Source organism: Salmo salar, chromosome 25, assembly GCF_965601325.2.
Source record: "Salmo salar chromosome 25, fSalSal1, whole genome shotgun sequence".
Lineage (NCBI taxonomy): Eukaryota > Metazoa > Chordata > Actinopteri > Salmoniformes > Salmonidae > Salmo > Salmo salar.
The window spans coordinates 47,855,862-48,000,040 of NC_138315.1; positions in this window are offsets into that span (position 1 = coordinate 47,855,862).

Sequence of the window (144,179 nt, forward strand, 5' to 3'; positions counted from 1 at the left end):
ATGGTGCCACAGGGTTAAATTCTTGGGCCGACTCTCTTCTCTGTATACATCAATGATGTCGTTCTTGCTGCTGGTGATTCTCTGATCCACCTCTACGCAGACGACACCATTCTGTATACTTTTGGTCCTTCTTTGGACACTGTGTTAACTACCCTCCAGACGAGCTTCAATGCCATACAACTCTCCTTCCGTGGCCTCCAACTGCTCTTAAATGCAAGTAAAACTAAATGCATGCTCTTCAACCGATCGCAGGCTGCACCTGCCCGCCCATCCAACATCACTACTCTGGACGGTTCTGACTTAGAATATGTGGACAACTACAAATACCTAGGTGTCTGGTTAGACTGTAAACTCTCCTTCCAGACTCACATCAAACATCTCCAATCCAAAGTTAAATGTAGAATTGGCTTCCTATTTCGCAACAAAGCATCCTTCACTCATGGTGCCAAACATACCCTCGTAAAACTGACCATCCTACCGATAGTCAACTTCGGCGATGTCATTTACAAAATAGCCTCCAATACCCTACTCAATAAATTGGATGCAGTCTATCACAGTGCCATCCGTTTTGTCACCAAAGCCCCATATACTACCCACCACTGCGACCTGTACGCTCTCGTTGGCTGGCCCTCGCTTCATACTCGTCGCCAATCCCACTGGCTCCAGGTCATCTACAAGACCCTGCTAGGTAAAGTTCCCCCTTATCTCAGCTCGCTGGTCACCATAGCAGCACCCACCTGTAGCACGCGCTCCGGGCAGGTATATCTCTCTGGTCACCCCCAAAGCCAATTCCTCCTTCGGCCGCCTCTCCTTCCAGTTCTCTGCTGCCAATGACTGGAACGAACTACAAAAATCTCTAAAACTGGAAACACTTATCTCCCTCACTAGCTTTAAGCACCAGCTGTCAGAGCAGCTCACAGATTACTGCACCTGTACATAGCCTATCTATAATTTAGCCCAAACAACTACCACTTCCCCTACTGTATTTATTTATTTATTTTGCTCCTTTGCACCCCATTATTTCTATTTCTACTTTGCACTTTCTTCCACTGCAAATCTACCATTCCAGTGTTTTACTTGCTATATTGTATTTACTTTGCCACCATGGCCTTTTTTGCCTTTACCTCCCTTATCTCACCTCATTTGCTCACTTTGTATATAGACTTATTTTTCTACTATATTATTGACTGTATGTTTGTTTTACTCCATGTGTAACTCTGTGTTGTTGTATGTGTCAAACTGCTTGCTTTATCTTGGCCAGGTCGCAATTGTAAATGATAACTTGTTCTCAACTTGCCTACCTGGTTAAATAAAGGTTAAATAAATAAATAAATACAAATTTAGCAGACACTCTTACCCATAGCAACTTGCAGTAGTGAGTGCATACATTTTCATACACTTTCTATACTGGTCCCCCATGACAATCAAACCCACAACCCTGGCATTGCAAGCACCATGCTCTACCAACTGAGCCATACACCGACCTGCAGTGCTTACATCGCATCCAACTCTGTGTCAACAAAGTCACCGCTGCTACCATTGCATATTCATGTCTTGCACATGCCAAATGAGGGAGCTCTCAATTATAACTCAACCCTCTATTTTTCTCTCTTAATGTCCATTTTTCTCTTTCTCTCTCTCTCTCTCCCTCTTTCTCTTTGTCTCTTTCTTTCTCTCTCCCTTTCGTTTTCTCTCTCATCTGGACATTCCCAGCATGCACCTCACCTAGCCCAGTGTAATTTCCATTTGAACATGAAGCAAAAACCTATCTAGCTGCAAGGATCCTCTGAGAAGTGCTTCTCAAGATTGATACCCCAGTGCCCTGCAATCAGTTGCTGGTTGAAGGTATGAAATGAAAAATACCCCATCTCACTCTTTCTTTCGCTCTTTATCCTTCTCTCTCTATATCCATCCCTCTCTCCCTTTCTGTCTCTTTGGTCTCTGAAAGTAGACAGTGATAGAGTGACATTGTCATTCCCAAATAGTCTCTCCTGGCCTTCTTTATTACTCCTTTCTCCATCATTCTAATGAAAATGTCAGAGCGATACCTTGCTCTCCCACCACAAAATTGATATCCAGACCCCAGATATCTTTATCCATTAGCCTTCTTTCCGATGCGCTTGGCCACAGTCTGGTGTGGCTGCAACCTGCTTGCCTGACGACTCACCCTGGATTTAATTCCGCTGGTCTATCGATCGGTACATACATCAGTCTGAGACTGACGTCCTAGAAGTCGTGCATGTGACTTCAAAGTGAGTGGCTCGATTGGATCGTCTCTAAGAAATCTAACCAATCAAGTCATAAATTAAGTCAGTTCTGGCCCAACCCATCTTTTTCTGGGATCAATCAGAACGGTCAATCCCATGTATTTTTTTTTCACCTGTAAAGAAACCTGAGGGCTTTACTTTCAATAAAGATATGTCCTTGTGTAACACCGTGTTTCATAGAGAATTAACACATGATCATTTTGGGTAGTGTAACTTGGTAAAAAAAAGAAAAAAAGAAATACATTTTAACATTCTGTCATGATTAGATGATTTACTCTAATCATAGATGATTTACTCTAATCAAAGGTGAGTTCCTCTAATCTAGTTTATTATCCACATACACAGGGTCGCAGATGGAATCGCAGGGTACGGTGACATTCTTCTGCTCTGAGCTCTGACAGTGGAGGTCAAAAAAAGAGAAGTGAATGAGAAAATAATAATTACAAAAAATATACAATTATATTAGTAATAATAATATTAATAATAATAATATATACACATTTGCAACTGTAGCAATGAGACATGTCCATGGGGGAGCAGCAGGGTAGCAGACTGTGGGGAGAGGTGTAGAATGTCCATAGGGGAGCAGCAGGCTAACAGACTGTGGGGAGAGGTGTAGAATGTCCATGGGGGAGCAGCAGGCTAACAGACTGTGGGGAGAGGTGTAGAATGTCCATGGGGGAGCAGCAGGCTAACAGACTGTGGGGAGAGGTGTAGAATGTCCATAGGGGAGCAGCAGGCTAACAGACTGTGGGGAGAGGTGTAGAATGTCCATAGGGGAGCAGCAGGCTAACAGACTGTGGGGAGAGGTGTAGAATGTCCATGGGGGAGCAGCAGGGTAACAGACTGTGGGGAGAGGTGTAGAATGTCCATGGGGGAGCAGCAGGGTAACAGACTGTGGGGAGAGGTGTAGAATGTCCATAGGGGAGCAGCAGGCTAACAGACTGTGGGGAGAGGTGTAGAATGTCCATAGGGGAGCAGCAGGCTAACAGACTGTGGGGACAGGTGTAGAATGTCCATGGGGGAGCAGCAGGCTAACAGACTGTGGGGAGAGGTGTAGAATGTCCATGGGGGAGCAGCAGGGTAACAGACTGTGGGGAGAGGTGTAGAATGTCCATGGGGGAGCAGCAGGCTAACAGACTGTGGGGAGAAGTCTAGAATGTCCATGGGGGAGCAGCAGGCTAACAGACTGTGGGGAGAGGTGTAGAATGTCCATGGGGGAGCAGCAGGGTAACAGACTGTGGGGAGAGGTGTAGAATGTCCATGGGGGAGCAACAGGGTAACAGACTGTGGGGAGAGGGGTAGAATGTCGATGGGGGAGCAGCAGGCTAACAGAATCTGGGGAGAGGTGTATAATGTCTATATATTTACAGCTGTAACAATGATAAATATCCATTGGGGGGTGGGGGTAGAATGTTCATATGGTCTATATTCAAGTGCACTTCATTTAATATAAGATACATTTACAATAAAATATTGTTGCACAATTTCTACTTACAATATCAAAGGGATTAGAAAAGGGACTAATTTTGTGGAATGACCCAACTGCTCTCCTCTCAGGCAGGCCTCTCTCATGTCAAAGCCCCCCTGCCAAACCTCCTCTTCCTGGGCTTGGGGAGGGTAAGATGCCTCCCTCTCCCACTCTCCTCCTCTCTGCTTCTTTTCCATGTCATCCATGACACTCTAAGATGTTGTAGTCACCACCTCCCCTTTAAGGTCTCTAGTCATGGTTGTAGTCACAACCTCTCCTATAAGGTCACTAGTCATGGTTGTAGTCACCACCTCTCCTTTAAGGTCACTAGTCATGGTTGTAGTCACAACCTCTCCTTTAAGGTCACTAGTCATGGTTGTAGTCACCACCTCTCCTTTAAGGTCACTAGTCATGGTTGTAGTCACAACCTCTCCTTTAAGGTCACTAGTCATGGTTGTAGTCACCACCTCTCCTTTAAGGTCACTAGTCATGGTTGTAGTCACAACCTCTCCTTTAAGGTCACTAGTCATGGTTGTAGTCACCACCTCTCCTTTAAGGTCACTAGTCATGGTTGTAGTCACAACCTCTCCTTTAAGGTCTCTAGTCATGGTTGTAGTCACCACCTCTCCTTTAAGGTCAATAGTCATGGTTGTAGTCACCACCTCTCCTTTAAGGTCACTAGTCATGGTTGTAGTCACAACCTCTCCTTTAAGGTCTCTAGTCATGGTTGTAGTCACCACCTCTCCTTTAAGGTCTCTAGTCATGGTTGTAGTCACAACCTCTCCTTTAAGGTCACTAGTCATGGTTGTAGTCACCACCTCCCCTTTAAGGTCTCTAGTCATGGTTGTAGTCACAACCTCTCCTTTAAGGTCACTAGTCATGGTTGTAGTCACAACCTCTCCTTTAAGGTCACTAGTCATGGTTGTAGTCACCACCTCTCCTTTAAGGTCACTAGTCATGGTTGTAGTCACAACCTCTCCTTTAAGGTCACTAGTCATGGTTGTAGTCACCACCTCTCCTTTAAGGTCAATAGTCATGGTTGTAGTCACCACCTCTCCTTTAAGGTCACTAGTCATGGTTGTAGTCACAACCTCTCCTTTAAGGTCTCTAGTCATGGTTGTAGTCACAACCTCTCCTTTAAGGTCACTAGTCATTGTTGTAGTCACCACCTCCCCTTTAAGGTCTCTAGTCATGGTTGTAGTCACAACCTCTCCTTTAAGGTCACTAGTCATGGTTGTAGTCACAACCTCTCCTTTAAGGTCACTAGTCATGGTTGTAGTCACCACCTCTCCTTTAAGGTCACTAGTCATGGTTGTAGTCACAACCTCTCCTTTAAGGTCACTAGTCATGGTTGTAGTCACCACCTCTCCTTTAAGGTCAATAGTCATGGTTGTAGTCACCATCTCTCCTTTAAGGTCACTAGTCATGGTTGTAGTCACAACCTCTCCTTTAAGGTCACTAGTCATGGTTGTAGTCACCACCTCTCCTTTAAGGTCAATAGTCATGGTGGTAGTCACCACCTCTCCTTTAAGGTCACTAGTCATGGTTGTAGTCACAACCTCTCCTTTAAGGTCACTAGTCATGGTTGTAGTCACCACCTCTCCTTTAAGGTCACTAGTCATGGTTGTAGTCACAACCTCTCCTTTAAGGTCACTAGTCATGGTTGTAGTCACCACCTCTCCTTTAAGGTCAATAGTCATGGTTGTAGTCACAACCTCTCCTTTAAGGTCTCTAGTCATGGTTGTAGTCACAACCTCTCCTTTAAGGTCACTAGTCATGGTTGTAGTCACAACCTCTCCTTTAAGGTCTCTAGTCATGGTTGTAGTCACAACCTCTCCTTTAAGGTCACTAGTCATGGTTGTAGTCACAACCTCTCCTTTAAGGTCACTAGTCATGGTTGTAGTCACCACCTCTCCTTTAAGGTCACTAGTCATGGTTGTAGTCACAACCTCTCCTTTAAGGTCACTAGTCATGGTTGTAGTCACCAACTCTCCTTTAAGGTCACTAGTCATGGTTGTAGTCACAACCTCTCCTTTAAGGTCACTAGTCATGGTTGTAGTCACCAACTCTCCTTTAAGGTCACTAGTCATGGTTGTAGTCACCACCTCTCCTTTAAGGTCTCTAGTCATGGTTGTAGTCACAACCTCTCCTTTAAGGTCAATAGTCATGGTTGTAGTCACCACCTCTCCTTTAAGGCCACTAGTCACGGTCATTAAACCATTCAGTTAACAGGCCCCCAGACTATTACACCATTCAGTTAACAGGCCCCCAGACTATTACACCATTCAGTTAACAGGCCCCCAGACTATTACACCATTCAGTTAACAGGTCACCCAGACTATTACACCATTCAGTTAACAGGCCCCCAGACTATTACACCATTCAGTTAACAGGCCCCCAGACTATTACATCATTCAGTTAACAGGTCCCCAGCCTCTGTCCGGCATGTCTGTGAGGCCTCATTTCAACACTCAAGTTCAAGAGCTAGCACCATCTCTTCTTCTCCTCATCATCGTACTCAAGTCAACATCCTCCCTTTCCCTCTAGTTTTTCTTATTATGTCTCTCTCTCTCATCATCGTTCTCCAGTCAACCTCCCCCCTTTCCCTCTACATGTATCTCTCTCTCATCATTCTCCAGTCACCCTCCTCCCTTTCCCTCTATATCCTCTCATTATGTATCTCTCTCATCATCTCTCTCCAGTCAACCTCCTCCCTTTCCCTCTACTTCCTCTCTTTATGTATCTCTCTCTCATCATCGCACTCCAGTCAACCTCTTCCCTTTCCACTCTTCATGTAGCTCTCTTTTCACTCCTATTGTGATCTCTCTCCATGTCACACTAACAGTCAAAATCCCATACCTTTCTTCAGCTCCATCATTTTCTCTCTCTCACGACCCAGCATAAGACCCAGAGCAGACAGTTAGAATCACAGATGTTTATTGACAAAAACAGGGGGCAGGCAGAGGTCCGTAACCCAGGGCAGAGTCAGAAAGGTACAGAAAGGCAGGCAGGCTCAGGGTCAGAGCAGGCAGAGGTCCGTAACCCAGGGCAGAGTCAGAAAGGTACAGAAAGGCAGGCAGGCTCAGGGTCAGAGCAGGCAGAGGTCCGCAACCCAGGGCAGAGTCAGTAAGGTACAGAAAGGCAGGCAGGCTCAGGGTCAGAGCAGGCAGAGGTCCGTAACCCAGGGCAGAGTCAGAAAGGTACAGAAAGGCAGGCAGGCTCAGGGTCAGAGCAGGCAGAGGTCCGTAACCCAGGGCAGAGTCAGTAAGGTACAGAAAGGCAGGCAGGCTCAGGGTCAGAGCAGGCAGAGGTCCGTAACCCAGGGCAGAGTCAGAAAGGTATAGAAAGGCAGGCAGGCTCAGGGTCAGGGCAGGCAGAATGGTCAAAACCGTAGGAACTAGGCAACAGGGACTAGAGAGACCATGAGTACGGGGAAAAAAACACACTGGTAGGCTTGACGAGACAAGAACTGGCAACAGGCAAACAGATAACACAGGTATAAATGCACATGGGGTAATGGGGAAAATGGGCGACAGCTGTAGGGGGGTGGAGACAAGCACAGGACAGGTGAAACAGATCAGGGTGAGACATCAAAGCAACAGTGGTAGGCCAGTCTCAACCTGACTGAGAAGCCACATGACATGGTAGGAAAGCTAAAATAAAACGGGAAATATTATTGACATTACAATGCCCTTTTCGCTGGCTGTCCCTCAGGTTGTGGCACGACGACACATACTTGGCTGCCAAAGCTTTATAAAAAAAGACCTTTGTGCCAAATTGAATCAAATGCTTTCTTGAAGTCTACAAAACACGAGTAGATTTTGCCTTTGATTTGGTTTACTTGTTTGTCAAACTTTCTCTCTCTCTCTCTCTCTCTCTCTGTGTCTGTGTCTCTCTCTCTCGCTGTGTGTCTCTCGCTGTGTCTCTCTCTCGCTGTATCTGTGTGTCTCTCTGTGGTCTCTCTCGCTGTGTCTCTCTCTCTCTCTGTGTGTCTCTCTCTCTCTCTGTGTGTCTCTCTCTCTCTCTCTGTGTGTCTCTCTCTCCTAACATTACAACATCCGTTCCATTATCAGGCATTGTCATCCACATGGCACTGCAAAGCCTACATTTACTCTACTTGTAATCTGTTTAGTCATCTAAGATATCCATTTAGGAAGCTTTACCACCTCTCCAGAGTGTAGTTCAGCTCCCCTCCACCTCTCCAGAGTGTAGTCCAGCTCCCCCCCTCCAGAGTGTAGTCCAGCTCCCCCTCTCCAGAGTGTAGTCCAGCTCCCCCCCTCCAGAGTGTAGTCCAGCTCCACCCCTCCAGAGTGTAGTCCAGCTCCACCCCTCCAGAGTGTAGTCCAGCTCCACCCCTCCAGAGTGTAGTCCAGCTCCACCTCTCCAGAGTGTAGTTCAGCTACCCCTATACCACCTCTCCAGAGTGTAGTCCAGCTCCCCCTCTCCAGAGTGTAGTTCAGCTCCCCCCTCCACCTCTCCAGAGTGTAGTCCAGCCCCCCCCACCTCTTTTTTCCCATGCTGCTGTTTCAGCCTATCCATATGGCCATTCAAACCTCCATCCCACTTACCCAAATTCAGTTCCTTATCCTATACTCACACATGTGTAGATTTGAATCTGTGTCGCCCAGAACTCAGAAACTGATGCCCGACTTAAATCGGTAAAACTACAGGTCTTTGTCAACATCCTTAATCCCAGAGAGGCTGATCTAAGCAGTGTATTGCTGTGGTGTTTTACTGTGGTAATCCTGTCCTTTCCTGTAGACTGAACAGTAAAGTCCATTACTTGTACAGAACACTGTTGTTACACACGCCTCTTGGAGGAGGGAACGCAACACCCTGCTACACTCAACTCCCCGTGAAGTGAAAGAGGTATGTGACTGCAGGTGCGGGCAAGGATGACAGAGGTAGACTATATTACCGTTAACAGGGAATTTATTTCCTTCACACGATAATTTGGGGAAAAAGGGGATGGACGGAACCAAAGCAAAGAAAGTAAAAGTTAGTGCCCCCTCTCCTACCTTACCTACCCACTACTTACCTATCTTAGCACCACCTGGCACGCTAACCAAAATACAGGGCGTGGTCCGCCCAGGTCTTACCTAGTGTGCATAGACAGATTAAATACTACGGGTTATGTATGCCCGCAGGCCTCTTGCCTAAACACTCCCAAGGTGCGTTCCCCTTCCCCCCTGGGAACAAAAACAGAATAATACAAACATAAAGTGAACAACTTCAATAATCAAAACAGTCCTTTTGACATAAACATACCTCAGCAGAACCGGCTACAAAGTACTTTACAAAAATTCATACAGACATACAACAAAACACAGGACATACCAAGAAGCCCCCCCCCAAGGAACACTGGCTTTTAAAGCTGCAGAAGGAGTCGGTAATTGAAAACAGCTGTTCCCCTGACGAGAGGGCGGGGTCAGAGCTCCAATCATCAATGGGGCCGACCAATCAGCTGCTTAGGGGAATCCAGGAAGCCATTTCCTGAAATACACACATACAAACCCACAACAACACAGAAACTGGGGAACGTAACAACTGCATTATTAAAACACACTAACCTTCCAATTACTTGTTCACTCTTTACTCCTTTCATAGTACACATTATACTGATCATAACATAGAACAAATGATGTTGTCTTAGATTTCTCTTTATGTAGTGTTGTGGTGTCTCTTTTGTCGTGTTGTGTGTTTTGTCCTATATATTTTTTTTAATCCCATCCCCACAGGAGGCCTTTTGCCTTTTGGTAGGCCATCATTGTAAACAAGAATGTGTTCTTAAAGTACTTGCCTAGTTAAATAAAGGTTAAATAAAAAATAAAAAAATAATTATACTGATCATAACACATTATACTGATCATGACATAGAACACATTACAATGGTCATACGAAAAGCAGCCAACAAGTGTTCAGCATATGTGGGAACTCCTTCAAGACTGTTTGAAAATAATTCCAGGTGAAGCTGGTTGAGAGAATGCCAAGAGTGTGCAAAGCTGTCATCAAGGCAAAGAGTGGCAACTTTGAAAAATCTAAAATATATTTTGATTTGTTTAACACTTTTTTTGTTAATACATGATTCCATATGTGTTATTTCACAGTGTTGATGTCTTCACTATTATTCTACAATACAGAAAATAGTAAAAAAATCAAGGAAAACCCTTGAATGAGTAGGTGTATCCAAACTTTTGACTGGTACTGAAATGTATCTTCACCCACAGCCAGGATTCTAGTGTATCACATCAACTACAGCCAGGTTCCTACTGCATCAACACCTACAGCCAAGTTCCTAGTGTATCATCACCTACAGCCAGGTTCCTACTGCATCAACACCTACAGCCAGGTTCCTAGTGTATCATCACCTACAGCCAGGTTCCTAGTGTATCACATCAACTACAGCCAGGTTCCTAGTGTATCAACACCTACAGCCAGGTTCCTAGTGTATCACATCAACTACAGCCAGGTTCCTAGTGTATCAACACCTACAGCCAGGTTCCTAGTGTATCATCACCTACAGCCAGGTTCCTAGTGTATCATCACCTACAGCCAGGTATCTAGTGTATCAACACCTACAGCCAGGTTCCTAGTGTATCATCACCTACAGCCAGGTTCCTAGTGTATCAACACCTACAGCCCGGTTCCTAGTGTATCAACACCTACAGCCAGGTTCCTAGTGTATCATCACCTACAGCCAGGTAGCTAGTGTATCATCACCTACAGCCAGGTAGCTAGTGTATCAACACCTACAGCCAGGTTCCTAGTGTATCAACACCTACAGCCAGGTTCCTAGTGTATCAACACCTACAGCCAGGTTCCTAGTGTATCATCACCTACAGCCAGGTTCCTAGTGTATCAACACCTACAGCCAGGTTCCTAGTGTATCAACACCTACAGCCAGGTTCCTAGTGTATCATCACCTACAGCCAGGTAGCTAGTGTATCAACACCTACAGCCAGGTTCCTAGTGTATCAACACCTACAGCCAGGTTCCTAGTGTATCATCACCTACAGCCAGGTAGTTAGTGTATCAACACCTACAGCCAGGTTCCTAGTGTATCAACACCTACAGCCAGGTTCCAGGTGTATCAACACCCACAGCCAGGTAGCTAGTGTATCATCACCTACAGCCAGGTAGCTAGTGTATATATGGTTGTTTTCCTCACATCACCTACAGTGCAGGAAAAATATACAGGAGCAGAAAGGACCCAAACTCAGTATGACAGTCAAAACAAATGAGGGGAATCAATTGTGCAGCTGTTTTCTATTTGGCTATTCATATAGTGAAAAAAAAGGTTATAATTATGGAACCTCTCGTTTGAGAAACGTACTCTCTGGGCTCCAATTATGAGCACTTTGAATACTGAAAGAAAAGAGAGAAAGATAAACGACAGACAGAACCTGTAAAGGGGGGTCAATTAAAGTCACCTCATCTGCAGAGAGAGTCATGATGGCGGAGGAGGGCGCACAAACACACCAGTGGTACCGACGGACGAGGAGAGAACATAAAGGAGAGGCAATTTCAAAGCCTCTAATCATTCTAACTGTCAAAGGCTAATTTCACAGTAACCCTTCAAACCGTTTTACTCAGAAGGTATTGTGAAACAACCTCCTTTTAATGTGGTTAACAATGCATTAAATTACTTGATTAAGTGTCTGAATTAGACTGGGGAAGCTTTTCCACCATTGTGCCAAACACACTGAGGGGCTGAGGGGTAGGAAACGCACAGCTATACACAGGATAGAACAGCAATGGGACATTGAAGGCTATATGTAAATATCAATTCTGTTGGTCAATATACATTTTGTAGGTCAATATAAATATTGATGATAAATATAAATATTGATGGTAAATTTTAAATATAAACAAAATAGGTTGAGTTATGTACAGAGCTTATAACCTTTTAAAAAATATTTTTATTTACAAATATAGAGTATGTATAATATATAATTCATGGATTATGTTTAAAATGCTGATAAAATGGCAGCAAATGGTTACATTTTCCTGTTAAAAAAATATTCTGTTCAAAACAGTCTGTTCAGTTACTTACTGATCTACCGGTCAGTGACTGACAACAGCAGCAGCTCTGCCTTTCGTGGGAGCATAGGCCGTGCGAACATTGTTTTGTTGTTTTGCCAGCTATTTGATATGAGGGGGGACTGCTCCAATTAAATCACAGTATTGTATAGCATAAATTCTACATTTATAACAGCACGAAGTAAATGGACTGTCCTTGGGCGGTCAAATGTGCCACCATTCAGTCAGATCTTATGTGTCTGGTCTAGTTTCCCTCCCGGTGAGTCTCTCGCGCCAGACGGCTTACTTCCGCACGTAGGTGACAGGGCGACATGTTGTGTGGAATAAAACAGCATAAAATCGGGTGAATCACAAAGCATGATTCAATTAATTAGCCAGCTACAGTCATTTTGAGTTATCTACTTTTAATAAACAGCTAGCTAGCTAGCTATAGCTAGCTGGTAGCTCGCTAGTTAGTTAGCTCCCATGCCAATTTAAAGTCTTTATAAAATGCATAATTCGTGAGAAAAATATGCTTTTTGGTCTTAATATAAGGTTAGGGATAAGGTTAGCAATGTGGTTAGTGTTAGGGATAAGGTTAGCCATGTGGTTAATGTTAGGGATAAGGTTAGCCATGTGGTTAATGTTAGGGATAAGGTTAACCATGTGGTCAATGGTAGAGATAAGGTTAGCCATGTGGTTAGTGTTAGGGATAAGGTTAGCCATGTGGTTAATGTCAGGGATAAGTTTAGACATTTGGTTAATGTTAGGGATAAGGTTAACCATGTGGTTAATATTAGGGATAAGGTTAGCAGTGTGTGTATAATGTTTGGGATAAGGTTAGTCATGTGGTTCGTTTTAAGGATAAGGTTAGCAGTGTGGATAATGTTTGGGATAAGGTTTGCCATGTGGTTAATGTTAGGGATAAGGTTAGCCATGTGGTTAGTGTTAGGGATAAGGTTAGCAGTGTGGTTAATGTTAGGGATAAGGTTAGCAATGTGGTTAATGTTCTTAAGGCTAGGGGCACTATTTTCACTTCCAGATCAAAAGTGTGCCCAAAGTAAACTGCCTGCTACCCAGGCCCAGAAGCTAGGACATGCATATAATTGGTAGATGTCACAATGGGTGGCTTGTGGATTCCGAAGAGTCAGGCGCAGGAGACAGAAAGATTCCTTTAATGAATTTAATAAAAATATCCACACGGAAAATATGCAAGGTATGGAGTGCAAGGTGTGCAAAAGTAACGCACCACCCTTAAAAGAACGTAACCAGGGACGCATCCCAAAAGGAATAGCGTAACTCCAAAATATACAGAACCACATGAAAAACACACCCTGACAAACGAACAATCCCGCACAAACAACAAACCTAACTAACTAGCCTAAATACCCCTCCCCACTAACAACTAACACAAAACAGGTGCGCAACTAACCTAGGCCTAACTAACAGAACGTGAAACATAAATCGATGGCAGCTAGTAGGCCGGCGACGACGACTGCCGAGCGCCGCCCGGGCGAGGAGGGGTGCCACCTTCCGTAGGTGTCGTGACAGTAGATTTGGATAGAAAACACTCAAAAGTCTGTAAAACTGATAAAAGTATGTCTGTGAGTATAACAGAACTTATTTGGCACGCAAAACACCCGAGGACAAACCATCCAGTAAAAAAATATTTTGAGGTCACTGTCTTTTCAATTTGTTTTCTATGAGGAACTAGATTTTTGAGGGACCTGGTTGCAGTTCCTATGGCTTCCACTAGATTTTGCTTGATGTTTTTCCTTTGAGAAATTAAGAAGTAGCCCTTTCTTTTCTGAGTGTAGAACCAAGTGGACTGTTTTGTTTGGGGCGCACGACCTGAAACTCGTTTTAAAATACCTAAAGTTGGATTAGGAAAGTTGTTTGAAATGTTTGGATCAAGTTTACAGGTAATTTATTAGATACTTTGTAGTCATGTTGGGCGAGTTGGAACCGGTGTATTTTCTGAATCAAACGAGCCAAATAAATCGACATTTTGGGGATATAACGACAGAATTTATCGAACAAAAGCACCATTTGTGATGTTTAATGGACATATTGGAGCGCCAACAGAGGAAGATCTTCAAAGGTAAGGCATGAATTATATCGTTATTTCTGAGTTTTGTGTTGCGCCTGGCGGGTTGAAATATGATTGTCATGTGTTGGTATGCTGGGCGCTGTCCTCAGATAATCGCATGGTTTACTTTTCGCTGTAAAACCTTTTTGAAATCTGACACTGCGGCTGGATTAACGAGAAGTTAATCTTTAAACCGATGTATAACACTTGTATGATTTATGAATTATTATTATGATGAGTATTTTTGGTTTTGAATTTGGTGTGCTGCAATTTCACTGGGTGTTGTCAAATTGATCCCGCTAACGGGATTGGTGCGCGAAGGGATCCATAAGACGTTTTAAGGTTAGGGATAAGGTTAGCAGTATGGATAATGTTTGGGACAAGGTTAGCAGTGTGGATAATGTTTGGGACAAGGTTAGCCATGTGGTTAATGTTAGGGACAAGGTTAGCCATGTGGTTAATGTTAGGGATAAGGTTAGTCATGTGGTTAATGTCAGGGATAAGGTTAACCATGTGATTAATGTTAGGGATAAGGTTAGCAATATGGTTAATTTTAAGGTTAATGTTAAGGATACGGTTCGATTTTAAGAAGATAAATTGTAGAAATAGGCCGGCTTAATTTCTTTGTAGCTGTGGTAACTATTGACAACCATTCTCCCTGGTGCGCTCATTAGTTTGGGAACTGGTCCCTCGTTCTAAATCTGTTCAAAACAGTGGTAGCATATGCAGCAGAGGTCATTTGGTTTTTTGACTTGTAAAAGTGAAATAGGTGTATTAATGATGTTGTTCAAATGCACACATCACTTTACAAACTGTATCATCTCAAAGAAACTACCGGGAGTTAAAAAGAATTGTCATCATATTTCTTGCTGCTTCTCGCTGCTTTATTGACAACTCCAACCACCTCGCACCCCTGGGTATTCAGCCAATCAGCGGCTGCCGCTGGAAGAGAAGGGCTTAACTTGATAGAGAGTAAACAGCCTGTGGTCGTTACAGTAAACGATTAAAGTTATATGACGCTAGGACACAGGACTTTGCCAAACCTCTGGAAACCATTTTGACGTGTTCTGTGTCATTACAGACAAGGCAAAGGAGGTGGTTCTGGACCAATCGACTGCCAATGTGGTTAAGGGTTTGGAGAAATTGTATAATTTTAAGACATAAAATGTTCCACTGGAATTTAGCTTCTAAAGCCCTCTAATTCTGATGCCGTCAGTGAAATTGAAGTCTTAAAAAAAAAAAATGAACAATTTAGTGGTGTCATATTTTGGTGTCTTACCAACCCAGGCTTAGCCATCACTGATTAGCTTATAATACTATGTTTGACTGTGGGGTCTGTAGGAACAGGACTGTGGGGTCTGTAGGACCATGACTGTGGGGTCTGTAGGAACAGGACTGTGGGGTCTGTAGGAACAGGACTGTGGGGTCTGTAGGAACAGAACTGTGGGGTCTGTAGGAACAGGACTGTGGGGTCTGTAGGAACAGGACTGTGGGGTCTGTAGGAACAGGACTGTGGGGTCTATAGGAACAGGACTGTGGGGTCTATAGGAACAGGACTGTGGGGTCTGTAGGAACAGGACTGTGGGGTCTGTAGGAACAGGACTGTGGGGTCTATAGGAACAGGACTGTGGGGTCTGTAGGAACAGGACTGTGGGGTCTGTAGGAACAGGACTGTGGGGTCTGTAGGAACAGGACTGTGGGGTCTGTAGGAACAGGACTGTGGGGTCTATAGGAACTGGACTGTGGGGTCTATAGGAACAGGACTGTGGGGTCTGTAGGAACTGGACTGTGGGGTCCCTAGGAACTGGACTGTGGGGTCTGTAGGAACAGGACTGTGGGGTCTGTAGGAACTGGACTGTGGGGTCTATAGGAACAGGACTGTGGGGTCTGTAGGAACAGGACTGTGGGGTCTGTAGGATCAGGACTGTGGGGTCTGTAGGAACTGGACTGTGGGGTCTGTAGGAACAGGACTGTGGGGTCTGTAGGAACAGGACTGTGGGGTCTGTAGGAACAGGACTGTGGGGTCTGTAGGAACAGGACTGTGGGGTCTGTAGGAACTGGACTGTGGGGTCTGTAGGAACAGGACTGTGGGGTCTGTAGGAACAGGACTGTGGGGTCTGTAGGAACTGGACTATGAGGTCTGTAGGAACAGGACTGTGGGGTCTATAGGAACAGGACTGTGGGGTCTATAGGAACAGAACTGTGGGGTGGGCCTAAAGCAGGATTATTGGACTAAGACTTGGGGAGGCCAGGGGGTTAGAGGCTGGCAGGCTCTATTAATGGCTGTTGTAAAACCGACCAGGCCATGTATGACCCTGTGAATCCCTGGAGTACAACATTTTACCTCATCACAGACATCCACCCAGACCCACCCTCCTCAGGAGAAGAAGGGCCACATAGTGTATAATACCCTTCGTGTGGTCCTCCAGGTCTAACCCTCTCATATCATTACACTCCAACAGAGAGAATGGAATTAAAAAGGATAGCTTTGAGGGATTGGAGTGTGTAAGCGTTGGCCAAAAGTCCCTACGATCCTGTGACTTCTGAGGGCCAGAGAGAGCATAGTGGCTACGCTGCCCGGCAGAGACAGACAAAGGTAGCTGTGCGCCCAGCTTTAATAATATGAGGCAGGATGACACATCTTCTATAAACAACAGTAGAGGGGTTGGTGAGGTGGTCAATGCACCACTCCTATGAGGGCTGCCCATGACATGGAGCGCCCCACGCAGACAAAAGGTGGAAGGAGAAGAGGGGCAGGAGAGGACACAGTTGACACCACAGGAGAAGAGGGGCAGGAGAGGACACAGTTGACACCACTTGAAACACTCCTCACTGGATGTGCCAGGCTCTGTCAAAAGAAAAAGGACTCTTGAGTGGTGACGAGCCATGGGAGGCTTCTGCTGTGAGTGTGTGTGTGTGCGTGTTTGTGTGTGAGAGAGATAGGGAGGGAAGGGGAGAAAGGGAGAGGGAGAAAGAGGGGGAGAAGGGGAGAGAGGGAGGGAGAAAGGGAGAGGGGGATAGTGGGAGGGAGAGGGGGAGAGAGGGAGGGAAGGAGAAAGGGAGAGGGAGAAAGGGAGAGAGGGAGAGGGGAGAAAGGGAGAAAAGGGAGAGGGGGAGAAAGGGGGAGAAAGGGAGAGGGGGAGAGAGGGAGAAAGGGAGGAGGGGAGAACGAGAGGGAGGGGGGAGAAAGGGAGAGGGGGAGAAAGGGAGGGAGGGAGAGCCTGTACCTGCATTAGTGTTAGAGTGGCTCTTTGTTACTACAACATTGTGAGCGTTAAAGGGACAGGATTGGCCTTCCTTCGTCACATCGATGATGTCACATACGGTAATCATACAGGTCGTAACAGTAGTCAAGACCACCCACACCAAGCTCTGCACACAAACCAAATTAAAACAGTTCCCAGAGGCCCAACTTCCTCCTATAAAAAACCCAAAACTCTAATTTCCCAATAGTCTAACTTTATTACTCACAGTATGTACAGGAATACCATATTGTATTTCATTGATTTGATATCTCATCTCACCTATCATTGACCCAGGCTAAATCCCCCTCAGCGGCTCTGATGTCAGCAAAAAAATGGAACTACCTCACCTTTGGTAGACAGTGAAATTAATTGGAATCTGTTATATGATACAGGATGAAAATATAATTTGTTGGTTACATCACAGTTAACATTATTATGCAGTAAAACCTATCTCATTTTACCACTTTCATACTAACGACATCAGTCATCCACCAAAGCAAAACACAGTATTTGGCTGTACCTGTCCTTTTTCCTCGGAAGCTAAGATATTTCACCCATAGTTTGTTCAGAATCTAAGTGTGTCAGAATATTGTGGTATTTATAATACAGAGCATGTACGTAATTATCTAAATGATTTTGATCTACATTTTAATTTCACAGTTGGAATCCATATTCAGTTAAAATGTGGGATATTCAAGTTAATGAAATAGTATTCATTTACAACGACTAGTGTTTCATCATAAATCTAGTTTATTAAAAAAGATGAACTGTGTTTTCATTTGGACAAATGTGTCTTCAGCAGCTCTCAACTTCAAAGGAGAAAACTAATTTTCTCTTAAACGCCTGCTTTGGACAGTTTTGTTATACTTCTCAGTGCTGTGATGAAGTTGTTCCATTAGGAATGTTGGCAGGAGAGAAAGTTTACTAATGAAGTCCACAATGTAATGTAACTTATATCAACACTGTTGGGATGGACATTGGTTCAGTCTAGGATGCTAAACAGTAACTTATATCAACACTGTTGGGATGGACATTGATTCAGCATAGAGGACGCAATACACAGTAACCTAATAAGTGGTTGTTTACATATATGTCACTGTCAAAAGCAAATCTGCATTGATCTTCTTGTAAACACTGATGTTGCTTGTTGTTATGTGTCTAATTATTCTAGCAAGGTGTATATGAGCACACTACATTTCCCCAGTCAGTGGACCGGATGTCATTGTCCAGACGCCTGACTCCAGTGACCCTAGACACATGGTTTACCTACTGGCAACTGACACACTTTGACCTTTGACCTGGTGATCCCATTGGACGCTTGGTCAGGTTCTGCTTGGCCAGTAGTAGAATGCAATCTATCCCTCAGCCCCCAACCACAGTCACAGTCAAGGATAGCTCTGTAGCTCTGACCACAGTGTCATGCGTGCCTTGTCCCTTGTCCCACAGCTTGATGTTCTGTGGTTGCAGATGTTTGACATACATATTAATAAAGGGCATGCTGATAATCATTAGTCCAGCTCTGTTTCTTTACACAGACAGCACGTGTGGATCTCTCGTCACACTGGCTCAGAAAACAAACACATAACTGAAGTGTGTACTGTCATGTCTTTGGCATCATTAAAAGTGAAGACTTATTTTATCAAATCAATTCTCTGTAATTATTATTACATGATTAAGCTAATCATGTAAATGTAATTAACTCAGAAAATTTTCAGAATTCAAAGTTATAATTTTCCGAATATAACTCTTCAGATATTTTAATATCTGATTAATTAGTCTTCTAATAATTAATTATTCTTTACCTCACGTCAGTCTCATCTGAACGTCATAAATTGTTGGTTATCTACACGAACCCAGCCTAAACTATGAATCATCCATACACCAATTGGCTAAATCATTTATTTACTAACTATCTAAATAATCACAGAAATACATAAACAATCAGTAGATATTGGTTACTAACAAGGATAGGTAAGATTCCCTAGTGGGCTAAGCCAATATGACGGCTTGGTGGACAAAGGGAAGTGGGTGTGGACTGAGAAAGAAGCAGGAAAGACAACAGGGTTCACTACACACAGTTGATACTATATTAATTGAAATGCTAAACCGTTGCACATGAACGCTCACTCATTTGGGAAAAATTGCAATCAATATATATTTACGCCCGTGTGTCATGATCTTCTCTGTTGGAATCCGGTCCGTCTGCTGGAGAGTTCATCTGAGACTCTCTCTCTCTTCCTGTTTCCCTGAAGATCAAAGTCTTTCGTGGTTAGAATAGACACTTCAGAGTACCATTCATAAATGTTCTCAGAATAGATGTTTCGGCGGTTGTCGGTATTCTCGTCCCAGGTTTACGTAATTTCTAGCTGCAGTCTAGTAATAAGTGTCTAAGATTTGCTCTTATTCTGTAGGGATCGATAGTCTCAGAGTTCAACCGTTTCCAGCCGTGTCGCCAATGCTCCACCTGGTATAGTTTTCTAGTTTTGGTGCTCAAACCTGTACCACCTCAGCTTACACCAAGGTATGCGTAGTCTGAAAAGGATTTCCTCAGGAGGGGGTTTTATTCGTAATAATAGGAACGGGCTGTTCCATGATGCCAGATCATGTCTGTGCTCACGGGGTCGGGCCAATGACTTAGTTAAACTTTAAAGGGAATACAATTCTATCACATTAAAGGTTTAACAGCAAATTACATCATTTCACAAATAGTTTCATCTTTACTCATTCATTTTATACAATAATTAGATGCAAACACCAGAATTTAGAAATATACACATTCAGAGAAAGGGTTATGTGTGTTTCCTGTCCTTCGTGACACCAAATGAAACACACTCAACATAACTGTCCCTTAAGTGTCCACGTACCCTTCCCACATTCTCACAAGTGGACATATAGTTTCATTTTCCCATTTTGGGGATTTAGGAGTTTGGCCACATGAAATCCTTTGTTCACTCTGTGGTCTCTCCGCATGAAAAGGGGAAGAGAGTCTCCGACAGGAATTTACATCCTGGGATAACAGAACCTGGGTGTAGGAGAGAGTGAGAGAGGGGGAAGCCACGATCTACACCCAGAAAAGGCCAAGTCATGACAGAACGCACACAGACACACAGAACACACACACAAACACACACACACACACAAGTTCTGATAGCTGTACTTACCAGATATACTTATCCAGAGCAGCAGGAGGAGTCCAGAGATAATATGCTAGTGTGTATGCTAGTGTGATATGCTAGTTTAATATGCTATTGTAATATGCTAGTGTGATATGCTAGTTTAATATGCTATTGTAATATGCTATTGTAATATGCTAGTGTAATATAGTAGTGTGTATGCTAGTGTAATATGCTAGTACAATCGTTTTGTGTAATATGATAGTGTGTATGCTATTGTAATATGCTAGTGTAATATGCTAGCTTAATATGCTAGTGTAATATTTTAGTAATATACTAGTGTGTATGCTAGTGGAATATGATACTGTGTATGCTAGTGCAATATGCTAGTGTAATATGATAGTGCAATATGCTAGTGAAATATGCTAGCATGTATGCTAGTGTAACAAGATATGTTGTATGCTAGTGTAAAATGCTAGTGTGTATGCCAGTGTAATATGCTACTGTGTATGCTAGTGCAATATGCTAGTGTAATATGCTAGTGTAATATGCTACTGTGTATGCTATTGTAGTATGCTATTGTAGTATGCTACTGTGTATGCTAGTGTAATATGCTAGTGTGTATGCTAGTGCAATATGCTAGTGCAATATGCTATTGCAATATGCTAGTGTAATATGCTAGTGTGTATGCTACTGGGTTTGCCAGTAGGAAAATGGGGAAGTACTCTCTTGTTACCGTCCTGTTACCGTCCTGTTGTTGAAGGGTTCATACATGTTGACAGGTGCCCACTTCTTAGAGCCATAATCCTCTCTGAAAGGATCCAAACCAAGCACACCTCTTCCAGGTCAGAGAGAGATGGGTGCCAGGGACCGGAGAGGGATAACACGGTGAAAGAGACTCTGAAAGAACGATATAGAGAGAAACGTATATGTTGAGAGAGTGCTTAAATGCATTCTGAAAGTGGATAGGGGTTAGTGAACCCCAAGGGTCTTCCACACTAACTGTGCGGATTTAAACAGTAGCCAATGAAAGTGTAAGTAAGGGGTGAATGACGAGTTGGCTGGAGGTCTACTTCCATACTGATTATACATTCCCTCTCTCTTTTCTTCTCCTCCCCTCTCTCCACAGCTCCTCTCCTCTGGTTTCCTGACAGAGCCCTCTCCTGAGCGTTTGAGACTTCTTTAAATCTTTAAATCATGAGGGATTAAACACACCAAGCTTTAGGCTTCCTTCAAATTAAACTGGGGCAGAATCACTCAATAATCCACACACAAAAAAAGCAGAACACTGACTTTGGCGGGTCGCACACGTGATAGGAACAGGATGCAACAGGAGAGAGGGGAAAATAAGTACATGTATAAATATATACATATATAAATGAAGAAAACCACATAGCGTTCCCAGCTTTGCGAAATTACATGATGCAATTCTGATAAACATGCTCTGCAATTTATTGAACGTTTTGGCCAGTTAACTGAAATATGTAATATTGTCATAACTCCTGTGACAGCTTGGCTTCTGGGAAACTTTCATCTCCAAGTTAAATCAAAATGTTTTACAATTACTTGAGTTCTCTGGCCGCATCCACACTAGGGTAGCAAAATTCCCGGGAACTTTCAGTAAATTCCCTGGTTTTTCAGAAGTTCTGGTTGGAGGATTCCAGATTTCCTGCTTATTCCTGTCTGATTCTGGGAATCCTCCAACTGGGATTTCGGGAAAAACAGGGAATTTATTCAACATTCCTGGAATTGTTCAACCTTAATCAGCACAGATGTGGCACGGTGAAAAATAAATGGGGACAATTAGCGCTGTATCCAATTTCACTGATATATTAAAATAGTCAGACAAAAGTATTTGTGTAATTTGTCAGTGTGTGTCTGTGTAGATTTTTCATGCAGAATTCCTGTACGTATTTATGTAAGAGGAGGAACAGTCCATTGCTTCCATACTGTACATTGATATTGACTTGACAGTCAGGCATTTGCCTCCATGAAGTCAGGTGTATATGGAACTCAGGTGTGTGAGAGGTGAGGAGTGCCCTAGGTCCTCCTGGTACAGGGTGAGGGTGGAGATCAGGGATGAGGGTGGAGATAAGGGGTGAGGGTGGAGATGAGGGGTGAGGAGTACCCTCGGTCCTCCTGGTACAGGGTGAGGGTGGAGATGAGGGGTGAGGATGGAGATGAGGGGTGAGGAGTACCATACGTCCTCCTGGTACAGGGTGAGGGTGGAGATGAGGGGTGAGGGTGGAGATGAGGGGTGAGGAGTGCCCTAGGTCCTCCTGGTACAGGGTGAGGGTAGAGATGAGGGGTGAGGAGTGCCATACATCCTCCTGGTACAGGGTGAGGGTGGAGATGAGGGGTGAGGAGTGCCCTAGGTCCTCCTGGTACAGGGTGAGGGTGGAGATGAGGGGTGAGGAGTGCCCTAGGTCCTCCTGGTACAGGGTGAGGGTGGAGATGAGGGGTGAGGAGTGCCATATGTCCTCCTGGTACAGGGTGAGGGTGGAGATGAGGGGTGAGGAGTGCCCTAGGTCCTCCTGGTACAGGGTGAGGGTGGAGATGAGGGGTGAGGAGTGCCCTAGGTCCTCCTGGTACAGGGTGAGGGTGGAGATGAGGGGTGAGGAGAAGTGCACTAGGTCCCCCTGGTACAGGGTGAAGGTGGAGATGAGGGGTGAGGAGTGCCCTAGGTCCTCCTGGTACAGGGTGAGGTTGGAAATGAGGGGTGAGGAGTGCCCTAGGTCCTCCTGGTACAGGGTGAGGGTGGAGATGAGGGGTGAGGAGTGCCCTAGGTCCTCTTGGTACAGGGTGAGGGTGGAGATGAGGGGTGAGGAGAAGTGCACTAGGTCCCCCTGGTCTAGTTCTCCTCCTGACCTTTCCTCCCCTGGGATCTGTTGTAGGCACATGCTGTTTGTTTGAGCCAATGTATAATACTCCCATTCAGTCCAAGGAGCTCCTCAGTTGCACCTTGTGGCTTTCCTTTCCTCTGCCATTAAAGCAGGCAGAGCTGTATAGTAGGCCCTGGCTGGGGCTAGCATACATATTCATCACCTGCTCATGAAAGCACAGTGAAAGTGGACACTAGGGCTGTGGTTACTACTGTGGTTTTCTTTAACTTAGTCTGTATGTCTGAACGTTTGGCTGACTGGCTGTCTGGTGAAGAGTGTATTCTGAACCATGCCTCATTGATGTGAACCATGCCTCATTGAGGTGAACCATGCCTCATTGAGGTGAACCATGCCTCATTGAGGTGAACCATGCCTCATTGATGTGAACCATGCCTCATTGATGTGAACCATGCCTCATTGAGGTGAACCATGCCTCATTGAGGTGAACCATGCTCATTGAAGTGAACCATTCCTCATTGAAGTGAACCATGCCTCATTGAGGTGAACCATGCCTCATTGATGTGAACCATGCCTCATTGATGTGAACCATGCCTCATTGAGGTGAACCATGCCTCATTGATGTGAACCATGCCTCATTGATGTGAACCATGCCTCATTGAGGTGGAGTGAATATTATAGCTGTCTCATTTAATGTGATCTGTTCACAATGCTAACTTAAATATAGCAAAACTTTATTTGAAGGCTTGCTTCTGAATATTGACTAAATGTATACATCATGAAGAACAGCCCTGTTACATTCATTGACAACCTGTTTGGGATAGGGGGCAGTATTTTCACGTCCGGTTGAAAATTATGCCCAAAGTAAACTGCCTGCTACTCAGGCCCAGAAGCTAGGTTATGCATATAATTGTTAACTGTTAAAATTATGTCTGTGAGTATAACATAACTTATTTGGCAGGCGAAACCGAGGGCAAACCATCCAGGATTTGTTTTTTGAGGTGACAGTGTTTTCAATTGTTTTCTATGTGGATCTAGATTTCTAAGACACTTGCTTGCAGTTCCTATCGCTTCCACTGGATGTCAACAGTCTTTAGAAATTGGTTGATGTTTTTCTTTTGAATAATGAAGAATTATGGCTGTTCAGAACGAGGGTCGAGTCTAGTGTATTGTTGTGGTTGGGGCGCACGACCTGAAAGCTCGCTCCACATTGTTTTCTTCCTGTATTGAACACTGTTTATCCCGTCTTAAATTTTATTGATTATTTATGTTAAAAAATACCTAAAGTTGTATTAGGAAAGTTGTTTGAAATGTTTGGATCAAGATTACAGGTAACTTATTAGATATTTTGTAGCCATGTTGCGCGAGTTGGAACCTGTGTTATGAATAAAACGCACCAAATAAATTGACATTTTGGAGATATAACGACAGAATTTATTGAACAAAAGGACCATTTATGATGTTTATGGGACATATTGGAGTGTCAACAGAAGATCTTCAAAGGTAAGGCATGAATTATATCGTTATTTCTGAGTTTTGTGTCGCGCCTGGCAGGTTGAATTGTGATTGTCATGTGTTTGTTTGATGGGGTGCTGTCCTCAGATAATAGCATGGTTTGCTTTCGCAGTAAAGCCTTTTTGAAATCTGACACGGTGGCTAGATTAACAAGAAGTTAAGCTTGAATTTGGTGTATTGCACTTGTGAATGTATGAAAGTTAAATATAAAAAAAAATAAAAAATGAATTTCGCGCTCTGCTATTTCACCGGATGTTGTGGAAACGTTCCGCTAGCGGAACCCCTAGCCGTAAAAGGTTTAATGTAATGGTTTATGTTGAAGTGTATAACCATTTGTAATCAGATCTTTTTATAAAGCGCTACGAACATACTTAAGAAAATACAGAGGAAACATTTCAATCATATTATTGTATAATAAGTGCTATGTAATTGGCAATTGGGTTTCAGAAAAGAGGGTATTTTTGGGGAAAGTGTTTCTTGCGAGTGATTATCTGTAATGAGGGCATGTGTGTGCCTGCCCGATGGTATTTTCATTTGACGGTGGTCGACTCAACATTTCAGAGGTTACGTTTTTATTCTCTCAATGGTACTGGTTCACACTTCTAGGTCATTAGTCCAAGTCGTTGATTTCAATTTTCCAGCTTTAACATCTGTTTTATGTTAAACGTCATACATTTGAAGTGAACACATACCAAGGTCATGACAGACATATGGTGCCATCAGGGGCGGACTTAGTGATTTGGAGGCCCCAAGCAGAGGCCAGTCTGAGAACCAATCTGAACTCTGACAGGGTGGAATAATCCATTATTAACGAGTGGAGCATGGAGGGGCCTCAAGCTGAAAAATTCAAACAAATGATTACAAGTATACTTTTTTTAAAATTATGCCCAGCTCATGATATCCGTTGATGTGAGGCCTGAGGCATTTGCCTCTTCTGCCTAATGGTAACTCCGCCACTGGGTGCCATAATGATTTTCAGCAGCACCAACACAGCTAGCAGTAAAGGAGGTCTATGGTCCTGGTTAAGCTCCTCTCACAGAACTCTATTGTAGCTCTGTAACTCCAGGTGTTTCTTTCAAAACCGTTGCTTGGCATGAGAAGGAAGCCAAAACACCGTAAAATGAGCAAATTGCCCCCTTTTTGGGAGGAAAAGTAAATTGAGCATCAATTGGAGTATATTCCACCAGCATTATTTACATAGCTGTCACTTTATGTTGCTGAGAAGCAGCTCATAATTATTTTTGGATTTCCATTTTGCAGACTGCTCTGATCTCATCCCTGAACCTACATAGTGTTCTGTCCTGCTCCTATGCTCTCTTCTCTTTCTGCTCCTACACCACAGTCTGTTGGTTGGTGGGTGTGGGAGAGCATTGAGGGAGAGACCGGAGTCTGTTGGTTGGTGGGTGTGGGAGAGCATTGAGGGAGAGACCGGAGTCTGTTGGTTGGTGGGTGTGGGAGAGCATTGAGGGAGAGACCGGAGTCTGTTGGTTGGTGGGTGTGGGAGAGCATTGAGGGAGAGACCGGAGATTGTTGGTTGGTGGGTGTGGGAGTGTGTTGGGGGAGAGACCAGAGTCTGTTTGTTGGTGGGTGTGGGAGTAGATACCGGAGTCTCTTTGTTGGTGAGAGTTGGAGGAGAGACCGGAGTCTCTTTGTTGGTGAGAGTGGGAGGAGAGACTGGAGTCTGTTGGTTGGTGGGTGTGGGAGTGTGTTGAGGGAGAGACAAGAATATGTTTGTTGGTGGGTGTGGGATTGCGTTGGGGAGAGACCGGAGTTCGTTGGTTGGTGGGTGTGGGAGTGAAAGTGCATTGGGGGAGAGACCGGAGTCTGTTGGTTGGTGGGTGTGGAAGTGCATTGGGGGAGAGACCGGAGTCTGTTGGTTGGTGGGAGTAGAGACCGGAGTGTCTTTGTTGCTGAGAGTGGGAGTAGAGACTGGAGTCTCTTTGTTGGTGGGTGTGGGAGTGTGTTGAGGGAGAGACAAGAATATGTTAGTTGGTGGTGTGGGAGTGCATTGGGGGAGAGACCTGAGTCTGTTGGTTGGTGGGAGTGCATTGGGGGAGAGACCGGAGTCTGTTGGTTGGTGGGTGTGGGAGTGCATTGGGGTAGAGACCGGAGTCTGTTGGTTGGTGGGTGTGGGAGTGCATTAGGGGAGAGACCGGAGTCTGTTGGTTGGTGGGAGTAGGAGTGCATTGAGAGAGAGACCGGAGTCTATTTGTTGGTGGGAGTGGGAGTGCGTTGAGGGAGAGACCGCAGTCTGTTGGTTGGTGGATGTGGGAGTGCATTGGGGGAGAGACCGGAGTCTTTTGATTGGTGGATGTGGGAGTGTGTTGGGGGTGAGACCGGAGATGAGGCTGCATGTCACAATGTATTTCAAAAGCAGAAAAATCTGACATTTAATTAGACAAGACAGATGCACAAAGACTTAGCAAGCATTAAAGAATCAGCAAGCATTAAAGAATCAGCAAGCATTAAAGACCAATGTTGTGAGAGGCGGCGGGAACATACAGCTACTATAAAATAACTATAAGGCTGTACAGTTCAACCAAATACATATCTGTCGCTACATGTCTCTGTTGAAGCTGTCCTCAGCATGTAACCAGCCAGCGTGGGGCTAGAAGATCATACAATTCCCTAGAAACCCTTTGCCAGGAGGATACAGCAGTCCGGCTAGCAGACACATGTAGGACATGTAGATGTAGTATGCCTTGTTAGAGTTATGTCCATTGATCTAGTTTTCCTCAGAAGGCCATGTGTTCTTTGTCTAAAGACCATTACTGAGTGCTTTGTACGACTGTGTCTGCCTCCCATGATCTACTTGGGCGCTCAGCAGCCCACTCGTTTTCTGCTCCTCTCGCCAGCGCTGTGAAAAGAGAAGAACAAGATCAGAGTGAGGGGGGGGGGGGAGGATTCTGTCAGGTTAGGCAGGGCGACATTCGGCAAAGAGCAGCGAGGACGTACAGCCTGGAGTTGAAGACACAGTCAGAGTGCCTTCCCATGAAGCACCACCGCCCACAAAAATAAAAAAAGAACATTCCCAGATGTTTCCTCAGAAGGTGGGAGGAGTGGGTAAAAAAAAAACAGGGCTGTAGCTGCAGTTTGGCTGTGAATCAGTGAGGATGGTGAAGTCTAGGTGTAGAGGACAGCCTGCATTTTCTCTTTGGTGAGGCACAGGAGTTGACTTGCGGTGATTGACAGCTCCTGGGTTTTTAGTTGTGATGTTTACCCTCTCCCTGGCTCAGCCTGTCTGACTGTGTGGGCTTATCCCCTTGTTTGTACATTATGTTTGAGAGGAAAATGGTTTCCTGCTGAAACACACAGCTACATGTTTGTAGCTGCAGGCATGCCCTGCAAATTACGTACAGTATATGGTTTGCTTGGTTTTTCTACGTCTACCGCATATTTGACATCAATTACAAAACAATGCAGACACTCTCTCACCTTCTCTCTTTCTCTGTCTCTCTCTCTCTCCTGCTCTCTCGCTCTCTCTGTCTCTCTTTCTCTCTCGCTCTCTCTGTCTCTCTTTCGCTCTCTCTCTCGCTCTCTCTCTCTCTCTCTCTCTGTCTCTCTCTCTCACTCGGTCTCTCTCTCCTTCTCTCTTGAACATACACAAGGTAATACAAGTGGAGTGAGGAGAGAGGAGAAGATTCATGCTCTTATTTTCGTTCTGATCTCTCACCCCTCTGGACCACGGCCATTACTACTGACCCTGGGGAGAGTAGAGAGGGGAGTCTGATGCCCCCACCGAGCCCAGCTGAGCACCCAGGCAAAGAAACTAAATTACAGGTCTCTCACGCCAGTGTTTGGGAATGCATTGCAATTTTTCCGAGACCCAATATGAAAGCCATAATCCACAAGGCAGAAGCGAGAAATATGAGTCTGGTATATCGTCTGGGTCTTATATATGAGTCTGTCATTTAACACTCTCTCTGCCTTTTCACGTCCCTTACTATTCACAACCCGGCCCTTAAATTGACTGACCATTTAGGTTTGCGATGACGGCAGTGTCTGGAAGAGAGGGGGCCACTCCAACCTCAAGTTGACTTTTTTTCATTCTTTTTTTTCTCAAAATGGCCACCTAATGATGTGGCTTTCTAATAGGGCTCTCCTGTGAATTACATTGTTCAGTTTTTTTCTCTCAAAATGGCCGCCTAGTTATGTGGCTTTCTAATAGGGCTTCGCTATGAATACCATTGTTCTGTTATTTTTTTCTCAAAATGGCCGCCTAGTTATGTGGCTTTCTAATAGGGCTGTGCTGTGAATGACATTGTTCTGTTGTTTTCTCAAAGGAGTCACACGTGATTAGACAAAGCTGTTTGCTCCTTGGCAGCCTTACGCGTCAACATGAGTTATGACCGGCTTTCTAACAAGCATCAGATTTTACGCTAGGAAAGCAGCACCGGTCCGACAACTGGTGCGAGCACACCTCTCAAACCAATAGGGAAATTAAAAAAGGCATTTCAACTAATCATTTAATCTCATCGGCATTCACCTAGTTTCCTTCCAGTGTTTCTCTTATTGTTCTGATCTCATCCCTTCCAACAATGCTGGAGACATTCTTTAATAATGCCTTGGCATTCTCACATAAATCCACAGCCCAGTTGAAGGATAAAAGTTAATGACCTTAGCATGTCATTTTCAGAGACTTCTGCCTTTGGAGTCTCTCCTTTGAAAGCACCTCAGAGCTCAGTGGCACAGAACAGACGAGAGTGAGCCCCTCTGCCATTGGACGTATAATGACATCTTCTATTATATGCCAGAATGTTCACAGGCCATAAAACCATAACAGAGCTTATTGTGGAGATCCCATGGACAGGAGAAAGAAGAAGAGCACATGTGGTAAATTCTCAATAAATAGTTGTGTTTTTCAGTGCTTAGCCAACATGTATCTAGAGATAACGGTAAAAAAAAGAGAAGATAACTGAGAATACCCTAGAACAGTATTTTATTTGAATATTTATATGTTTCTGCTTGTGAGAATTTGTATTGCTTTTTACTATTGTCACTCATCAGAACTTCTGGGACCTTTAAATTGATCTAGACCCTTTGACACTGCTCATGACTCAACTCACTGCTATTTCCTCTGTACAAAGTGAATCCCAGTACATCTCTCCTCTCACTTCACCAAATCTACCGAGGTCACATGATGCTATCTCCAAGCATCATGGGTAGTAAATCCTCGTCCCAGAGCAGGTTAGTGAGAAGCTCTGTGGAGGCTGAAATTAAATCAATGTTACCTCCCATCACACTGCTGAAATCCAACCCCAGTTAGCTGAGCTCCTAGCCTCCTAGCTCAAATAAGGATCCTAGCTCTGACTAGTCTATTAGAATACAGACTGTCTTTTTTTGTGTAATGGATAAAATTTTCACCTCACCCATTTTCTTTTTAATGTTCCCAGATAGCCTTGGCTGAGCTCCCGAACATAAATGTCGGATTTGTTGTAGGTTAACTGGAGTATGGGGGAGGGGGGGGAGTCATATATTGCATAGCAGGGGTTGCTGAGTGGTACATCAATTTGGGAAATTGAGGGGGAGCCGGAGGTTTGCTGGTTACAGTTCTACACTGCAGATGTTGCACATGGTTCCCAGGCAGGTAGGGGCACATAGCTCATTTGAAGGACCTTTTTAACCAATGGACTACAGATGGAAAGGTAAGTGGTTGTGGTTAGTGCATTTTCAGCAGGAGGAGCAATCAATGCTTTTGTGACTTTCTGATTTCAAAGGGGCAACTTCACTGTGAATCTACATTTTAAATATGCCGTCCTATGAAGTTCCTCTGAAGTTCCTATGAAGTTCATAATGATAAGTTTGGACTTTGATTTCTTGATTCATTCTTGTAGTAATGAGCTCGATGAGAAGCACACTGCCTAGACTTGTCAATGAGACACCTCGAACATTCTATCTGCAATTTGTGTAGAAGCAACTGTCTACAGCCGTTCCACCAATCACGTTCCACCAATCATGTCAGCTCTAATTGAAAAGGTGAAATCTGAAAATCTTTTCTTCTGTTACATAAATCTGGAGCTTGTAAACACAGACCACGTCTATCAGAGCTCGCTCTGCGGCTTGGCATGGTCTTATCTAGAATGTAAATCATTGTGTGTGTGTGTGTGTGTGTGTGGTTGATGAGGAGAAAGACCTGTCAGTCTTGTCTCGTGGCAGGTTATCTGGTCCTTCCTATACAAACCATCAGAGAAGAGTGATTCAGGGTGATGAAGAGCTGTGCTGTAGGATGAAGGACAGGCCGTCTCTTAGTGGGCCTCTCAGCCATTTACTCATTAACCCATACACCATTACAGTAACCCATACACCATTAGAGCAACCCATAATTACAGTAACCCATACACCATTACAGAATACACCATAAAAATAACCCATACACCATTAAAGTAACCTATACACCATTACAGTAACCCATACACCATTACAGAATACATCATTAAAATAACCCATACACCATTAAAGTAACCCATACAACATTAGAGTAACCCATACAACATTAGAGTAACCCATACACCATTAAAGTAACCCATACACCATTAAAGTAACCCATACACCATTACAGTAACCCATACACCATTACACTAACCCATAGACAACTAAAGAAACCCATACACCATTAGAGTAACCCATACATCATTACAGTAACCCATACACCAATGCAGTAACCCATACACGATTACAGTCAACCATAATTACACTAACCCATATACCATTACACTAACCCATACACCATTAGACTAACCCATAGACAACTAAAGAAACCCATACACCATTACAGTAACCCATACACCATTACAGTAACCCATACACCCCTACTGTAACCCATACACCATTACATCTCTGATCCTTCATTAGAGGTAGACTTAAGGGCCAAGGACAGCACATATCACTAAACAGTGACCTCTTCCAGGACAGTCTGACAAATTACAGATGACGGAACAGGACCAACTGAAATGACAGAACAGGACCAACTGAAATGACAGAACAGGACCAATTGAAATGACAGAACAGGACCAACTGAAATGATAGATGACAGAACAGGACCAAATGAAATGACAGGTGACAGAACAGGACCAAATGAAATGACAGGTGACAGAACAGGACCAACTGAAATGACAGGTGACAGAACAGGACCAACTGAAATGACAGATGACAGAACAGGCCCAACTGAAATGACAGAGGGAGCAAAGCCAATGCAGACCATCAGGCACTCCTGCACCTGCAACAAACTGCCATTACAGTAAAACTTGCCACTCTGGAATTGGTTTCACTCAGCCATTTGTAAACCACCCAGCAGTTTACTTGTACTGGACATTGAAGGCTCATTAGCATTGTCTCTCAAACAGGCCAATATATTGATTGCATTAAACAGTTTAAATTTTATTGAAAACAGAAGCCGGTTTTTGGAGGATATATTAGCAAGGTGTTGCCCAAGATGAAATCAAGGGCCGGCATAACATGTCAATATATCCTCCAAACACCTGCTTAGAGGGCATGATCACATTTATACAAAGGGTTACCAACATAATGAAATAGTGATTGACATATTTTCATAAAAAATTGTTTTTATGAATTTTTTCACAATATTTCATCCTTCCACAATATATAGTTCTGACACAAATCTAAGGTGGCTACCCAACCTGGCTGGTCACTCATTCTATCATTTCGGTTGCCAGAGACGCGACCCAGTCGTTCAGTCTTTTTATCATGTACCTATGGACGCGACCCAGTCATTTGTTCTAAATGTTCCATTGCCATACTGGCTGGTAATGTTCTTCCCTTGCTTGCTAGCAAGCCAACTATGGCTAACTTGCAGTCACTTCAAACAGTGCAGCCAGAATAACAGCAAAGTAGTTGCATTTTCATTTGTTTAAACTCGTTTCGTTTTATCGTTTTACCGTTTTCAATTGACATTTCGTTGTATAGATCTATAAAAATGATGCCAGCTGATTCATGAATTCGACTGGCTGAGAAACGCTGCCTGCCTTTCTCTGTCGCCCCGACTCCCAACCCCAACACGTTCATTACTATGGGACAGCTGGAGATCGAATTTCAATATTGAAACAATGTTGCAAATGTCAGAGAGACAGACAGCAAGGTTTATACAAATTTCCGCGGTCTTAAAGAAATGTGAGATAATGTCTAGATATTTTTATAGTGGAGATCAAGTTTATAAATTGCCTGGCTGGGCTGATGAGACAGTGGATTGAGCAGTCAGATGGAACAGAGTAAACAGGCATTTCAACGTCATAGATTTAGCCGGTGGGTAATTTGTGGAATAGACACCGGCTGGAATGTGGTTTAATCAATAAGCATCCGGGATTAGACCCACCCGTTGTCTAAACAATTATTTCATTTATGTCAATCAACTGGTTCCATTATTTTCTGTGAAAAAGGAGCGCCGTAAAAAAAACTGTACCTATTACTGAGCTGAACTCATGATTGTTTTTGTTCAATTCCTGAGATGAACTAAAACCGCTACTGAGATGGTCTCTGTAAATGGTAAAATGTAGGTATATGGCTTTGCTGCTGCCTGTGCGTAGTCTGACAGTACCCCAATAGGCATTCATACTGTAGTCACAGTGCATAACTCAACTGAGATCAGATATGATTAAATGTGATTTGGTTTTTTCAAAGGCATACCGCCATCTGTTTAGTGACTTCTGGTAAAGAAAATGTAATTAGAGTATGACATTAAATAAAGGTGTCGTTCATGGACTTAATATCATACAGATGCTTGCATTCAGAGAAGGGTTGGGTTAAATGCGGAAGACACATTTCAGTTGAATACATTCAGTTGGACAACTGACTAGGTATCCCCCTTTCCCATTTCCCTTTTCATTCACAGTAATTTACTTTTGTTCAGCTCTTTCATGGACTTTTCTGTCTAAAATGATCATTTCCCCAAAACATGCACAGTAGGTGTAATTACAACTCATTATAGAAGTGAATGCCAAATCCAGAATACAACTACTTTCATTGTGTTAATCAATCTGTCATTCAGAGAATACAATAATTTATTTTTGCTACCCCCCCCGAAAAAAACTGCATTCTTTATTATATACAATTATAGAATTATACACCATGAAGCTGCCAGTGGAAGATAAACACATTTTATATAGAGAGTAAGGGGACCACACAGATGCATCCCAGAGCGCCACACACACACACACACACACACACACACACACCACACACACACACACACACACACACACACACACACACACACACACACACACACACACACACACACACACACACACACACACACAGGAGGGTGTGTGTGTATAACAACGTTACATCTCAGGGCACTCTTCAAACTGAGCTCTTTTTCTCTGGAATTTGTTGAACCAAGACTATGTGACAATATGCACGTGAGCAATTACATTCCCAAGTCCAAGTGCCAACTGCTTGCTCTCTGCCTGTGTCTGATGTGTTGGTGAGTGTGTGTGCCACGTACAGCTGGCCACTTATAACTTTGAATGCCACTAACAGTATTTAGTGATAAGGGAGCATAAAAGAGGATCCCTACCTAGCAACTCAGATATAAATATATTTAATTTATCCTCTCATAGCTCTGAGAACACTTTGTGTTTAGGAGCTGATGTGTGTCACCCAGACTGACTGCCTTTTTAAGTTAATGTAGTCACCAAACACTTACACTGAGGGTACAAAAAATTAAGAACACTGATATTGAGTTGCACCCCTCAGAACAGCCTCAATTTGTCGGGGCATGGACGAAAGTGTTCCACAGGGATGCTGGCCCATGTTGACTCCAATGCTTCCCACAGTTGTGTCAAGTTGGTTTGATGTCCTTTGGGTGGTGGACCATTCTTGATACACAAAGGAAACGGTGAAGTTCTTGACACACTCAAACCGGTGCGCTTGGCATCAACTACCATACCCAGTTCAAAGGTACTTAAATATTTTTCCTGCCCATTCACCCTCTGAATGGCACACACACACAATCCATGTCTCAATTGTCACAAGACTTAGAAATCCTTCATTAAAGTCTCCTCCCCTTTAACCTGTTAGGGCTAGGGGGCAGCATTTGCACGTCTGGATAAAAAAAATGTACCCGATTTAATCTGGTTACTAATCCTACCCAGTAACTAGAATATGCATATACTTATTATATATGGATAGAAAACACTCTAAAGTTTCTAAAACTGTTTGAATGGTGTCTGTGAGTATAACAGAACTCATTTGGCAGGCAAAACCCTGAGACATTTTCTGACAGGAAGTGGATACCTGATGTGTTGTATTGACTTTAAACCTATCCCATTGAAAAACACAGGGGCTGAGGAATATTTTGGCACTTCCTATTGCTTCCACTAGATGTCACCAGCCTTTACAAAGTGTTTTGAGTCTTCTGGAGGGAGATCTGACCGAACAAGAGCCATGGAACGATGATGTCCCATTAGACACCTGGCGCGCGAGTTCATGTTGGGTACCCTCGTTCCAATACGTTATAAAAGAGTATGCATTCGTCCACCTTGAATATTATTCATGTTCTGGTTAAAAAAGGCCCTAATGATTTATGCTATACAACGTTTGACATGTTTGAACGAACGTAAATATATTTTTTCCCCTCGTTCATGACGAGAAGTCCGGCTGGCTTAGATCATGTGCTAACAAGACGGAGATTTTTGGACATAAATGATGAGCTTTTTTGAACAAAACTACATTCGTTATGGACCTGTGATACCTGGAAGTGACATCTGATGAAGAGAATCAAAGGTAATGGATTATTTACATAGTATTTTCGATTTTAGATCTCCCCAACATGACGTCTAGTCTGTATCGCAACGCGTATTTTTCTGGGCGCAGTGCTCAGATTATTGCAAAGTGTGATTTCCCAGTAAGGTTATTTTTAAATCTGGCAAGTTGATTGCGTTCAAGAGATGTAAATCTATAATTCTTTAAATGACAATATAATATTTTACCAATGTTTTCTAATTTTAATTATTTAATTTGTGACGCTGACTTGACTGCCGGTTATTGGAGGGAAACGATTTCCTCAACATCAATGCCATAGTAAAACGCTGTTTTTGGATATAAATATGAACTTGATAGAACTAAAAATGCATGCATTGTCTAACATAATGTCCTAGGAGTGTCATCTGATGGAGATTGTAAAAGGTTAGTGCATCATTTTAGCTGGTTTTATGGTTTTGGTGACCCTGTCTTTGACTTGACAAAACATTACACACAACTCTTGTAAATGTACTGTCCTAACATACTCTAAATTTATGCTTTCGCCGTAAAACCTTTTTGAAATCGTAAAACGTGGTTAGATTAACCTGTTGGGTCTAGGGGGCAGCATTTGCACGTCTGGATAAAAAAAATGTACCCGATTTAATCTGGTTACTAATCCTACCCAGTAACTAGAATATGCATATACTTATTATATATGGATAGAAAACACTCTAAAGTTTCCAAAACTGTTTGAATGGTGTCTGTGAGTATAACAGAACTCATTTGGCAGGCAAAACCCTGAGACATTTTCTGACAGGAAGTGGATACCTGATGTGTTGTATTGACTTTAAACCTATCCCATTGAAAAACACAGGGGTTTAGGAATATTTTGGCACTTCCTATTGCTTCCACTAGATGTCACCAGCCTTTACAAAGTGTTTTGAGTCTTCTGGAGGGAGATCTGACCGAACAAGAGCCATGGAACGGTGATGTCCCATTAGACACCTGGCGCGCTAGTTCATGTTGGGTACCCTCGTTCCAATACGTTATAAAAGAGTATGCATTCGTCCACCTTGAATATTATTCATGTTCTGGTTAAAAAAGGCCCTAATGATTTATGCTATACAACGTTTGACATGTTTGAACGAACGGAAATATATTTTTTCCCCTCGTTCATGACGAGAAGTCCGGCTGGCTTACATCATGTGCTAACGCGACGGAGATTTTTGGACATAAATGATGAGCTTTTTTGAACAAAACTACATTCGTTATGGACCTGTGATACCTGGAAGTGACATCTGATGAAGAGAATCAAAGGTAATGGATTATTTACATAGTATTTTCGATTTTAGATCTCCCCAACATGACGTCTAGTCTGTATCGCAACGCGTATATTTCTGGGCGCAGTGCTCAGATTATTGCAAAGTGTGATTTCCCAGTAAGGTTATTTTTAAATCTGGCAAGTTGATTGCGTTCAAGAGATGTAAATCTATAATTCTTTAAATGACAATATAATATTTTACCAATGTTTTCTAATTTTAATTATTTAATTTGTTGTGCTGATTGACTGGCGGTTATTGGAGGGAAACGATTTCCTCAACATCAACGCCATAATACAACGCTGTTTTTGGATATAAATATGAACTTGATAGAACAAAAAATGCATGTATTGTCTAACATAATGTCCTAGGAGTGTCATCTGATGGAGATTGTCAAAGGTTAGTGCATCATTTTAGCTGGTTTTCTGCTTTTGGTGACGCCTGTCTTTGAATTGACAAAACATTACACACAGCTATTGTCAATGTACTCTCCTAACATAATCTAACTTTATGCTTTCGCCGTAAAGCCTTTTTGAAATCGGACAACGTGGTTAGATTAAGGAGATGTTTATCTTTCAAAGGGTGTAAGATAGTTGTATGTTTGAGAAATTTGAATTATGACATTTAATTGTTTTCAAATTTGGCGCTCTTGATATTTCACCTGTTGTTGATAGGGTGTACCAGGGGTGGGACGCTTGCGTCCCACATAGCCCATAGAGGTTAACATTGATGTGTCTGTGAATGTTGTTGTGTCTCTGAATGTTGTTGTGTCTCTGAATGTTGTTGTGCCTCTGAATGTTGTTGTGTCTCTGAATGTTGTTGTGCCTCTGAATGTTGTTGTGTCTCTGAATGTTGTTGTGTCTCTTAACGTTGATGTGTCTGTGAATGTTGTTGTGCCTCTGAATGTTGCTGTGTCTCTGAATGTCCGTGTGCCTCTGAATGTTGTTGTGCCTCTGAATGTTGTTGTGTCTCTGAATGTTGTTGTGTCTCTGAATGTTGTTGTGTCTCTGAATGTTGTTGTGTCTCTTAACGTTGATGTGTCTCTTAACGTTGATGTGTCTCTGAATGTTGTTGTGTCTCTGAATGTTGTTGTGTCTCTGAATGTTGTTGTGTCTCTGAATGTTATTGTGTCTCTTAACCTCTATGGGCTAGGTGGGACGCTAGCGTGCCACCCGTGGTGCACTCCATCAACAGCAGGTGCATTTCAAGAGTGGCAAATTTGAATCCAAATAAATGTCAAAATTCAAATTTTTCAAACATAGAACTATTTTACACCCTTTGAAAGATAAACATCTCCTTAAGAGACACAACAACATTCAGAGGCACAACAACATTCAGAGACACAACAACATTCAGAGACACATCAACGTTCAGAGACACATCAACGTTCAGAGACACAACAACATTCAGAGACACAACAACATTCAGAGACACAACAACATTCAGAGACACAACAACATTCAGAGACACAACAACATTCAGAGACACAACAACATTCAGAGACACAACATCGTTCAGAGACACAACAACATTCAGAGGCACAACAACATTCAGAGGCACAACAACACTCAGAGGCACAACAACACTCAGAGGCACAACAACATTCAGAGACACACGGACATTCAGAGACAAAATTTATTCACGCCTCCACATTTATATATTCTTCATGTCAATAAAATTGCTTTGTAATTTGCACATTGTGTTTTTACATGCAGTATATCTCAAGGCGGGAATGTTTGTCAGCTTTTAACAAGCTATTCGTGTACTCTCCTCCTTTCACTGTAACATGCAGACTGTCAACATCCACGTTTTATTATGCAAATAAACTATTAAACGCTTTGCAACCCAACCCTGATTCTGTCTGGTTGTTACGTCCCTGTCTTGCAGCATGTTTGTCTGTTGTGCTCTGGTTTTTGGGGCATTGGTCTCCTAAGATCAAGCTGTGAAAACGAAGGGATATTTTTATGTGGTGATTACGCTAGCTGGTGTCGTTAAAGAAGACTGTTCTAAGGCTGGTTCTAGGACGGACCTGTACTGGCAGGTTCCTGCTGTAATTAGTATACACACATCTCTCTTCCCACCTCTATCTTCCACACACACACACACACACACACACTTCAGCTGCTGCCTGAACACATCCCTTTCTGCCTGTGGTTTGACCAACTCTCACAGGCCTTAAACTAAAAATACATGATCATTAAAATCCTTGACACAGACAGATACTATCTTTTCCCTTCCTGCTGTGAAGAATGTCACATCGTTTTCCTCAGCACATTATCTTGACCTTGAAAGCTAGGCTTTTTGTTCTGAAATTCCCTCCCTTAACTTCTCTAGGGTAGGGGGCAGTATTTTCATTTTCGGATGAAAAGCGTGCCCAGAGTAAACTGCCTGCTACTCAGACCCAGAAGCTAGGATATGCATATTATTAGTAGATTTGGATAGAAAACACTCAGAAGTTTCTAAAACTGTTTGAATGATGTCTTTGAGTATAACAGAACTCATATGGCAAGCAAAAACCTGAGAAAAATCTAACCAGGAAGTGAGAAATCCGAGGTTTGTAGATTTTCAAGTGATTGCCTATCCAATATACAGTGTACATGGGGTCATATTGCACTTCCTAAGGCTTCCACTAGATGTCAACAGTCTTTAGAACGTTGTTTCAGGCTTCTATTGTAAAAGGGGAGCGAATAAGAGCAATCACAGTAGGTGGCTCAGCAGAAAGCCTTTAGTTATTGATCGCGTGCGGCTGTGAGCGCGAGCTCCATTCCCTTTCATTTCTAAAGACAAAGGAATTGTCCGGTTGGAATATTAACTTCTCTAGGGTAGGGGGCAGTATTTTGATGTCAGGATGAAAGGCGTGCCCAAATTAAACTGCCTGCTACTCAGGCTCAGAAGGTAGGATATGCATATTATTAGTAGATTTGGACAGAAAACACTCTGAAGTTTCTAAAACTGTTTGAATGATGTCTGTGAGTATAACAGAGCTCATAAGGCAGGCAAAACCTGAGAAAAATCCAACCAGGAAGTGTGGAAATCTGAGGTTTGTAGTTTTTCAAGTGATTGCCTATACAGTATACAGTGACTTAGGGTTCACTTTGCACTTCCTAAGGCTTCCACTAGATGTCAACAGTCTTTAGAACGTTGTTCCATGCTTCTACTGTGAATATGGACCGAACAAGAGGGCCTGGAAGTTGATGAGTGAGAAAATGATATGAGCTCAGAGGCGCGCACTCACGTGAGCGTTAGCTGTATTCCTTTTCTTTTCTGAAGACATAGGAATTGTCCGGTTGGAATATTACTGAAGATTTATGTTAAAAACGTCCTAAAGATTGATGCTATTCATCATTTGACATATTTCTACGAACGTAAATATAACTTTTTTAGACTTTTCGTCGTGACATTTTGCATACGCTTCATGCATTTGGAGTAGTGAAATATATGCGCAAACAAAAAGGAGGTATTTGGACATAAAGATGAACTTTATCGAACAAAACAAACATTTATTGTGGAACTGGGATTCCTGGGAGTGCATTCCGATGAAGATCATTAAAGGTAGGTGAATATTTCTAATGCTATTTCTGACTTCTGTTGACTCCACAAGATGGCGGGTATCTGTATGGCTTGTTTTGGTGGCTGAGCGCTCTACTCAGATTATTGCAAGATGTGCTTTTTTGAAATCTGACACAGCGGTTGCATTAAGGAGAAGTTTATCTTTAATTCTATGCATAACACGTGTATATTTCATCAAAGTTTATGATAAGTATTTCTGTAGATTGATGTGGCCTTCTTCAAATTTGCCGGCGTTTTGGAGGCAAAACATTACTGAACATAATGCGCCAATGTCAACTGAGATTTTTGGATATAAATATTAACTTTATCGAACAAAACATACATGTGTTGTGTAACATGAAGTCCTATGAGTGCCATCTGATGAAGATCATCAAAGGTTAGTTAATTTTATCTCTATTTCTGCTTTTTGTGACTCTTCTCTTTGGCTGAAAAATGGCTGTATGTTTTTTTTGTTACTAGGCGCTGACCCAACATAATCAATTGGTGTGCTTTCGCCGTAAAGCCTTTTTGAAATCTGACACGATGGCTAGATTAACAAGAAGTTAAGCTTTAATTTGGTGTATTGCACTTGTGAATGTATGAAAGTTAAATATTTCTAATAATTTTGGGGGGAATTTTGTGCTCTGCCATTTCACCGGATATTGTCGAGGGGTTCCCCTAGCCATAACAGGATATACTAACAGCCATGACAGGTCATCTAGTCCAGATATACTAACAGCCATGACAGGTCATCTAGTCCAGATATACTACAACCACTTTACCATGTTTTTCCGCATTATATGCTGCAAAGTGAAAGAGTCAAAATGTTATGAATTTGAGAGAGAGAGAAAAAAATCAAATGAATGCAGCGCCAACAGAAAGAGTTCACTCCGCCGGAAAATACCAACTCGCATGAGAACTTTTCATTTTTTAATGCATAACGTATTAGCACCAACTTCACATAGAGTATCACACCTGCCTTTCACTCTTCCCTTCTTCTTCTTCTTTTTCATCTTCTTCCTCTTCCTCTCTCTTTCATAGTTCTCTCTCCCCCAAAGATGCCGAACAAGTCTAAAATAGTAAAATAAAGTAATAAGCTGAAAACCAGGAAGAAGATTTAATTACCTGCCGAGGAGCACCACGTTCCACAGAGCAAATCTAATATAAAGGAAATAAATTGACCTTGACACTACTAAGGGTATCATATGCAGCTTCGTAGAGATTGATTTACTGATGCCCCAGAGGGATTTTATCTGAGCTTTTAGCTAGGTAGAACCATACAAGGTAGGCTACAGTACACACCATTGAGTGACCTCAGTGCTAATGACAAGAGGAGAGGAAGTTATCTCGGCGCTAAACGGAACTTCCGTCACAAAAGGAATAGAGCAGTGTAAAGGGAAAGAACTTCAGTGACCAGATGAATAGAGCAGTGTAAAGGGATATAACTTCAGTCACAAGAGGAGTAGAGCAGGATGAACGGAAAGAACTTCAGTCACTAGATGAATAGAGCAGTTTAAAGGGAACTTCAGTCACCAGATGAATAGAGCAGTGTAAAGGGAACAACAGTCACTAGATGCTGGCTGGGTTTTTCTAAATCTGTCTCCTCTAAAGCTCAGGTCTTTATTCCAATTTACAGTACATGTCTAATGAGGCCTTCATACCAGGTCTTCATTCCACTTTAAGGTACATGTCTAATGAGGCCTTCATACCAGGTCTTCATTCCACTTTACAGTACATGTCTAATGAGGCCTTCATACCAGGTCTTCATTCCACTTTACAGTACATGTCTAACGAGTCCTTCATACCAGGTCTTCATTCCACTTTACAGTACATGTCTAATGAGGCCTTCATACCAGTATAATATCCACAACACACTTTTTTTGGTGTGACAATTCAATGTGTACACTATAATATAATGTTCTTGCATTGCTATTCTAAATGCTAATAATAGCTAATATCTCTAACTTTTATTTCACTTGTTTAAAAGTACAGATGCATATTGTTTCCAGTGGTAAAGTTCTTAATGTGTGTTATTTAGACTCGTCTACTGCTTAAATTCTTTTTAATTACAATATGAAACGTTTTTAGCTCACAGCACCTTTCCTGAACTTGTTTCCCTGTGCTTTTCACAGGTTTTAATGCGTTTCACCTCAGAATATATATTTCTGCAAAGACTGCCTTCCTCTTTACACCCATCTAATTTTAAACAGTAAAGCTGAAGGTTGCACAGACAGACAGGCTAAAGTGTTAATGAAATACTTACACATTCATCTTTACTGCTTTATGCTGCACCGTTATTGTTGTCTACTGTCATTCATTTTGGGCTTCGAAGCAATGTGCACTTCTGAAATGAAAAACCCAGCAGCCTTGAGGTTCTTGTCACACTCAAAATGTTGCGCCTTTCACCTACTACCATACCCCATTCAAAGACACTTAAATCTTTTGTGTTGCCGGTTCACATACACATACACATACACACGCACACATACACAATTCATGTCTCAATTGTCCCAAGGCTTAAAAATAATTGTTTAACCTGTCTCTTCACTTTCATCTACACTGATTGAAGTGGATTTAACAGCTTTCACCTACATTCACCTGGTCAGTGTATGTCATTGAAAGAGCAGGTGTTCCTAATGTTTTGTACACTCAATGTACAACCATATTATAAGACCATAAGTCCTCAATATACAACCGTATCCGTACAAGCCCATTAAAGACGTGCTCCAGAACTTTGGCTAATAGTAAGTATTTTTTAAACATTTGGGTTGGATGTGTCAATGTTTAGTTCATACATGCATAATTACTGTCTAACCTCAACTAGCCATGAAATCCCTAGTCTGAAAGTGACTGTTTACTGGAAGTTGAGCGGCACTATATTCCCTACAGGTTGGCCAGCCCCCTAGCAATTAGAGTTTCACACACACACACACACACACAGAGCGAGAGAGCGCGAGAAAGAGAGAATATTGATTTGTTTAACACTTTTGTGGTTAATTCATGATTCCATATGTGTAAATTCATAGTTTTGATGTCTTCACTATTATAGGAAATAGTAAAAAATTAAGAAAAACCCTTGAATGAGTGGGTGTGTCCAAACTTTTGAGGTTCTGTACACATTAACACACAGAAACAACACACCCTCCATATAATTCATATCATAGAGCAAATAGTACTGTAGAGCTCTTGTACACAATCTAGCTGGGTCATCCCGTCCCGCCCCTAGGGGTCCACGGCCCTACAGTGTCCCAACATAACACACCCCACTCAGCTTTAGGATCTTAGTGAAACATTCATTATTGGTTTCACATGTGTTAGGCCAATGCCAGAGTGACGACAGTACAGCAGACCTCCAGGGCCAGGACCGGGCAGCCCAGCAGCTAGGGATTACCTAAATCTCCCCTGACATGGGCATGTTTTCAAAACAGGCTCCTTTTGTCGTACAGTATTCCATATAAGGTATCCAGTACTTATGAAAGTTGCTCAGTGTACCTTTAATGTTAAAACAAATCCAGTGACACTGAACATAACTGTACATTTCTTCCATACATTGTGGGAGGATAACCAACCTTCCAATTAATGGAAATGCATGTATTAGCCACTATAAATGCTAGGTTACACAGTTTCTTCTGATAACAGTCTCCAGTATTAACATTTCCAAGCAAACAAAAACAGGGAAAAGGGAGAATCTGTGGACATGCGGAGATAAAAGAACATACTCTTTGTCAGAAATCAGCCAGCCTTCACAAGACCATAACATATTCAAATATGTCCTCTTTAGTTCTTTACACCTCCCACAGAATAATACAATTTCTGAGTGCATGATATTCAGTTTCACTGGCATATAGTACATTCTATGGATCGTTATAAACTGCAGTAATTTATGCCTGAGATTATATGAAGATGAATGGGCATTCTAACCTATCTGTATCCATTCATCATCATCAATAGCATCTCCCTGGGCTTCCTCGCATTGTCTTGTCTTGTGTCATCGGGAAAAGCATCTATCAAGTCTTGATACAGTTTTGAAATCAACTTTTTAGGTTTGTCAGACTTAAAATAGCATCTGGCTTGTCCAGTGTTTACTGGACAGAGAGAATAAAGTGTTGTATCTGTAAAAATTCACCTCACCTCCGTCACAGACTGGTCTTCCCTGGCTGCCTGACTCTGCTGAGACCCCTGTCACCATATAATCCTCCTAAAATGAGGCATGACAAAGAATTACTCTGTGTACATTTATACATTACAATATCCAAGAATTTAATCAATGGTTCAATAATTGAAATTACCATTATTCCCCAGATCTCAGACTGTAGGTTAAGCTGCTGTCATGTATCTACTGTAGGTCTACCCATCAAATCAAGATGGAATTTTGTATCATTCACTGAATATACTGCAAAATTCACCTGAGCTCTGTAGGCTGGTCTTCCCTGGCTGTTTGACACTGCTGGGACCCCTGTCACCATCTGATCCTGCTAAAACATGATGAGCATAGTGTTGTGTACTTACTGCACCAGAGGGCTGCATTCCCATGGGACCTGTGGGTCCCAACAGAGATCATTGCGGGAACGGGCAGTCGGACAGACGACTTTGAGATGAAAATATATTTTTTGTTGAAACGGTCCTTTTTCTGCTTTGTATGCGTTAGCCTCCCTATTGTATTAAAAACACAGAATTCAGTAGTGTACCTCTAATAGTTGGGCATAAGATTTTAAGTGTGCCTAGTATGTTTGGTCTTATTGAAATAGAGCAGACTGCCTACATGGGCAGAGAACCATGTGGCAGGTAACTTAAATATGAAAACAACTTCAATTTCATTAGACTGTAGTTTAGTAGAGTATCTGTAAATAAATATTGATAATGAAAAGAAGTGGAGGGTGCTCAACAAACGTGAGTCGAAGTGTAATCTAAAAATGTAATCACGATTGAAAAGGAAACAACTTGCACATAGGTTAGGCTACTATGGTGAGCGAGCGTTGCGCCTTTTCATTTTCAATAAGTATGGATTACCCATTTATTTGTCTCTGCTTGCAAATCGTCCTCCTGAAAGGTAGGCTATATGCTATAGGACTATACAAAACGTAGCAAGTGTCGCTGTCATCATTCTTGGAGAAGCACAGGAGTTATCTTTCCAAGGAAATGTACTTCCTAAATAGGTCTATAGCTTACAACACTTTTTATTTTATTTTTTAACCTTTATTTAACTAGGCAAATCAGTTAAGAACAAATTCTTATTTTCAATGACGGCCTAGGAACAGTGGGTTAACTGCCTTGCTCAGGGGCAGAACGACAGATTTTTACCTTGTCAGCTCGGGGATTCAATCTTGCAACCTTTCGGTTACAAGTTCAACACTCTAACCACTAGGCTACCTGCCGCCCCACATTGCCTAGAAACCACTCATATTACTCCATCTGAAAATCTTCCAACTCCTAAAAGGTAGGCTATAAAAATAGCTCAAGTGAAAGTGCAAGCCTAGCCATCTCTGCTCTCTTTAAACTACATCTAGCATATTGTCTGATCTAGCCCAGTAATACAATGTAAGGGCCATGTGAGAATCTCTGGTAATTTAAAATATTTCAAAAGTTATTTATGCGCATTTGATATTGTCCATAAAGTGCAACATTTCTGGGAACATGGCTGGCAAGTGAGCTGGGTCATATACACCTAAAATAACATTGCAGGACTGAGGTTGGGTTTGGGAACAGTTCTTGTGGTAGAGGGTGGGAGTCAGACAGAAAGATAACGGGTACAGACGGGAGAAATCGGTCCCGCGCAGACCTCTACTGTGCACCATGACAGTGAAGCCTGTAAAGTTAGAGCTGTTTATTACTGTGTCAGTGTGAAAAGTAGAGAATTATGTAGGGAAACTGGCAGATCAATAACGTTACATAGACATACTGACTAATACAACTCACATTGCACTGAAAAAAATGTCAGAATACCATTATTTTACTGTTTAGCCGATGGTTTCATCGTTTGATTCAGGTCTAGTTTGAGACAAAAAAGAATTGCTAATATAAGCCAACTTTTGGCCAGAACTCTCTCTAACGGTACATCAACTGGCGAAAGCTTGTCAAGTTAATTTACTTCTGAAACATGACAAGACAAAGGCTGCAAAACATGTCCATACAAACAACTGTTAGATAGTAATAATAGCCACCTCATATCGCTATCTGACAGATAACTGTAGGCTAGAACTGACCTGGCTGTTGTAGCTACTAGCTAGCATAGCTTCTTCATTCACCTCAGTGGAGAGGGGCTGTAAAATTAGCTAACATTACATGTCAGTTACAATACTAGCTCAGAACTGCGAATAAACACTAGTTTAGATGTTTTTCTTCTGTTAACCTCTATGGGCTAGGTGGGACGCTTGCGTCCCACCTACTCAACAGCCAGTGTAATCCCGTGGCGCGTTATTCAAATTCCTCAAAAATGCAAAAACTTCAGTTTTTCAAACATATGACTATTTTACACCATTTTAAAGACAAGACTCTCGTTAATCTAACCACACTGTCCGATTTCAAAAAGGCTTTACAACGAAAGCAAAACATTAGATAATGTCAGCAGAGTACCCAGCCAGAAATAATCAGACACCCATTTTGCAAGCTAGCATATAATGTCACATAAACCCAAACCACAGCTAAATGTAGCACTAACCTTTGATGATCTTCATCAGATGACAACCCTAGGACATTATGTTATACAATACATGCATGTTTTGTTCAATCAAGTTCATATTTATATCAAAAACCAGCTTTTTAAATTAGCATGTGACTAGCATGTGACTAGCAGTCCCACCGAACACTGCCGGTGAATTTACTAAATTACTCACGATAAACGTTCACAAAAAGCATAACAATTATTTTAAGAATTATAGATACAGAACTCCTCTATGCACTCGATATGTCCGATTTTAAAATAGCTTTTCGGTGAAAGCACATTTTGCAATATTCTCAGTAGATAGCCCGGCATCACAGGGCTAGCTATTTAGACACCCAGCAAGTTTAGCACTCACCAAAGTCAGATTTACTATAACTAAAATGTTATTACCTTTGCTGTCTTCGTCAGAATGCACTCCCAGGACTTCTACTTCAATAACAAATGTTGGTTTGGTTCAAAATAATCCATAGTTATATCCAAATAGCGGCGTTTTGTTCGTGCGTTCAAGACACTATCCGAAAGGATAAATAAGGGTGACGAGCATGGCGCAATTCGTGACAAAAAAAATCTAAATATTCCATTACCGTCCTTCGAAGCATGTCAACCGCTGTTTAGGGTAAACAGCAGTTACATTGCCAGCTACATCAGTCAATGAAAGAGTGGCCAGTTTCTTTTCCTTTTACAACTTGGTGAAAGAGCGCAACACTTACACACTGAACTATGCTCAACTCTCCCGTGCTGGTCCAACCAGCCTTCCAGAAGCGTTGCCTGTCAGCCCACTCTGTGGTGTACGCATGGTCCTAAATCCAGTCGGATAAACACTCCAAACAGCATACCCGACCACTTGGAGGCGTCCACATGGTCCTAAAGCACACCGTTGTCTTGTTTTGTATCACATTCCAATGATAAAACTGGGGGGGACAAAAATATAATTTCAGAATGTGGGGGACATGTCCCCCCATCCCCAGTGAAAGTTTTGCCCCTGAGCACAACTGTAGGTGCTCATACACAACAATACATGACTAGACTGTCTACAAGTCAAGCCCTCCTCAAACCTTTCACATTTTTGCTAAACAGCCCATCTCAACGTCCCCTTAGTGACTCTGAGTGGAACAAAACATTTACCAGTCTACTGTACCCTTTTTTGTTTACAGATGAACATGGTTTATTATATGGTTACACATCCTCATGATCAGTCTTCATGTCTTTCCAGGATACTTGTACTACAAACAAATCTTATGCAAGAGTTCGAAGCAGTGGGTGGTGTCCATCTGGCTGTGGAGTACAGAAAGGACCAGACGGTTGTCTACAAGGAGCCAGAGTCACAGCCCCCCAAATCCAACATCCCTGCCAACATCACCACAGCTTGTTAAATCAGCTGCCATTACCCAACACAAGAAGAGGTTCACCAGCTGAAGAACATTCTGGAACCTGCCTGGAACATTCAACTAACACAACATCCATATTCACTTAGACTGATGTTGTTGTATAATATAGAATGCCTAGTACACTCAGCACTGCATTCTGGTATAGACATTGCTAGCTGTTGTACATACAGTGTATAACATTGAGTTTTATATCATATTTCTCACAAGTGTACTGACAAGTGAATCAATTATTACAGCTGCATCAGAAACCAATAGTGTTGACTTCAACTTCATCAATTCATTGTGATATTCATTACATGTATTTAGATAAACTAGCTTCAAGCTTACTGCTAAAACAAATGATGCAAGGAGTTGATGTATCATTTAAACTAATTTGTCGGCAAGTAAACATGTTTTATTAAAACAGATTAGTCTGTCAATATAGCAAATAATTAGACATGGCTTGTATTCAAGACAACGTTTATTTCCTCTGGAGACCGAGGTGAATTTACACAGCAGTTTGCAGGAACAGTTATTGCAGTGTATGACATAGTATTACATTTTTCTTCAACAGTATATACTAACGTCTGTAATAAATACTACAGTTCTACAAAGGGAATACTTGCATATGGTGTGTTTGGGTGATGCAGTGAGATGTTCTGAGTTACTTCGATACAAGGGGAGTTTGTTGTTAAGGGACCTTTCACATCTCTTGAGAGTCATCAACTTCTTTCTATCCAATCATTATTGTCTGTGAGAGAAAGACGGAAAAGCTATTACACATGCATGGGCAGTCATTGTGTACTGTCTGTGTTCCTACCGTAGTAGCATGGTGTAGAATATGATATCTCAGAAACACGTTAGCTAGCTAGCTACAACACAGAAGTATAGGTACTCCAAGACTAATGAGTCATTAAGCCAAAGTCATTCCTTTACTCTTCACCATCATTATCAAAACACTTATACAGTTTTGTGTACAAGCAGGTAGCAGGTAGCCTAGTGGTTAGAGCGTTGAACTTGTAACCGAAAGGTTGCAAAATCGAATCCCCGAGCTGACAAGGTAAAAATCTGTCGTTCTGCCCCTGAACAAGGCAGTTAACCCACTGTTCCTAGGCCGTCATTGAAAATAAGAATTTGATCTTAACTGCCTTGCCTAGTTAATAAAGGTAAAAATAATTTTGAATAATTTGAGGCTAGCTAGCTATAATGTTAGACTGCAGTACAATTTAGGTATAGCAAACAACAAAGCTAGCTAGCTATACTTGGCTGGTAGTGGTTCTAGCAAGCCCCGTTAGGACCAAATTTTTCCGTATTGAATAACACTGCCTCTGTTAAAAGATAGCTTAAACAGTTAAACAAGTTACTCATTTGTCATTTACCTTCCTGAGTCCTGTTCAAGCTGGTCCAGGCAGCCAACGCTGGCACAACATATCTACAATACAACACATTATTACGCCACTACTCTACCACTATATATCTACAATACAACACATTATTATACCACTACTCTACCACTACATATCTACAATACAACACATTATTATACCACTACTCTACCACTATATATCTACAATACAACACATTATTACATCACTACATATCTACAATACAACACATTATTACACCACTACTCTACCACTATATATCTACAATACAACACATTATTACACCACTACTCTACCACTACATATCTACAATACAACACATTATTACACCACTACTCTACCACTATATATCTACAATACAACACATTATTACACCACTACATATCTACAATACAACACATTATTACACCACTACTCTACCACCATATATCTACAATACAACACATTATTACACCACTACTCTACCACTATATATCTACAATACAACACATTATTACACCACTACTCTACCACTATATATCTACAATACAACACATTATTACACCACTACTCTACCACTATATATCTAAAACACAACACATTATTATACCACTACTCTACCACTATATATCTACAATACAACACATTATTACACCACTACTCTACCACTATATATCTACAATACAACACATTATTACACCACTACTCTACCACTATATCTACAATACAACAAATTATTACGCCACTACTCTACCACTATATATCTACAATACAACACATTATTACACCACTACTCTACCACTACATATCTACAATACAACACATTATTACACCACTACTCTACCACTATATATCTACAATACAACACATTACTACACCACTACATATTTACAATACAACACATTATTACACCACTACTCTACCACTATATATATCTACAATACAACACATTATTACGCCACTACTCTACCACTATATATCTACAATACAACAAATTATTACACCACTACTCTACCACTATATATCTACAATACAACACATTATTACACCACTACATATCTACAATACAACACATTATTACACCACTATACATCTACAATACAACCACAACATATATACAATACAACACATTATTACGCCACTACTCTACCACTATATATCTGCAATACAACACATTATTACACCACTACTCTACCACTATATATCTACAATACAACACATTATTACACCGCAACTCTACCACTATATATCTACAATACAACACATTATTACACCACTACTCTACCACTATATATCTACAATACAACACATTATTACACCACTACTCTACCACTATATCTACAATACAACAAATTATTACGCCACTACTCTACCACTATATATCTACAATACAACACATTATTACACCACTACTCTACCACTACATATCTACAATACAACACATTATTACACCACTACTCTACCACTATATATCTACAATACAACACATTACTACACCACTACATATTTACAATACAACACATTATTACACCACTACTCTACCACTATATATATCTACAATACAACACATTATTACGCCACTACTCTACCACTATATATCTACAATACAACAAATTATTACACCACTACTCTACCACTATATATCTAAAACACAACACATTATTATACCACTACTCTACCACTATATATATCTACAATACAACACATTACTACACCACTACATATTTACAATACAACACATTATTACACCACTACTCTACCACTATATATATCTACAATACAACACATTATTACGCCACTACTCTACCACTATATATCTACAATACAACAAATTATTACACCACTACTCTACCACTATATATCTACAATACAACACATTATTACACCACTACATATCTACAATACAACACATTATTACACCACTATACATCTACAATACAACCACAACATATATACAATACAACACATTATTACGCCACTACTCTACCACTATATATCTGCAATACAACACATTATTACACCACTACTCTACCACTATATATCTACAATACAACACATTATTACACCGCAACTCTACCACTATATATCTACAATACAACACATTATTACACCACTACTCTACCACTATATATCTACAATACAACACATTATTACACCACTACTCTACCACTATATCTACAATACAACAAATTATTACGCCACTACTCTACCACTATATATCTACAATACAACACATTATTACACCACTACTCTACCACTACATATCTACAATACAACACATTATTACACCACTACTCTACCACTATATATCTACAATACAACACATTACTACACCACTACATATTTACAATACAACACATTATTACACCACTACTCTACCACTATATATATCTACAATACAACACATTATTACGCCACTACTCTACCACTATATATCTACAATACAACAAATTATTACACCACTACTCTACCACTATATATCTACAATACAACACATTATTACACCACTACATATCTACAATACAACACATTATTACACCACTATACATCTACAATACAACCACAACATATATACAATACAACACATTATTACGCCACTACTCTACCACTATATATCTGCAATACAACACATTATTACACCACTACTCTACCACTATATATCTACAATACAACACATTATTACACCGCAACTCTACCACTATATATCTACAATACAACACATTATTACACCACTACTCTACCACTATATATCTACAATACAACACATTATTACACCACTACTCTACCACTATATCTACAATACAACAAATTATTACGCCACTACTCTACCACTATATATCTACAATACAACACATTATTACACCACTACTCTACCACTACATATCTACAATACAACACATTATTACACCACTACTCTACCACTATATATCTACAATACAACACATTACTACACCACTACATATTTACAATACAACACATTATTACACCACTACTCTACCACTATATATATCTACAATACAACACATTATTACGCCACTACTCTACCACTATATATCTACAATACAACAAATTATTACACCACTACTCTACCACTATATATCTACAATACAACACATTATTACACCACTACATATCTACAATACAACACATTATTACACCACTATACATCTACAATATAACCACAACATATATACAATACAACACATTATTACGCCACTACTCTACCACTATATATCTGCAATACAACACATTATTACACCACTACTCTACCACTATATATCTACAATACAACACATTATTACACCGCAACTCTACCACTATATATCTACAATACAACACATTATTACACCACTACATATCTACAATACAACACATTATTATACCACTATATATCTACAATACAACACATTATTACACCACTACTCTACCACTATATATCTACAATACAACACATTATTACACCACTACTCTACCACTATATATCTACAATACAACAAATTATTACACCACTATACATCTACAATACAACCACAACATATATACAATACAACACATTATTACGCCACTATATATCTACATTACAACACATTATTACACCACTACTCTACCACTATATATCTACATTACAACACATTATTACACCACTACTCTACCACTATATATCTACAATACAACAAATTATTACACCACTATACATCTACAATACAACCACAACATATATACAATACAACACATTATTACGCCACTATATATCTACATTACAACACATTATTACACCACTACTCTACCACTATATATCTACATTACAACACATTATTACACCACTACTCTACCACTATATATCTACAATACAACACATTATTACACCGCAACTCTACCACTATATATCTACAATACAACACATTATTACACCACTACATATCTAGAATACAACACATTATTATACCACTATATATCTACAATACAACACATTATTACACCACTACTCTACCACTACATATCTACAATACAAAATATATAATACCACAATACAGCAGTATGACAATTACAATATGTGTGTGTGTGTAGAGTGTGTGTTTGTGTGTGTGTGGTAATGTGTGTGTGTAACTCTTCAGAGTCTGTGTTTTTCTATAGCTTTTTCTTAAATCATTTAAAAAAAAATCTTAACATTCATTTGACTGACATCCCAAAGGTAATGAGACCAGTAACATGTTCAACTCCAGGTTCCCCTTTCCCCACAGTTGCATGTTTGTTTATTCCTCTGGGATATATTCAGAAGATTTGCTGATATCTTCTACCATGCTTTGTTGAGTCTGTGACTTATTCCTAGAGTGACATCCTTTTAGCTGTGTAGTTGTTTTGAGGTATTCTAGTGTCTAGTGGTCTGTCTGTTGGAATAGCTCACACACAAAAAAAAGATAACTTGTGTTCTCTGAGGTCAAAGCTGTCTACATCTTTTCATCTATGTGCAGTAGTTATGTTTGGGGTTGTTTTGTAAAACATTTTTTTTTTCTTTTATAACTGTAAAGTTGGTGTTCTGGAGTGGATTGTACATACATTTGCAGTGAGTGCTGTACACTAGAAGGACTCAGCTTTTGATGAGAATGTTGTTAACAGGGTGATATGTCAGGGTACATTAAGAGAAGAGAAGTAGCAGCTCTGTCCAGACAGGTTTGTCAAGCTACTCTCTGAAAATTATTTTGCATGATATCGCTACAAACCTTGTTCGTATGGCAAGAATCAGAGCCAATGCTGGTCCGTAAAACAAATACACAGGTACCAGATATAACAAAGTAACCATTTGGAGACTGGCTTGTTTCATTGTCTAGTTTCAGCGGCTTGTTTCACGGTCTAGTTTCAGCGGCTTGTTTCATGGTTAGTTTCAGCGGCTTGTTTCACGGTCTAGTTTCAGCGGCTTGTTTTACGGTCTAGTTTCAGCGGCTTGTTTCACGGTCTAGTTTCAGCGGCTTGTTTTACGGTCTAGTTTCAGCGGCTTGTTTCACGGTCTAGTTTCAGTGGCTTGTTTCACAGTCTAGTTTCAGCGGCTTGTTTCAGTGGCTTGTTTCACGGTCTAGTTTCAGCGGCTTGTTTCACGGTCTAGTTTCAGCGTCTAGTTTCAGCGTCTAGTTTCAGCGTCTTGTTTCAGCGTCTCGTTTCAGCATCTTGTTTCATGGTCTTGTTTCAACGGCTTGTTTCAGCGGCTTGTTTCACGGTCTAGTTTCAGCGTCTAGTTTCAGCGTCTAGTTTCAGCGTCTAGTTTCAGCGTCTTGTTTCAGCGTCTTGTTTCAGCGGCTTGTTTCACGGTCTAGTTTCAGCGGCTTGTTTCATGGTTAGTTTCAGCGGCTTGTTTCACGGTCTAGTTTCAGCGGCTTGTTTCACGGTCTTGTTTCAGCGTCTTGTTTCAGCGTCTTGTTTCAGCGGCTTGTTTCACGGTCTAGTTTCAGCGGCTTGTTTCACGGTCTAGTTTCAGCGGCTTGTTTCACGGTCTAGTTTCAGCGCCTTGTTTCACGGTCTAGTTTCAGTGGCATGTTTCACGGTCTAGTTTCAGCGGCTTGTTTCATGGTTAGTTTCAGCGGCTTGTTTTACGGTCTAGTTTCAGCGGCTTGTTTCACGGTCTAGTTTCAGCGGCTTGTTTCATGGTTAGTTTCAGCGGCTTGTTTCACGGTCTAGTTTCAGCGGCTTGTTTTACGGTCTAGTTTCAGCGGCTTGTTTCATGGTCTAGTTTCAGCGCCTTGTTTCACGGTCTAGTTTCAGCGGCTTGTTTCATGGTCTAGTTTCAGCGGCTTGTTTCATGGTCTAGTTTCAGCGGCTTGTTTCACGGTCTAGTTTCAGCGGCTTGTTTCACGGTCTAGTTTCAGCAGCTTGTTTCACAGTCTTGTTTCAGCGTCTTGTTTCAGCGTCTTGTTTCAGCGGCTTGTTTCACGGTCTAGTTTCAGCGGCTTGTTTCACGGTCTAGTTTCAGCGGCTTGTTTCACGGTCTAGTTTCAGCGCCTTGTTTCACGGTCTAGTTTCAGCGGCATGTTTCACGGTCTAGTTTCAGCGGCTTGTTTCATGGTTAGTTTCAGCGGCTTGTTTCACGGTCTAGTTTCAGCGGCTTGTTTCACTGTCTAGTTTCAGCGGCTTGTTTCACGGTCTAGTTTCAGCGGCTTGTTTCACGGTCTTGTTTCAGCGGCTTGTTTCAGCGGCTTGTTTCACGGTCTATGCAAGGGAGAAGCACTGTTTTTAAATGAGCAGAGGAACATTTGACCCCAAACTTTGATAAAGCTGTACATGCCTTTTTAAGTCATTAAATTATGAACAATGAAACACATAGTTCTGGGTCTAAAAGGAAACAGCATTTCATTAATTAATTACCTGAAGTATAAAGACGTTGTTTGTAATGTTGGTGACTGTCAGATAAGGGGTGGTCTGTGTGTGTGTGTGTGTGTGTGTGTGTGTGTGTGTGTGTGTGTGTGTGTGTGTGTGTGTGTGTGTGTGTGTGTGTGTGTGTGTGTTTTTGTTTTACTTTGGTTTTACTATCCTTGTGGGGACAAGACATTTACAATTAGGGTTAGGAGTTAGAATTAGGATTAGGGTTAGGATTCGGTTTAGGAGTTAGGTTTAGGGTTAGAGATAGGAGTTTGGGGTTAGTGTTAGTTATTGGGGAAAATATAACTTGAATTGAAATCAGTTGTTTTGTCCCCACAATAATTTATTTAAAACTATATATATATTTGACCTTTATTTAACTAGGTAAGTCAGTTAAGAACAAATTCTTATTTACAATGACAGCCTAGGAACAGTGGGTTAGCTGCCTTGTTCAGGGATAGAACAACAGATTTTAACCTTATCAGCTCAGGGATTCGATCTTGCAACCTTTATGGTTACTAGTTCAACGCTCTAACCACTAGGCTACCTGCCACCCCAAGAATAATTAAACAAGTGTGTGTGTGTGTGTGTGTGTGTGTGTGTGTGTGTGTGTGTGTGTGTGTGTGTGTGTGTGTGTGTGTGTGTGTGTGTGTGTGTGTGTGTGTGTGTGTGCGTGTGCGCCAGTGGTTTCACATGAGGGAGGATAATTATATTTTTATGAGAATGGCCTTATTTCTATTACAGTATATAGGATGACTGTTATTCATATTCCATTCACCCAGCTCAATGTAACATTGATAGGTTTAGGCTACTACGTGATAGAGGAATTTTCCCTATACTCATCATGAGGTTGCTACAACCTAGCCTATGAATGAAAGTTTACAACGTAGGTGAACAGGTCAAAATAAAATTTGGAGTAATTAAGGTGACAGACAGTGACACTTTCAGTACAACCTTGCACACTCTGGCATGCATCTGGCTTATCTAGGGTGTAATCATTAGTCTAACAGTTGCAAACGAGAGTTTACGTTGGACAAATTCAAGTATGTTTATCCCCGTTTTGTTGTTTGCTTCCATTCAAGAAAAGTTTTTCAACAGAATCGGCAGAATGAATACTCCTCTGATCACCGCAATTACACAGTTAGTTCACTTTTGTAGCAGCCGTGTACAAACAGCATGATCACTTTGCTCGTTGTATAATTCCTTCTCGTATCTTCGCGTGCTCCTCCTCTCACCTTTTCCCATCGTTTGTGGACTTCAGTGCACAACACATCAGCTGGTTGTGACCAAGCGACAAAACCTTTCCATTCCAAACCTTCATAACATTGCCATTACACACAGCCTATGTCGTTGTCACCATATTAGCTAACCTTATAGTCAACATAGTTACTAGAACTAACACGGTTGTAAACCGATACAATCATTCCGTACTGTGTACCGTCAGAAAGCAGTTTGGCAGTTACACCGCAGGCCCCAGTGGTAATAAATTAATAAAACCAAAAGCTTACTTTGATTTGGAAGAGTTTCAGTGTTTTACAGCCATAGCCAGCTAGGTAACATAGCATCCCTCTCTATTTGAGCCAGGTGTTTGAGTAGGCTAAACTAGCTACTGTTAGCTGCATTCGCTAGCTAAGTAAGTTAAAGTAAAACATATACAACGTCCAAATGCTATCTTTCTCTCTCTCTCTTTCTCTCTCGCTTCTCCTTCATTTTGAAGATTTTTTTTTTTCAAAACTGTTCAACTCATCTTTTTCACCACATTTTATACCGCAGAATATATATTTTTTCGATTTGATACTGTGCTGATAGCTACTGTAGCTGTATCTTATGCTTTCAGTACTAGATTAATAATCTGATCCTTTGATTTGGTGGACAACATGTCAGTTCAAGCTGCAAGACCTCTGATAGGTTGGAGGACGTCCATCTGAAGCTGTCAAAATTACTGTGTAAGTCTATGGAAGGGGGTGAGAACCATGAGCCTCCTAGGTTTTATATAAGTCAATGTAACCAGAGGAGGACAGAAGCTAGCTGTCCTCCAGCTACACCATGGTGCTACTCTACAGAGTGTTGTTTAGGCTACTGCAGAACTTCATGGCAAAAAAGTGTGTTGTAATCAATTATTTGGTGACAATATGTATTTAGTGTAGTTTTTCTTTAAAAATATACATTTTTAAATGTTACATTTCTCTGAAATTCACTGAGGAGGATGTTCCTCCCCTTCCTCCTCTAAGGAGCCTTCACTGGTGTGTGTGTGTGCATGTTCGTGCATGCGTGTGTCAAGGTGACCTGCTGTAGTTACCTACTCTCCGTTTGTTTTTATATGACACTGTTAAAAGAGCACTGGTGCATCACTCTAAGTAACATAATTTAAAAAATTCCCATCAAAATCATTCGGTTTAAACTGGAGATATCAGTTTAAACTAGAGATATCAGTTTAAACTAGAGATATCAGTTTAAACTAGAGATATCAGTTTAAACTAGAGATATCTTTTTTTTCATGGGCTGCATGTCAATCCACTGCATCCACCTATGGCAGCTTTCTGCATATGTGGTGGAAGGTGGCCGAGCTACAGCTGTGTTTGTCAGACCATGAGACATCATGGTCTTCTCACAAAAACGTCTGTAGCGTCCGAACGGTTTTGGTCTACAAACTAATATGGATAGATGAGACTCTCACAAACACAAGTGTGATATCTGTTTTGCTCTATGATCCCCACAAGTGTCCCAGGAAAGAATGGAAGTATTGTTATGTGCCTACCCCAATTTTGTTTTTAATATGTGTTAAAACATATAAGTTATATCTCCTAGATATAGGACAGACACTTATATTTATCTTTGAAATGTATTTTTTAGGCCATGAATGTGTTATTCAATGCGTTTCTATGGGCCATTATAGACGAGACCATAGTTGATTGAAGCTTAGCGTTCAATTCATATCTCCCTACCGTCACCAATCTCTAAAAACAATTGGAAATCAACTTGATTGGAAGTACACAACACACTTGTCATGAGCCGTCCGTCCATTACTGAGAACCCATACAACATTTTTTAACAGTGTTGTTAGCAATTGGAGTTTTAAAAGTATTTTTGGCGCCTACTTCAATCAAAACGAGACTAAGTGAACCTGAATTTAAAATATTCCAGATTGACTATGTTTATAGGTGCAATCGCTTTGTATTGCTCTCATGTGCTTATTTTTGTACACCAACAATGTGCTAACTTTTTGTAGCAGTTTTGCTAATGCAGACATATCTTTTTTGCCAATTCTCAGTTCTAAAACTAGGCCAGCAACAAAACAACACAAGCCAGCCAGGCAGCAGCCAGTCATGATAAGAAGTTTTGAGAACAAACTTAGACTACTATAAATAGCTAGCTATGTGTTGGTACTAAAGCAGAGGTTAATCATTAAATGCATACAGGTAAAATGCCCTACCTGAAAAATGGGTTGGTTGTTGTTAGTAAACTGTATGTGGTTTTGTTTTGATTAGCTAACGTTAGGTAGCTAGATAGCTAGCCAGCAGCTGTAACATTAGCTAACTAGTTTGCTCACATAACATTAAACCACAGCTAGAATACCAGTCAGATGAGAGATAACGTTGTCTTGCTAGCTAACCAAGAAGTGAGGAAAGCTATCTCGCTATATTACATTTTTTTTATGTATAATGCTGAAGTCATATGTGTAAACAAACAAATAAGCTAGTGAATGGCCTTTGCCTTCTATAGCCAGTTAGCTAGCCAACTAGCTAGCCAGTAACAACTCTATGTTGACAATAACTTATATCCCACATTCTTCCACAAAGCATAGGTACTATTGCTAGCTAAGTAAAGTTAATAGTCAACACCAAACCTTAGGAAACTGCCACACTGCTAAATTATAATACATCATGCAATGGGCATTGCTCATATAATGATAGTGTTACGGATACAGGTATCCTGTGTGTATTTCTTTTCTCTCCTTCTCCCCTCACAGGTGACAATTGTCATCCCCCAATCAGTCATCAATCAGTCGCTAATCAGAAGACACCTGCTCCTTTTCCATTACCCTATCACATCTCTTTCCCTTGGTTTAAAACCCCAGTCAGTTGTTTTCTCTGGAACTCATTCTCTCTCAATCTCTCTCTGTAAACTCAATCTCTCTCTGTAAACTCAATCTCTCTCTGTAAACTCAATCTCTCTCTGTAAACTCAATCTCTCTCTGTAAACTCAATCTCTCTGAGCTCAAGCTTTCTCTCAACTCTCTCTCTCTTTGTATGCTCCCTCTCTCTTTTGTTTTGATCCTACATGTCACATTTGTCCGGTTATCCTGTGAGTATTGTTGTGGTGCATGTTTGTTTGATGGTGGGAAAAGGGGGTAACAAGACCAGTCGCCCATGGGCCTACATTACCCGTAGGAAAACAGTGTCTAAATACACTAGTTAGAACTGGGCGGACCACCCACTGTATTTTTGATTAGTTAGCTAACTGTTATTGAAGTAGGCTAGTCTAGTTTAGGGATGTTTTTGGATTATTGTTTCTTTCCTTGGGTCCAGCTCAGCCCCTTTTCTCACACGCCATTACCGTGTGTTTAAGAAATAAACCTTTAGTGTTTGACGGTAAATTTGTTGTCTGTGGTTTTTGTTCTCACTGTTCCTTTCCACTATAATTTGAATGAGTTATGTTACGGGTCTCGTTTCCATCTCCCCCTAGACTGCAGGGCCAAAGGGATTTGTAACATAAGTGGGGGCTCATCCGGGATCTGTCTTTACTGACACCCATGCTGCTCGTGCAACTTATTGTAGTGGTTAGTTCATTGTTGAGCACCATAGCTGATATAGCATTTGTGTTTGCTATTTGTTGGCTCTTGAGTAGTAGTTCAAAATGGCTACTTTTGATTTGAAATCCTTTTTGGATAACCATTCGTGGGAGGTTTTTGACAAGTGTCGTAGAGTAAATTTACTGACCTTGGCTGACCATTATTCTGTATCGATTCCGCAAAGTTTAGTTAAGGCAGAGGTTAAAAAGCTTGTGTTAAATGTTTTGTTGGAAGAACAAGTGCTTGTGTTACCGCTGCCTGAGCCTACTACCCCTGTAGGAGATGTTGCGGCTCCTGTAAGCCCGGCGGTGTCTGAGAATGAGGGCGAGGCTAAAGCTCCAGCCACATTGCCCCGTTTTGATCCACTCTCCACACTGTCAACCGGTGATGCCAGGAGGTATGTCCGTTCAATACTGTTCAAACTGGAGGCAGAAGAGAGCCCAAATTAGGTGAGGAAATCTCCAGTTGGAAATGTGTAAACTTGAGGCAGAAAGAGAAATGTGTAAACTTGAAAAAGAACGAGAACAGCGGCAGTTGGAGTTTAAAATGCGCCAGATGGAACTGGAGGCGGAGACAGCGAGGCTAGCCTTCGTTCCTGCTGTGCCTATTAGTGAGGCATCCTCACCAGCAGTAGCTTCCAACACTTTTGACATTAGTAGGCAGATTGCCTTGGTACCTTTGTTTAGAGAGTCAGAGGTTGACTACTATTTTTGTGTTTCAACGTATAGCCGTAGCATTGAAATGGCCTGAAGAGGTATGGTGCCTATTACTTCAGTGTAAATTAACTGGTAAAGGCCAAGAGGTTTTGTCAGCGCTACCTCTTGAAGACAGTTTGAATTATGAAGTGGTCAAAGCTACTGTTCTTCACGCCTATGAGCTTGTGCCTGAGGCATACCGACAGAGATTTAGGTCTCATAGAAAGTCTTCTAGTAAGACTTATGTGGAATTTGCTAGAGACAAGGGAAATCTTTTTGATAAATGGCATGCTGCTAGTAAGGTAACTGATTTCAACTCTCTCCGGGAGTTAATCTTGTTGGAAGAGTTTAAAAATTGCTTACCCGAATGCAATGTAGTTTACCTAAATGAACAGAATGTATCCTCCTTGTCAGAAGCGTCTGTGTTGGCAGACAAGTTTGTGTTGATGCACAAGAGCGTGTTTTTGGCTCATACTGAGAGTAGAGCCACTGAGTTGCCTACTTTTAGCCCTAGTCGGCCTGCAGTACATCAAGCACGGCAGAAAAATGAGCGTCCCTGTTTCTATTGCCATAAAGTGGGACATATGATTAATGATTGCTTCCTGCTAAAACGCAAACAAGGGATGCCTATTGATGCCAAGCCGCCAACAGGTGTTGCGCTAATTCGTACGGTTGTGAAGTCTGAAACGAAACAAGTGCCTCAGGGTAAATGTAGTTTGAAAGTCTCAGTCCCCGACCGCAGTTATGAACCTTTCATTTTCGAGGGGTTTGTATCCCTAACGAATGACGAAGCGTCGCAGCGTCCGGTTAAAATCCTTAGAGATACTGGTGTGGCGCAGTCGTTTATATTATCTGATGTGTTGCCCTTATCTGAAAATACATACTGTGGTTCCAGTGTGATAGTTCAGGGTATTGAAATGGGTTTTGTCCCAGTGCCATTGCACTTTGTGAATGTACACTGAGTTAATCAGTGGAATATTCAGAGTGGGGGTAGGTCCTATGTTGCCAGTAAAAGGTGTGACCTTTATAAAGGGTAACGATATTGCCGGAGGAAAGGTATACTGTGGTTGGCCGACTAAGTATTGCATAAAAGTGACCACTCTCTCTCCAATGAGCTGGCACAGAGTTATCCACGTGTTCCCCGCTTGTGCTGTCACTCGTGCTCAGGCACGACAAGTGGGTGATGTGATAGATTTGTCGAACACTGTTCTGTTCAAAGAGGTTGATCAAGAGGATGGGTTGTGTGCTACCTCTGAGAAGCTGATCACCTCTGACAAACAAACAAGGGAAGACTCGAGGTATGTTGAACTTATTGCTGATGCAATACAGTTACCAGTCACTCGTGAGCAGCTGATTGCTAACCAAAAGGTTGACAACAAGCTTGCTAAATGTTTTTCTAGTGTTGTCTCATTGGAAGAGGTAAAGAAGAAGAACGTGGCATACTTCATTGATGGTAATCTCCTCATGCGTAAATGGACATCCCATGGATTGGAATGCTGTTTACCAAATAGTGATTCCTATAGCCTTTCGACAAAATATGTTATTCCTTGCTCATGATCACCAGTGGTCTGGTCATTTAGGAATCATCAAGACTTATGATCGGATCCTTCGACATTTCTTTTGGCCAGGTTTAAAACAAGATGTGGCTCAGTTCTGCCCGACATGTCACACATGTCAGATAACAGGAAAACCAAATCAGGTTATTCCTCCTGCTCCTCTTTGTCCTATACCTGTCATAGGTGAACCATTCAAACATGTAGTGGTTGATTGTGTTGGACCGTTACCGAAGACAAAATCGGGTAACCAGTTTCTGTTAACGATAATGTGTATGGCAACAAGATACCCCGAAGCCATTCCTCTGTGAAGGATTACAGCTCCGGTAGTGAGTAAACCCTTAATTAAATTCTTAACGACATTCAGGTTACCTAAGGTGGTACAAACTGATCAAGGTACAAATTTCCTGTCAAAGCTCTTCAAGCAGGTGTGAAAATCCTTGTCAATTAGGCACCGTGTGGCAAGCGCATATCATCCAGAGTCTCAGGGTGCGCTGAGGCTGACGCTATTGTGAGGCTACTACAGTTTTCCATGTCTCTTTAATGACGTTCCTACTCGCACAAACGTGTTGGAACATGACATTAATGTTGGCGATGCTGCCCCTATCAAGCAACACCCATATCGTGTCAATGCTTCTAAGAGGAAGATAATGAGGGATGAAGTGAGATATTTGTTGGAGAATGACCTGGCGACGCCAAGTCCAAGCCCTTGGAGTTCTCCTTGCATTCTGGTTCCTAAACATGATGGTACGTCCAGGTTATGTACGGATTATCGAAAGGTAAATTCTGTCGAAATGCCAGATTCGTTCCCGTTACCCAGACTGGACGACTGTATCGACACTGTTGGTGCTGCTACTTATGTAACAAAGTTGGACCTCTTAAAAGGTTACTGGCAGGTACCGTTAACCTCACATGCTTCTGAGATTTCTGCCTTTATGACCCCAGACAACTTCCTACAATACTCTGTCATGGCTTTTGGGATGCGGAATGCACCAGCCACTTTCCAACAACTGGTTAACGCCGTATTAGCTGGCGTTCCCAATTGTAGTGCATACCTTGATGATCTAGTGATTTATTCGTCTGAGTGATCAGATCATGTTAACTCTTGGGGCTAGGTGGGACGCTAGCGTGCCACCCGTGGTGCACTCCATCAACAGCAGGTGCATTTCAAGAGCGGCAAATTTGAATCCAAATAAATGTCAAAATTCAAATTTTTCAAAAATACAACTATTTTACACCATTTGAAAGATAAACATCTCCTTAATCTAACCACGTTTTACGATTTCAAAAAGGTTTTACGGCGAAAGCATACATTTAGAGTATGTTAGGACAGTACATTTACAAGAGTTGTGTGTAATGTTTTGTCAAGTCAAAGACAGGGTCACCAAAACCATAAAACCAGCTAAAATGATGCACTAACCTTTTACAATCTCCATCAGATGACACTCCTAGGACATTATGTTAGACAATGCATGCATTTTTAGTTCTATCAAGTTCATATTTATATCCAAAAACAGCGTTTTACTATGGCATTGATGTTGAGGAAATCGTTTCCCTCCAATAACCGGCAGTCAAGTCAGCGTCACAAATTAAATAATTAAAATTAGAAAACATTGGTAAAATATTATATTGTCATTTAAAGAATTATAGATTTACATCTCTTGAACTCAATCAACTTGCCAGATTTAAAAATAACCTTACTGGGAAATCACACTTTGCAATAATCTGAGCACTGCGCCCAGAAAAATACGCGTTGCGATACAGACTAGACGTCATGTTGGGGAGATCTAAAATCGAAAATACTATGTAAATAATCCATTACCTTTGATTCTCTTCATCAGATGTCACTTCCAGGTATCACAGGTCCATAACGAATGTAGTTTTGTTCAAAAAAGCTCATCATTTATGTCCAAAAATCTCCGTCTCGTTAGCACATGATGTAAGCCAGCCGGACTTCTCGTCATGAACGAGGGGAAAAAATATATTTCCGTTCGTTCAAACATGTCAAACGTTGTATAGCATAAATCATTAGGGCCTTTTTTAACCAGAACATGAATAATATTCAAGGTGGACGAATGCATACTCTTTTATAACGTATTGGAACGAGGGTACCCAACATGAACACGCGCGCCAGGTGTCTAATGGGACATCATCGTTCCATGGCTCTTGTTCGGTCAGATCTCCCTCCAGAAGACTCAAAACACTTTGTAAAGGCTGGTGACATCTAGTGGAAGCAATAGGAAGTGCCAAAATATTCCTAAGCCCCTGTGTTTTTCAATGGGATAGGTTTAAAGTCAATACAACACATCAGGTATCCACTTCCTGTCAGAAAATGTCTCAGGGTTTTGCCTGCCAAATGAGTTCTGTTATACTCAGACACCATTCAAACAGTTTTAGAAACTTTAGAGTGTTTTCTATCCATATATAATAAGTATATGCATATTCTAGTTACTGGGTAGGATTAGTAACCAGATTAAATCGGGTACATTTTTTTTATCCAGACGTGCAAATGCTGCCCCCTAGACCCAACAGGTTAACTCTCTAAGGGTAGTATGTGAGCATTTGGCAGCTGCTTCTTTAACCCTGAACTTGGCCAAGTGCGAGTTTGGGAAGTTTACTATTACCTATCTCGGCAAAGAGGTCGGCCATGGACAGGTGCACCCTGTTGATGGTAAGGTCTGGGCTATCACTGCATTCCCTGCACCTACCACCAGATGAGAGCTACGCCGCTTTTTAGGGATGGTTGGCTACTACCGTAGTTTCTGTAAACTTCTCTGCGGTAGTTGCTCCATTGACCGATTTGCTCAGTCCGGCTAAATCGTTTGAGTGGTCCCCGGATTGTAAGGTAGCTTTTGAAACTGCTAAAGCACTCTTATGTAATACCCCTGTACTTGCTGCTCTGGATTTTGAACGGCCATTTAAACTTGAGGTAGATGATAGTGCCAGAGGTGCTGGTGCTGTTCTACTGCAGCAGGACAAGAGTGGAGTGGATCATCCTGTGTGTTATTGTTAACGTAAATTTAACAAATGTCAGGCAAACTATGCAACTATCGAGCAAGAAGCTCTAGCTTTATTGTTAGCTCTGCAATACTTTGAAGTGTATATTGGTTCTAGTGCCCTACCAGTGATCGTATATACTGACCATAACCCCTTAGTGTTTCTCCACCATATGTACAACCAGAACCAGCGCCTTATGCGTTGGGCCCTTATTGTACAGAATTATAATTTGGAGATCCATCACAAAAAGGGTTCTGATAATGTATTGGCAGATGCTTTGTCTCGTGTTACAAAAATCTTTTAAATTTTTTTTTTTAAGGTTGACTTTTTTTGTGGAAATTGTGAGTATTCATTGTAAATACTTTGTTCGCATCCCCCCTAGGGTTGCTCTTTTAAGGGAGGGACTGTTACGGATACAGGTATCCTGTGTGTATTTCTTTTCTCTCCTTCTCCCCTCACAGGTGACAATCGTCATTCCCCAATCAGTCGCTAATCAGAAGACACCTGCTCCTTTTCCATTACCCTATCACATCCCTTGCCCTTGGTTTAAAACCCCAGTCAGTTGTTTTCTCTGGAGCTCATTCTCTCTCTGTAAACTCAATCTCTGAGCTCAAGCTTTCTCTCAACTCTCCCTCTCTTTGTATGCTCCCTCTCTCTTTTGTTTTGATCCTACATGTCACATTTGTCTGGTTATCCTGTGAGTATTGTTGTGGTGCATGTTTGTTTGATGGTGGGAAAAGGGGGTAACAAGACCAGTCGCCCATGGGCCTACATTACCCGTAGGAAAACAGTGTCTAAATACACTAGTTAGAACTGGGCGGACCACTAGTCTCGACCAAGATTAGCCATGCCTCTCACCACAAACTGTAGCTAATGAAAAAAAGAAACAGTTAGCTAGCTAGCACACAAGGCAGACATGTTGATTTTTTTCACCATCCAAAGCAAACATTAGCTAACAGTTATAGACCTCACCTTTTACATCAGTACGTTCCCTTCTCGCTCAATGTGACTTCGTTCTTGTCATTATAATCCAGTGTCAAATTACTTTCAGTGTGTTCCTAAAAATCTGAATTTGCCATCAAAATAAGTAGCAGTTTGTGCGAATGCACCCAGTTAAAACAACATCATTGCTTGCTAGCGTAACTGACCAATCAATCAATCAATCAATGAATCAAAAGAAAAGAAAAGCAATGGAATTTGGCTGAGGAAAGAGTGTAACCCCTTTTTTCTCCCCGATTGGTAGTTATGATTATGTCCTCCGAAACATGACCTGCCATGCTGCACTGCTTCTTAACACACTGCTCGCTTAACCCGGAAGCCAGCCTCACCAATGTGTCAGAGGAAACATCATTCAACTGATGACTGAGTCAGCTTGCAGGCGCCCTGCCCACCACAAGGAGTCGCTAGAGCGCTATAAGCCAAGGAAAGCCCCACAGCCAAACCCTCCCCTAACCTGGATGACGCTGGGCCAATTGTGCGCCGCCCTATGGGACTCCCGGGTCACGGCTGGCTGTGACACAGCCTGAGATCAAACCCAAGGCAGTAGTGCCTCAGACTGGGAGGGAGGCCCATGTCTGTGCTTCTAGCTCTCAGGTCAGGTTAGGTGTTAAGCCATGACATCTAGCGGGAGAGAGAATTGGAAATATCACAGTGTGGAATGTTTTGAGGAAAACAATGGAGCCTCATCTAATCCATGTTGAATGTGGTCAGATTAGAACACGGTTGTGTTGTTTATACCAAAACATCCCATGAGTAGATTTTTTTACATGAGCCAGGCCTGACTGGGCAGATTGTCTTTGGGAATTTTGACTGTGCAGTGTGTCTTTTGGAGTCTTGAATGGGCATTGTTGGGCCGTAGTTTCTCCTTGACTTCTTCCATCCGACTGTGACTATATTCAGTGTGTGGCTCCAACATCCAGTAATGCTGCAATAGCTAAGCTCTTTCTCTCACAATCACATCAAATAAAAAAAATAACACCTTAACATAGCATTTTGATTGCTTTTTTTGTTGTTGCATGTGGTGCAGTTCTGGAGATGTATTTAAGTGCTATAGCTACGCTAGTTAGAACCATAAGTGAGGATACTGCACTAGTACACTACTCTGGTGTCCTTGAAGAGAGCACTTAACTGAATAGTGATAGTCAAATATGCAGCAGTACAACTGGATAATACACTGCTCCAAAAAATAAAGGGAACACTTAAACAACACAATGTAACTCCAAGTCAATCACACTTCTGTGAAATCAAACTGTCCACTTAGGAAGCAACACTGATTGACAATAAATGTCACATGCTGTTGTGCAAATGGAATAGACAACAGGTGGAAATTATAGGCAATTAGCAAGACACCCCCAATAAAGGAGTGGTTCTGCAGGTGGTGACCACAGACCACTTCTCAGTTCCTATGCTTCCTGGGTGATGTTTTGGTCACTTTTGAATGCTGGCGGTGCTTTCACTCTAGTGTTAGCATGAGACGGAGTCTACAACCCACACAAGTGGCTCAGGTAGTGCAGCTCATCCAGGATGGCACATCAATGCGAGCTGTGGCAAGAAGGTTTGCTGTGTCTGTCAGCGTAGCGTTCAGAGCATGGAGGCGCTACCAGGAGACAGGTCAGTACATCAGGAGACGTGGAGGAGGCCGTAGGAGGGCAACAACCCAGCAGCAGGACCGCTACCTCCGCCTTTGTGCAAGGAGGAGCAGGAGGAGCACTGCCAGAGCCCTGCAAAATGACTTCCAGCAGGCCACAAATGTGCATGTGTCTGCTCAAACGCTCAGAAACAGACTCCATGAGGGTGGTATGAGGGCCCGACGTCCACAGGTGGGGGTTGTGCTTACAGCCCAACACCGTGCAGGATGTTTGGCATTTGTCAGAGAACACCAAGATTGGCAAATTCACCACTGGTGCCCTGTGCTCTTCACAGATGAAAGCAGGTTCACACTGAGCACGTGACAGATGTGACAGAGTCTGGAGACGCCGTGGAGAACGTTCTGCTGCCTGCAACATCCTCCAGCATGACCGGTTTGGCGGTGGGTCAGTCATGGTGTGGGGTGGCATTTCTTTGGGGGGCCGCACAGCCCTCCATGTGCTCGCCAGAGGTAGCCTGACTGCCATTAGGTACCGAGATGAGATCCTCAGACCCCTTGTGAGACCATATGCTGTTGCGGTTGGCCCTGGGTTCCTCCTAATGCAAGACAATGCTAGACCTCATGTGGCTGGAGTGTGTCAGCAAGAGGAAGGCATTGATGCTATGGACTGGCCCGCCCGTTCCCCAGACCTGAATCCAATTGAGCACATCTGGGACATCATGGCTCGCTCCATCCACCAATGCCACGTTGCACCACAGACTGTCCAGGAGCATGCCCAGGCGTTGTAGGGAGGTCATACAGGCACGTGGAGGCCACACACACTACTGAGCCTCATGTTGACTTGTTTTAAGAACATTACATCAAAGTTGGATCAGCCTGTAGTGTGGTTTTCCACTTTAATTTTGAGTGTGACTCCAAATCCAGACCTCCATGGGTTGATAAATTGGATTTCCATTGATTATTTTTGTGTGATTTTGTTGTCAGCACATTCAACTATGTAAAGAAAAATGTATTTAATAAGATTATTTCATTCATTCAGATCTAGGATGTGTTATTTTAGTGTTCCCTTTATTTTTTGGAGCAGTGTATATAAACAACAAACCCCTTCCCCAAAAATATGATAACATCCTTCACAACGACCTAATAAAAACCTCCCTACGTGGGGAAAGGAGCAATCACAGAGAGATGGAGGGAGGAGGGAGGAGGAGGGATGAAGGAGGGAGGAGAATGGAGGAGGGAGGAAGAGATATATGTTCTGCCATGCGCTGGCTGATTTTCCACAGTGATAGGAAGTATTCTCAGTATGATGAGTGAGGCAGCTGGGAGGCTTTGCTGGTTCAAGGCAAAGTCAACACTGTCCAATCCCTTAAACCCACTCACTATCCACCACACAGCCTCCCTCCAATGTTTGGGGGGGGTGTGCGTGTGTGTGTGTGTGTGTGTGTGTGTGTGTGTTGTGTGTGTGTGTGTGTGTGTGTGTGTGTGTGTGTTTGCGTACATATGTGTGGGTGCACGTGCACATGAGCACATTTGTGTGTTTGCATGTGTGTCTGTTTGTTTGTGTTTGTGTGAAATACAGTAACTGCAAGTTGGCCACATGTGCATGTGTGGTTTTTCAAATGGATTTTCAAATCCATCACCATTCCGCCGGTCTCACTGTTTGGTGGTATAATAATAATAATAACAACATGGATTTATAGATCACGTATCCTGACCTGTGGTCGGGCTGATCCACAGGGTCGATGTGTAGAGCCCTTTAGGTGAGGGCCACGTCAACACACAGGCGTGGTTGGAGTAGGATATGTACAATCAGTCTTGTACTCTCAGATCAGTTCTGTTTCCAAGGCAGCACTGTAGCAATCAGAGCAGAGAGAGACATTCTCAGGTTAGAGTCTCATGGTTCAGACAGACAGACAGACAGACAGACAGACAGACAGACAGGATTGTATAAATATATGACACATTTGCTGTGTAGCATATGCTAATTGTAGTCTTCGTTATATGTGTTTATGTATTACGCACATCCGTTAACATTTCTGTAAATGTGTCATATTTATGATTGGCTTTGTTTATGTGAGCCGTGTTAGTGTGATCTTTGCGTTTTTCCTTTCCAATCCAACAGTAGGTGTTCGTACTCTAAAACGTTGTGCGTTTCAGACAAACAGCAGAGGATGGGTTGTCAGGGACACACGGGAGGTGTGAAGATACTGTATGAAAGTTACACAGACATGAGCTGAAAATGTTTATTGAGAAATGTGTTTAGATATTGACTGGGGGAGTCCGGAACGCACAGATGCAATGTGTTTATTTGTTTGGCGTGAATGTGGTATCGTTATACGGATTCGGAAAAATGTATGGAAAATCAATGGGAAGCACAAACTATATGGGTGTGCGCACAGCCTCAAACATAACTGTGTGTGTAAGTGATTGCACTCATGTCTCTCAACCCTCAATTCTTCATGCTTCGCAGTCAAGTCAGGGCGGTAATTAAGCATTTGAGGCTGATTTTAATTTGCACTTTTAATTTGGAGTGATTGGCACTTGCAGAAGATGTGCTGAAGACTGTTTAACTACGGCGAGAGAGAGAAGGCGAGAGAGAGAGAAGGTGAGAGAGAGAGAGATGGCGAGGGAGAGAGAAGGTGAGAGAGAGAGAGAAGGCGAGGGAGGCAAGAGAGAGAAGGCGAGAGAGTGAGAAAGCGAGAGGGTGAGAGAAAGGGAGAGAGAGGACTAGAAAAGAGAGAGAGGACGAGATAAAGAGAGAGGACGAGATAAAGAGAGAGAGAGAGCAAGAGGGAGGACGAGATAAAGAGAGACAGGAGAAAGGAGTAGAGGAATGCGGAGGAGAGCAGAGGAGAAAGGAGTAGAGGAGAGTAGAGGAGAGAGGAGGAGAGAGGAGGAGAAAGAAGAGGAGAGCGGAGGAGAAAGGAGTAGAGGAGAGAGGAGGAGAGAGGAGGAGAGCGGAGTAGAGGAGAGAGGAGGAGAGAGGAGGAGAGAGGAGGAGAGCGGAGGAAAAAGAGTAGAGGAGAGAGGAGGAGAGCGGAGGAGAAAGGAGTAGAGGAGAGAGGAGGAGAGAGGAGGAGAGCGGAGGAAAAAGAGTAGAGGAAAGAGGAGGAGAGAGGAGGAGAGCGGAGGAGAAAGGAGTAGAGGAAAGAGGAGGAGAGCGGGTCAGAGCAGAATAGCCTGTGTGATATGGAAGTCAAGCATGATAATCATTGTAAATGGATTATTGGAGAGGTGCGCTCATCGTGACCCACCATATTTAATGGGAGCCCAGAGAGACAGAGATAGAACTCCCAGCATTCCAGCTGAGTGAGCCAGGCCTGCCCGTGGGTGCATTCCGATAACTTTGGGAGCTCAATCTCTCTTTCTCTCTCGCACGCACGCACACACTCACATGCACACACACACACACACACCACACACCACACACACACACACAATTCTCTAATACAGTGCTCACAGTAAGCATACATTTCCATAGAATTCCACATTGGCCTTCTCTGCCCTACTGTAACAGTCACACCCTGGCTGAGAGGGGCTGTGACTGAACTCAGTTCAGTACCATGGATCCAACTACACCACCCTAGGTTTACACGAACATCACAGAGAGCTCTGAATAACTCATTACACAGGCCACACAGGTTCTTTGAGAATAAGCTTGAGTGGAAATACTACATGAACGGAAGTCAGAGAGAAGTAACAGTTCAAGTTAATGTATTTTTCGTCCAATTTCAGCTTCTATAAACCAAGTTAGCTTTAGAAACAAAATGGAGGAAGGATATGACACAAAACAATAATAAAAAAAATAATAAAAAATGGTTTCAGTGCAGGTGGAGAGAAAGCATTACAACTAAATATACTGCTCAAAAAAATAAAGGGAACACTTAAACAACACATCCTACATCTGAATGAAAGAAATAATCTTATTAAATACTTTTTTCTTTACATAGTTGAATGTGCTGACAACAAAATCACACAAAAATAATCAATGGAAATCCAATTTATCAACCCATGGAGGTCTGGATTTGGAGTCACACTCAAAATTAAAGTGGAAAACCACACTACAGGCTGATCCAACTTTGATGTAATGTCCTTAAAACAAGTCAAAATGAGGCTCAGTAGTGTATGTGGCTTCCACATGCCTGTATGACCTCCCTACAACGCCTGCGCATGCTCCTGATGAGGTGGCGGATGGTCTCCTGAGGGATCTCCTCCCAGACCTGGACTAAAGCATCCGCCAACTCCTGGACAGTCTGTGGTGCAACGTGGCGTTGGTGGATGGAGCAAGACATGATGTCCCAGATGTGCTCAATTGGATTCAGGTCTGGGGAACGGGCGGGCCAGTCCATAGCATCAATGCCTTCCTCTTGCAGGAACTGCTGACACACTCCAGCCACATGAGGTCTAGCATTGTCTTGCATTAGGAGGAACCCAGGGCCAACCGCACCAGCATATGGTCTCACAAGGGGTCTGAGGATCTCATCTCGGTACCTAATGGCAGTCAGGCTACCTCTGGCGAGCACATGGAGGGCTGTGCAGCCCCCCAAAGAAATGCCACCCCACACCATGACTGATCCACCACCAAACCGGTCATGCTGGAGGATGTTGCAGGCAGCAGAACGTTCTCCACGGCGTCTCCAGACTCTGTCACGTCTGTCACGTGCTCAGTGTGAACCTGCTTTCATCTGTGAAGACCACAGGGCGCCTGTGGCGAATTTGCCAATCTTGGTGTTCTCTGGCAAATGCCAAACGTCCTGCACGGTGTTGGGCTGTAAGCACAACCCCCACCTGTGGACGTTGGGCCCTCATACCACCCTCATGGAGTCTGTTTCTGACCGTTTGAGCAGACACATGCACATTTGTGACCTGCTGGAGGTCATTTTGCAGGGCTCTGGCAATGCTCCTCCTGCTCTTCCTTGCACAAAGGTGGAGGTAGCGGTCCGGCTGCTGGGTTGTTGCCATCCAACGGCCTCCTCCACATCTCCTGATGTACTGGCCTGTCTCCTGGTAGCGCCTCCATGCTCTGGACACTACGGTGACAGACACAGCAAAACTTCTTGACACAGCTCGCATTGATGTGCCATCCTGGATGAGCTGCACTACCTGAGCCACTTGTGTGGGTTGTAGACTCCGTCTCATGCTACCACTAGAGTGAAAGCACCGCCAGCATTCAAAAGTGACCAAAACATCAGCCAGGAAGCATAGGAACTGAGAAGTGGTCTGTGGTCCCCACCTGCAGAACCACTCCTTTATTGGGGGTGTCTTGCTAATTGCCTATAATTTCCACCTGTTGTCTATTCCATTTGCACAACAGCATGTGAAATTTATTGTCAATCAGTGTTGCTTCCTAAGTGGACAGTTTGATTTCACAGAAGTGTGATTGACTTGGAGTTACATTGTGTTGTTTAAGTGTTCCCTTTATTTTTTTGAGCAGTGTACATGTAACTTGGGACATGATTTATCAAAACATACTACTCTTTAAAACCTGGCCACCACTTCATTCAAACATCGCTGCCGCTCAAACAAAAGAAAACAATGGTTACAAAGAGGCAGGAAAAAAACTGAACTAAATCACAGTTCTCAATGAATCAAACAATTAGCAAGCACTAAATTAGGAGCACATGGACTGAAGCATACACAGTAATCAAGGGACATGTCACACCTGCTCCAGTTTGAGAAGCATGTGTGTGACACAGGAAGAGAGGGGTCTTCAGTGTGTAACAGCTGCTGTTTTATCATTATGACTAGCCATAGCACTCAAACGGCTTCTTGGAAAGCAACACTTGCTTTTCCATAATGATACTTTCCCCTGTGGAGGTGGCCAAACTGTGGCCTCTTTCCCTTCTATTGGGGAAACAATTATGAGCAAGAGGGAAAAAAATGCAGTGTGCAGAATCTTCTAGAAGCATTACAACCTTAATAACCCCTGCTGTCTCTGGCGCATGATGTCAACGTTTTATGTATCCCTCTATTACTGCAGTCCTCCTCTCCTTTCATCTCCTCTATCCTGCTATTTCTCTGCTTCTGTCCTCAGAAGACTGAATTTAATTATGTCTTTTGGGATAATTGAGCGATCAGGGATCCATCATTGCTGAGGGGTTGGCGATGAGTCTGTCCCATGCCAATCAGTAAATTCTCTATAATGGACTGTTGAATGGAGGTGAGATGGCTGGAGTAGGGATGGTTGGAGGAAGGATGGTTGGAGGAGGGATGGCTGGAGGAAGGATGGCTGGAGGAAGGATGGCTGGAGGAGGGATGGCTGGAGGAGGGATGGCTGGAGGAGAAATAGTTTTAAAAAACTATATTGAAAAATAATTAAATATACATTTAATTATTAATTATACATTTATCGTGACAGGCTGACTACACCGCTTGCATCGCGTGCGAAAAATAAATTTAGAAATCTATATTATTAAATTATTGCACCCACACTGCTCGTGCGCGCCAACAAGCGTCTGCGTTGCCATGGGCTAAAATAGAAGTCAGTTCTATTTGTGACGCAGATCGCGCTGCAAGTCCTGCCTCTCCCATCTCCTCATTGGTTTATAGAAGCAGGTACCCACGTGCCATCTCCTCATTGGTTATACCCACGTGGGTGACTGAAAGATGAACGAAGTCAGTGGCAGTAATGCACCTAATTTATGAAAGTTGCCTATCGCAATACAAAGTCAAGAGAAGAAAAAGCCCGGAAGGAAGAGAGATGACTAGAAAAGATCCGGTTGAATGTTTTATGTGTGGATTAATTGGCGGAGAAGAGGACCTAGTGCATTTCAGATGAATAACAACTCAATGTTTATTTCCCAGGACAAATTAGCTAGCAACAGTAAGCTAGCTAAATAGGACAAATTAGCTAGCAAGTTCAAGCTAACTAGCTAAATTGCCATAAATGTTTAATGCTTTTCGACCTATCCCCAAATTAATATAATTGGTTCAGAGTTTGTTTTCATATTTTAACCTGCGTGTCGTGATCGCATTTGGTGTGGGGGGACAAAACACATTCATGCACGACGGCGCAAGCGGTTTGGGTTCCGTGTTACTCATTTTGTAATCTTCATGATTTTTCGGCGTGATCATTTTTTTTTTTATCCTGTATTTAACTAGGCAAGTCAGTTAATAACACATTTTTATTTACAATAAAAGCATAGGAATAGTGGGTTAACTGCCTTGTTCAGGGGCAGTACAACACATTTTTACCTTGTCAGCTCAGGGATTTGATCTAGCAACTTTCTGGGTACTAGTCCAACGCTCTAACCACTAGGCTACATGCCACTCGGATTTCTGAACTACTACTTCCCAAATTTGCAGTGACCTGGCGCAAGATGCCAAAGTAGGCCATGGGAAAGGCAGAATCGCCGTGTTCCTTTCTCGTCCCCCAAACTCAATGCAAGTCATTGACAAGATTTATGCATGCGCGTTTCTACATTATACTGCTAGCTAACGGATGCCGAAAGACAGGCAGAGAGCTTCGCTGCTTTTCATGTGTCAAAATGTCCCTTTCATTTCCATTGAACTCAAATAATAATAATGATACGTATTGGTAATTTGGGTAAACAGGACATCACACATCATCTGTCGTGTGTTGCCAGTTATATTTGTTTTACTTTAAGCTACAGTCAACTGATCAGGATGCCTAACATGTTGCATCTGAAACACTTTTCACCGTGGGATTTTCCAGCGAAACAAGAGGTAACACATTTTATTTAACTAGGGCAAGTCAGTTAAGAACAAATTCTAATTTTCAATGACGGCCTAGAAACAGTGGGTTAACTGCCTTGTTCAGGGGCAGCTCAGGGATTCGAACAAGCCCAACACTCTAACCACTGGGCTACCCTGCCACCCCACATGATGGAAGACCAACACCTGAGCTTAGGGACATACAGTACCCGTCAAAAGTTTGGACACTCCTACTCATTCCAAGGTTTTTCTTTATTTTTATTATATTGTAGAAAAATAGTGAACTCATCAAAACTATGAAATAACACATATGGAATTATGTAGTAAACAACAAAAGTGTAGCCACCCTTTGCCTTGATGACAGCTTGGCATTCTCTCAAACAGCTTCATGAGGTAGTGACCTGGACATCATTTCATTTAACAGGTATGCCTTGTGAAATCTTGATTTGTGGAATTTCTTTCCTTCTTTATGCGTTTGAGCCAATCAGTTGTGTTGTGAGAAGGTAGGGGTGGTATACAGAAGATAGCCCTATTTGGTAAAAGACCAAGTCCATATTATGGCCAGCTCAAATAAGCAAAGAGAAATGACAGTCCATCATTACTTTAACGGATGATCTCCACATGTGTAGTTCCCATCGTGAAGCATGGAGGAGGTGGTGTGATGTTGTAGGGGAGCTTTGCTGGTGACACTGTCAGTGATTTATTTAGAATTCAAGGAACACTTAACCAGCATGGCTACAACAGCATTACGCAATGGTATGCCATCCCATCTGGTTTGCGCTTAGTGGGACTATCATTTATTAACAGAACAATGACCAAACACACCTCCAGGCTGTGTAAGGGCTATTTAACCAAGAAAGAGAGTGATGGAGTGCTGCATCAGATGACCTGGCCTCCACAACCCAATGGAAATCGTTTTGGATGTGGGAACTCCTTCAAGACTGTTGGAAAAGCATTCCAGGTGAAACTGGTTAAGAGAATGCCAAGAGTGTGCAAAGCTGTCATCAAGGCAAAGAGTGGCTACTTTGAAGAATCTAAAATCTAAAATATATTTTGATTGTTTAACACTTTTTTGGTTAGTACATGATTCCATATGTGTTATTGTAATAGTTTTGATGTCTTCACTACTCTACAATGTAGAAAATAGTAAAAATAAAGAAAAACCCTTGAATGAGTGTGTCCAAACTTTTGAACGGTACTGTACATCAAAGCAACGGACAGAAAAAAAAAAAAAAAAGAAAAAAAAAATCAATCTGAGTGGTATCAACAGAAAGACTGCCTCCCTTGAGTGGGGGGGCAGAGGAAAGGGGCTGAGAGGACTCTTGGGGAGAGAGGAGTAGTGATGAGGGTAGCAGGGGAGATGGGCTGAGGGGAGTCTTGGGGTGAGAGGAGTAGTGATTAGGGTAGCAGGGGAAATGGGCTGAGGGGAGTCTTGGGGTGAGAGGAGTAGTGATTAGGGTAGCAGGGGAGATGGGCTGAGGGGAGTCTTGGGGTGAGAGAAGTAGTGATTAGGGTAGCAGGGGAGATGGGCTGAGGGGAGTCTTGGGGTGAGAGAAGTAGTGATTAGGGTAGCAGGGGAAAGGGGCTGAGAGGAGTCTTGGGGTGAGAGAAGTAGTGATTAGGGTAGCAGGGGAGATGGGCTGAGGGGAGTCTGGGGTGAGAGGAGTAGTAATTAGGGTAGCAGGGGAGATGGGCTGAGGGGAGGCAGACTGAACCTTGACCTCAGGTAGATGTGGCGCATGCGCACAAGCATAAAACACACACCACACACACACACACACACACACACACACACACACACACACGCACACACACACACACACACAGTCTCATTATGAAACCAAGGCTAATATTATGTATGGGAGGGCTGAAAGCTTCTGTAAAAACCTTCATGTGGGCAGCCCTTTAGAAGGGGTTTTATGTAAGTACCAGAGAGATGAGTGCTCTGTGCCAGGCCATTGAGACACAAGTAGCGGACTGAAGGCCAGTCACTTAAATACAAATATCCTTCTGAGGAGAGAGAATCATTTCTGATTGTATATTTTCTTTGTAGTGTGTGTGTTTAAGTGTGTATGTGTGTATATACATGTGCATATGTGATGCTCATGTTGATGAGTACAGATGTAGGATCTTAATCTGTTCACGCTGTCGCAAGAGAATTTTCCCGCGATGCCGGAAACCTTAAAACGAGTAGTGTATTTGAAGTCTAAAAATGCTTCTGAAGTTTGTAATTTACACTTTAAATTTCAGACTTGATTTTCCCTTCACGAAAAATGTATCAACTCCCACCAACAAATGTCCATTCGTTATAATTCGTATTTCCTGTTTGCTGCAGGATTCCTACAGCAAACAGTCTCAAATTAAGATCCTAAATGTGTATCTGTTATTCCACACATGTTCCTATTGTTCTTCCATCATTTCTCAATAGGGAAAATATTATATCTCTCTGTAGGATGTGATGTGCTCTATATGTGAAAATAAATATCTCACTGTCCTCAAAAAGTCAAATTCCGCTCGCGTTCGCTTTCCTCCCATCCCACTGGGCACAGACGTCTGGTTGTGTTTTCAGCAAAAGTGAATTAAACGTGAAATTAACAACAACAAAAAATTGTGTCTCCAGTGGTGTTACTTCTATACAGCTGAATCTGGTCTCTCCTGTGGTGTTACTTCTATACAGCTGAATCTGGTCTTTCCAGTGGTGTTACTTCTATACAGCTGAATCTGGTCTCTCCAGTGGTGTTACTTCTATACAGCTGAATCTGGGCTCTCCTGTGGTGTTACTTCTATACAGCTGAATCTGGTCTCTCCTGTGGTGTTACTTCTATACAGCTGAATCTGGTCTTTCCAGTGGTGTTACTTCTATACAGCTGAATCTGGTCTCTCCAGTGGTGTTACTTCTATACAGCTGAATCTGGTCTCTCCAGTGGTGTTACTTCTATACAGCTGAATCTGGTCTCTCCTGTGGTGTTACTTCTATACAGCTGAATCTGGTCTCTCCTGTGGTGTTACTTCTATACAGCTGAATCTGGTCTCTCCAGTGGTGTTACTTCTATACAGCTGAATCTGGGCTCTCCTGTGGTGTTACTTCTATACAGCTGAATCTGGGCTCTCCTGTGGTGTTACTTCTATACAGCTGAATCTGGTCTCTCCTGTGGTGTTACTTCTATACAGCTGAATCTGGTCTCTCCAGTGGTGTTACTTCTATACAGCTGAATCTGGTCTCTCCAGTGGTGTTACTTCTATACAGCTGAATCTGGTCTCTCCTGTGGTGTTACTTCTATACAGCTGAATCTGGTCAACACTGTTGAGCTCATCACTTACTCACGTGGCGCGGTGGTCTAAGGCACTGCATCTCAGTGCTGGAGGTGTCACTACAGACCCTGGTTCGATTCCAGGCTGTATCACTACCGGCTGTGATTGGGAGTCCCATAGGGCGGCGTGCAATTACCCCAGCGTTGCCTTGGTTAGGGTTTGGCCAGGGTTAGCCGTCATTGTAAATAAGAATGTGTTATCTGACTTGCCTAGTTAAATAAAGGTTGAACTTGTCACTCTCTCTTTCTCTCTACAACCTCTCCCTCTCTGTTTCTCACAGCGCCTTACCTGCCTCATATACCCACACCAAAGGGAGGCCAGGAAACACTGGAACACGCTGGTAGGACTTGACGGGACAAGATGAACTGGCAACAGACATACAGAAAACGGCGGTTATAAATGCACAGGTGATGTCGGGAAAAATGGGAGACACCTGGAGGGGGGCAGAGACAAGCACAATACAGGTGAAACAGATCAGGGTGTGACACTGCTGCTGAAAAACATGGTGCCAGGTTTCCTCCAGATGTGACGCTTGGCATTCAGGCCAAAGACGTCAATCTGGTTTCACCAGACCAGAGAACGTTGTTTCTCATGAGAGTACTTTATGTGCCTTTTGGCAAACTCCAAGAAGGCTGTCATGTGCCTTTTACTGAGGAGTGGCTTCCGTTTGCACACTCTACCATAAAGGCCTGATTGGTGGAGTGCTGCAGAGATGGTTGTCCTTGTGGAAGTTTCTCCCATATCCACAGAGGAACTCGGATTCTTAGTCACCTCCCTGACCAAGGCCCTTCTCCCCCGATTGCTCAGTTTGGCCGAGAGGCCAGCTCAAGAAAGAGTCTTGGTGGTTCCAAACTTCTTCCATTTAATAATGATGGAGGCCACTGTGTTCTTGGGGACCTTAAATGCTGCATCATTTTTTTGGTACCCTTCCCCAGATCTGTGCCTCAATCCTGTCTCGGAGCTCTACGGACAATTCCTTCAACCACATGGCTTTGTTTTTGCTCTGACATGCATTGTCAACTGTGGGACCTTATGTAGACAGGTGTGTTCTTTTCCAGAATCATGTCCAAACAATTACATTTACCACAGGTAAGTTGTAGAAACATCTCAAGGATGATCAATGGAAACAGGATGTACCGGAGTTAATTTTTGAGTCACATAGCAAAAGGTCTGAATACTTATGTAAAAATTGTTTTAATTGTTAATACATTTGCAAACTTTTTTAAAAAATTACTGTTTTCACTTCGTCATGATGGGGTATTATGTGTAGATGAGGAAGATTGTTGCTGTAACATAACAATATATGGTAAAAGAGAAAGGGTCTGAATACTTTCCAAAGGCACTGTATATAAATAACTCTTATCTCATTTAAATGTTTTATTTTGAATTAAATATAATATCCAATGTTGTTCTTTCTATCACAGTTGTGTATTTGTAAGTTTCATGTGGACCTCAGGAAGAGTAGCTGCTGCATGTGCTGTAGCTAATGGGGAAACGAAAAAAATAAACTAAACACATAGAGAAACACACACACACACACACACACCACACACACTTTAGGACAGCTTCATCACCCCCCAAACTCCTAATGACAGGGTACAGGAGGACACACAGGAGAAAAGCCAAAGAGCCATGTAACAAACACAGTCAAACATCAACACATTCATTCTGCTGCTGCAAAATATATATATATTTTCCTTCCCAATGCTCTTAATTATTTATTTATTTTAGGCTGCATCAGTAAAACTATACTAGCAACAAAAGTCCCACAAATATATTTTTTTCTAATGGTGTAAACTGCCCTTGTCGCTGAGCACTAGATAACAATCCACTGGTGTATTCCTCTGCTCCTAATTCACGCAGCGCAGGCTGATCACAGAGAACGTCTTGTCAGTTCCTCCTCCTTTACTCCACGTGGCATTGATCTAAAGCCCGACGGACAGATCCACATCAGGGGTGATTGAATGAGCGAGCTATTGGCTACAGCTTAGCTGACGCGAGGCTGTGCTATTGCTAACACAGGCAGAGCACGGGAGTCAGGGTGACATTAGCCTGGGTGTGAAGTTGGAAGGGTACAGGGTCGCGAAGGGAGATGGTTGGAGTCAGATTGAGGGAGGAGCAGAGCAGAAGGGTGGAGAGGAAGGTGGAGAGAAGGGAGGAGAGAAGGTTGAGTCAGATTGACGGAGGAGCAGAGCAGAAGGGGGAGAGAAGGGAGGAGTCAGATTGAGGGAAGAGCAGAGCAGAAGGGTGGAGAGAAGGGGGAGAGCAGGGGGGAGTCAGATTGAGGGAGGAGCAGAGCAGAAGGGTGGAAAGGGGGGAGAGAAAGGGGGAGTCAGATTGAGGGAGGAGCAGAGCAGAAGGGGGGAGTGAAAGGTGGAGAGAAGGGAGGAGAGAAGGTTGAGTCAGATTGAGGGAGGAGCAGAGCAGAAGGGGGGAGAGAAGGGAGGAGAGAAGGGGGGAGTGATTGAAGGAGGAGCAGAGCAGAAAGGTGGAGAGAAGGGGGGAGAGAAGGGGGAGTCATTGAAGGAGGAGCAGAGCAGAAGGGGTGAGAGAAGGGGGGAGAGAAGGGGGGAGTCATTGAAGGAGGATGAGGAAGGAAATGGAGATTACAGATAATAGGAACGTATGCAGTAGTACAAAGCAATCTGGACACTGCAGGTAGAAATGTATTACAATTTGAACACAAAACGGAAGGCTTTGCATGATATGTATCAATCCTATGTAATACATCTAGTAAAACAAATCCTAAGACAATCCTACTACGAGGGATAGTTTGAAGATGAGGAGAGGAGGATGAGGAGAGGAAAGAGAAAGGTGAGGAGGGAGAAGGGGGGAATAGGGGATGAGGATATAGGGATAATATGGATGATAGGAGATGGAAGGGGTGGGAGGGAGGGGGTGGACCAAGGGATGGAAGGAATACTGTTTGTCCAACTCCAACCTGCCTGCCTGGAATTTGAAATCCTCTAAATCCATCTGACATATTACTAGACCAGAGAGACAGTGCGAGAGAGAGGGAGAGAGAGGGAGAGAGAGTGCGAGAGGAATAGAGAGAGAGAAAGCGAGAGAGGAATAGAGAGAGAGAGAGCGAGAGAGGAATAGAGAGAGAGAGTGCGAGAGAGGAATAGAGAGAGAGAGTGCGAGAGAGGAATAGAGAGAGAGTGCGATAGAGGAACAGAGAGAGAGTGCAATAGAGGAATAGAGAGAGAGGAATAGAGAGAGAGAGAGGAATAGAGAGAGAGAGAGAGAGAGGAATAGAGAGAGAGAAAGAGAGAGAGAGTGCGAGAGAGGAATAGAGAGAGAGCGAGAGAGGAATAGAGAGAGAGAGAGCAAGAGAGGAATAGAGAGAGAGAGAGCAAGAGAGGAATAGAGAGAGAGAGAGCAAGAGAGGAATAGAGAGAGAGAGCGAGAGCGAGAGCGAGAGAGAAATAGAGAGAGCGAGAGCGAGAGGAAATAAGAAAGCAAATCTTGATAGATGTGGGTAATAAAACTAGTAGATTGAATAAACATGAAAGTATCTGAAAGAGCAGATGTATGGAGCAGACGAAACAAGAAGAAATAGATAAAGAGAGCGAAAGTGGATGAGAAATGCATATGAAGCCATAGAGCGTTGCATTGCGCCAGCAGGGCGAAGTGTGGCTTCTGTCATGGTGTTTTTTTCTCATTATCCAGTCTATCAACTGTGACCCCAACTGACCTGACCCGTAACTCACATCGGCACTGGAGTGGCCCGGACACCTTGTCAGACAAACGCATCACCGTATCACGCACGCATATACGCACGCACACACACACGTACACACACACATGCACACAGCCAAACATGTCACACACCAGAGCTAACCTTAGCTCTCCTGTGACAGATGGCAATCTCACTCCTCGAAGACTCTGTGACTGTGTGTGTGTGTGTGTGCGTGTGTGTGTTTGTGTGTCTGTGCACCCAGTGATTTGTGTCACTTCCAGTTTGTTGTTGTTGTAGTTTTTCCCCCCCTCTACCCACTGCTTTATCGACATATTCATCACTCTCCTTTTATAGCTGCTGTTAAAGGGCCCTCCGATCTCTCTCACTGTCTCCAATTTGTTTCTGCACAGAGAAAAAACACTCACCTGAATTAGTGATGTTCCGGCTGTCAGATTCTATTAATCCTTTTAGATTTCTAGGGGAATGCTAAATTATGCAAACAAGAAGGTAGTAAAAGTTCCATCAGGCTCTGTGCCGCTGTGGGTGGTGATTAGAGAAGTATGGTAAAACTGACGATGCAGTGAGGCATCACTCAGTGTAAATGAAAGTTGATTTACCATTGAAAGATAAAACATTTAAATGCTAATGAGATGTATCACTCAGATAGGTTTGCTTAATTGCAATAATTCATGTAAATGTACTGAATATGGGCCATCAAAATGTAAAAAGTTCATTTAGTGAATGATTAGTTTATATATGAGCCTGTCTTGATTTTGCACTTAAGCAATTAGACAAAGAAAAGACTGAAGTGGGAATATGTGAAAGCTCTTCCCTGAATCAGATTCTCCAGGAGGGGAAGGCAGAAACCAAAAGGTGGAATTTCTTGTCATCAATCTCTAACTAAGCTAAAGCTGGTCCCTCTCTCTCTGTCTCACACACACACATTCTGTCTCTTTGTCTCTTGCAGAGCATGCTAGGAGGTTTTTGGAGTTTGAGTGTTTGGTGTGGAGGGCTCTTTCCTAAATTATTTTCTGGATTCTGTCCTTGGTCTTTTCTTTCAATTTTTATTTTCTATGGTGGAGGGTTAATGCACTATTTGTTTTCGTGGTATCCACAGGTTTTTTTTAAAGTTAGGGTGGAAGAGGACAGAGTTTTAGTTTCCTGGGGTTTGGAAGATGTGGTGTGCGCGATGGCTTCTCAGCCTATCGCGGAGGAGGCGCTGTCGATACGGCATGGATTCAGGTGTGTTCCTGAGAATGGAGTTTAGGTGGATGAGGTTCTGCTCGCGGTCGGTGAACAGGTAGGAGCTGAATATATACATTCCGCTTCCAGAATGAACAAAGCTGTGGTTGTGTTCATGAAAAGAGTACATTTGGTTCGTAGGCTCATTGCTAGGGGAATATATGTAAGGGATGTGTTGGTGCCAATTTTGCCTTTTCTACCCCTTTGACCAAGGTGGTAGTTGCAAATTTGCCTCTGTTTATTACGGATGATCAAATCAGAAAAGGGCTGGTAATTTTGAAAGCGGTTTTTGTGTCAGCAGGTTTACAGGCAGATGCCATTAAGCATGTTTCATTCAGGAGGCAAGTGTTAATGTTTCTGAATAACAATGAGCAACAGCTAAATGTGCATTTTAAAGTGCGGCACGGGCTCTACGCAGGGTTTGCCAGCATAGATAGTCTACAGTGTCTTGAGTGTGGGGATTTGGGGCATAAGAGCTTTGTGTGCCCACATAAAGGCCGTAGACAAGGTGAGGGTACAAGCGCCAGTGGGGGAAATCGAGGTCAATGTGCAGGGGGTAATGAGAGACAGGCAGCAGAGGCTGGGCATAGTCATGCCAGTGATGGTGGTGTAGATGAGGCTGGGTCTAGTCAGGTTATGATTGGTGTTGTAAACTCCCTTTTTCAGGACCCTGTCTTTCAAAGATAATTCGTAAAAATCCAAATAACTTCACAGATCTTCATTGTAAAGGGTTTAAACCCTGTTTCCCATGCTTTTTCAATGACCCTTAAAAATTAATGAGCATGCACCTGTGGAACGGTCGTTAAGAAACTAACAGCTTACAGTTATGAAAACTTGGGACACTAAAGAGGCCTTTCAACTTACTCTGAAAAACAACAAAAGAAAGATGCCCAGGGTCCCAGCTCATCTGCGTGAATGTGCCTTAGGCATGCTGCAAGGAGGCATGAGGACTGCAGATGTGGCCAGGGCAATAAATTGCAATGTCCGTACTGTGAGACGCCTAAGACAGCACTACAGGGAGATAGGATGGACAGCTGATCGTTCTCGCAGTGGCAGACCACATAACACCTGCACAGGATCGGTATATCTGAACTTCACACCTGCGGGACAGGTACAGGATGGCGACATCAACTGCCCCAGTTACACCAGGATTGCACAATCCCTCCATCAGTGCTCAGACTGTCCGCAATAGACAGAGAGGCTGGAATGAGGGCTTGTAGGCCTGTTGTAAAGCAGGTCCTCACCAGACATCACCGGCAACAACGTCGCCTATGGGCACAAACCCACTTTCGCTGGACCAGACAGGACTGGCAAAAAGTGCTCTTCGCTGACGCGTCGTGGTTTTGTCTCACCAGGGGTGATGGTCGGATTCACGTTTTTCGTCGAAGGAATGAGCGTTACACCAAGGCCTGTACTCTGGAGCGGGATCGATTTGGAGGTGGAGGGTCCATCACGGGCTGGGGCGGTGTGTCACAGCATCATCAGACTGAGCTTGTTGTCATTGCAATCCTCTGTTGTCCTATGAACTGGCAGAGGCCGTAACCCAGATGTTGATGGACTCCCAGTGGAGTGTTATAAAACAATCTGTGGAATAATTGGACTGGACTTATTTTGCATTTTGTGTGAATGCGTCGGGATAGGAGAATTGCCGATGAGCTGCCGTTGGGGGGCTCTGACTCTCCTGCCCCAAAAAGGGGGACATCTGGGTTAGGCCTCTGCCAGTTCATGGGACAACAGAGGAATGTCCATTTCATCCCTCTGTGCCAGAGAGAGCATAGGGAGTTCAGCAAACAAGACCTGAACACACAGGATCACACACTTCTGCCCTATACAGTTCAGTATAAAACTCCACAGTCCACTCCCTCATCTCCCCAACACAGAGGTCACCCGCCCATCAGACAGCCGTAGACAATGCATGCCCTTGGCTTCACCTCTCTGTCTTTCCAAACCAATGAAGTGAAGTTAAACTGGAGGCCTGTTGCATTCCTCTGTGCGGACCACACAATTTTTGCCAAGGTCCTCTCTAACAGACTGAAGTCCAATCTGAAATGTATAGTACACCAGGACCAAACTATTGTGTGTACTGGAAAAGTCAATCACGGACAACTTGTTCTTAATCAGGGACATGTTGAACTTGTCGAGAGGTTCAAATGTGAACTTTGGACTGGTCTCTTTAGACCAAGAGAAAGCTTTTGATAGAGTGGACCATGAGTATCTGTTTAATGTGATGTTTTGGAAAAGTTTTCTGACCTGTGTGAAGATGTTGTAGGCTGGGGCATCATGTATGGTCAAGGTGGGAGGGGGGCTCAGTAGGCCAGTCTGGGTGAGGCGGGGCATTAGACAAGGATGTCCTCTATTGGGGCAGTTAAATACACTAGCCATTGAGCCTTTTTTGGGCCTTCTACGCAGGAGACTGCAAGGAGTGTGCTGTTGACAAGCATAGCAGTGTCAGCATATTCGGATGATGTTTCTGTGATGGTCAGGATATGCAGGCACTAGAGACTAATCTGAAGGTGTTTGAGGGAGCTTCGTCAGCTAAGGTAAACTGGGGCAAGAGCAAAGCTCTATTATGTGGGGCAAGTAGGGATAGACCCCCCTCTTCTTCCAGGGGGTTTGCAGTGGGGTTAGGAAGGGCTTAACCTCTATGGGACCGGCGGGACGAATTCGTCCCACCTACGTAACAGCCACTGCCAGCCTGTGGCGCGATTTTCAAAATCTTCAAAATCCTATTACTTCAATTTCTCAAACATATGACTATTTTACAGCCATTTAAAGATAAGACTCTCGTTAATCTAACCACACTGTCCGATTTCAAAAAGGCTTTACAACGAAAGCAAAACATTAGATTATGTCAGCAGAGTACCAAGCCAGAAATAATCAGACACCCATTTTTCAAGCCAGCATATAATGTCACCAAAACCCAGAAGACAGCTAAATGCAGCACTCACCTTTGATGATCTTCATCAGATGACAACCCTAGGACATTATGTTATACAATACATGCATGTTTTGTTCAATCAAGTTCATATTTATATCAAAAACCAGCTTTTTACATTAGCATGTGACGTTCAGAACTAGCATACCCCCCGCAAACTTACGGGGAATTCGCTAACATTTTACTAAATTACTCACGATAAACGTTCACAAAAAGCATAACAATTATTTTAAGAATTATAGATACAGACCTCCTCTATGCACTCGATATGTCCGATTTTAAAATAGCTTTTTGGTGAAAGCACATTTTGCAATATTCTAAGTACATAGCCCAGGCATCACGGGCTCGCTATTTAGACACCCGGCAAGTTTAGCACTCACCATAATCATATTTACTATTATAAAAATGTCATTACCTTTTGTTGTCTTCGTCAGAATGCACACCCAGGACGTCTACTTCAATAACAAATGTTGGTTTGGTCCAAAATAATCCATCGTTATATCCGAATAGCGGCGTTTTGTTCGTGCGTTCCAGACACTATCCGAAATAGTAAAGAAGTGTCGCGCGCTTGGCGCAATTCCTGACAATAAAATTCAAAGTATTCCATTGCCGTACGTCGAAGCATGTCAACCGCTGTTTAAAATCAATTTTTACGTCATTTTTCTCGTAGAAAAGCGATAATATTCCGACAGGGAATCTCCTTTTCGGCAAACAGAGGAAAAAATCCCAAAGGCGGGGGCGGTCGGGGTCACGCGCATAAGCTAGTGTCTCTTGATGGGCCACTTGAGAAAGGCGATAATGTGTTTCAGCCTGGGGCTGGAATGACGACATTCTCTTTTTTCCCGGGCTCTGAGAGCCTATGGAATACGTGGGAAGTGTCACGTTAGAGCAGAGATCCTTAGTAAATGATAGAGATGGCAAAGAAGTTCCAGAAATGGTCAGACAGGCCACTTCCTGTAAAGGAATCTCTCAGGTTTTGACCTGCCATTTGAGTTCTGTTATACTCACAGACACCATTCAAACAGTTTTAGAAAATTTAGGGTGTTTTCTATCCATATGTAATAAGTATATGCATATTCTAGTTACTGAGTAGGAGTGGTAACCAGATTAAATCGGGTATGTTTTTTATCCAGCCGTGTCAATGCTGCCCCCTAGCCCTAACAGGTTAACATGTTGGGGGTGTACATGGGCTTGGAGAGGTGGGTCAGGAAGAACTGGGAGGGGCTGTCATAGGCAGTGGTGTCAAGACTGGCCAGGGGGAGGTGGCTCCTGTCCCAAGTGTTATATAGAGGGAGGGTGCTGATAATCAACAACCTGGTGGCATCTTCCCTTTGGCATAAACTGTCCTCAACCCCCCCGCCGCTCGCAGACCTGCAACTCAAGTTGGACTTTTTCTGGTCAGGCCATCACTGGCTGAGGGCGGCAGTGTTGTACATGACCATCCACGAAGGAGGACAGGGCCTGGTGGAACTGGAGAGCAGGGTGGCTGCTTTCCGACTAAAGGCGGTGCAGAGACTGCTGTACCATACTGATGTCGGCTGGAGGGAACCGGCATGCGCGCTGCTGAGGAGAGCTGATGGAATAGGGTTGAACCAGCAGCTGTTCCTCATGAAGCTGGAGAAGCTGAGTACAGGAGGTCTCTCAGACTTTTACTCTGCAGTGATGAGGGACTGGCAGTTGATAAGGCCCACATCAGAAGGGGGTGTGGAGCCTGGGCTGTGGGAGGAGCCTATCTTCCACAACCCAGCCATTCCTTTGAGATCGGTCCAGTTGGCCACCCTGCAGAGGCAACTGATGACAGCGGGTTTACTAAGGCTGGGTGACCTGAGGCTGCTGGGAGAGGAGGGGTGGAAAACCCCGGAAGTCCTGGCACAACACACAGGAATAACATCTCTGAGGCTGCTGGAGAGATTCCTAGAGGAGGTCCAGGAGGCACTGGCTGAGCCGGTTAGTGGGGTGTTTGAGCGGCCGAAGGGGGAGGACCTGCCAATGTTTCCGCTACTGCAGGTGACGGCAGAGACTGGGGACTGGCAAAGGGGTCTGGAGGACTTGTTAGATTTTAACACTCTGAGCCTGGGGGAGTTTGAAGGGGTGGGAGGTAAAGCCCTCTACAACCGTTGCATTAAGGTAAGGAACATTAGGAGCCTAACAGGAGTGAAGGCACATCAGTGGCAGGGGGAATGTGGAGCAGAGAGTATGGTGGGTTTTATATGGAGGGGGCTCTACAAACCACCAGTACCAAAAAGGTCAGGGGACCTCCAGTGGAGGTTTCTACATGGAGCCCTGGCCACTAACAGCTGGTTGGCACAGGTTTAACCGAGAGTCGGGCAGGGGTGTCCTTTCTGTGTTATGAGAGAAACTGTGATTCATGCGTTTTCTGTGCGCGCCAGGTTAATGCCATTAGTGTCTCTGTTGGAATGTCTGTGTGAGAGGTTGGGGGTGCTTTTTACTGTTGGGGTGTTTAAACAGGTATTGTTACATATGCCTTTTGGAGGGAACGCAACACCCAGCTACATCTCAACTCCCCATGGAGCTAAAAAAAGTATGTGATCGTAGGTGCTGGGGAAGGACGACAGAGGCAGAGAAAATACAGGGCGTGGTCCGCCCAGGTCTTACCTAGTGTGCATAGACAGATTAAATACTATGGGTTATGTATGCCCGCAGGCCTCTTGCCTAAACACTCCCAAGGTGCGTTCCCCTTCCCCCCTTGGAACAAATAAAACGGAATAATTACTAATACTTTAAGTGAACAATTTCAATAATCAAAACCACTAATTCCTACTGGCATACAGACACCTCTGAAGGAGCGGCTACAAAATAATATCAACAAAACTTTTACTGACCGCCACAGCAACCAACACAGGACATACAAAGAAGCTCTTTCCTCCCTGGGGCAGGAACACTGGCTTTTATCAAGCTGGAGAAGGAGTTGGTAATTGCAGAGACAGCTGTATCCCATGACGAGAGGGAGGGGTCAGAGCTCCTATCAGCAATGGGGCCGACCAATCAGCTGCTTTAGGATTCCAGGAAGCCATTTCCTGAAATTCACACAGACAAACCCACAACACAGAAACTGGAGAATGTAACAGGCATTCAAATAAGGAGATGGCCAAATGTGTTTTGTTGAATTTTCTGTTTCCTCAGGCAAAGTTGGCTATTTGGCTAACAAGGACGAATAGGTTCAAAGGTGGGGGGATAACATACCCTTTACTCTTATTTAAAGGGATGGTCTCCGTGTGCATTAGGGTGGAATTTGAGTTCTATAAAATTATAAAAAGTGTGGAGCTGTTTCAGGAGATATGGTGTGTCGGGGGGGCTGTCTGTATAGTTAGGGAAGATGTTTTGGATATATGGTTGTAGAAGTGGTGAGGTTTTGGTTATTGTGATGTGTGGTTTTCTATTGTGGGGTAGAGGGCAAGGTGAGTAGGGTACATGCATGCAGTACAGGATATATTTTGGTGTTTTATTTTAAGGGGGGGGTGGGTGTTGGTGAGGTTTAAATGAAATGAGAATGTTTCATTAAAGAAAGACCAAGTCAAAGTCTCTGTCTCTCTCCCTCTCTCTCTCTCTCTCTCAATTTTCAATTCAATTCAATTAGCTTTATTGGCATGACGTAACAATGTACATATTGCCAAAGCTTATTTTGGATATTTACAATATAAAAAATAAATAAAATGAGAATCAAAATTGTCAACGGGACAACAGTAACAACAATAACCAAGGGTCAAAATAACCATACATTCAACAATAACAATAATCATACAGTAGAGGACATGTGCAGGTTTATTGGTCTGTCAGACACTGTCCCTCAACTTATGGCATGCAGCAATGTAGTGCGCTGCCAAACCACAGCTCTCTGCGTCCTCCCCCAACAGGACGGGTAGCCTATCCTCATCAGAGAGGTCTTTGGAACCTTGAATAATGGTTTGAAATTTGGGGAAATGACACTCTAATTGTTTTATATTTTGGACATTTTGTCAGGAAATGCAGCTCCGTCTCAGGTTCTGCTGTTGTGCTGTGGTTGCACAGCCTTTCCTCTACAGGGAGCCAGGTTTTCCTGTGTCTACCCTTCCTCAAAGGCTGTGCTCACTGAGCCTGTACTTTGTCAAGGTTTTTCTAAGGTTTTGATCAGTAACCATGATCAAATCTTTAGCCACGGTGTACTGTCGATTTAGGGCCAGATAGCACTGCATTTTGCTTTGTGTTTGTGCTTGTGTTTCCCAATAAGCAATGTAGTTTTGTTTTGACTGTGTTGTAATTTGGTTTATTCTGATTGATTGGATGTTCTGGTCCTGAGGCTTCAGTGTGTTAGTAGAACAGGTTTGTGAACTCAGCCCCAGGACCAGCTGGATGAGGGCACTCTTTACTTTGTTCAGCTCTTGGCATTGCAGGGCTTGGTAATGATATGAGAGGGGGTCACTGTATTTTAGATGTTTCCAAAACTTAATTTCTCTTTTTTGAGTTTTTATTATTAGTGGATATTGGCCCAATTCTGTGCTGCATGCATTGTCTGTAGTTTTCCTCTGGACATGTGGGAGAATCTTACAGAACTCTGCATGCAGGGTTTCAATGGGGTGTTTGTCCCATTTGATGAAATCTTGTTTTGCAAGTGGACCCCACACCTCGCTGCCATAAAGTGCAGTTGGTTCAATGACATATTCAATTCGTTTTAGCCAAATTTTAATAGGTATTTCAATTTGAATTTGCTTTTTAATGACGTAGAATGCCCTGCGTGCTTTCTCTCTCAGTTCATTCACTGCCTCATTAAGGTGTCCAGTTGAGCTTATTTTTAAACCTAAGTAATTGTAGTGTGTACAGTACTCTATATATTTTGTACCAATTGAGAACTTTGGTCTAATTCCCTGAGATCTGGATCTTCTCTGGAAAATCATTATTTTAGTATTTTTGGGTTTACTGCCAGGGCCCAGCTCTGGCAGTACTGCTCTAGCAGGTCCAGGCTCTGCTGTAGGCCATGTGCTGTGAGTGACAGCAGGTATAGGTCATCTGCGAAGAGTAGGCATTTAACTTCTGAATTGTGGAGACTAACACCAAGGGCTGAGGATTTTTCTAGAATAGTGGCCAATTCGTTGACGTAAATATTGAAGAGTGCAGGGCTCAGATTGCAACCCTGACGAAGGCCCCGCCCCTGGTTAAAGAATTCTATTATTTTCTTGACAATTTTATTACTGCACGTATTGCCAGTATACATTGATTTAATTATGTCTTATGTTTTACCCCCTATACCACTTTCAATAACTTTGTAGAACAGTCCTGTATGCCAAATAGAATCAAATGCTTTTTAGAGGTCGATAAAGCAAGCGAATATTTTGGTATTATTTTGGTGGACATGTTTATCTATCAGGGTGTGTAGGGTGTAAATATGATCAGTTGTGCGATGTTTTAGTATAAATCTAATGTGGCTGTTACTCAAGACATTGTGCTTATTAAGAAAGTATAGAACTCTTACATTTATAATACTACAGAAAACCTTCCCCAGGTTACTGTTCACACAAATGCCTCTGTAATTGTTAGGGTCAAATTTCTCTCTCTCTCTCTCTCTCTCTCTCTCTCTCTCTCTCTCTCTCTCTCTCTCTCTCTCCACCCCCCCTTTCTCTCCCTGTCACTTTTCAGCAGACATTGTTCTCTGTGTTGTGATTTTTCTTCTTCACGATTGTCTTGGTGTATTTGGAACATGATAGTTTCTTAGTGATGTGGACACCAAGGAACTCTTCAGAGACAATAAATATCTGCTCTCCCAAACAAAATGCTACAGCAAAAAATGTGTAGTCATTTCCCTGTCTTACTTACTTACTTTCTGTTGCCATGCTCGCTGGCAATATTCTAATCCCTTGCTTGCTGGCTAGCCAGCTAGCTACGGCTAACAGTCACAACCTCTTATGGATGTATTGACATTCAAATACATCCAAAACAATGAGCTGATGACGCACAATTTTGCCTGGCAAAATGCCTTCTCCTTTACACTGTTCATTATGAGGAGTTTGAATTGCATATTAAACACTAGGCTACAAGCTAGCTACCTTAGCTAATTAGTTCCGGCGCCGACAGAGATGGCCAACAGAGACGGCCGCCTCGCTTCGCGTTCCTAGGAAACTATGCAGTATTTTGTTTTTTTATTTGTTATATCTTACATTGTTACCCCAGGAAATCTTAGGTTTTATTACAGACAGTCGGGAGGAACTATTGGATATAAGAGCAACGCCAACTCACCAACATTACGACCAGGAATATGACTTTCCCGAAGTGGATCCTCTGTTTGGCCCACCACCCAGGACAATGGATCGGATCCCAGCCGGCGACCCAAAACAACGGCGCCGCAGAAGGGGCAGATGGAGCGGTCTTCTGGTCAGGCTCTGTAGACGGGCACATTGCGCACCGCTCCCGAGCATACTACTCGCCAATGTCCAGTCTCTTGACAACAAGGAAATCCGAGCAAGGGTTGCCTTCCAGAGAGACATCAGAGACTGTAACGTTCTTTGTTTCACGGAAACATGGCTCACTCGAGACACGCTATCGGAGTCGTACAGCCAACTGGTTTCTTCACGCATCACGCCGACAGAAACAAGCATCTCTCTGGAAAGAAGAAGGGCGGGGGTGTATGCCTTTTGATTAACCTCTCTAGGGTATGTGGGACGAAATCGTCCCACCTACTCAACAGCCAGTGGAATCCCATGGCGCGTTATTCAAATACCTTAGAAATGCTATTACTTCAATTTCTCAAACATATGACTATTTTACACCATTTTAAAGACAAGACTCTCGTTAATCTAACCACACTGTCCGATTTCAAAAAGGCTTTACAACGAAAGCGAAACATTAGATTATGTCAGCAGAGTACCCAGCCAGAAATAATCAGACACCCATTTTTCAAGCTAGCATATAATGTCACATAAACCCAAACCACAGCTAAATGCAGCACTAACCTTTGATGATCTTCATCAGATGACACACCTAGGACATTATGTTATACAATACATGCATGTTTTGTTCAATCAAGTTCATATTTATATAAAAAAACTGCTTTTTACATTAGCATGTGACGTTCAGAACTAGCATACCCACCGCAAACTTCCGGTGAATTTACTAAATTACTCACGATAAACGTTCACAAAAAACATAATTATTTTAAGAATTATAGATACAGAACTCCTTTATGCAATCGCTATGTCCGATTTTAAAATTGCTTTTCGGCAAAAGCACATTTTGCAATATTCAGAGTAGATAGCCCAGCCATCACGGGCTAGCTAATTTGACACCCACCAAGTTTGGCCCTCACCAAACTCCGATTTACTATTAGAAAAATTTGATTACTTTTGCTGTTCTTCGTCAGAATGCACTCCCAGGACTTTTTCTCGGAAAAAAAGCGATAATATTCCGACCGGGAAACCCTGTTTACGTTCAAAGACATGGTACGTTCAAAGACATGGTGTCGCCTCGTGCACGCGCCTCAGTCTCATTGTTCTCTGATCGACCATTATCCAAATGCGCTACTGTTTTTCAGCCAGGGCCTGCAAAGACATAATTCAGCGTTTTGCCGCCTTCTGAGAGCCTATGGGAGCCGTAGGAAGTGTCACGTTACAGCAGAGATCCTCAGTTTTCAATAAAGGGAGTGTAGAAGCCAAAGAAATGGTCAGAGAGGTCGCTTCCTGTAAGGAATCTTCTCAGGTTTTTGCCTGCCATATGAGTTCTGTTATACTCACAGACACCATTCAAACAGTTTTAGAAACTTTAGGGTGTTTTCTATCCAAAGCCAATAATTATATGCATATTCTAGTTTCTGGGCAGTAGTAATAACCAGATTAAATCGGGTACGTTTTTTATCCGGCCGTGCAAATACTGCCCCCTACCCTAGAGAGGTTAATGAGACGTGGTTTGATCATAACAACAAACAGGAACTCAAGTCATTTTGTTCACCTGACTTTGAATTCCTCACAATCAAATGCAGACTGCATTATCTACCAAGAGAATTCTCTTCGATCATAATCACAGTCGTTTATATTCCCCCCCCAGAAGACACTTCGACGGCCCTGAACGAACTTCATTTGACTCTATGTAAACTGGAAACCACATATCCTGAGGCTACATTGATAGTAGCTGGGGATTTTAACCTGTTAGGGCTAGGGGGCAGTATTGACACGGCTGGATAAAAAACGTACCTGATTTAATCTGGTTACTACTCCTGCCCAGTAACTAGAATATGAATATAATTATTGGCTTTGGATAGAAAACACCCTAAAGTTTCTAAAACTGTTTGAATGGTGTCTGAGGAAAGAAAATAAAGCACGGGGTCGACTCGTGCACGCGCCTAAGCCCATTGTCCTCTGATCGGCCACTTGCCAAACGCGATAATGTGTTTCAGCCAGAGGCTGCCTCGATATCATTCAGCTTTTTCCCGGGCTCTGAGAGGCTATGGGAGCCGTAGGAAGTGTCACGTTACAGCAAAGATCCTCAGTCTTCAATAAAAAGAGCCAAGATGAACAACAACTTGTCAGACAGGCCACTTCCTGTTCAGAATCTTCTCAGGTTTTTGCCTGCCATATGAGTTCTGTTATACTCACAGACACCATTCAAACAGTTTTAGAAACTTTAGCGTGTTTTCTATCCAAAGCCAGTAATTATATGTATATTCTAGTTACTGGGCAGGAGTAGTAACCAGATTAAATCGGGTACGTTTTTTATCCGGCCGTGTCAATACTGCCCCCTAGCCCTAACAGGTTAAACAACACAATGTAACTCCAAGTCAATCACACTTCTGTGAAATCAAATTGTCCACTTAGGAAGCAACACTGATTGACAATAAATTTCACATGCTGTTGTGCAAATGGAATAGACAACAGGTGGAAATTATAGGCAATTAGCAAGACACCCCCAATAAAGGAGTGGTTCTGCAGGTTGGGACCACAGACCACTTCTCAGTTCCTATGCTTCCTGGCTGATGTTTTGGTCACTTTTGAATGCTGGCGGTGCTTTCACTCTAGTGGTAGCATGAGACGGAGTCTACAACCCACACAAGTGGCTCAGGTAGTGCAGCTCATCCAGGATGGCACATCAATGCGAGCTGTGGCAAGAAGGTTTGCTGTGTCGGTCAGCGTAGTGTCCAGAGCATGGAGGCGCAACCAGGAGACAGGCCAGTACATCAGGAGAAGTGGAGGAGGCCGTAGGAGGGCAACAACCCAGCAGCAGGACCGCTACCTCCGGCTTTGTGCAAGGAGGAGCAGGAGGAGCACTGCCAGAGCCCTGCAAAATGACCTCCAGCAGGCCACAAATGTGCATGTGTCTGCTCAAACGGTCAGAAACAGACTCCATGAGGGTGGTATGAGGGCTCGACGTCCACAGGTGGGGGTTGTGCTTACAGCCCAACACCGTGCAGGACGTTTGGCATTTGCCAGAGAACACCAAGATTGGCAAATTCACCACTGGCGCCCTGTGCTCTTCACAGATGAAAGCAGGTTCACACTGAGCACATGTGACAGACGTGACAGAGTCTGGAGACGCCGTGGAGAACATTCTGCTGCCTGCAACATTCTCCAGCATGACCGGTTTGGCGGTGGGTCAGTCATGGTGTGGGGTGGCATTTCTTTGGGGGGCGGCACAGCCCTCCATGTGCTCGCCAGAGGTAGCCTGACTGCCATTAGGTACCGAGATGAGATCCTCAGACCCCTTGTGAGACCATATGCTGGTGCGGTTGGCCCTGGGTTCCTCCTAATGCAAGACAATGCTAGACCTCATGTGGCTGGAGTGTGTCAGCAGTTCCTGCAAGAGGAAGGCATTGATGCTATGGACTGGCCCGCCCGTTCCCCAGACCTGAATCCAATTGAGCACATCTGGGACATCATGTCTCGCTCCATCCACCAACGCACCACAGACTGTCCAGGAGTTGGCGGATGCTTTAGTCCAGGTCTGGGAGGAGATCCCTCAGGAGACCATCCGCCACCTCATCAGGAGCATGCCCAGGCGTTGTAGGGAGGTCATACAGGCACGTGGAGGCCACACACACTACTGAGCTTCATTTTGACTTGTTTTAAGAACATTACATCAAAGTTGGATGAGCCTGTAGTGTGGTTTTCCACTTTAATTTTGAGTGTGACTCCAAATCCAGACCTCCATGGGTTGATAAATTGGATTTCCATTGATTATTTTTGTGTGATTTTGTTGTCAGCACATTCAACTATATAAAGAAAAAAGTATTTAATAAGATTATTTCTTTCATTCAGATCTAGAATGTGTTGTTTAAGTGTTCCCTTTTTTTGAGCAGTATTTAATGTTTACATACCCTACATTACTCATCTCATATGTATATACTGTACTCTATACCATCTACTGCATCTTGCCTATGCCGTTTGGCCATCGCTCATTCATATATTTTTATGTACACACTCTTATTTATTCCTTTATGCTTCTGTGTATAAGGTAGTTGTTGTGAAATTGTTAGGTTAGATTACTTGTTAGATATTATTGCATGGTCTGAACTAGAAGCACAAGCATTTCGCTACACTTGCATTAACATCTGCTAACCATGTGTATGTGACAAATAACCATTTGATTTGATTTGTTGCTGCCAAGATGATAACCATGTGATCAGTTGTTGATCAAACTAGAAATGTAATGACTATATTAGGGACCGGAGAAATCACCACATTAGGTCATTGGATGCTTAAAAAGAAAAATGTCTCTGCAAAAAACGAATTAATGCTAGCTAGATGTTTTTTCTTCAGTGGACCTGCGTTTACAATCTATCCAATTTGGTTTGTGTGCTAGTTTACCCTTCTGTAACGTTGTAGCATGTACAGTCTGAATGTGTAGGTGCTTATTGCTTCATGATTTGCAGGTGTCCCGATATCTTTTCCAACTGTTCCTTTATCTGGTTTTAATGTCCATTCTATAATGCCCTTCTAGCCAATCAGAAACAAGTATTCAATAATTCTGTAGAAGGTTTATTAACACTACAGTATGTTTGCTGGACTGACTGTTGAATCATTTACATTTTACATTTCAGTCATTTAGCAGACGCTCTTATCCAGAGCGACTTACTGAGTTCATACATTTCATTAAAAAAAAAAATCATTTTTTTTTCATACTGGTCTCCCGTGAAATCATTTGGAACTGTCGGGCCTAAATGACCGTCTAGAATTTCAAAATGATATATTTTCTGTAATAGCACCATGTAACTGAAATATGTACTTATTTTAATTTTCTGTCTTTATGCTTAAGATTTAAATTAGAATAAACCATCACCTTGAATTAAAAAATAAAATGTGGCTACAAACTCCCAGAGACGGGTCATGTGGCTACAAACTCCCAGAGACGGGTCATGTGGCTACAAACTCCCAGAGACGGGTCATGTGGCTACAAACTCCCAGAGACGGGTCATGTGGCTACAAACTCCCAGAGACGGGTCATTTGGCTACAAACTCCCAGAGACAGGTCATTTGGCTACAAACTCCCAGAGACGGGTCATTTGGCTCCTGTACCCTAAGGCCCGGGACGATGATTAGAACGGTATGGGACATCGGACATAAGATGTCTGTAATACTTTCTGCCTCTCTTCTTATCCTGGGTAGATCAGCGTGGTGTCCTCTCCCACGGTCGCTCTGCAGTGTAATGATGGGTAATGGCTGCTGTGTCTGGACCTGTTTATCTCTTGTCATTTCCTGAGAAGAGATGAGATGGCTTTTTTTGCTACTGGTTTTTCTGGAGGGATTACATGGGAGATGAGATAAAGTGAAACAGGATTTGCCCTCCTCCTATCCCTCATTCTATCTCTCTCCCTCTCACCTTCCATCCGGCTACCTTTCTCTCTCTCTCTCTCTCCTTCCCTGTAGCTTCCTCACTCCCTCTCAATTCAATTAAATTCAAAGGGCTTTATTGGCATGGGAAAAGTGTTTACATTGACAAAACAATGTCGCTCTCTCGCTCGCTCTGTCGCTCTCTTCTCTTTAAAAGTCCCCTAACACTTCCTGCTACTGGGGTAGGCAGTATCCAAGACTTGCCATCTCAATTCCCACATGAATAGATTTTGGAAATTACTTTCAGGAGAGGTATACTGTAGTCAACAAGAGTCACTTTGCCACAACAGTGACACTTCCATTATATTATTAAGATGGTAATGCCTGTGATTACATAGAGCAGTGATATGGGGCTGGAGTGGTGTTCCACTTTTTCCCCATCCCTAGCAAACACAGCTGATTAAACTAATTGCAATCTAATTGCATTCTAAACTGAAGATCATGATTAGTTGATTATTGGAGTCAGGTGTGTTAGCTGGGGCAAGAGTGTGACACCATCAAGGCCCTTGGATCCTGATTTAGAGGGATCTTTTTTTGCGAGTACAAACTGAGTTTGATTCACTTTCTCTGTTAACTGAGTTTTGAAGTGACAATGCATCTCTTAACTTTTAAACCTTGGTAAAAGGTCACGATGTGCCCTTCTTTCAACAACGGTTTGTAGCTTTATGATCGGAAACTTTGTAGTGTCCCGTGTCCAAACTGAACTCTTTAGTCAGTAAACACTGTGTTTCAGTGGCTGGATGGGCCTCAGTGCAAACACACATGTTGAGCACTGTATAAAGACTTTTGACAATGGAATGTTTTTGTGAATAAATTTGAATAAAACTTAGAAAAGCACTGGTCATATTCAGGTCTTTATGAACAAACTCTCTGAGTGTAGGAGAAAATATGAACTGCCATAGTGATGTGGACAGGAGCAGGGAGAACTGTTACTGTCGTTTTGTGGACATTGGAAAATTGTTACTGTACTGATATGGACATTGGAGAACTGAAAAGGGCTGGGGGAACTATATGTTCCATCACTACACACACCATGGTGCCGGAGGGGCAGGCTGCCATTTTATGGGCTCCTAACCAATTATGTTATTTTGTGTTTTTTTTTTCTTCACATTGTTTGTAACTTTTTTGGGTAATAACTTCTGGACATCAGAACAGTGATCACTCACCTTGGACTGGATGAAGGTTTTTCTTTTCTTTAATGAATCGGAGGTGAAAGACGAAGTGGAAATGCAGATACTGTGGCCACAGATCCGAGGTGAGAATTCATCAGCGAGTGTATTATCCGCCTTTACCATCCGTCCTGCTGGTGAACGTGCAATCACGGGAGAATAAAATAGATGAGCTCTGTTCGAGACTATCCTACCAATGGGACATTACAAACTGTAATATCTTATGTTTCACCGAGTCGAGCCTGAACAAACCTGAACAAGGACATGGATAATATACAGTTGACTGGGTTTTCCGTGCAGCGGCAAGACAGAACAGCAACTACCGGTAAGACGAGGGGTGGTGGTCTGTGTCTATTTTTCAGTAACAGCTGGTGAGCGATATCTAATATTATATAGTTTAGATCTTATCTGTCATAAAGATATCAGTTTGTCTCTGTGAATGGTTTGTCCTCTGACAAATCCACTGTAAATTTCGGTGTTCCTCAAGGTTTCGTTTTAGGACCACTATTGTTTTCACTATATATTTTACCTCTTGGGGATGTCATTCAAAAAAACATAATGTTAACTTTCACTGCTTTGCGGATGACACACAGCTGTACATTTCAATAAAACATGGTGAAGCCCCAAAATTGCCCTCGCTAGAAGCCTGTGTTTCAGACATAAGGAAGTGGATGGCAGCAAACTTAACTACTTTTAAACTCAGACAAAACAGAGATGCTTGTTCTAGGTCCCAAGAAACAAAGAGATCTTCTCTTGAATCTGACAACTAATCTTGATGGTTGTACAGTAGTCTCAAATAAAACTGAAGGACCTCGGCGTTACTCTGGACCATGATCTCTCTTTTGACAAACATATCAAGACTGTTTCAAGGACAGCTTTTTTCCATCTACGTAACATTGCAAAAATCTGACATTTTCTGTCCAAAAATGATGCAGAAAAATGTATCCATGCTTTTGTCACCTCTAGGTTAGACTACTGCAATGCTCTACTTTCTGGCTACCCGGATAAAGCACTAAATAAACTTCAGTTAGGATTCTAGCAGCCGTATTTAGCACTGACTAGAACCAAATTTTGGTATCATATTACTCCAGTGCTAGCCTCCCTACACTGGCTTCCTGTTAACCTCTCTAGGGTAGGGGGCAGTATTTGCACGGCCGGATAAAAAACGTACCCGATTAACCTGTTAGGGCTAGGGGGCAGTATTGACACGGCTGGATAAAAAACTTACCCGATTTAATCTGATTACTACTCCTGCCCAGTAACTAGAATATGCATATAATTATTGGCTTTGGATAGAAAACACTCCAAAGTTTCTAAAACTGTTTGAATGGTGTCTGTGAGTATAACAGAACTCAAATGGCAGGTCAAAACCTGAGAAGATTCTGTACAGGAAGTGCCCTGTCTGACCATTTCTTGTCCTTCTTTGCCATCTCTATCCATTACAAAGGATCTCTGCTGTTACGTGACACTTCCTACGGCTGCCATAGGCTCTCAGAAGGCGGCAAAAAGCTGAATCGTGGCTTTGCAGGCTCTGGCTGAAACAAAGTAGCGCGTTTGGGTAGTGGCTGGTTACAGTACTGTGAGACTCAGGCTCGTGCCCGCGTCGACCGAAAGCTTTGTTTTCTTTCCTCTGTTTACCTAAAAGGAGATTCCCGGTCGGAATATTATCGCTTTTTTATGAGAAAAATGGCATAAAAATTGATTTTAAACAGCGGTTGACATGCTTCGAAGTACGGTAATGGAATATTTAGATTTTTTTTGTCACGAATTGCGCCATGCTCGCGATCCTGATTTACCATTTCGGATAGTGTCTGGAACGTACGAACAAAACGCCGCTATTTGGATATAACGATGGATTATTTTGGACCAAACCAACATTTGTTATTGAAGTAGCAGTCCTGGGAGTGCATTCTGACGAAGACAACAAAGGTAATCAAACTTTTGTAATATTAAATCTGATTTTGGTGAAGGCTAAACTTGCTGGGTGTCTAAATAGCTAGCCCGTGATGGCTGGGCTATGTACTTAGAATATTGCAAAATGTGCTTTTACCAAAAAGCTATTTTAAAATCGGACATATCGAGTGCATAGAGGAGTTCTGTATCTATAATTCTTAAAATAATTGTTATGCTTTTTGTGAACGTTTATCGTGAGTAATTTAGTAAATTGTTAGTAAATTCCCCGGAAGTTTGCGGGGGGTATGCTAGTTCTGAACGTCACATGCTAATGTAAAAAGCTGGTTTTTGATATAAATATGAACTTGATTGAACAAAACATGCATGTATTGTATAACATAATGTCCTAGGGTTGTCATCTGATAAAGATCATCAAAGGTTAGTGCTGCATTTAGCTGTGGTTTGGGTTTATGTGACATATATGCTTGCTTGGAAAATGGCTGTGTGATTATTTGTGTCTATGTACTCTCCTAACATAATCTAATGTTTTGCTTTCGCTGTAAAGCCTTTTGGAAATCAGACAACGCGGTTCGATTCAGGAGAAGTGTATCTATAAAATGGTGTAAATTAGTCCTATGTTTGAGAACTTTGAATTATGACATTTTGTGGTTTTAAATTTGGCCCTCTGATTTGTCACTGGCTGTTGAATAGTGTGGGACGATTTCGTCCCACCTCCCCTAGAGAGGATAAAGGAGCTGATCGTGGACTATGATAAAGGAGGGCTGAGCATGCCCCCATTCACATCAACGGGGCTGTAGTGGAGCAGGTTGAGAACTTCAAGTTCCTTGGTGTCCAAATCACTAACAAACTATCATGTTCCATACACACCAAGACAGTCATGAAGAGGGCACAACAACATGGTTTCCCCCTCAGGAGACTGAAAAGATTTGGTATAGGTCCTCAGATCCTCAAAATGTTCTACAGCTGCACTATCGAGAGCATCCTGACTGGTTGTGTCACCGCTTGGTATGGCAAATGCTCGGCATCTGACCGCAAAGTTGCTACAGAGGGTAGTGCGTACGGCCCAGTACATCACTGGGGCCAAGCTTCCTGCCATCCAGGACCTATATACCAGGCAGAGTCAGAGGAGGGCCCTAAAAATTGTATAGACTGTTATTTTTACTACCGCACTGGAAGCCATACCGGAGCGCCAAGTCTAGGTCCAAAAGCCTCCTTAACGGCTTCTACCCCCAAGCCATAGGACTGCTTAACAGTATTTTTACCTTCTACTACTCGCTGTTTATTATCTATGCATAGTCACTTTAGCCCTACCTGCATGTATATATTACCTCAATTGCCTCCAATAACCTGTATACCTAGACATTGACTCGGTACCGGCAACCCCTGTATATAGCCTCATTATTATTGTTTTTGTATTTAATTTTAGCAAATGTTTTCAGACTTACTTAATTTAAAAAAAGTAATTTGATTTATTCCTTGTATTATTTTCCCTTTGCTCTGTACTCCATTTTCCTCTGTATCCATACAGGTATCTCTCAAAAGTATCTGCCTTGTATCATCACTCCTGGTTCTCTGCTGCAGCTCAGTAGTCTGGGAGAGGAAAGAGAGAAAAATAGCAGCATTTCCATCACCAAACATGCAAGAACACAGTGAAAATTGATCTGAGCAGAGATTTCCTCCCGTTTATAAGTTTCAAACAGGCTTTTAGTGTAGCGTTTCTTCAGAAGCTGCTAACTACTAGCGTGGTGCTCTACTGCAATGGGTTGGCACCAAAGGGGTAAGTAAAGGGGAAATCGATGAGAGCCAAGTGCATATAAACAGGATATTAGGTCTGAGGAGATTCCTGTGAACGAACACCACCGAGAGCCCAGAAGGTAATACGTTTAAGCACCACGCACTGATCGATTTCTAATCAGGTGGAGATGCACTGTGTGTAATTGCATTTGTGTGTGAGTGTGTGTCTCTCTCTCTTGTTCTCTCTCTCTTTCTCTCCTCTGCCAACAGAAGGGGTCTATATTAGACTCTCTTTGATGTCGGTCCTTTTTTCCATTAGGAGAAGGCTTCCTAGATGCTTGTAGGACCCCGCCATTCCCTCTGGCGCTGTGGTGAGCTGTCCCTGGAGTGCTTGTCTCAATCTTCAGTCAGAACCTGGCTAGTTTCTACTGATAACCAGACGGAGCCTGATTTTTCTAAAAATAACAGTAAGTTCTCAACAGAAGAGTCATCCAGACACAACACAAAATGTGTTGTTATATTTCAACACATTTTGTGGTGCTTGTCATCCGTGACTCCAACCAACCAACAAAGCCATAATTGATTGCGTGTTAACTCTTACCGTGTCAGTGACTGGTAAAGTGCTAGCATGCTAAAGCAATGCTACTGTTTACCTGCAGGAAGTTCATTGGATCTCAGCACTCCACACCAGGTGTATGTAAATACGTCTGTGTTTACGACTAAGTCGCCTCTTGACGAACATATGTTTTTTCATAAACACTTTTCCTAGAACTCGTTGAGCGGGTCAGACTGCGTAGGCTACTCAGTGGCCGTGTCGATCCCCAGGCTCTAGGGACTAATCCACAGTGTCAAAGGTCATCATCTTCAAGTCCTGTAGATACCCCTGGCTGGGTTTGTTTTGTATTACTCCTCCGTCTAACAACATAATGCCTCTAATTATTCTCTCCTGGTGAGCCCCTCTAACCCACACCTACCCCCTACCACTACCCCCCCTTTCCCCCAACACTAACCACCTACTACCCCCCTTACCCCAACACTAACCCCTACTACCATCCCACCACCACCACTAACCCCCTACCACCACCACTAACCCCCTACCACCACCACCACTAACCACCACCACCACTAACCCCCTACCACCACCACCACCAACCCCCTACCACCACTACCACCACTAACCCCCTACCACCACCACTAACCCTCTACCACCACCACCACTAACCCTCTACCACCACCACCACTAACCCCCTACCACCACCACCACTAACCCCCTACCACCACCACCACTAACCCCCTACCACCACCACCACTAACCCCCTACCACCACCACCACCAACCCCCTACCACCACCACTAACCCCCTACCACCACCACCACCACCACTAAACCCCTACCCCCACCACCACCACCACCACTAACCCCCTACCCCCACCACTACCACTACCCCCACCACTAACCCCCAACCACCACTAACCCCCTACGACCACTACCACCACTAACCCCCTACCACCACCACCACCACTAACCCCCTACCACCACCACCACCACTAACCCCCTACCACCACCACCACCACCACCACTAACCCCCTACCACCACCACTAACCCCTACCACCACCACCACCACCAACCCCCTACCACCACCACCACCACCACTAACCCCCAACCACCACTAACCCCCTACCACCACTAACCCCCTACCACCACCACCACTAACCCCCTACCACCACCACTAACCCCCTACCACCACCACTAACCCCCTACCACCACCACTAACCCCCTACCACCACCACCACTACCCCCCTACCACCACCACTAACCCCCTACCACCACCACCACTAACCCCCAACCACCACTAACCCCCAACCACCACTAACCCCTACCCCCACCACCACCACTAACCCCCTACCACCACCACCACCAACCCCCAACCACCACTAACCCCCTACCCCCACCACCACCACTACCACTACCCCCACCACTAACCCCCCTACCCCCACCACTAACCCCCTACCCCTACCCCCACCACCACCACTAACCCCCTACCACCACCACTAACCCCCTACCCCCACCACTAACCCCCTACCCCTACCCCCACCACCACCGCTAACCCCCTACCCCCACCACTAACCCCCTACCCACACCACCACCACCACTAACCCCCTACCACCACCACTAACCCCCTACCACCACCACAAACCCCCTACCACCACCACCACTAACCCCCACCACCACAAACCCCCTACCCCTACCCCCACCAAAACCACCAACCCCCACCACCACTAACCCCCTACCCCCACCACTAACCCCCACCACCACTAACCCCCTACCCCTACCACCACCACTAACCCCCACCACCACAAACCCCCTACCCCCACCACCACCACTAACCCCCACCACCACTAACCCCCTACCCCTACCCCCACCACCACTACTACCAGCACCACCCCCTACCACCACCACTAACCCCCTAACACCACCACTAACCCCCTACCTTCACCACCACCACCACCTACCTCCACTAACTCGCTACCACCACCACCACCACTAACCCCCTACCACCACCACCACCACTAACCCCCTACCCCCTACCCCCACCACCACTAACCCCCTACCACCACAACTAACCCCCTACCCCCACCACCACCACTACCACCACCACCACCACTAACCCCCTACCACCACCACTAACCCCCTACCACCACCACCACCACCACCACCACTAACCCCCTACCACCACCACCACACCCCCTACCACCACCACCACCACTAACCCCCTACCACCACCACTAACCCCCTACCACCACCACTAACCCCCTACCAACACCACTAACCCCCTACCAACACCACTATCCCCCTACACCCACCACTAACACCCTACCCCCACCACCACCACTAACAACCTACCCCCACCACCACCACCACCACCACTAACCCCCTGCCCCCTGCCCCCTGCCCCCACTATCTAAGTCGCCTCTTGACGAACATCTGTTTTTTCATAAACAATTTTCCTAGAACTCGTTGAGCGGGTCAGACTGCATAGGCTACTCAGTGGCCGTGTCGATCCCCAGGCTCTAGGGACTAATCCACAGTGTCAAAGGTCATCATCTTCAAGTCCTGTAGAAACCCCTGGCTGGGTTTGTTTTGTATTACTCCTCCGTCTAACAACATAATGCCTCTAATTATTCTCTCCTGGTGAGCCCCTCTAACCCACACCTACCCCCTACCACTACCCCCCCTTCCCCCAACACTAACCTCCTACTACCCCCTACCCCCAACACTAACCCCTTACTACCCCCCCACCCCCCACTAACCCCCTACCACCACCACTAATCCCTACTACCCCCACCAATAACCCCCTACCACCACCAACCACCACCACCCCCACCAACCCCCTACCACCACTACCATCACTATCCCCCTACCACCACCACCATCACTAACCCCCTACCACCATCACCACCACCACCACCCCCACCAACCCCCTACCACCACTATCCCCCTACCACAACCACCATCACTAACCCCCTACCACCATCACCACCACCACCAACCCCCTACCACCACCACCATCACTATCCCCCTACCACCACCACCATCACTATCCCCCTACCACCACCACCACCACCACCATCACTATCCCCCTACCACCACCACCACCATCAATAACCCCCTACCACCACCACCATCAATAACCCCCTACCACCACCACCATCACTAACCCCCTACCACCACCACCATCACTAACCCCCTACCACCACCACCATCACTAACCCCCTACCACCACCACCATCACTAACCCCCTACCACCACCACCACCATCACTAACCCTCTACAACCACCACCACTCAGTGCATCATAGTGCATTATAATTAGCCTTGTGTTACATCTAATTGCTCAGCGCTAGCAAATTCTTAATGTGCCCTTATTCCTTGTATTTGTGAAACGTATTCATGCTGTTAGTTTCACGTTTAAATCGGCTGTTATTTAAACATGAAAAGATGAAGCATTGGCGTTAATTACATTGAGTTGGGTAGCGTTCAGAGCTACAGTATCACAGAGACGAAACTGGCTTCACTGCCCCTGATTACTGTAACAGTTGCAAATGACTAGAACATAGTTTGTTGCCTTTTACAACATGAAACAGAATATATAAATATATACATAGAAATGCCAGCAGTGCAAATGCCTTTGTTTTGTTAAAATTGTGTTGATCTATGCTTGCAAAATGCTTTATTAGCAAAGATATCTATTACACACTGCATACCAGAGGTGGTGAGATGTAGATTGTGTTACTTACGGGCTTCTCCTACTTCCTTGCATAGCGATGTGGATTTAATTAACAGGGGCGTTAAGAACCCCCCAAAAATCTGAGTGATTGCAAGTATGTGAGTATAACTGTTGGAGGATTTTGCATTTTTCAAACACCTGAAACAGTGTTTATTTTTCTTTATATCAGCATATCTCTTCAGCTGTCTGTATCCTGAATGGTGTTTATTTTTTTATTTTTTTAAGTAATTATGGGTAAAAGGTTGAAAGGAAATGTACTGTTGAAGTCAATAGTTTACATACACTTAGGTTGGAGTCATTAAAACTCGTTTTTCAACCACTCCACAAATTTCTGGTTAACAAACTACAGTTTTGTCAAGTCGCTTATAACATCTACTTTGCGCATGACACAAGTCATTTTTCAAACAAGTGTTTACAGACAGATTATTTCACTTATAATTCACTGTATCACAATTCATGTGGGTCAGAAGTTTACATACACTAAGTTACTGTGCCTTTAAACAGCTTGGAAAATTCCAGAAAATGATGTCATGGCTTTAGAAGCTTCTGATAGGCTAATTGACATCCTTTGAGTCAATTTGAGGTGTACCTGTGGATGTATTTCAAGGACTACCTTCAATCTCGGTGCCTCTTGACTTGACATCATGGGAAAATCAAAAGAAATCAGCCAAGTCTGGTTTATCCTTGGGAAGAATTTCCAAACGCCTGAAGATACCACGTTCATCTGTACAAACAATAGTACGCAAGTATAAACACCATGGGACCACGCAGCCGTCATACCGCTCAGGAAGGACATGCGTTCTGTCTCCTAGAGATGAACGTCAGTGTAACGGGCGTCATAAGGATTGGACCAAGGTGCAGCGGGAACATGTATACTCATCTTCTTTATTAAATCAAAAGAAGGAAAAACAAACAAATCACGTATTCAAAACAAAGAACGACACTAAACAGTCCTGTCGGGTGCACAGACACAAAACAGGAAACAACTACCCACAAACCCCCATAGCACAAACACCCCTATACATAGGACCTTCAATCAGAGGCAACGAGGAACAACTGCCTCCAATTGAAGGTCAATCAACAAACCCTAAACATAGAAGTAGAAAACTAGACTGAACATAGAAAAACACTAACCTAGAACATAGACCAAATACCCTGGAACACTCTAAACAAACACCCCTCTTACATAAGTACATAGCCCAACAAACCCCGAACCACATAAAACAAACACCCCCTGCCACGTCCTGGCCAAACTTCAATAACAAATAACCACTTTACTGGTCAGGATGTGACAGTCAGCTGTTGTAAGAAGGGCTTTATAAATACATTTGATTGATTGAATTTGATTGTACCAGTGTGCTGGCTCAGTGAGACTCAGCAGAGCCCACACCAGTAGGCTATACAGTCTCTGAGAAAAGGAAAGGCTGGACAACCAACAGTGGCTACCGCTAGCACACAACCATATCTCATACAGTTTCCTTATTTCTTGGTTTGAAGGGAAGGACTAGTACAACAGCCAATCTCCCTTTTGAGATTCAACTTCAACTGTCTGTGGCTGGCATCGACTATAGTAACAGCTAATTCCAAACAGAAAGGTGGATGTAGACTGGGTCCATCAGGAGAAGATAAGATGAAAGTGATTCTGTGAGAGACCATTACAGAAAGAGAGAGAGAGATTTCTGCTAGTTCTTCTGTTGCTGAATAAATACTCTACTTGAAGATCTCATGATTTATTCACCTCATCCTGTGGCCCATCTCACTCCCTGGCATCAACACATACACGCAAACGCATGAATGTGAACACACACACGTGCGCACACACACAAAAAGTATACACACACATTAGATCTAAACTTAATTCACCTTACATTGCATTTTCACAGCATTTTACTGCCTTTCACTATCTTTCAAAGCCTTTCTCTGAATTGCATTGCCTTTCACAGCCTTTCACTGCATTGCACTGCCTGGCACATCGTTTCACTGCCTTCCACTGCCTTTCGCAACTTTTCACAGCCGTTCACTGCATTGCACTGCCTTCCACTGCCCTTCACAGCTTTTCACTGCCCTTCACAACTTTTCACAGCCTTTCACTGCATTGCACTGCCTTCCACTGCCCTTCACAGCTTTTCACTGCCCTTCACAACTTTTCACAGCCTTTCACTGCATTGCACTGCCTTCCACTGCCCTTCACAGCTTTTCACTGCCCTTCACAACTTTTCACAGCCTTTCACTGCATTGCACTGCCTTTCACATCATTTCACTGCCTTCCACAGACTTCCAATGCATTTCACAGCCGTTCATTGCCTTTCACTGCCTTCCACTGCCTTTCACAGTCTTTCACTGGTGCTACATGGTATAATAGCTATTCCCTCCTCCTGATCAGGTTTATACTCCGTTTCTAACAGCTTTCACCTTGTGGAATGATGGAGAGAGGTGCTGGCTTAAAATCAACACACAACCTGAGCCCTCGATAACTAGCCTTTTTCAGCGTGGTAAGAATGTGAGGAGCAACGCTTCAGTAGTCTGTATTTATGATTTATTTATCATAGCATGTTTGATCCTTTCATTAACATTGCAATTGGAAGACATGGAAAATAGAACAGAAGTAGTGTTGAATTTAGGAATCCACAAATATGTGTTTGTGTGACTGAACTGCAGAAGGGCTGGGCCATGCAGCTGTCCTGAGCCTGTAAAGGGCACCGTGAGCACAGCAGAGAAGAGCAGACAGAATTAAAGGAGAGATGATCCTGCCATCTATTCATCCTTCATGCCTGCCTGCCTGCCTGCCTGCCTGCCTGCCTGCCTGCCTGCCTGCCTGCCTGCCTGCCTTCTCAGACAACTTGCCTTGGCAAACGCAACAAAATCCTAAGTCATCAAAATGGCTGTTCTCTCTCTCTCCCTCTCTCACATTCTGTCGCTCTCTCTCGCTCTTACGCTCTCTCTATCTCTCTCTCTCTCTCTTCTCTTTCCCCCTGTTCTGTGCTCAGACCAGCTAAATCGATGTTGGGGTGTAAATGTAACACTGCAGTGGAAGAGAGAGAGGGATGTGAGAAAGAGGGGAAGAAGTGGTGGCGGAGTGTGTGAATACTCCAGGGGTGTCATGGCCATTATCCGCAGGAGTGAGTCTTGAGTGAGGTTTGTGTGCGTGTGTGTGCATGTGCATGCGTGTGTGTGTTTCTGTGTGCGTGTGTTTCTGTGTGCGTGTGTTTGTGTGTCTGTGTTTTCTGTGTGTGTGTGTGTGTGTTTCTGTGTGTGTGTTTCTGTGTGCGTGTGTTTCTGTGTCTGTGTTTTCTCTCTCTGTGTGTGTGTGTGTGTGTGTGTGTGTGTGTGTGTGTGTGTGTGTGTGTGTGTGTGTGTGTGTGTGTGTGTGTGTGTGTGTGTGTGTGTGTGTGTGTGTGTTTCTGTGTGTGTGTTTCTGTGTCTGTGTGTGTGTGCATGCTGCTATAGTAGGTTGGTGCTCCTTCTCAGTTCTGTTTACCCTGGGGTTTCTGGCTTTCCCTGGTCATTTCTTAGATGTAGACCCTGGTCCTATGCCTTGGTCGTGGCTACCACTGTAGGATGGTTACGCTGATGTATTTAAACCTGAACCCTTACTTTTCATCCTTTCATCTTTCTCCATATTCCTCTCCCTCTCTCCCCCTCACTCCATCAGCCTTTTCCTTTCTTCCTCTCCGTTTAAAGTGGAGCTGCTTAGAGGTCTAGAGAACTGCCTACTTCAACCGGCTTAGCGGATTCAGTTGCCATGGCAATTGTACCCAAATAACCAACAATTGGTCTGTCATGTTAATAATGGTTATTACTGCCGCTTTTAAGAAAATGCACAAATTTCTTCTGGATCAGAGAGAGAAAAAAAAGAAAAAAAAGGACTGAATGTCAGAGGTGAGCTTGATTCGAGCGCTGGGAAAAAAAAATCATAATTAAATCCATAAAACACACTGAACTGTCCGACCTCGCTAACATTAGCTGTCCATCGTGTCAGCCCTGTAAATGTTTAATAGTAAGGGAGAATTAATCAACTGCTTATCTGGTCAAAGCGAGGCAGACACACACACACACACAGGTTACTGTGGTTTTGCGTCTTGCATAAGAGAGTACTTGAGCTATGATGGTGGTAAACAACACATTTACACTGCCTATCTCTGAAGGGCAGAAGGAAAATAACATGTTCAAGAACAACTAATAGAGGTGGTAAAGACCTTTTAATGATATCATGGCTAATAGCGGTGGTAAAGACCTTTTAATGATATCATGGCTAATAGAGTTGGTAAAGACCTTTTATTGATATCATGGCTAATAGAGGTAGTAAAGACCTTTTAATGATATCATGTCTAATAGCGGTGGTAAAGACCTTTTAATGATATCATGGCTAATAGAGGTGGTAAAGACCTTTTATTGATATCATGGCTAATAGAGATAGTAAAGACCTTTTAATGATATCATGGCTAATAGAGGTGGTAAAGACCTTTTTATGATATCATGGCTAATAGAGGTGGTAAAGACCTTTTAATGATATCATGGCTAATAGAGGTGGTAAAGACCTTTTAATGATATCATGGCTAATAGCGGTGGTAAAGACCTTTTAATGATATCATGGCTAATAGAGGTGGTAAAGACCTTTTATTGATATCATGCCTAATAGAGATAGTAAAGACCTTTTAATGATATCATGGCTAATAGAGGCGGTTTATATTTCTACGTGAAAACATGGAAGCTCAGATGATATTCCTGCTCTTTAAACCATCTATCACATCCTTATCACTGGTTAATGATTTTCCATTGAGTACGAGAGACAGACAGAGAATTTTGTATTCATTATGGATCCCCATTAGTTCCCGCCAAGACAGCAGCTACTCTTCTTGGGGTTTATTATGGATCCCCATTAGCTGCTGCCAAGGTGGCAGCTACTCTTCCTGGGGTTTATTATGGATCCCCATTAGCAGCTGCCAATACCACCATACAGCAATATTACAATGTATTTGCAGTGGTGGAAAAAGTAGCCAATTGTCATACTTACTTAAAATAAAGATACCTTAATAGAAAATGACTGAAGTAAAAGTGAAAGTCACCCAGTAAAATACTACTTGAGTAAAAGTCTAAAAGTATTGGTTTTAAATATACTTAAGTATCAAAAGGAAATGTATGAATCACTTCAAATTCCTTATATTAAGCAAACAAGAAAGCACAATTTTATTTAATTTTTCATTTTTAATATACGGGTAGTCAGGGGAACACTCCAACACTCGAACATCATTTACAAACAAAGCATTTGTGTTTAGTGATTCCACCAGATCAAAGGCAGGATTAATTGGACAATTTTATTGTACTTTTGGGTGTCAGGTCAAATGTATGGAGTAAAAAGTAAATTAGTTTCTTTAGAAAAGTAGTAAAAGTAAAAGATGTCAAAAATATAAATGGTAAAGTACAGATACCCCAACAAACTACTTAAGTAAAAATGCTTTATTGTACTACTTAAGTACTTTACACCACTGTGTATGTGTGTGTAGAGTGCATGTGTGTGCATATGTCTGTTCCTGTGCTTGTGTATCTCTTCAAAGTCCCCGCTATTCCATAATTTGTGCCTTTATCTTTTAATTTTTTAATATGATTCTACTGCTTGCATCAGTTACCTGAAGTGGAACAGAGTTCCATGTAGTCATGGCTCTATGAAGTACTGTGTGCCTCCCATAGTCTGTTCAGGACTTGAAGACTGTGAAGAGACCTCTGGTGTAATGTCTTGTGGGGCATGCATGGGTGTCCGAGCTGTGTGCTAGTAGTTTAAACAGTCACCTCGGTTCATTCAACATGTCAACACTTCTTACAAAAAGAAGTAGTGATGAAGTCAATCTCTCCTCCACTTTGAGCCATGAGAGATGTACATGCAAATTATTTATGTTCGCTCTCTGTGAATATTTAAGGGCCAGCTGTGCTGCGCTGTTCTGAGACAATTGTATTTCTTTTTTAAATATTCAGGACTTACTTATACCTTGGCACCCACTCTGAAACTAACTTCAGGTCTTTGTTAGTGTTGCAGTCATTTCACTCGCTGTAGTAGCTGACGTGTACGTATAGTGTTGAGTCATCCTCATACGTAGACACAAAGCCGGTGGCATGTCGTTAGCCAAGATTGAAAAAGAGGCCTAGACAGCTGCCCTGGGGAATTCCTGATTCTACCTGGATTATGTTGTGCATTCAATAAAGAACACCTTCTGTGTTCTGTTAGACAGGTAACTCTTTTTCCACACTAAAGCAGGGGGTGTAAAGCCAAAACACATACATTTCTCTGGCAGTAGACTATGATCGATAATGTCAAAAGCCACACTGAAGTTTAACAAAACAGGTCCCACAAACTGTTTATCATCAAGTTCTCTCAGCCAAGCATCAGGCATTTGTGTAAATTCCGTGCTTGTTGAATGTCCTTCCCTGTAAGTGTGCTGAAAGTCTGTCAATTTGTTTACAGTAAAATAGCATTGTATCTGGTCAATCAAAAATGTTTTTAAAAGTTTACTAAGGATTGGTAACAGGCTGATTGGGTGGCTATTTGAGCCAGTAAAGGCAGCTGTACCATTCTTGGGTAGTGTAATATCTTTTCCTTCTCTCCAGGCCTGAGAGCACACGCTCTCTAGTGGGCTTAGTTTGAAGATATGGCAAATAGGAGTGGCAATATCATCCGCTATTATCCTCAGTAATTTCCCGTCCATGTAAGGACCGACGCTGGAGACAAGAAGCAAGTACAGGGAGTGAACATTTAAAGGAAGACGGACATCAAACAAAACATGAACAGCATCGGGATGGGGGGAACAAAATGGTATGACGACACTAACGCTGACACGGGGAACAAAAATGAGGAACAAACAGATATAGAAGGGGCAATAAACAACGTGAAGGAGTCCAGTTGAGTCCAATGAGCACTGATGCGCATAATGATGGTGACAGGTGGGTGTAATGAAGAGCAGCCTGGTGCCCTGGAGCGCCAGAGAGGGGAAGCGGGAGCAGGCTTGACAGTACCCCCCTCCCCCTCCTCTAGTGGCGCCACCCGGCATTCCACCTGTGCCTGACAGGCTGGCCGAGGCATGGGCGCCGGACCGGCCGGCTGAGGCTTAGAAGCTTGATGAGCCGGCTGAGGTGTGGGAGACTGATGAGCCGGCTGAGGCGTGGGAGCCTGATGAGCCGGCTGAGGCATGACGTGGGTTGGGAGCCTGCCAAGCCAACCGAGGCAAAGAAACCTCTCAAGCCAGCTAAGGCATGGAAGCCCGACGAGCTAGCTGTGACACCTCCGGTTCAATCAGCGGCAGCACCCGGACCCGACGTCACCACCAAAAACAAAAAACAGGAACTCCCTTTAATTTTTTTATTTAACCTTTATTTAACCAGGTAAACTAGTTGAGAGCAAGTTCTCATTTACAACTGTGACCTGGCCAAGATAAAGCAAAGCAGTGCGACAGAAACAACAACACAGTTGTGTTACATGGAATAAACAAGCATACAGTCAACACAATAAAAAAAAAGTCTATATACAGTGTGTGCAAATGGCATGAGGAGGTATGGCAATAAATAGGCCATTGTGCAAAGTAATTACAATTTAGCAGATTAACCTCTTGTCGTTCGCCTAGGATAGGGGGCGCTACAGCGATTTTTGAAAAAAATTCGTGCCCATTTTAAACGGCCTCCTACTCAAACTCAGAAGCTAGGATATGCATATAATTAATACTTGTGGATAGAAAGCACCCTAAAGTTTCTAAAACTGTTTGAATGGTGTCTGTGAGTATAACAGAACTCATATGGCAGTCAAAACCCCGAGACCGATCGTAACAGGATGTGGAATTCTGAATTGCGGACTCAACTTCACCACTTTGCCTGTAATTCACACAGTGAGCAATGGTTCATTGAGCACTTCCTATTGCTTCCACTAGATGTCCCCAGTCTTTACAAAGTGATTTGAGCCTTCTACTGTGAAAACTGAATGAATGAGACGCTGTGGAAATTGGTCACATGAGGAGGGCCATCACCATTATGACGCCGGCGCCCCTGGCTACCCTCCCCTTTCGAAACGTTTTGAAAGACAATGCAATCATCCCCCTTGAATCTTTTTGGAGCTCTGGTTGAAAAAGGCCCTAAAGATTTATGTTATACAACGTTTGACATGTTTGAACGAACCGAAAAAAAAAAAAAAAGCATTTTTTCGAAAGAGGTGTCCCGCGCACGACGGAAGTTTTGGAGCAGCCTTCAGAACGCGCTAACAAGAACAAGCTATTGGAACATAAAGGATTCATTTTTTTGAACGAAAATACATTTGTTGTGGACCTGGGATTCCTGGAAGTGCTTTCTGATGAAGACAACCAAAGGTAAGGGATTATTGACAATAGTATACAAGACTAGATTTGATATGCGATTGTTCCAAGATGGCGCTGACCTGTATTGCTAGCCTATTTTCTGAGTATCGCATCCCCTTTTATCGCAAAGTGTGATTACCCAGTAAAGTTATTTTTAAATCTGGCATTACAGGTGCTTTCAAGAGATATTCATCTATAAATCTTAGAATGACAATACTACATTTTAAAAATGTTTTTGAATAGTAATTTAGTAAATTGTAGCGCTGTTTCACCGGATGCATTTGAGGGAAAATAGTTAGTCAACGTTACGCGCTGATGTAAAATGTTGTTTTTATCTATAAATATGAACTTTATCGAACAAAAGAATGCATGTATTGTGTAACATGATGTCCTAGGAGTGTCATCTGATGAAGTTTGTAAAAGGTTAGTGCTGCATTTAGCTGTTTTTTGGTTATTTGTGATGCATGTGGTTGGTCGGAAAATGGCTATGTGGCTACTTTTACGATATACTCCTCTAACATAATCTAATGTTTTGCTTTTGCTGTAAAGCCTTTTTGAAATCGGACAACGTGGTTTGATTCAGGAGAGGTGTATCTATAAAACGATATAACATAGTCCTATATTTGAAAAAATATATATATAACATTTCGTTATGCTAATGGCGATAGGATTTTTTCGCTGGATGTCCGTCCCGCATACGGGACGAGCCCGTCAAGAGTTAACACTGGAGTGATAGATCAGCAGATGATGATGAGCAGGTGATGGTGTGTAAGTAGTGATACTGGTGTGCAAAAGAGCAGCAAAGTAAATATAAACAATATGGGGATGAGGTAGGTAGATTGGTTGGGGTATTTACAGATGGACTATGTACAGCTGCAGCGATCGGTTAGCTGCTCAGATAGCTGATGTTTAAAGTTAGTGAGAGAAATGTAAGTCTCCAGCTTCAGCGATTTTTGCAATTCCTTCCAGTCACAAGCAGCAGAGAACTGGAAGGAAAGGCGGCCAAAGGAGGTGTTGGCTTTGGGGATGACCAGTGAGATAAACCTGCTGGAGCGCGTGCTACGGGTGGGTGTTGTTATCGTGACCAGTGAGCTGAGATAAGGCGGAGCTTTACCTAGCATAGACTTGTAGATGACCTGGAGCCAGTGGGTCTTGCGACGAATATGTAGCGAGGGCCAGCCGACTAGAGCATACAGGTCTCAGTGGTGGGTGGTATAAGGCGCTTTGGTAACAAAACGGATGGCACTGTGATAGACTGCATCCAATTTGCTGAGTAGAGTATTGGAAGCTATTTTATAGATGACATTGCCAAAGTCGAGGATCAGTAGGATAGTCAGTTTTACTAGGGTAAGTTTGGCGGCATGAGTGAAAGAGGCTTTGTTGCAAAATAGAAAGCCGATTCTAGATTTGATTTTGGATTGGAGATGTTTGACATGAGTCTGGAAGGAGAGTTTACAGTCTAGCCAGACACCTAGGTATTTGTAGTTGTCCGCGTACTCTAGGTCAGAACCGTCCAGAGTAGTGATGCTCGTCGGGCGGGCGGGTACGGGTAGCGAATGGTTGAAAAGCATGCATTTGGTTTTGCTAGCATTTAAGAGCAGTTGGAGGCCACGGAAGGAGTGTTGTATGGCATTGAAGCTCGTCTGGAGGTTAGTTAACACAGTGTCCAAAGAAGGGGCAGATGTATACAGAATGGTGTCGTCTGCGTAGAGGTGGATCAGGGAATCACCCACAGCAAGAGCTACATCGTTGATATATAAAGAGAAAAGAGTCAGCCCGAGAATTGAACCCTGTGGTACCCCCATAGAGACTGCCAGAGGTCCGGACAACAGGTCCTCCGATTTTACACACTGAACTCTATCTGCGAAGTAGTTGGTGAACCAGGCGAGGCAGTCATTTGAGAAACCAAGGCTATTGAGCCTGCCAATAAGAATATGGTGATTGACAGAGTTGAAAGCCTTGGCCAGGTCAATGAAGACGGCTGCACAGTACTGTCTTTTATCGATGGCGGTTGTTATATCGTTTAGTACCTTGAGCGTGGGTGAGGTGCACCCGTGACCAGCTCGGAAACCGGATTGCACAGTAGAGAAGATACGGTGGGATTCGAAATGGTCAGTGATCTGGTAATTAACTTGGCTTTCAAAGACTTTAGAAAGGCAGGGCAGGATGGATATAGGTCTGTAACAGTTTGGGTCTAGAGTGTCACCCCCTTTGAAGAGTGGGATGACCGCGGCAGCTTTCCAATCTTTAGGGATCTCGGACGAAATGAGAGGTTGAACAGACTGGTAATAGGGGTTGCAACAATGGCGGCAAATCATTTTAGAAAGAGAGGGTTCAGATTGTCTAGCCCAGCTGATTTGTACTGGTCCAGGTTTTGCAGCTCTTTCAGAACATCTGCGATCTGGATTTGGGTGAAGGAGAAGCTGGGGAAGCTCGGGCAAGAAGCTGCGAGGGGTGCAGAGCTGTTGGCCGGGGTTGGGGTTGGGGTAGCCAGGAGGAAAGCATGGCCAGCCTAGTGAAATGCTTATTAAAATTTTCGATTACCATGGATTTATCGTGGTGACTGTGTCGCCTAGCCTCAGTGCAGTGGGCAGCTGGGAGAAGGTGCTCTTGTTCTCCATGGACTTTACAGTGTCCCAAAACTTTTTGGAGTTAGAGCTACAGGATGCAAATTTCTGTTTGAGAAAGCTAGCCCTTGCTTTCCTGACTGACTGTGTGTATTGGTCCCTGAACAGTTGCACATCGCGGGGACTATTCGATGCTATTGCAGTCCGCCATAGGATGTTTTTGTGCTGGTCAAGGGCAGTCGGGTCTGGAGTGAACCAAGGGCTATATCTGTTCTTAGTTCAACATTTTTTTAAAGGGGCATGCTTTTTTAAGATGGTGAGAAAATTACTTTTAAAGAACGACCAGGCATCCTCGACTGACGGGATGAGGTCAATATCCTTCCAGGATACCTGGGCCAGGTCGATTAGAAAGGCCTGCTTGCAGAAGTGTTTTAGGGAGCGTTTGACAGTGATGAGGGGTGGTCGTTTGACTGCGGACACATAGAGGATGCAGGCAATGAGGCAGTGATCGCTGATATCCTGATTGAAAACAGCAGATGTGTATTTGGAGGGCAGTCAGGATAATATCTATGAGGGTGCCCATGTTTACGGATTTAGGGTTGTAGCTGGTGGTTTCCTTGATAATTTGTTTGAGAGTGAGGGCATCTAGCTTAGATTGTAGGACTGCTGGGGTGTTAAGCGTATCCCAGTTTAGGTCACCTAACAGAATGAACTCTGAAGATAGATGGGGGGCAATCAATTCACATATGGTGTCCAGGGCACAGTTGGGAGCTGAGGGGGGTCTATAACAGGCAACAACATTGAGAGACTTATTTCTGTAGAGATTCATTTTTAAAATTAGAAGCTCGAACTGACCTGGAAAGTATGACAGAACTTTGCAAGCTATCTCTGCAGTCGATTGCAACTCCTCCCCCTTTGGCAGTTCTATCTTGATGGAAAATGTTGTAGTTGGGTATGGAAATCTCTGAATTTTTGGTGGCCTTCTAGGGCTAGGGGGCAGTATTGACACGGCTGGATAAAAAACATACCCGATTTAATCTGGTTACCACTCCTACCCAGTAACTAGAATATGCATATACTTATTACATATGGATAGGAAACACCCTAAAGTTTCTAAAACTGTTTGAATGGTGTCTGTGAGTATAACAGAACTCAAATGGCAGGTCAAAACCTGAGAGATTCCTTTACAGGAAGTGGCCTGTCTGACCATTTCTTGAACTTCTTTTCCATCTCTATCTTTTACTAAGGATCTCTGCTCTAACGTGACACTTCCTACGTCGTCCATAGGTGCTCAGAGCCCGGGAAAAAACAGAATGTCGTCATCCCAGCCCCAGGCTGAAACACATTATCGCCTTTCTCAAGTGGCCGATCAAGGGACTCTGGGCTTAGGCGCGTGACCCGACCGCCCCCGCCTTTGTGATTTTTTCCTCTGTTTGCCGAAAAGGAGATTCCCTGTCGGAATATTATCGCTTTTCTACGAGAAAAATGGCGTAAAAATTGATTTTAAACAGCGGTTGACATGCTTCGAAGTACGGTAATGGAATATTTAGAATTTGTTTGTCACGAATTGCGCCATGTGCGCGACCCTTCTTTACCATTTTGGATAGTGTCTGGAACGCACGAACAAAACGCCGCTATTCGGATATAACGATGGATTATTTTGGACCAAACCAACATTTGTTATTGAAGTAGCAGTCCTGGGAGTGCATTCTGACGAAGACAACAAAAGGTAATCAAACTTTTATAATAGTAAATATGATTATGGTGAGTGCTAAACTTGCCGGGTGTCTAAATAGCTAGCCCGTGATGCCTGGGCTATGTACTTAGAATATTGCAAAATGTGCTTTCACCAAAAAGCTATTTTAAAATCGGACATATCGAGTGCATAGAGGAGGTCTGTATCTATAATTCTTAAAATAATTGTTATGCTTTTTGTGAACGTTTATCGTGAGTAATTTAGTAAAATGTTAGCGAATTCCCCGGAAGTTTGCGGGGGGTATGCTAGTTCTGAACGTCACATGCTAATGTAAAAAGCTGGTTTTTGATATAAATATGAACTTGATTGAACAAAACATGCATGTATTGTATAACATAATGTCCTAGGGTCGTCATCTGATGAAGATCATCAAAGGTGAGTGCTGCATTTAGCTGTCTTCTGGGTTTTGGTGACATTATATGCTAGCTTGAAAAATGGGTGTCTGATTATTTCTGGCTTGGTACTCTGCTGACATAATCTAATGTTTTGCTTTCGTTGTAAAGCCTTTTTGAAATCGGACAGTGTGGTTAGATTAACGAGAGTCTTGTCTTTAAATAGCTGTAAAATAGTCATATGTTTGAGAAATTGAAGTAATAGGATTTTTAAGGTTTTGAAAATCGCCCCACAGGCTTCAAGTGGCTGTTACGTAGGTGGGACGAATTCGTCCCGCCTAGCCCATAGAGGCTAAGGCAAATATCGCTGAAGTTGGAGACTTTTATTTCCCTCGCCAACTTTAAACATCAGCTACCTGAGCTGCTAACCGATCACTGCAGCTGTACATAGTCCATCTGTAAATTGCCCACCCAATCTACCTACCTCAGCCGCATACTGTTTTTATTTTATTTACTTTTCTGCTCTTTTGCACACCAGTATTTCTACTTGCACATCATCATATGCACATTTTTCACTCCAGTGTTAACCTCTTACATCTAGACGTTCCGCTAGCGGAACACCTGCTCCAATATCCAATGATGGGCGTGGCGTGAAATACAAACTCCTCTAAAATACAAAAACTTCAATTTTTCAAACATATGACTATTTCACAGCATTTTAAAGATAAGACTCTCCTTTATCTAACCACACTGTCCGATTTCAAAAAGGCTTTACAACGAAAGCAAAACATTAGATTATGTCAGCAGAGTACCAAGCCAGAAATAATCAGACACCCATTTTTCAAGCTAGCATATAATGTCACAAAAACCCAGAAGACAGCTAAATGCAGCACTAACCTTTTATGATCTTCATCAGATGACAACCCTTGGACATTATGTTATACAATACATGCATGTTTTGTTCAATCAAGTTCATATTTATATCAAAAACCAGCTTTTTACATTAGCATGTGACGTTCAGAACTAGCATACCCCCCGCAAACTTCCGGGGAATTCGCTAACATTTTACTAAATTACTCACGATAAACGTTCACAAAAAGCATAACAATTATTTTAAGAATTATAGATACAGACCTCCTCTATGCACTCGATATGTCCGATTTTAAAATAGCTTTTTGGTGAAAGCACATTTTGCAATATTCTAAGTACATAGCCCAGGCATCACGGGCTAGCTATTTAGACACCCGGCAAGTTTAGCACTCACCATAATCATATTTACTATTATAAAAGTTTGATTACCTTTTGTTGTCTTCGTCAGAATGCCCTCCCAGGACTGCTACTTCAATAACAAATGTTGGTTTGGTCCAAAATAATCCATCGTTATATCCGAATAGCGGCGTTTTGTTCGTGCGTCCCAGACACTATCTGAAATGGTAAATCAGGGTCGTGCGCATAGCGCAATTCGTGACAAAAAAAATCTAAATATTCCATTACCGTACTTCGAAGCATGTCAACCGCTGTTTAAAATCCATTTTTATGCCATTTTTCTCGTAGAAAAGCGATAATATTCCGACCGGGAATCTCCTTTTAGCTAAACTGAGGAAAGTAAACAAAGCTTTCGGTCGACGCGGGCACGCGCCTGAGTCTCACAGTACTGTAACCAGCCACTACCCAAACGCGCTACTTTGTTTCAGCCAGAGCCTGCAAAGCCACGATTCAGCTTTTTACCGCCTTCTGAGACCCTATGGCAGCCGTAGGAAGTGTCACGGGACAGCTAAGATCCTCACTCTTCAATAAACAGAGACAAGAAGAACGACACCTTGTCAGACAGGCCACTTCCTGCCTGAAACCTTGTCAGGTTTTTGCCTGCCAAATGAGTTCTGTTATACTCACAGACACCATTCAAACAGTTTTAGAAACTTTAGGGTGTTTTCTATCCATATGTAATAAGTATATGCATATTCTAGTTACTGGGTAGGAGTGGTAACCAGATTAAATCGGGTATGTTTTTTATCCAGCCGTGAAAATACTGCCCCCTAGCCATAACAGGTTAATCTGCTAAATTGTAATTATTCGCTCCTATGGCCTATTTATTGCTATCTCCTCATGCCTTTTGCACACACTGTATATAGACTTTCCATTTTTATACTGTGTCATTCACTTGTTTATTGTGTTATTGGCTTGTTTAAAGTTTTTTCTCCATGTGTAACTCTGTGTTGTTGTCTGTGTCACACTGCTTTGCTTTATCTTGGCCAGGTCGCAGTTATAAATGAGAACTTGTTCTCAACTAGCCTAACTGGTTAAATAAAGGTGAAATAAAAAAATATATATATATTTTTTTAAAGCCAGGATTCAGACACGGCAAGGACATCGGGGTTGGCGGAGTGTGCTAAAGCAGTGAGTAAAACAAACTTAGGGAGGAGGCTTCTGATGTTTAAAATGCATGAAACCAAGGCTTTTTCGATTACAGAAGTCAACAAATGAGAGTGCTTGGGGACACGCAGGGCCTGAGTTAGCCTCCACATCACCTGAGGAACAGAGGAGGAGTAGGAGGAGGAGGAGGAGTGGTGCGTTGGGGACAGAGAATTAAAGGAGCAGATTTATGGGCGTGGTAGAATAGATTCAGTGCATAATGTGCAGACAGGGGTATGGTGGGATGCGGGTACAGTGGAGGTAAGCCCAGGAACTGGAGGTGATGATAAGAGACGTTGCATCTCTGGACATGCTGGTTATACTGGGTGAGGTCACTGCATGTGTGGGAGGTGGGACAAGGGAGGTATCTAAGGCATGTACAGTGGGACTAGGGGCTCCGCAGTAAACTAAAACAATGATAATTATCCTAAACAACAGTATACAAGGCATATTGACATTTGAGAGAGACATAAAGTGAGGCATAAAGCAATCACAGGTGATGATTGGGAGAGTTAGCTAAGTCAACAACGGGTAAGACAACAACAGGTAATCAGCTAAGTCAACAACAGGTAAAATGGCGATGAATGGGCAGAGAGGGTCGGTTAACTGCACACAGGGCCTGAGTTCGGGGCTAGGGCCGACAGATAAACAAAGGTAAACAAAGTGGAGTACCGTGATAAATGAACAGTCCAGCAGGCATCAGCTATGTAGCCAGATGATCATAGGGTCCAGTGTATAGCAATAGATGGAACAGGGAAGCCGCGGGGTAGTCGTTACTACGCTAGCACGCGGGAGACACAGAGTTTAAAGTTAGCAGTCCGGGGTAAGAGAAGCGCCTGCTCCGTCGTCCGGCAAAGGCCGGTTGAAGGCACAGCTGATGGAATTACGTCTGCAGTCGTGGTGGTATGGCGGGGCGCCGTGTCGACGCAGGAACCGGACCAGATGGCGAAAGAGGTATTGTAGTTGTGTGAATTTCGTTTGCTAGCTGGGAGATGCGCTTGGCTCAAGGCTAGCTTCGGGGCTGGGTCACTCAGTTGAAGATAGCTAGCTGTGATGATCAATGGTCGGCAGGAATCTGGCATTGTAGTGGAGAAAAACAGTCCGAGGCTGGCAGGTATTATCCAAGCTTAAAAAAACGGCTGTTGCCTGAACAGAGGGTAAAGGCCGCTAGCGGTGACTAACAATGACTAAATGGCTAGTAACTTAGCTAATTAGCTGGCTACCTTCTGATAAAAGTTTTGGCTATAGGGTCTAAATAAATAGCGGATCCATGTCACATTGAGTGAGGCGGGTTACCGGAAGGGATATTTCATTTAAACATGGAAAAAGCGATTGAAAAATAAATTGGTGTATATACAAAAAAATACGAAAAATACAAAAACGAATTTAGAGGACAACAAACCACGCTACGCCATCTTGGAATGTATCCCTGATACTTCAAATAGTGGTGTCAGCATTCTGTAAGGACTGAACCATAAAATGTTTCAATTCCTCATCAATCCATGGGGAGTTAAATGTTTCCACAGCAATTTGGGTGCATGCTTATTAGTAACTGGAATAAGCAATTTCATAAATGTGTCAAGTGCAGTGTTGCTCTTCATTACACACCACAGACCCACAAATATTCTTTACATCATCAACATGGGAATCACTACAAAACTTCTTGACCTCTTATACACTATATTAGGCCCAGCCTTTGGAACTTTAGTTTTCCTAGATATGGCTAGTATATTGTGATCACTACAGCTGATGGATTAGGCTAATGTTTTAAAGCACATTTCTGCAGCATTAGTAAAGATGTGATCAATAGATGATGAAAGCCAGTCAATATTTTAATCACCCAGAAAATATACCTCTCTTGATATCACATACATTATCAAGCATTTCACACATAATATCAAGATACTGATTGTTATTACTTGGTGGTCTATAGCATCTTCCCAGAAGAATCGGCTTTAGGTGAAGCAGATGAACCTGTAGCCATATTACTTCAACAGTTTAAAACCTCTCAGGGCTAGGTGTCCCACTAGCGGGACAACTTCCGGTGAAGCTGGAGGGCGCGCAATTCAAATAAATAATCATAACAATTATGGATATTAAACATTTAGCTACATACAAGTGTCTTATATTGGTTGAAAGCTTAAATTCTTGTAAATCTAACTGCACTGTCCGATTTACAGTAGGAATTACAGCGAAAGCTTGCCATGTGATTGTTTGAGGATGGCACCCCACATCAAAATATTTTTCCACCGGCACAGGTTTCATAAATTCACAAATAGCGATTAAATATTAACTTACTTTTTGAAAATCTTCCTCTGATTTGTCATCCAAAGGGTCCCGGCTATAACATGTAGTGTCGTTGTGTTAGATAAAATCCTTCTTTATATCCCAAAATATTCAGGCGCCATCGATTTGAGTTATCCACTCGTTCAACATGCAGAGAAAGGAATCCGAAAATCAAAAAGTCAAAATACGATACCCTAAAACGTAATCAAACTATAATATTTCTTATGGAAAGAAGCATGTTCAATACTGTAAAAAAAAAAAGAATCCCAATGTTCGATTTTAGCAAGTGCGTCTTGTCTTCATCGCACGCCCAGACACGAATTTCCAAGACTGTGTCCCTGTACTAAAACTGATATTTCATATTCATTTTGTAAGTTACAAGCCTGAAACCTTGAACATAGACTCCTGACACCCTGTGGAAGCCATAGGAATTAAATCCTGGGAGCTAGAATTCAGTATGCCCCTATACTTTCCATTGTAAGATGGGCTCTCAAAAAACAATATCTGGTTGGTTTTTCTTGAGATTTTCTCCTACTATATATATTGTGTTATAGTCTCCTACATTATTTTAACATTCCTACAAACTTCAAAGTGTTTTACTCCCAATGGTAACAATTATATGCATATCCTGGCTTCAGGGCCTGAGCAACAGGCAGTTTGCGTTGGGCACGTCAGTCAGGTGGAAATTGAGAAAAAAGGGGCCTAGCCCTAATAATTAACATGAGATCCTCTCTGCTTTACAGGAATGTGGTTCTGAATTAAAAAAAAAACAACACCTCCACTATTGGCATTTCTGTATTTTCTGTAAAAGTTATAAGTATGTATTGCTAACACTGTATCATGAAAGGTATGTTGCAGAGAGTTATTGATTTTATGTTATTGATTTTATGAACCTTGTTTCTTAAGCTACATATGCTCTTTTGATCACTTTTCTGGGATTGTTTTTATTCCTTTACATGGTAGCTTAGCGGAAGTAAACATGCTCATGTCATTTTTTGTTAGAGATGATAGTGCAGGGTGAGAGAGAGAGAGACAGAGAGAAAAGAGAAGAGAGAAAAGAGAAAGAGAGAGAGAAGAGGGAGAAAGAGCAAAAGAGTGGAACTGAAAGACAGGTTGGTAATGTTGAGTCTGACTATTTCCAAACCATCTGCTACCTCCCATCCATCGCCGACACTATTACCGGTCGTGCTCTTCTCCTCGTCAGCTCTACCGGCTAATTACCGCCAGAGAGTGTTTTCCTGCATCACCATGGCGATAGTGCTACTCCATTACCCTTCTAATAGAAAGCTGCTGGGTTGTAATGTACCCGCCTGCCATTTCACACACACTCTACATTATGATGTCTAACACATCCTACCTAGCCTCCGGCGCTACCACCCCTTAGGGGGATTGGATCAACAACAACAACTATGGTTGTTATTACTCTCATTCTTTCAAGACATTAGTTCAAATATAAACTCAGCAAAAAAAGAAACGTCTCTTTTTCAGGACCCTTTCTTTCAAAGATATTGTGTAAAAATCCAAATAACTTCACAGATCTTCATTGTAAAGGGTTTAAACACTGTTTCCCATGCTTGTTCAATGAACCATAAAAAATGTATGAACATGCACCTGTGGAACAGTTGTTAAGACACTAACAGCTTACAGACGGTAGGCAATTAAGGTCAAAGTTATGAAAATTTAGGACACTAAAGAGGCCTTTCTACTGACTCTGAAAAACACAAAAAAAAGATTCCCAGTGTCCCTGCTCATCTGCGTGAACGTGCCCTACGCATGCTGCAAGGAGGCATGAGGACTGCAGGTGTGGCCAGGGCAATAAATTGCAATGCCTACTGTGAAATGCCTAAGACAGCGCTACAGGGAGACAGGATGGACAGCTGATCGTCTACACAGTGGCAGACCACGTGTAACTACACCTGCACAGGATCGGTACATCCGAACATCGCACCTGCTGGACAGGTACAGGATGGCAACAACAACTGCCCGAGTTACACCAGGAATGCACAACACCTCCATCAGTGCTGAGTCTGTCCGCAATAGGCTGAGAGAGGCTGGACTGAGGGCTTGTCGCTGGACCAGACAGGACTGGCAAAAAGTACTCTTCACTGACGAGTCGCGGTTTTGTCTCACAAGAGGTTATGGTCGGATTCACGTTTATCGTTGAAGGAACGAGTGTTACACCGAGGTCCATCATGGTCTGGGGCGTTGTGTCACAGCATCATCTTGTTGTCATTGCAGGCAATCTCAATGCTGTGCATTACAGGGAAGACATCCTTGTCTGTGGAACTTGTTCAGTTTATGTCTCAGCTGTTGAATCTTGCTATGTTCATACAAATATTTACACATGTTAAATTTGCTGAGAGGACATTTCTTTTTTTTCTGAGTTATATTTATATATCAATTGTATATACTGAATATGACAATATTAATTAAAAAACTCTATATATCCATTTTCCGAAATGTTGGTGAATTTTGCTTTTGCTGTTTAAAACCTGTTAGGGCTAGGGGGCAGTATTGACACGGCTGGATAAAAAAACATACCCGATTTAATCTGGTTACCACTCCTACCCAGTAACTAGAATATGCATATACTTATTACATATGGATAGAAAACACCCTAAATTTTCTAAAACTGTTTGAATGGTGTCTGTGAGTATAACAGAACTCATTTGGCAGGCAAAACCCTGAGACATTTTCTGACAGGAAGTGGATACCTGATGTGTTGTATTGCCTTTAAACCTATCCCATTGAAAAACACAGGGGCTGAGGAATATTTTGGCACTTCCTATTGCTTCCACTAGATGTCACCAGCCTTTACAAAGTGTTTTGAGTCTTCTGGAGGGAGATCTGACCGAACAAGAGCCATGGAACGATGATGTCCCATTAGACACCTGGCGCGCGAGTTCATGTTGGGTACCCTCGTTCCAATACGTTATAAAAGAGTATGCATTCGTCCACCTTGAATATTATTCATGTTCTGGTTAAAAAAGGCCCTAATGATTTATGCTATACAACGTTTGACATGTTTGAACGAACGTAAATATATTTTTTCCCCTCGTTCATGACGAGAAGTCCGGCTGGCTTAGATCATGTGCTAACAAGACGGAGATTTTTGGACATAAATGATGAGCTTTTTTGAACAAAACTACATTCGTTATGGACCTGTGATACCTGGAAGTGACATCTGATGAAGAGAATCAAAGGTAATGGATTATTTACATAGTATTTTCGATTTTAGATCTCCCCAACATGACGTCTAGTCTGTATCGCAACGCGTATTTTTCTGGGCGCAGTGCTCAGATTATTGCAAAGTGTGATTTCCCAGTAAGGTTATTTTTAAATCTGGCAAGTTGATTGCGTTCAAGAGATGTAAATCTATAATTCTTTAAATGACAATATAATATTTTACCAATGTTTTCTAATTTTAATTATTTAATTTGTGACGCTGACTTGACTGCCGGTTATTGGAGGGAAACGATTTCCTCAACATCAATGCCATAGTAAAACGCTGTTTTTGGATATAAATATGAACTTGATAGAACTAAAAATGCATGCATTGTCTAACATAATGTCCTAGGAGTGTCATCTGATGGAGATTGTAAAAGGTTAGTGCATCATTTTAGCTGGTTTTATGGTTTTGGTGACCCAGTCTTTGAATTGACAAAACATTACACACAACTCTTGTAAATGTACTGTCCTAACATACTCTAAATTTATGCTTTCGCCGTAAAACCTTTTTGAAATCGTAAAACGTGGTTAGATTAAGGAGATGTTTATCTTTCAAAGGGTGTAAAATAGTTGTATGTTTGAAAAATTTGAATTTTGACATTTATTTGGATTCAAATTTGCCGCTCTTGAAATGCACCTGCTGTTGATGGAGTGCACCACGGGTGGCACGCTAGCGTCCCACCTAGCCCATAGAGGTTAAAGAAATTATGAAGAGTGGTGTGTTTTTTCACCATCTATTCAATGATGGTTGATCAATGACAGACATGTATTTGTTTCAAGTCAATCATTTTATGGTTTCATTTCAGAGAGACCAATAACAAGGTTTTGTTACAAAATTATATATATGTACACTACCATTCAAAAGTTTTGGGTCACTTAGAAATGTCGTTGTTTTTGAAAGAAAAGCAAATGTTTTGGTCCATTAAAATAACATCAAATTGATCAGAAATACAGTGTAGACATTGTTAATGTTGTAAATGACTATTGTAGCTGGAAACGGCAGATTTTTTAATGGAATATCTACATAGGTGTACAAAGACCCATTATCAGCAACCATCACTCCTGTGTTCTAATGGCACGTTGTGTTAGCTAATCCAAGTGTATCATTTTAAAAGGCTAATTGATCATTAGAAAACCCTTTTCCAGTTATGTTCGCATAGCTGAAAACTGTTGTTCTGATTTAAAGAAGCTATAAAACTGGCCTTCTTTAGACTAGTTGAGGATCTGGAGAATCAGCATTTGTGGGTTCAATTACAGGCTCAAAATGGCCAGAAACAAATAACTTAATTCTGAAACTTGTCATAAGTCTATTCTTGTTCTGAGAAATGAAGTCTATTCGATGTGGGAAATTGCCAAGGAACTGAAGATATTGTACAACGCTGTGTACTACTCCCTTCACAGAACAGTGCAAACTGGCTCTAACCAGAATAGAAGGAGGAGTGGGAGCCCCTGATGCACAACTGAGCAAGAAGACAAGTACATTAGAGTGTCTAGTTTGAGTACTGACAGCTTTATTATATAGTACCTGCAAAACACCAGTCTCAATGTCAACAGTAACGAGGCGACTCCGGGTTGCTGGCCTTCTAGACAGAGTTGCTAAGAAAAAGCCATATCTCAGACTGGCCAATAAAAAGAAAATAATAAAATGGGCAAAAGAACACAGACACTGGACAGAGGAACTCTGCCAAGAAGACCCGCATCCCGGAGTCACCTCTTCATTGTTGACGTTGAGACTGGTGTTTTGCGGGTACTATTTAACTTCTTTGGGATAGGGGGCAGTATTTTCATGGCCGGATAAAAAACGTACCCGATTTAATCTGGTTACTACTACTTCCCAGAAACTAGAATATGCATATAATTAGTAGATTTGGATAGAAAGCACTCCACAGTTTCTAAAACTGTTTGAATGGTGTCTGTGAGTATAACATAACTCATATGGCAGGCCAAAACCTAAGAAGATTCCATACAGGAAATGCCCAGTCTGACAATTTGTTGTCCTTCTGTTGCATCTCTATCGACATTACAGCATCTGTGCTGTAACGTGACACTTTCTAAGGCTTCCATTGGCTCTCTAAAGCTGCCAGAAAGTGGAACGGGGTGTCTGCTCTCTCTCTGGGTAAAGTACAGCAGCAGAGTTTGTAAGTGGTCAGCCTGGGGACAGTGAGACTGAGATGCACATTCACAAGACTTCTCAATTTTTTTCTTTGAGCCTTTGAATAAATACAACGTTGCCCGGTTGGAATATTATCGCTATTTTACGAGAAAAATAGCATAAAAATTGATTTTCAACAGCGGTTGACATGCTTCTAAGTACGGTAATGGAATATTTTGAATTTTTTTGTCACGAAATGCGCTCCTGCGTCACCCTTCGGATAGTGACCTGAACGCACGAACAAAATTGAGGTATTTGGATATATCTATGGATTATTTGGAACCAAAACAACATTTGTTGTTGAAGTAGAAGTCCTGGGTGTGCATTCTGACGAAGAACAGCAAAGGTAATCCAATTTTTCTAATAGTAATTCTGAGTTTAGGTGACCCCGAAGTTGGCGGATGTCAAAATAGCTAGCCGTGATGGCCGAGCTATGTACTCAGAATATTGCAAAATGTGCTTTCGCCGAAAAGCTATTTTAAAATCGGACATAGCGATTGCATAAAGGATTTCTGTATCTATAATTCTTAAAATATTTGGTATGTATTTTGTCAACATTTATCATGAGTAATTTAGTAAATTCACCGGAAGTTTTCGGTGGGTATACTAGTTCTGAACATCACATGCTAATGTAAAAAGCAGTTTTTTGATATAAATATGAACTTGATTGAACAAAACATGCATGTATTGTATAACATAATGTCCTAGGAGTGTCATCTGATGAAGATCATCAAAGGTTAGTGCTGCATTTAGCTGTGGTTTGGGTTTATGTGACATATATGCTTGCTTGGAAAATAGCTGTGTGATTATCTGTGTCTATGTACTCTCCTAACATAATCTAATGTTCTGCCTTCGCTGTAAACACTTTTTGAAATCGGACAATGTGGTTAGATTAACGAGAGTCTTATCTTTAAAATGGTGTAAAATAGTTGATTGTTTGAGAAAATTGAATTGTGGTATTTTATTTGGTTTTGTATTTCGCGCCATGCGATGCCATTGGCTGTTGGCTAGGGGTTCCGCAGGCGGAACGGTGTTCCGCTAGCGGAACGTCTGTCCTCAACAGGTTAATGAAGCTGCCAGTTGAAGACTTGTGAGGCGTCTTTCTCAAACTAGACTCTCTAATGTACTTGTTCTCTTGCTCAGATGTGCACTGGGGCCTCCCAATCATCCTTCTTTTTATACAATTCTTTAAAAAATAATTCACAGATAACAATTAGCACTGCTTGGTTTTACACAGTCAAATAGCTATATTTCTATTAAATGTTCAAATGATACATTTGTGAGATAAAAATAAAGTACAATAAAAAATGATATACAGTAATATGAGACATGAGATTAGTATGTAAATCATTTACATTTTATATTTTAGTCATTTAGCAGATGCTCTTATCCGGAGTGTCTTACACTAAGAGCATTCATCTTAACATTGCTTGCTGAGACAACCACATATAAGAGTCCATTACAGAGCACCATCTTTTAGAAGAAATGGCAGCCATTTTACGGGCAACTAGCCAATTGTGCTATTATGTGTTTTTTTTCGCATTATTTGTTGCTTAATTTGTACATAATGTTTCTGCCTCTGTATCCTACGGTAAAAACAGCTTCTGGATATCAGGACATCACTCACCACGGGGATTTCTTCAACAAGCAAGATGCACAGGATGTACGAGTGGGAAATTTGCCCTTACCATCATTACTTGCCAACGTTCAATCATTGGACAATAAATTAGACGAGCTACGACCATGAATATCCTACCAACGGGACGTCAGAATGTAACATCTTATGTTTCACTGAATCATGGCTGAATGACGACATGGATAAGCGGGAAATACGCTGCACCGGCTAGATAGAACAGCACAGAACAGTAAGACGAGGGGGGGGGGGGGGGGGGCTGTGCATATTTGTAAACAACAGCTTGTGCACAAAATCTAAGGAAGTCTATACAGCGAGTGGGAAATTTGCCCTTACCATCAATATTACTTGCCAACGTTCAATCATTGGACAATAAATTAGACGAGCTACAACCATGAATATCCTACCAACGGGACGTCAGAATGTAACATCTTATGTTTCACTGAATCATTGCTGAATGACGACATGGATAAGCGGGAAATACGCTGCACCGGCTAGATAGAACAGCACAGAACAGTAAGACGAGGGGGGGGGGGGGGCTGTGCATATTTGTAAACAACAGCTTGTGCACAAAATCTAAGGAAGTCTATACAGCGAGTGGGAAATTTGCCCTTACCATCAATATTACTTGCCAACGTTCAATCATTGGACAATAAATTAGACGAGCTACGACCATGAATATCCTACCAACGGGACGTCAGAATGTAACATCTTATGTTTCACTGAATCATGGCTGAATGACGACATGGATAAGCGGGAAATACGCTGCACCGGCTAGATAGAACAGCACAGAACAGTAAGACGAGGGGGGGGGGGGGGGGGCTGGGGTGCGGGCTGTGCATATTTGTAAACAACAGCTTGTGCACAAAATCTAAGGAAGTCTATACATTTTGCTCACCTGAAGTAGAGTATATGATGATAAACTGTAGACCACACTATTTGCCAAGAGAGTTTATCTATTTTTTCGACGCTGTTTATTTACCACCACAGACAAATGCTGGCACGAAGACCACACTGAGTCAGCTGTAAAAGGAAATAAGCAAACAGGAAACTTAATGCAGGGAAACTTAAATCAGTTTTACCTCATTTCTATCAGCATGTTAAATGCGCATCCAGAGGGAAAAAAAATCTAGATCACCTTTACTCCACACACATACACGTTTCCAAAGCGCTCCCTTGCCCTCCATTTGGCAAATCTGACCATAATTCTGTCCTCCTGATTCTTTCTTACAAGCAAAAATTAAACCAGGAAGCACCAGTGACTCGGTCTATAAAAAGTGGTCAAATGAAGCAGATGCTAAACTACAGAACTGTTTTGCTAGCACAGACTGGAATATGTTATGGGATTCTTCCGATGGCATTGAGGAGTACACCACATCAGTCACTGGCTTTATCAGTAAGTGCATTGAAAACGTTGTCCCCACAGTGACTGTACGTACATACCCCAACCAGAAGCCATGGATTACAGGCAACATTTGCACTGAGGTAAAGGTTAGAGCTGCCGCTTTCAAGGTGCGGGACTCTAACCTGGAAGCTTACAAGAAATCCTGCTATGCCCTCAGATGAACCATCAAACAGGCAAAACACCAATACAGGAGTAAGATTGAATCGTAATACACCGGCTCTGACTCTCGTCGCTTGTGGCAGGGCCTACAAACTATTACAGACTACAAAGGGAAGCACAGCCGCGAGCCACAAGCCTACCAGACGAGCTAAAGCACTTCTACGCTCGCTTCGAGGCAAGCAACACTGAGGCATGCATGAGAGCCTCAGCTGTTCCGGGCGACTGTGTGATCATGCTCTCAGTAGCTGACGTGAGTAAGACCTTTAAGCAGGTCAACATTCACAAAGCCGCTGGGCCAGACAGATTACCAGGATGTATGCTCTGGGCATGTGCTGACCAACTGGCAGGTGTCTTCACTGACATTTGACATGTCCCTGACTGAGTCTGTGATACCAACATGCTTCAAGCAGACCACCATAGTCCCTGTGCCCAAGACAACTAAGGTAACCTGCCTAAAGGAATACAGACACATAGCACTCACATCCGTAGCCATGAAGTGCTTTGAAAGGCTGGTAATGGCTCACATTAATACCATTATCCCAGAAACCCTAGACCCACTCCAATTTGCATACAGCTCAAACAGATCCACAGATGATGCATCTCGATTGCGCTCCACACTTGTCACGGTTTTCGTCGGTAATGGAGGACCAAAACGCAGCAGGTAAGTAAGCTCATCTTGAGGTTTATTTACTTCCCAAAATGAACACCAAAATAACAAAACAAGTGAACGAACGATATACACACAGTCTGGCAAGGCACAAGGCTAAACACAGAACAATCTCCCACAAACACACAGACAAACACACCCAACTAATATAGGACTTCCAATCAAAGGCAACACCACACAGCTGCCTTCAATTGGAAGTCCACCCCAATTAACTCTACATAGAAACACACTTACTAGACTACACATAGAAATACATAAACATAGACCATAAACCAAAAACCCGGAAATACTAAATCAAACACCCTTTTACCAAAACACCACCCCGAACCACATAAAACAAATACCCTCTGCCACGTCCTGACCAAACTACAATAACAATTAACCCTTATACTGGCCAGGACGTGACAGCACTGCTCTTTCCCACCTGGACAAAAGGAACACCAACGTGAAAATGCTATTCATTGACTACAGCTCAGTGTTCAACACCACAGTGCCCTCAAAACTCCTCACTAAGCTAAGGATCTTGGGACTAAACACTTCCCTCTGCAAATGGATCCTGGATTTCCTGATGGCCCGCTCTCAGGTGATGAGGGTAGGTAGCAACACATCTGCCACGCTGATCCTCAACACTGGAGCCCCTCAGGGGTGCGTGTTTAGTCTCCTCCTGTACTCCCTGTTCACCCACGGCTGCATGGCCAGGCACAACTCCAACACCATCATTAAGTTTGCTGACGACACAACAGTGGTAGGCCTGATCACCGACAACGATGAGACAGCCTATAGGTAGGAGGTCAGAGACCTGGCCTGGTGGTGCCAGAATAACAACCTGTCCCTCAACTTAATCAAAACAAAGGAGATAATTGTGGACTACAGGAAAAGGAGGACCGAGCACGTCCCCATTCTCATTGACGGTGCTGTAGTGGAGCAGGTTGAGAGCTTCAAGTTCCTTGGTGTCCACATCACCAACAAACTAGAATGGTCCAAACACACCAATACAGTCGTGAAAATGGAACAACAAAAGCTATTCCCCCTCAGGAGACTGAACAGATTTGGCATGGGTCCTCAGATCCTCGCAAGGTTCTACAGCTGCAACATCAAGAGCATCCTGACTGGTTGCATCACTGCCTGGTACAGCAACTGCTCGGCCTCAGACCGCAAGGCAATACAGAGGGTAGTGCGTACGGCCCAGTACATCACTGGGGCTAAGCTGCTTGCCATCCAGGACCTCTACACCAGGCGGTGTCAGAGGAAGGCCCTAAAAATTGTCAAAGACCCCAGCCACCCCAGTCATAGACTGTTCTCTCTACTACCGCATGGCAAGCGTTACCGGAGATCCAAGTCTAGGACTAAAAGGCTTCTAAACAACATTTAACCCCAAGCCATAAGACTCCTGAACAGGTAATCAAATGGCTACCAAGACTATTTGCATAGTGTCCCGCCACCCGCCAACCCCTCTTTTACGCCGCTGTTACTCTCTGTTTATCATCTATGCATAGTCACTTTAATAACTCTACCTACATGCACATATTACCTCGACTAACCGGTGCCCCCACACATTGACTCTGTACCGGTAGCACCAGTACACAGCCTCGCTACTGTTATTTTCACTGTCATTTTACTGTTTTGTTTTATTTTGTATTTCTTTACTGATCTATTGTTTACCTAGTTCCTCTTTTTTACTTAAAAATGTAACTGTTGGTTAGGGCTTGTAAGTAAGCATTTCACTGTAAGGTTTACACCTGTTGTGTTCCGCGCACGTGACAAATAAACTTTGATTTGATTTAATAGGAACATTCCAATCCAGCTAAACAATGGATATATAGTATTTTGTAAAAAATAATAAAAACTTTCTAGCAAACATTCATACACATATCTAAAATATGTTCATTTACAATCTGAGAACAGTACTATTTTACACATGAAGGTATCCGTAATCATCATATCTGATGAGAAAGCGATGTAGTGTTTTGAAAATAAACTCTTCCATCAAACAACATTTTCAGTGTGTATTGATGGCCCTTGATAAGAGAAGTGCAAATCATTGAATTATGAGGGAGGGAAGGATATGGGCGCCAGGGTCAAAGCCTGCAGGAGGTTGTCTTGGCTTTTTTCACCTTAATGTTTTCTATTTGCGAATAAATTTTACTTCTTCGGAATCGGTGTCCCTTAAAAAGGATGGTTGAGCTAATGTAGGCTAATGCGATTAGTATGAGGTTGTAAGTAACAAGAACATTTCCCAGGACATAGACATATCTGATATTGGCAGAAAGCTTCAATTCTTGTTAATCTAACTGCACTGTCTCCTTTACAGTAGCTATTACAGTGAAACAATACCATGCTACTGTCTAAGTGCTCTCTCTGTCTGTGTGAGACCTGGGGAAGGCGGAAAGGCAGCCAGAGGCAGAGGATGTCTGCAGGTCTGGTGACTGTCACAGTGAGTGATCAGGTCCAGTCACAGTGAGTGATCAGGTCCGGTCACTGTGAGTGATCAGGTCCGGTCACTGTGAGTGATCAGGTCCAGTCACAGTGAGTGATCAGGTCCGGTCTCTCCATGGAGGTGGAATGGGTTGACCCTGGGACAGGGACTTGGGTGACATCTCCAAGGCAACAACAACAGAGGGCGGGCGGAGGAAGCCTGGGGAAGGCCGAGGATTAGGGCCGAGGAAGGCCGGGAAGAGTGGAGGATTAGGGCCGAGGAAGGCCGAGGATTAGGGCCGAGGAAGGCCGAGGAGGGTGGAGGATTAGGGCTGGGGAGGGTCGAGGATTAGGGCCGGGGAGGTCCGAGGAAGGCCAGGGAGGGCCGAGGATTAGGGTCGAGGAAGGCCGGGGAGGGATGACGACTAATATAATTTTCTCTTCCTTCTTTCTGACGGCCAAACGATCCTCTATTGTGTTTCAGCCTATCAGGCGGCTGAGGTCAGAGCTCTGAATGTGTGAAACATTGTCTCCTCATATTGACTATGGTTGAAAGCTGCTTTTGAAGAGCCATATTGTACTAGCTTGTCCACCCAGGACACTCAGCCATTAAAGCACCAGTAAGGTTAGGGTTAGGTTTATACTGGCCAATAGGATCTGAGTCCAGGAAACAGCAGAAAACAGCAACACAGGAGGGATGAAAACATGTTGTCTGTCATCCTGTAGACCAGAACAGCCCTGTTGTCTGTTATCCTGTAGACCAGAACAGCCCTGTTGTCTGTTATCCTGTAGGCCAGAACAGTCCTGTTGTCTGTTATCCTGTAGGCCAGAACAGCCCTGTTGTCTGTTATCCTGTAGACCAGAACAGCCCTGTTGTCTGTTATCCTGTAGGCCAGAACAGCCCTGTTGTCTGTTATCCTGTAGGCCAGAACAGCCCTGTTGTCTGTCATCCTGTAGACCAGAACAGCCCTGTTGTCTGTTATCATGTAGGCCAGCACAGCTCTGTTATCCTGTAGGCCAGAACAGCCCTGTTGTCTGTCATCCTGTAGACCAGAACAGCCCTGTTGTCTGTTATCATGTAGGCCAGCACAGCCCTGTTGTCTGTTATCCTGTAGGCCAGAACAGCCCTGTTGTCTGTTATCCTGTAGGCCAGAACTGCCCTGTTGTCTGCTGATAAGATATTCATATGTTTTTCTCTCTCCATTTGTCACAGAATTTGGAAGTAAATAGGGGGAAATGGGATTGACTGATGGCCCGTGGGGAGAAAGAGAGTGAAGATAGACTGATGGCCGTGGATAGAAAGGGGGGGAAGTGGGAGAGACTGATGGTCATGGGTAAAAGGAGAGGAAAGAGAGACTGATGGCCTGTGCGTAGAATAGAGGAGAAAAGTGGGAGAGACTGATGGCCTGTGGGTAGAAAGAGAGGGAAGAGAGACTGATGGACCGTGGGTAGAAAGAGAGTGAAGAGAGACTGATGGACCGTGGGTAGAAAGAGAGTGAAGAGAGACTGATGGACCGTGGGTAGAAAGAGAGTGAAGAGAGACTGATGGACCGTGGGTAGAAAGAGAGTGAAGAGAGACTGATGGACCGTGGGTAGAAAGAGAGTGAAGAGAGACTGATGGACCGTGGGTAGAAAGAGAGTGAAGAGAGACTGATGGACCGTGGGTAGAAAGAGAGTGAAGAGAGACTGATGGACCGTGGGTAGAAAGAGAGTGAAGAGAGACTGATGGACCGTGGGTAGAAAGAGAGTGAAGAGAGACTGATGGACCGTGGGTAGAAAGAAAGTGAAGAGAGACTGATGGACCGTGGGTAGAAAGAGAGTGAAGAGAGACTGATGGACCGTGGGTAGAAAGAGAGTGAAGAGAGACTGATGGACCGTGGGTAGAAAGAGAGTGAAGAGAGACTGATGGACCGTGGGTAGAAAGAGAGGGAAGAGAGACTGATGGGCCGTGGGTAGAAAGAGAGTGAAGAGAGACTGATAGACCGTGGGTAGAAAGAGAGTGAAGAGAGACTGATGGACCGTGGGTAGAAAGAGAGTGGAGAGACTGATGGACCGTGGGTAGAAAGAGAGTGAAGAGAGACTGATGCACCGTGGGTAGAAAGAGAGTGAAGAGAGACTGATGAACCGTGCGTTAAACAACAATTGCTTAGGTGTGCAACCCAAATTGCAACCTATTGTCTATATAGTGATTGATCATATTAGAGCCCATGCTGTAGAGCAATCCAACCTAACCTAGTTGTAGAGATACTAGATGGTGTACAGCTGTGTTATCATTGTGTTATCATTGTTGACCAGAGAAAACATCTGGTAGTCCTTTATGTGAAGGTAGTGTCTTATTCCAGATGACACATTCAAACAGGAGTGAGATAATATATGAGGAGAGAAGCAAAAGGAAGGTTAATCTTGGTTTGTTCCTCTGTGATTTGTCCGCAGGTAATATGCATGAAATTCTAATATACTTCAGTTTTGAAGACACCGTTAATTTTTATCCTAATTATAAAGCAAGTAAAACATACTTTGAAAAACATTGTTTTTACGATCATAACATTCTCAGTCCCACACCCTCAAGGCTACCATCAGACGTTTATCCATTACCATTCCTTCTCTAAATGAGGTTCCATAATCGATTAACATTATAATTTTCAATCTCTTTATTTCTCATCATCCATCCACTTATATTCATGTCCAACATGTTTCTAGTAATATCATTTTAATTAAAATTCCAATAAGGTGGAGAAAGTGAACCTGTACTGCCTCTCGTTTCTGGATGTTTTAATCAATAGCAGTTTGCTGGGCCAGAGACATTATGGGGAGTGTTCTCCCCTCTCTCTCTCTCTCTCTCTCTCTCTCTCTCTCTCTGTCATAACCTGCAATCTCCCTGTGATCAACACAATAATCATACGCATGTGATGGGTAAGTGGGGTACTCCAGACCTGACAGCCACCTGCCTGGCTTGATTGATGATATGTTTTTAAACTGGGAATCCTATCTCTGGAAAACAAAGTCGCATTCCACTGGGAAGAATGGAAGCCATTGTGAATCTTAATCCACTTTTAAAATGGACTCAGGGACTAGGGGTGTGTGATGTATTGTTTGGTGGGAGTGGTGGGATCTCTCTGTGTGTGTGTGTGTGTGTGTGTGTGTGTGTGTGTGTGTGTGTGTGTGTGTGTGTGTGTGTGTGTGTGTGTGTGTGTGTGTGTGTGTGTGTGTGTGTGTGTGTGTGTGTGTGTGTGTGTTTCCGAGGCATGTTAAAAGGTCTGCCCTAGCCTGAGTGTGTTCCTGTTTTTTGTTTCACATTGATTCTTGTCTGGACACACGGTCACAGGGGACACATGGCTCTGACAGAGGTGCTGACGGATGCACTGAGCATTTGTCCCCAGTTTGACATCCCTTCTGCCTCTCTCTTTCTCTTCCCTATGACTCTCATACTTTTCTCCCTCCCTCCCTCCCTCCCTCCCTCCCTCCCTCCCTCCCTCCCTCCCTCCCTCCCTCCCTCCCTCCCTCCCTCCCTCCCTCCCTCCCTTATCTGTGCTGCTGATGAATGGTGAAAGGAGAGAAGGTGAGGCAGAGCCTCTAACCCGATGCCTCGTGTGTGGGAACCCCATTATGCCCATCGGCTCAGAGCGAGAGAGCTATGGTTAACACTGCTTTCTCCAGTACGCTTGATAAACCAGACCCTCTCATCTTTCCAGCCTGAATGGCATTACTGTGCTGCATGGGAAATGAAAGTGGTTTGCGATGGACAGAGGGGGGGAAGAGAGAGAGAGAGAGAAAGAGAGGAGGGGGGGTTAAGATAAGGGTTGGGGGTTAGGATAAGGGTTAGGTGTTAGGATAGGGGTTAGGGTTAGGTGTTAGGATAGGGGTTAGGGTTAGGCATTAGGTTAGGGGTTAGCGTTAGGCGTTAGGATAGGGGTTAGGCGTTAGGCATTAGGATAGGGGTTAGGTGTTAGGATAAGGGTTAGGTGTTAGGATAGGGGTTAGGCGTTAGGCATTAGGATAAGGGTTAGGGTTAGGCGTTAGGATAGGGGTTAGGCGTTAGGATAGGGGTTAGGCGTTAGGATAGAAGTTAGGGTTAGGCGTTAGGATAGGGGTTAGGCATTAGGATAGGGGTTAGAGTTAGGTGTTAGGATAGGGGTTAGGCGTTAGGATAAGGGTTAGGTGTTAGGATAGGGGTTAGGGTTAGGCGTTAGGATAGGGGTTAGGGTTAGGCGTTAGGATAGGGTTTAGGCATTAGGATAGGGGTTAGGCATTAGGATAGGGGTTAGGGTTAGGCGTTAGGATAGGGGTTAGGTGTTAGGATAAGGGTTACGTGTCAGGATAGGGGTTAGGGTTAGGCATTAGGTTAGGGTTAGGCATTAGGATAGGGGTTAGGGTTAGGCGTTAGGATAAGGGTTAGGTGTTAGGATAAGGGTTAGGCATTAGGATAGGGGTTAGGTGTTAGGATAAGGGTTAGGTGTTAGGATAGGGGTTAGGGTTAGGCATTAGGATAGGGGTTAGGGTTAGACGTTAGGATAGGGGTTAGGCGTTAGGCATTAGGATCGGGATTAGGCGTTAGGCATTAGGATAGGGGTTAGGTGTTAGGATAAGGGTTAGGCACTAGGATAGGGGTTAGGGTTAGACGTTAGGATAGGGGTTAGGTGTTAGGATAAGGGTTAGGTGTTAGGATAGGGGTTAGGCTTAGACGTTAGGATAGGGGTTAGGCGTTAGGCATTAGGATCGGGATTAGGCGTTAGGCATTAGGATAGGGGTTAGGTGTTAGGATAAGGGTTAGGCACTAGGATAGGGGTTAGGGTTAGACGTTAGGATAGGGGTTAGGTGTTAGGATAAGGGTTAGGTGTTAGGATAGGGGTTAGGCTTAGACGTTAGGATAGGGGTTAGGGTTAGGCATTAGGATAGGGGTTAGGCGTTAGGCATTAGGATCGGGATTAGGCGTTAGGCATTAGGATAGGGGTTAGGTGTTAGGCATTAGGATAGGGGTTAGGGTTAGGCATTAGGATAGGGGTTAGGGTTAGGCGTTAGGATAAGGGTTTAGAGGTTAGCATTTAGAGGTTAGCATTTAGAGGTTAGCGTTTAGAGGTTAGCGTGTAGAGTTTAGAGGTTAGCATTTAGAGGTTAGCGTTTAGAGTTTAGTGTTTAGAGGTTAGCGTTTAGAGGTTAGCGTTTAGAAGTTAGCGTTTAGAGGTTAGCGTTTAGAGGTTAGCGTTAAGGGTTAAGGGTTAGGGCTTAAAGGTTATGGATTAGGGGTTAGTCTGCTCTCCTACTGTGAGTTGGCCTACCAACCAAGGCTGACATTGCAGTGTTGTGTCTGTGTGGTTAGTGTTGAATGGGTTTCAGATTTCAGATTATTTTATTAATCTCTTAGTTGGAAAAGTCAGATACAGAATGTTTAATTGACTTACTATGAGTACGTGGTTGTCTCACCTAGCTAGTTTAAGATGAATGCACTAAATGTAATTCACCTTTATGGTTTATTGGTGGAAGGCCATGCAGAGCATTTGGGACTTAGGGAGAAATCACATTGTACTTTACAGTGCATCAGGCACAGATAAGAGCAGCTATTACATGAATAAATGGATTTAGTCTGAGCTCTGTGTAGACGTCACTTTGGTTTACATCTCTGCATCTGACAAGTGGATTACTGTTCTCTTCTCCTTATAGCTTTTCTCTTACAGCTTTTCTCTTTTCTCTCTCTCTCTCTCTTTCTGTCTCTATCTCTCTTTCCTTCTATCTCTCTCTTCCTGTCTCGCTCTCTCTCTTTATGTCTATATCTCTCTTTCCTTCTCTCTCTCTCTCTGTTTCTTTCTTTCTTTCTCTCTCTCTCTCTCTCTCTCTCTATCTCTCCCTTTCTCTCTCTCTCTTTCTGTCTCTCTCTCTCTTTCTGTCTCTCTCTCTTTCTTTCTGTCTCCATCTTTCTCTATGCGATTTAGATGTGTGATGAAAAGCCATAATCACTCTCCCCTCACCCACGTTTGAAGTTTAAGATTATAGGTCTTATGGAAAACAGACATCATAATGATAATGGTGAAGCTGATGATACTAATAATCGCTGTCTGTCACCCAGTTTTTGAATTGATTAATTTACTTTTATTGCTGATGGTGTGTGAGGAGACTTAGCAAAGACATAACATGGACAGATACATGAAAAATTACGAAAGTTTACTATTTCATTAATCCTAAAAATCTCCAAAATATAGATTTGGAGTAGAGGCCCTCAAAGCTGTCAGAGCGCCAACAAAAGTAAATACACACCCTTACACTGTGACTCTCCCCCTTCTCTCTTTCTCTCCCCCCTTCCTCTCTCTCCCCCGTCTCTCTGTCTCTCCCTCTCTCTCTCTTTTTTTTAACATTTTAGTCATTTAGCACACACTCTTATCCAGAGCGACTTACAGTAGTGAATGCATACATTTCATACATTTTTTTCCATACTGGTCCCCGTGGGAATCAAACCCACAACCCTGGCGTTGCAAACACCATGCTCCACCAACTGAGCCTCACGGGACCATCTTTCTCTGTCTCTCTGTCTCTCTCTCTCTTGCGCTCTCTCACCCCCTCTCTCTCTCTCTCTCTCTCTCTCTGTCTCTCTCTGGCCTCTCTC